The sequence below is a fragment of the Mizuhopecten yessoensis genome, unplaced genomic scaffold, assembly GCF_002113885.1.
Source record: "Mizuhopecten yessoensis strain PY_sf001 unplaced genomic scaffold, ASM211388v2 scaffold11097, whole genome shotgun sequence".
Taxonomy (NCBI): Eukaryota; Metazoa; Mollusca; class Bivalvia; order Pectinida; family Pectinidae; genus Mizuhopecten; species Mizuhopecten yessoensis.
In genome coordinates this window covers 1,055,481-1,161,012 of record NW_018408878.1, presented here as the reverse complement: position 1 = coordinate 1,161,012, position 105,532 = coordinate 1,055,481, and the positions used below count along the sequence as shown (strand labels likewise).

General features: G+C 37.9%; 5 protein-coding genes across 11 annotated transcripts in view; 2 read left to right on the top strand and 3 right to left on the bottom strand.

Annotated features, from left to right (window-relative positions):
- Positions 1–5,493: 5,493 nt before the first annotated feature.
- LOC110465677 (histone H2A) lies at positions 5,494–7,215 on the bottom strand. Its single transcript, XM_021521642.1, has one exon. It carries the CDS (start codon positions 7,146–7,148, stop codon positions 6,747–6,749), a length of 402 nt encoding a protein of 133 aa, XP_021377317.1. The 5' UTR covers positions 7,149–7,215; the 3' UTR covers positions 5,494–6,746.
- Positions 7,216–7,359: 144 nt separating this feature from the next.
- On the top strand, positions 7,360–25,259 carry LOC110465688 (UDP-N-acetylglucosamine--dolichyl-phosphate N-acetylglucosaminephosphotransferase-like). Its single transcript, XM_021521669.1, has 8 exons — positions 7,360–7,594; positions 11,538–11,658; positions 12,314–12,527; positions 17,582–17,728; positions 18,820–18,904; positions 19,989–20,177; positions 22,055–22,289; positions 23,802–25,259. The coding sequence occupies exons 1-8, from the start codon at positions 7,437–7,439 to the stop codon at positions 23,865–23,867; spliced, it is 1,215 nt and encodes a 404-aa protein (XP_021377344.1). The 5' UTR covers positions 7,360–7,436; the 3' UTR covers positions 23,868–25,259.
- Positions 25,260–35,059: 9,800 nt separating this feature from the next.
- On the bottom strand, positions 35,060–69,036 carry LOC110465670 (sodium- and chloride-dependent glycine transporter 1-like). 5 transcript variants are annotated; one of them, XM_021521629.1, is made up of 16 exons: positions 68,856–69,036; positions 65,790–65,865; positions 63,279–63,966; positions 58,997–59,128; positions 50,944–51,084; positions 49,683–49,863; positions 47,115–47,247; positions 45,965–46,099; positions 45,130–45,233; positions 42,916–43,040; positions 42,100–42,212; positions 41,623–41,760; positions 39,950–40,049; positions 39,335–39,435; positions 38,596–38,777; positions 35,060–36,108 (listed from the first exon to the last, which is right to left on the bottom strand). In XM_021521629.1, the coding sequence occupies exons 3-16, from the start codon at positions 63,466–63,468 to the stop codon at positions 35,925–35,927; spliced, it is 1,959 nt and encodes a 652-aa protein (XP_021377304.1). In that variant the 5' UTR covers positions 63,469–63,966; positions 65,790–65,865; positions 68,856–69,036; the 3' UTR covers positions 35,060–35,924. The 5 variants fall into 5 exon arrangements, with proteins under 5 accessions (XP_021377304.1, XP_021377307.1, XP_021377306.1 ...); XM_021521632.1 differs by lacking the exon at positions 65,790–65,865 and adding an exon at positions 38,353–38,372 and having other exon boundaries at positions 38,615–38,777; XM_021521631.1 differs by having other exon boundaries at positions 68,926–69,036.
- A 5,167-nt stretch (positions 69,037–74,203) lies between these two features.
- Positions 74,204–93,349, bottom strand: LOC110465660 (poly [ADP-ribose] polymerase 3-like). The gene is made up of 12 exons (XM_021521614.1): positions 93,193–93,349; positions 92,417–92,599; positions 90,984–91,109; positions 89,333–89,521; positions 87,449–87,569; positions 85,623–85,846; positions 85,274–85,327; positions 82,988–83,083; positions 82,268–82,354; positions 81,065–81,242; positions 80,590–80,733; positions 74,204–77,857 (listed from the first exon to the last, which is right to left on the bottom strand). The coding sequence occupies exons 2-12, from the start codon at positions 92,597–92,599 to the stop codon at positions 77,688–77,690; spliced, it is 1,572 nt and encodes a 523-aa protein (XP_021377289.1). The 5' UTR covers positions 93,193–93,349; the 3' UTR covers positions 74,204–77,687.
- Positions 93,350–98,787: 5,438 nt separating this feature from the next.
- LOC110465656 (Down syndrome cell adhesion molecule-like protein 1) overlaps positions 98,788–105,532 on the top strand; it is a 30,027-nt gene continuing 23,282 nt past the window's right edge. Inside the window, exon 1 of one of the 3 annotated variants that reach the window (XR_002464635.1) lies at positions 98,788–99,075. Coding sequence is in view for 1 of the 3 variants with exons in the window: in XM_021521610.1 (XP_021377285.1) it covers positions 99,021–99,075 (55 nt within the window). In the remaining 2 variants the exon portion in view is untranslated. The remainder of the gene's footprint in view (positions 99,076–105,532) is intronic. The other 2 variants (XR_002464636.1, XM_021521610.1) reach the window with 2 other exon arrangements.

Here is a 105,532-nt window from a genome sequence, read left to right as displayed (position 1 = left end):
GGGTTTGGGTTTGGGGGGGGGGGGGACCAAACCGATATATCACAAAAATCAGAAACAAAAATGATACATTTGTTGTCTTCAGAATCAGAACTATTGTAAATGTACTTATCCCAGGTCTACTATTGATAAACGGAAATTTCTCCTGCAATTTTCTTATACAGTGAAATTTCTCTCACAATTCTCAGATTTGTTAATGGTAAATATAGGGAGAAAATAATTCTTTCTCTACCAATGCAATACATGTGGAATACCTATTCCTGCTTGTGAATTTGTAACCTCCTTGTAGGTAGAATTTCTGTATTCAATTTACCTATATGTTTGTCAGCCTTGGTCCTGATTTCGAACTCTATATCCTAAATAGGTAGAATATCCATCTCAGTACATTCGGAGAGAATTTGTGGTTGTGATTCCTAATTGTATATTCTATGGTATGTAGAATTCTCCGTACCTACATGGAGACAAACTGTAGTTCTGATTTCAAACTCTAAAATTTCCGGTATGTAGGATGCCATATTCCCCATACCTACATAGAGATGAACCTTAGTTCCGATTGTATATGTTGCCTTACTGGCTCAAATATCCAGGTGAGGGATACAGGCCCTCTTGGCCTTTTGTTAGAATTCCTGTATTCCCCATACCTACATGGAGACAAACTGTAGTTCTGATTTCAAACTCTATAATTTCCGGTATGTAGAATGCCATATTCCCCATACCTACATAGAGATGAACCTTAGTTCTGATTGTATATATATTGCCTTACTTGATCAAATATCCAGGTGAGGATACAGGCCCTCTTGGCCTCTTGTTAGAATTCCTGTATTCCCCATAACGACATAGAGACAAACCTTAGTTCCGATTCCAGGTTTTAATACCTAGGTAGGCAGAATTTCTGTACCCTCAGACCTATATGTCATGGACTTAAAGCTCTTTGGTTGAAAAAGACAGGTAACATCAGGGAACAACTGGTATGTCCATTTATAAATGTAACAATTTCGGATATTAATCCTGGAGGACCTGCAAATGTTTACGCAGGCCTTGCAAGGCTTTGTCTAGGCTCGTCTGAAAGTAGCATCAGATTACTAGGTCCAACCTTATTTAATAAATGAACAACTGTGGTCCGACCGGTTTAACCGTTACAAACAAAAACGGCCTCGGACATGGTGTCAGTGTAAAGACTAGTGAAGATAATGCCAAGAACCCATGTTATTTTCAGAACTGCTCTATATGTAATAAGTATTCAACTGTATACTCAAAACATAGAGGATACTGAATTTAAAATTATTGATTATACTGTCAGAGGAAAAGTAGTGTGCCTCCACCGGGGATCGAACCAGCGATCCCATGCGTCCTAGTCGTACCCTCGGACACTCTACCACTGAATTTCCCTTTAGCTCAGTGGTAGAATATCCGACTCCCTTTAGCTCAGCGGTAGAGCGTCTGACTAAGAAGTATGTGATCGCGGGTTTCGATCCCTGGTGGAAGCACACTACTCTCTTTCGTGTAACAAATGGTGTCCCTGTATTGACAGTGAGTTAGAACCTGGGGTGTGCGCCAAATGTAACAGGGGAAAGAGAATGCACGGCCAGACCGGGGTTCGAACCAGGGACCCTCCAAACTCTAGACAGACACTCTAACCAATTACGCTAGCTGCTCGTCGGCTATCGGCCCAGTCAAGTACTGCTACAATACAATGAAATAATTACTAAGTTTCAGATGGATGTTAATCAATCCAAATTCATCACTTTTTTTGGCTATAATGATTTTTTTTTAAATTGATGTTTTTTATAAGAATTAAAAACATGAAAAAAATGTAAATAGACAACCTATTTTTTGGTGCCGATTTCAACCGCTGATGATGTTGAAGTTTTGTTATTTGATATTGAACACCCATGCTCAGAACTAACACTAATAGATACATGTTATACAGTAATTATTCAGTTTGAGGGTTGAAAAATTCTGCCATATTCTTTGCACATTTTTGTCTTGCTATTGTTGATGATCAAGTTGATATTCTCTCCAAGAAATGTTTTTTGAAGCCTCTACAAGCAGCTGCATGTAGATTTCAGCCCTATTCCACCATTTGTGTTCATTGTCTACTTTGAAATACAAATGAAAAATCGAAATTTGAAGATGAGTTTGTAAGATGTGTGCAGTAAGGTGAGTTAACGAGTATGAAGTAAAGGGAGGCAGTGAGTATGCAAAAAAGGTGAGTTAATGAGTATTTTTGATGTAAGGGGAGGTAATGACAGATACTAGTGTCATCCTGTCACCCTTATTCTTGAAAAAAGGAGACTTGTTTGAGTTATTCTCGCTGTAGAAGCAGAAATCAGTCTAGTTGATTGATCTTTGTCTCAATTGTCACATATTTGAATGTCTGTTGCATGCGAGAGTTTTTTTTTATCTGAGGTATGTATATTGGTGCTAATCGAAAAATAAACTGACAAAATAAATGATTACTTCAGATTTGTTTTTTGTGAATTTCAATTATACTGTCATAACCTATATTATATAATTATGTAGCAGGAAGTGAAAAATTCACGGCCAGACCCTCCAAACTCTAGACGGACGCTCTACCAATTGAGCTACCTGGACGCCAACAATCGACCCAGTCCATACCTCTCATATCAAGCGCTGATTACGATGTCATATCCAGTTGTTCCCATGATGTCGTACAGTTTCTTTCTACATTGCAATGTCATACCCATGTAGAGGGCAACAGAATAACAACACCCTATGGGGCGACAATATTTATATCTACATTGCAATGTCATACCCATGTAGAGGGCAACAGAATATCAACACCCTATGGGTCGACAATGTTTCTTTCTACATTGCAATGTCATACCCATGTAGGGGGCAACAGAATAACAACACCCTATGGGGTGACAATATTTATATCTACATTGAAATGCCATACCCATGTAGAGGGCAACAGAATAACAGCACCCTATGGGGCAACAATATTTATATCTACATTACAATGTCATACCTATGTAGAGGGCAACAGAATATCAACTCCCTATGGGTCGACAATGTTTCTTTCTACATTGCAATGTCATACCCATTTAGGGGGCAACAGAATAACAACACCCTATGGGGCGACAATATTTATATACATTGCAATGTCATACCCATGTAGAGGGGAACAGAATAACAACACCCTATGGGGGGACAATATTTATATCTACATTGAAAGGTCATACCCATGTAGAGGGCAACAGAATAACAACACCCTATGGGGCAACAATATTTATATCTACATTACAATGTCATACCCATGTAGAGGGCAACAGAATATCAACACCCTATGGGGCGACCAATGTTTATATCTACATTGCAATTTCATACCCATGTAGAGGGCAACAGAATATCAACACCCTATGGGGCGACAATATTTATATCTACATTGCAATGTCACACCCATGTAGAGGGCAACAGAATATCAACACCCTATGGGGCGACAATATTTATATCTACTTGCAATGTCATACCCATGTAGGGGGCAACAGAAAATCAACACCCTATGGGGCGACAAGAGAAACATTGAGTTGGTAAAACGAGAAATTTCAGTCAAAGGTGGGAGAAAATGATAAAAAAAAAGTTGAGACGAAAAATGTCAACTCGAATATTAAAAGTAGTTATGGTGACATACCTTTTGGTCCACCAGTTGTCGGATAGTTAAAAATTGTAGAAAAAGTTATTGTTTTGAAAACAGATTCAAGACATGTAGCATTATTGTATGCAACAAATCTAGTCTTTTAACCCTTTCACCACTGTAGACCATAATGGACTCGTCAAGATCAATGCCTGCGATAGTCAATTTAAGTTTCATAGGGGTGAAAGGGTTAAGTTTCAATGAATATCATTGGCGATACAACTCTTTCAGTGAAGCAAGCACATGAATCTTTTCTCTTCAGTTGGCAGTCTCTTTTCTCGTCTTTAACCCTTTCACCCCTATGTAACTTTAGTAGACTCTTCCATGCATTGATCTGGATGAGTCCATTATGGTCTACAGTATTGAAAGGGTTAATAGGGATGGGGAGGGTACAGGGAACAACTCCAGGACATCTTTCTTGAAGCAGCATTGCATATCAACACTGGTAGTGATGGGCAGATGGTTACAATCATAATCGATGATCAACTTGAAACCGTCGGTAGTGAACTAGTAGACGATCAATTATATATTCAGTTGATAATTTTTTGGTACTAAATACTCAAAGTTACAAAACTATTGTTAAATCAATACACGTTTTGTTTCCTTCTTTTATAATGATAAAATTGAAGCCAATTTTACATTGTTTTGACATCAATTATATATAATTAAGTATGTAAAATAAATGACTTTCAATATATCCTACTACATTGTAAAAAATATTCAGTTCAGAATTTGAATAGATTCTATTGATTATGTTAGGGTATCTTTGAAATTGATTTTCGATTTTAATTAATCATCAGCCTATCACTATACACTGGTGTCGAGTCGCGACACACTATTAATATTTGTCTCATTACAAAATATAACAAATTCCATAATTAATACTTGGCAATGACTTTCAATATGGAGATTCAAAGAAGTATATAAACATATTCCAGGTTCAATACTCGCAACATTGAGTTAAGAAAATCATAATGTAGTTTTCATGAAAATTTTAGATTTTTCTTACTTTGCTATAATTTTCTATAGTGGTCTCCAACTCAAGTTAGTATATAAACACAATCCAAGTCTGAAAATCCTATTTTTAACTTTAATTTTTAGTTCTCTTTAAACCGATTCTTAGCATAATTAACAAATAGAAGTATAATTCAGGTAATAATGGTTCATATTATCTGCGCGAGTTTTATATTATCGCGGCATAAATCCTTCCTAACTAAATAATGAAATTGAATATGAATAGAGGCCAATGTTTTCTTTTGATCTTTGACGTTTAACAATTTCATCCTTCAATAGATACTTTCCTGAATTTAGAAAGTCAAAATATATTTGTCAAATAGACATGTCCTTTAAAACCCACAAGTCAAAGCTCGTTTTGGAGGAGTCGAAAACATACTCTCAAGGATCTATAATCGAAAGCCTGGGGAAGTGGTTCTCTATTTTTACACGATGACTTAACTTAACACATTCTTGGCAATGTTTGTACTATAAGAACCCTGGAGTTTTTTTCTTTCTTTGTATAACATCCTATTAACAGCTTAGGTCATTTTTAGGATGTGGATAACCCTGGAGGACTAAAGCTACTGATAATATACTCATGTATACTATACATATCTATTGTTTGTACTTCCTGTGCTCTAGGCATTATTTGGTCGCCCTGTGCCTACCACATCGTTGTCAATGGGCTGCTTAACAAACTCGAGACCTTATCACAAAATTTCCATCAAACTTTTGACACCAAGACAAGACTAATGATCAACGTTTGTTCAGCAATTTCGGTTCTACATCCTGACCTTGGGCAAGGCCCATAGTCTGTGCTTAAAAGAAATAATCATTTCTTATTTCACATTGTATCACAAATTTTATTTGTTTACACAACATAAGATAATGTGGAATGGACATGTGATTACTTCTACTAATCATATTCAACATATCTACTATGTTTATTTCTTAATACTCGAGTATTATTATCAATACCTTATACGAGACACATACGGGTGGTTACAAACCACAGTTCATTTTCAAACATCACAAAAATAATATCTGGATGACCGTAAAAAAAGCTTTTAAATGAAAAACTGCAACATTTATGTTTTGATCTAGCTTATCTAAATGTACCATTTGTAAAGTAATACCTAGCCAAGTCCACAGGTGCTGAACACTTGTATATGATATGTACCGTTACTGTTATCTAGTATATACACATCATATTATTGTGCCCAAATCCAGTCGATTCTGTACCTTTCCAACCCTACCAAATGTCTTTGAACATGTCGACTGGTACATAATGGCTGATTTCCTATAGAGTTGCTTTATTTTTCAAAACTAGTAACCTGGATGTTTGATTACAAATATTAAATTTATACTTTCATGGGTTTACAATTCCGTATCAATCAGTCATCTGTTCAATTCAATTCAATTAATTGCAGTTAGCTGTTTACACAAACTTTATAAACCATCTTGCCAGATTTATTCATTATACTATCAGAAAGTACTGGCCGAGACGCATTTTAGTTTCCAACCCACATGAAATAAAGACCAGCAATCTAAACAATAGAAACCATGATTCATCATTCTTGATAGATCAACATACCTTCAGATTTCTAGCCAGAAATGAGCTTTCATTAAAAACAATAGCAAAATATGTGCATTTTAGGTTTGAACACTAGAACCATTAAACAGTATCAACATCTTCTCAATATGCTAATTTGCAAATGTATGTGTTAAAAAAAATGGTTCATTAAAACACCTAATCTAGTAATGTCAGTTAATTGGATCAGAAATGATAACTACATAGAAACGCTATACAGGTCATTATATAGGACACTTGACCCACTTTCTATTTCGGTGATGAAACGTTTAAAACTAGGGGGTCGCCACAATTTAGTGCAGAAGTGATATAGGCGTTCATTTTAAAAGTTCGTCATATACACTTTTCAATCGGCAAGTCCATTACCAAACACAGCTTTCGTTTACCCGATGTACAATACAGCAAAGGACAAAGTATGCGCATTTCGAGTGGTCTCGAGAACTTTTCGTGTAGATTGGTTGGCCCTGAAAAGGGCCGTTGATTGTTATGGGGAGTTCAGTCCATTTAGAACTCCTGGGATTGTGAAGATTTTCCCTTGGTAGCTCCGGTCTTCTTGGGCAAGAGTACAGCCTGAATGTTGGGCAGTACACCACCCTGGGCGATCGTCACTCCGGACAGCAGTTTGTTCAGCTCCTCGTCATTCCTGATGGCCAGCTGAAGGTGGCGGGGAATGATCCTAGACTTCTTGTTGTCTCGGGCTGCGTTTCCTGCTAATTCAAGGACTTCGGCCGCCAAATATTCGAGAACGGCAGCGAGATAGACGGGAGCACCTGCTCCAACTCGCTCGGCGTAGTTTCCTTTTCGGAGAAGCCTGTGGATTCTACCAACAGGGAATTGAAGTCCCGCTCGGCTGGATCGGCTCTTGGCCTTGGATTTTGTCTTTCCGCCTTTTCCTCGTCCAGACATCTTGAGCTGCTTGTTACGTATTGTTTGTAGGGTTCAGAAGTATCAGAATGAAACTTCGCGCGAAATCGGGTCTTTTTATAAGCTTCGGTGGGATTGAAACGATAGCCAATGAAATACAGCCAATTCAAAATATTATCCAATCAATGCCGACCTTTCTCTCCGTCGTCACTGCAGGAAGTGACTGTTTCAGATAACGCTTTATCACGTCGAAATCACACGAGAACTGACATGGCGGATAAAGTAATATTTTCACTTGTGGTTTAGATAAGATTTTAACAAATTACGAAAATGGAGCTTAGTAGTACACAGACACACCTTTTGATCAACACAGGAATGTCAGTTTTGGGCTTCCTGTTTTTGTTGAACATAATCCCAAAGTTTAGAGACATGTTTGTGGCTGCTAACCTCTACGGAATCGACATGAGCAAACCGGGGCGTGTGAAAATGTTAGTATCTCCCCAGCTGTTGTATTTCATCAGCATGTCGTTTAACCTCACCAGTCTACTTAAGAACATACCTTTCCCCCATTCTTGGGTATTCAAATTTCAAAGCTTGATAAACAGTTTCGGTACAACCCCGCATGCGGGTTATACTTCTCAGGTCCAGTACACTCTGCCGATTGAGCTATATAGCTATAAAGACCTATATAGCTATATACACCTATAAATTATAGCTGTATTGAGCTATATTTTCTCAGATTTCAAATTTCATTAAATTAAAGCAAAGTCGCATAAAACAATAAGGTTAATGGTAATGTTGACTACAAAAAGCATACAGTTAGATGTTTATTTTCATTTTTCATAAATGTAAAATTTCCGATTTCTTTACATCATTTTTTTTTAAAAAGAATACTTATATTTAATGTCTTTTGTTATCAACCTAATGATACAATCTTCTTTTAAATGCGACTTTGTTCCGTTTTCCTTAAAAAAGAAAATCACTTGAAAATAGCTCAAAAGACCTATTTCAGATAGGTCAATAGAGCTATTATAGGTCTTTACAGCTATATAGCTCAATCGGCAGAGTGTACTGGACCTGCTTATACTAAATAGTAACCGTTTACAGTAACATTTTCATTACTTAAATGGGAAATAATGTGAAATAAAACACACAAAGGTCTTTCAACGATATACATAAACAAGGCGTCATTCTTTCAACGTTATCTAATAAATGATACAATGAGGTACAATTTGGCATTAAGAATGATTTATTGACATGTCTAACATTTCACAGTAATTTTTGATAGATATTATCAAAAATCGCATTAATTTACGATAAGGTAAATATTATTTTGCTAAAAGATGTTTACTGAAAGCGTTGTCTACTTAGAAACTTGATGTAACTTTACCGGAAGTATTGCATCTATTTTTGGTACTTTCCCACATGCAAATAAAGTTTATTTTTGCATTTAAAATGCGACTTGGACAAACAATTAGAAAAAGTTAAGATTAAAGTGATTTTGGCTTTTTTTAGTAACAAATCCATACCCAAAGTGGCGTATAATAGGTGAGTTTGCGTATTATACGCAAGTTAGTGGTTTTCCCCGACTTGATAAATACAGCAAATTTAATTTTATACTTGACTACCGTTATTGAATTGAGGTATTCATGAAAAATTGTTGAACTAAATGATTTAGATGGCTTCATCTCTTGAAAGAAAATATCCATGAACAGTATCATACGTATTGAATGGAACATAGAACATTTCATGCTCAGGTACTTTTCACATTTGTACTTGATGCATCAAAGAACTATGCAGTCGTCAATGGAGAAAAAACATAGTGATAGGGTTTGTCCTCTTAACAGAATAATTAAATTTCAAAAAAACATTTGCACAGATGTCATTTATATAATTATGTCTAAAAAATGTTACACTTTGGATTATTCCATTATTTTCTTTCTTGGAGATGTAATTGTATAACCTGAAACATTTTTGTTTTAGCCTAATTTTTTTGTATCCCTTCTCATAACTTGCTTAGTCTCAAATTACAGAAAACAAAGGACACTACCTGTATAGGTTTCAAAATGTCAAATACTGCAAATATATATATACATGTATGTACATAACAGGGTTCTCCCCAGGTTAGCTGATACAGCTCCGTAAATATATATATATACATGTATGTACATAACAGGGGTCTCCCCAGGTTAGCTGATAAGGCTTTGTATCAGCTTCAGTTTGAAATCCTCCCTGTCGTATCCGCTTAATTGACCCATTTCACCTTGTTACTTGTACTGAAGGGGGTCTTTTTACAGAAGAAATTGACACTGATTAAATCACAAGGCTGACCCAAGTCCAGCAATTACCTTACTGGTCAGGTATATTGCCATAGGGGGCCTGTAATTAGTGGGCAGGGGGACCGGACGACAAGCCCACAGGTGTCTGGCAAGCTTGCTCACTGGAGCCTAAAGCAATGACCACCAGGTCCATGGTCAATAGGTGGTTAATTGAAGTAACTGCTGTAGGATTAACAAAACAAACATTTATTACAGCTATTATAAATTAATACAAAACTCATACACCTTTCTATAATTTTTTTTTTTTTTTTTTAGAAAAGGGACATATTTATTTCTTTGGTTTTAATGTTCATCAAAAGTTTATAAAAAAAAATTACAGTAAAGAAAAGTATCTATTTAAACATAATATTACACCCCCTCCCCTTAAATTTAATAAGGTATTATAATTATGAGCGTGTCCGTCTTGAACGTTCATTAAAAAAGAAACATACACAGCTTAAAACAAATCTGGGGAGAACCCTGCATAAGTTCTATGTAGTAGATATGAGATATTTCCTATGCAACCTTATATTGCCCCTATTTTACTAGTAGTTGATTAGTTTTTAAAGTAATTTGTATATTTTCAATTTTGCATGATAGCACAAAAAATCTGCATGTTTAAAATCATTTCATGATAATTATTTATGCATAAAATGATAGGGAACATAAGGCCAAGCGAAAATATTTTGGGTTTCGGTTACATTACCCTAAGTTTGAGTGCCTACCCTAAACTTTTTGTCAATTTTCAAAGAAACACTAGGCAGGATCACTCATATATAAACCATATATAATCGTTTTTAAAAATACAAAATCCCCTCTACCTACCTACTATTTGGGCTGCAACGATATATCCCAATGCATATATTTTAAATATTGTGCAATACACAATATTTTTTAGAAGGTCGCGATACACTAATTTACGATATTTTCCAGATTTTGTTGTTTTCACATTTAGTCCACTTATATACATTCCCACATGGCGATTGACAGTTCCAGCTCAGCATACTTGTCAAAGCTTCAAAGTCATGCACATTTTGGACTAGATCTATATGCAACATAGCTTTTCTTTTTGCTTTTACTATTACTATTGTATATTGCGATGCTTATCGTATTGTGACCACAGTATTGAGGTATGTTTTGTTTCGCCATGTTGATGTATCGTTGCAGCCCTACTACTTACCCTAAATTTTTGAAACATGTACAGGAAACACATTTATTTTTTTGTTTGGCCTAAGTCAACAAGCTTCAGTCACAAATGAAAAAAACCAAAACAATATAAATCATGTTCTTTACTTATACAGTCATTTCATAGAAATATAGGATCTTCTGTCTAAATAAGTGACTAATTATATAATAAAGTCAATGTTCATGCTTCGGGTACTTCGGGTAGACTGATAGCCTGGTACCATGAAAAACTTGAATGGCCTACTGACTGTAATTTATCCTGTTGACCAAATAGTCTGTTTAAAATTTCTCCAATTAGAACCTGGCATCCAAGTATGATTCATTACAAACATATTTATGAAATGAACATTCTGTAGGCCTATCATGGTTGCTGGAAGTCAACAAGGTTTGTGTATCACAAAAATTTGCTTTCGTAAAAGACGACTGATACCTGGAAATGGTTAAGATATTGAATTTGAAGGTAGTAATTAGTGTGGGGAATCGGTTGACATTTTATGATCGATTATTGGTTACCATTAACCAACCGATGATCGATTAATAATCGTTTTATAGAAATACATAGTGAAATCCTCTATGCTGTTGTTGCGAATCACTTAGGCAAATAAAAAAGTGATACCATGTAATTATTTATAATATAAGAAATACCTCTCTTCAAACACTGAATCTGTTATATATAGTCCTAACTAGCAGCCATGAGCTAAAAGTAAGTCATGCAGTGATGTCAACAATTTTACGTAGTAGCTGGGAAAGATGTCTACTGTACACTCCATAATATCTACACATTAGAATTCCGACTAAAATCAATCGTGGATTTTGTACTTGATTAATCAGTTTGTTAGCCGCCTAACTTATCGATGCTCGACTTGGTCGATTAATCGGAACACCACTATAGAAGTACCGTAATTCACTGATCACCATCATTTTTCAGCCCAGAAGCCCAAGGTGTGGTGTGTGGAGCCGTGTTCCTCATCATCATGTTTCTCTTCATCCCGTTCCCATTCTACAAACATCTGGCTGTCAACCATTCTACTAAGTTCCCCCACAATGAGGTAATACTGTGGCCTGCCAATGTTCAAACACCAAATTTAATGGAATATTAACCCTTTCACCCCTATGTAACTTTAGTAGACTCTACCATGCATTGATCTGGATGAGTCCATTATGGTCTACAGTGGTGAAAGGGTTAATATAAAATTATTATTTTATTGTTAATACAAAATTGTACACTCCTGTGTTCACTTTAAAATTGTATAACACTTTTAGGAAAGATTTTTTTTATATACTAGACTAATTTCAAGAAATAAACATGTTTATGATGATAGTTTGAGACCAGTATATCTCAACTCTTAGCAAATACGTTTTCAGGAGTACTTGTCCCATAGCTCGTGGACAACGTGGTTTAATTTTTGATAGCACTATATATAGCTACCAGTAAGAAAACCCCTGACTTGATTCATTTATACAGTAAAACATGCAGTGTTATAGTTATATTGTCACCATTATACAGTAAAACTGCCACCATTAATTAATTATACTGAAATCTTTATTAAACTGTCAAAATTCATTTAGCGAAATTTTGGTTTAAATACTGTTCTTTGTAGAAGTTTTACTTGATGTAAAGCAACTTTAAATTTAAAGATGGAAACTAATTAGAAGTTTCACTGTTGTGTGAGATATATATATTTACCCATTGTTATGTTACAGTACATCGAATACATCGCGGCACTGCTGTCCATATGTTGTATGATATTCCTGGGATTCGCTGACGACGTGTTGAACCTGAAGTGGCGTCACAAGCTATGGCTACCGACCATGGCGTCCCTTCCTCTTCTCATGGTGTACTTCGTCAACTTTGATTCGACCATCATCATCGTACCCCTACCTCTGCGATCCTATTTGGGTCACGACGTCAACCTAGGTATGTAGTCCGTGATGAAATGAACACAAATTCAGGCAAATTCAAATAAGATTTAAGTGCATTTTTACCAAAACAGAATTCTAAAAAACCACAGATGTTTATAATATGTATGTACATACAAGTAGGAAGGGATGGAGCGTCAGATCTGATGACGGTTGCTGAAACATTTAAACTAATAAAACTTACAGTTAGGGGAACCCTTGGTGTTGACACTCCATCACTTACCTTCTTGTGTTAACCTTCCTTTGATGGAGCTCTTCTACATACTTCGGCGTCCACCTCAGGTTCCTCCACCGGTACATCCACCGACCACTATACCCACCGGGTGTTGGATCTCGTTGCCCTATTAATGTATTGGTGTACCCATACCTTTATTTATTTCTACAAAAAGTACATTTAACAAATTAAAAGTATAAGATTTAGTAGAATTAAGGGGATTCCGTATACACCATAGCCTTTCTGCTTCCAAACCATATCCAAGGTTTTTCTCATCTGGCAAGAAGTGCATATATATAAGAACCTCAAGTTATTACTATTTAGATTTGTGTGCTATTTTTTTAGATTTTGATCTTTTTGATGGACTTATTTGTAATTAATTATATAATTTATATTATGTTAAATCTTTCTCTACCATCTCACTTGTTTCTAATATTGAAATCCCATTTCTCGTGTTTTTTCTCAAGAATTTTTTTCATGTTGCCTTTATTATATTACCAAACCCCCTTCATAATGACAAAATTTTGCAGGATAGTGTGACAAGGCTTTTGTATATAGGACATGTTTGAATCTTTGTTTCAGGAGTGTTATACTATGTGTATATAGGACTACTGTATATGTTGGGATCTGTGTTTCAGGAGTGTTATACTATGTGTATATAGGACTACTGTACATGTTGGGATCTGTGTTTCAGGAGTGTTATACTATGTGTATATAGGACTACTGTACATGTTGGGATCTGTGTTTCAGGAGTGTTATACTATGTGTATATAGGACTACTGTACATGTTGGGATCTGTGTTTCAGGAGTGTTATACTATGTGTATATAGGACTACTGTACATGTTGGGATCTGTGTTTCAGGAGTGTTATACTATGTGTATATAGGACTACTGTACATGTTGGGATCTGTGTTTCAGGAGTGTTATACTATGTGTATATAGGACTACTGTACATGTTGGGATCTGTGTTTCAGGAGTGTTATACTATGTGTATATAGGACTACTGTACATGTTGGGATCTGTGTTTCAGGAGTGTTATACTATGTGTATATAGGACTACTGTACATGTTGGGATCTGTGTTTCAGGAGTGTTATACTATGTGTATATAGGACTACTGTACATGTTGGGATCTGTGTTTCAGGAGTGTTATACTATGTGTATATAGGACTACTGTACATGTTGGGATCTGTGTTTCAGGAGTGTTATACTATGTGTATATAGGACTACTGTACATGTTGGGATCTGTGTTTCAGGAGTGTTATACTATGTGTATATAGGACTACTGTACATGTTGGGATCTGTGTTTCAGGAGTGTTATACTATGTGTATATAGGACTACTGTACATGTTGGGATCTGTGTTTCAGGAGTGTTATACTATGTGTATATAGGACTACTGTACATGTTGGGATCTGTGTTTCAGGAGTGTTATACTATGTGTATATAGGACTACTGTACATGTTGGGATCTGTGTTTCAGGAGTGTTATACTATGTGTATATAGGACTACTGTACATGTTGGGATCTGTGTTTCAGGAGTGTTATACTATGTGTATATAGGACTACTGTACATGTTGGGATCTGTGTTTCAGGAGTGTTATACTATGTGTATATAGGACTACTGTACATGTTGGGATCTGTGTTTCAGGAGTGTTATACTATGTGTATATAGGACTACTGTACATGTTGGGATCTGTGTTTCAGGAGTGTTATACTATGTGTATATAGGACTACTGTACATGTTGGGATCTGTGTTTCAGGAGTGTTATACTATGTGTATATAGGACTACTGTACATGTTGGGATCTGTGTTTCAGGAGTGTTATACTATGTGTATATAGGACTACTGTACATGTTGGGATCTGTGTTTCAGGAGTGTTATACTATGTGTATATAGGACTACTGTACATGTTGGGATCTGTGTTTCAGGAGTGTTATACTATGTGTATATAGGACTACTGTACATGTTGGGATCTGTGTTTCAGGAGTGTTATACTATGTGTATATAGGACTACTGTACATGTTGGGATCTGTGTTTCAGGAGTGTTATACTATGTGTATATAGGACTACTGTACATGTTGGGATCTGTGTTTCAGGAGTGTTATACTATGTGTATATAGGACTACTGTACATGTTGGGATCTGTGTTTCAGGAGTGTTATACTATGTGTATATAGGACTACTGTACATGTTGGGATCTGTGTTTCAGGAGTGTTATACTATGTGTATATAGGACTACTGTACATGTTGGGATCTGTGTTTCAGGAGTGTTATACTATGTGTATATAGGACTACTGTACATGTTGGGATCTGTGTTTCAGGAGTGTTATACTATGTGTATATAGGACTACTGTACATGTTGGGATCTGTGTTTCAGGAGTGTTATACTATGTGTATATAGGACTACTGTACATGTTGGGATCTGTGTTTCAGGAGTGTTATACTATGTGTATATAGGACTACTGTACATGTTGGGATCTGTGTTTCAGGAGTGTTATACTATGTGTATATAGGACTACTGTACATGTTGGGATCTGTGTTTCAGGAGTGTTATACTATGTGTATATAGGACTACTGTACATGTTGGGATCTGTGTTTCAGGAGTGTTATACTATGTGTATATAGGACTACTGTACATGTTGGGATCTGTGTTTCAGGAGTGTTATACTATGTGTATATAGGACTACTGTACATGTTGGGATCTGTGTTTCAGGAGTGTTATACTATGTGTATATAGGACTACTGTACATGTTGGGATCTGTGTTTCAGGAGTGTTATACTATGTGTATATAGGACTACTGTACATGTTGGGATCTGTGTTTCAGGAGTGTTATACTATGTGTATATAGGACTACTGTACATGTTGGGATCTGTGTTTCAGGAGTGTTATACTATGTGTATATAGGACTACTGTACATGTTGGGATCTGTGTTTCAGGAGTGTTATACTATGTGTATATAGGACTACTGTACATGTTGGGATCTGTGTTTCAGGAGTGTTATACTATGTGTATATAGGACTACTGTACATGTTGGGATCTGTGTTTCAGGAGTGTTATACTATGTGTATATAGGACTACTGTACATGTTGGGATCTGTGTTTCAGGAGTGTTATACTATGTGTATATAGGACTACTGTACATGTTGGGATCTGTGTTTCAGGAGTGTTATACTATGTGTATATAGGACTACTGTACATGTTGGGATCTGTGTTTCAGGAGTGTTATACTATGTGTATATAGGACTACTGTACATGTTGGGATCTGTGTTTCAGGAGTGTTATACTATGTGTATATAGGACTACTGTACATGTTGGGATCTGTGTTTCAGGAGTGTTATACTATGTGTATATAGGACTACTGTACATGTTGGGATCTGTGTTTCAGGAGTGTTATACTATGTGTATATAGGACTACTGTACATGTTGGGATCTGTGTTTCAGGAGTGTTATACTATGTGTATATAGGACTACTGTACATGTTGGGATCTGTGTTTCAGGAGTGTTATACTATGTGTATATAGGACTACTGTACATGTTGGGATCTGTGTTTCAGGAGTGTTATACTATGTGTATATAGGACTACTGTACATGTTGGGATCTGTGTTTCAGGAGTGTTATACTATGTGTATATAGGACTACTGTACATGTTGGGATCTGTGTTTCAGGAGTGTTATACTATGTGTATATAGGACTACTGTACATGTTGGGATCTGTGTTTCAGGAGTGTTATACTATGTGTATATAGGACTACTGTACATGTTGGGATCTGTGTTTCAGGAGTGTTATACTATGTGTATATAGGACTACTGTACATGTTGGGATCTGTGTTTCAGGAGTGTTATACTATGTGTATATAGGACTACTGTACATGTTGGGATCTGTGTTTCAGGAGTGTTATACTATGTGTATATAGGACTACTGTACATGTTGGGATCTGTGTTTCAGGAGTGTTATACTATGTGTATATAGGACTACTGTACATGTTGGGATCTGTGTTTCAGGAGTGTTATACTATGTGTATATAGGACTACTGTACATGTTGGGATCTGTGTTTCAGGAGTGTTATACTATGTGTATATAGGACTACTGTACATGTTGGGATCTGTGTTTCAGGAGTGTTATACTATGTGTATATAGGACTACTGTACATGTTGGGATCTGTGTTTCAGGAGTGTTATACTATGTGTATATAGGACTACTGTACATGTTGGGATCTGTGTTTCAGGAGTGTTATACTATGTGTATATAGGACTACTGTACATGTTGGGATCTGTGTTTCAGGAGTGTTATACTATGTGTATATAGGACTACTGTACATGTTGGGATCTGTGTTTCAGGAGTGTTATACTATGTGTATATAGGACTACTGTACATGTTGGGATCTGTGTTTCAGGAGTGTTATACTATGTGTATATAGGACTACTGTACATGTTGGGATCTGTGTTTCAGGAGTGTTATACTATGTGTATATAGGACTACTGTACATGTTGGGATCTGTGTTTCAGGAGTGTTATACTATGTGTATATAGGACTACTGTACATGTTGGGATCTGTGTTTCAGGAGTGTTATACTATGTGTATATAGGACTACTGTACATGTTGGGATCTGTGTTTCAGGAGTGTTATACTATGTGTATATAGGACTACTGTACATGTTGGGATCTGTGTTTCAGGAGTGTTATACTATGTGTATATAGGACTACTGTACATGTTGGGATCTGTGTTTCAGGAGTGTTATACTATGTGTATATAGGACTACTGTATATGTTGGGATCTGTGTTTCAGGGGTGTTATACTATGTGTATATAGGACTACTGTATATGTTGGGATCTGTGTTTCAGGGGTGTTATACTATGTGTATATGGGCATGCTGGCTGTGTTCTGTACCAACGCCATAAACATCCTAGCTGGAATCAATGGCCTGGAATGTGGGCAAGCTGTGATCATTGCGCTTTCCGTCCTCCTCTACAACTTTCTTGAGATGTCGGGTATGTATACTTGTGTCCAACTATGGAAACACGTTATTATTCAGACAAAGCTTCCTAATTCATTTATATTACATTGTAACAGGAATATTTTTATGTGCTAAGGCCCTAGTGAAATTCCCTTTTTCAATGGGTGAGGAGGGCTCCCACAGCTATACAGACCCCTCAGCCGCTTGTTTACTTTGTCCTGAGCTCCTATTTATAGAAAATGAATTCTTTGCTCAAGCCAACTTTCTCGTAACTCCCTTAGATCATGAAACATTCAAAACATTATCAGATTCAAGTCTCCCAAAAGTTCTTCCATATCATTGACAAAAAGTGACTATATCACTGGAACAAGAAATTCGGCTCGAGCACAACATCTGACTTTGAGCATGAGAATGTTTTCATGAATACGGCCCTGATGTTTTACACAATCTGTTAAAGGTGATAAGAAAGGAAAAAATAAATTTTATTCAAAGTCGGTGGGCATTTTAAAACAAATAATGTTAGTTCTATAGAACTTTTGACCACCAGGCCCACTGGGCCTCTTGTTTACTTTGTGAATGTCCTGATGTTTTACACAATCTGCTACAGGTCCCTACCACCAGGCCCTCTGGGCCTCTTGTTTACTTTGTGAATGTCCTGATGTTTTACACAATCTGCTACAGGTCCCTACCACCAGGCCCTCTGGGCCTCTTGTTTACTTTGTGAATGTCCTGATGTTTTACACAATCTGCTACAGGTCCCTACCACCAGGCCCTCTGGGCCTCTTGTTTACTTTGTGAAGGGCCTGATGTTATACACAATCTGTTACACGTCCCTACCACCAGGCCCACTGGGCCTCTTGTTTACTTTGTGTAGGTCCTGATGTTTTACACAATTTGTTACAGGCCCCTACCACCAGGCCCACTGGGCCTCTTGTTTACTTTGTGTAGGTCTTGATGTTTTACACAATTTGTTACAGGTCCCTACCACCAGGCCCACTGGGTCTCTTGTTTACTTTGTGTAGGTCTTGATGTTTTACACAATTTGTTACAGGCCCCTACCACCAGGCCCACTGGGCCTCTTGTTTACATTGTGTAGGTCTTGATGTTTTACACAATCTGTTACAGGTCCCTACCACCAGGCCCATGTGTTCAGTGCCTACTTTATCATACCTTTCCTCGCGGTCAGTCTTGCCCTCCTCTACTACAACTGGTGAGTATAACCCTGTAAACTGTTGCAAGGTAATAACGAACCCCGTCATTTTTTTTTCGCAGGAATAACCCTGTCATCAGTTGTACAATAATAACCTTGTTACCTACTTGTCCAGCAATAACCCTGTCATCAGTTGTACAATAATAACCTTGTTACCTACTTGTCCAGCAATAACCCTGTCATCTGTTCTAAGGTAATTTTTAACCTTGTATTTGTTGTCTGGGAATGATATTTTTTGTTTCGGAAAACCCTGTTGTTGTTTGTGCCGATATATAACTTGAAATTGGTGATGGGCAAACAGTTTAAAATCATTATGAAAATCAGTGTTTAATCAGAAGCAGTTAACAGATCGATAATCAATAGCATACCGGTAATCGGTTTATTATTTTATGGGACTGTAAACCCAAACAAAGTGAGAACGCCTACTATTACGTCAAAAGACAGAGTTGTTCAGTATACATTAGGTTTCGTTCCTTTATAATGAATGGATTTCAAGCAACTTTTATGCAGTTCTGTCGGTCATATAGTAAAAGTCATAAGAATAAATGATTTTCAATGCATAGTTTACATTGTATATATACATTTGACACTTTGATTTCTTTAATGAACAAATTATATATCGAATATGGAATTTTCCAGGGGTTACGCTCACTTTGGCTCTCTACACCCCTGGAATATGTTATAACAAAATTGAAGGTTTAGTGTGCAGCATCTTGTTGGTGAGACAAGAAGACTAGTTTGATCCTTTGATGTACATCAAAAGAATCTCTCGGTCACGTGACGGTAGAATTGACTTTGAAGTCGGGTGTCGCTCATCTGTAATCTGTAACCAGGTCCTAAAAACGACAGGTATCAGCCTGGCGGTTGGTCAGGATTTTTTACCTGAGACTAATAAAATGGCTAGCCACGTGCCTTCAATTTTGCTATGACATGTTCCAGGGGTGTAGAGAGTAAAAGTGAGCGTAAATCCTGGAGTATTGAGGATGTGGTAGGTAGGGATACCTGAAACACATAAATTTTGTTTGGGCCTTATATGAAGATGTTTACTGGGTGTGTTCTGTAATAAGCCTGTTCTGTGTTGTAGGTACCCCTCCCAGGTTTTTGTCGGAGACACCTTCTGCTATTTCTCCGGAATGACTTTTGCTGTGGTAGCTATCTTAGGACACTTTAGTAAAACCATGCTTCTCTTCTTTATACCTCAAGTGATAAACTTTGTGTACTCCGTACCTCAGCTCTTCAGAATGGTACCCTGCCCTCGTCATCGACTGCCAAGGTAGGTGTAATCCAAGTCCACACCAGTGGCCCATGGTCGTGACTCATAGAATCAGGCTTCCTTTGTAGGTGAAACCAAAGGAAATAACCTTCAACATTTCAGTCAGGAGAAGATGAGTGTTGAATCTTGACAGAATTGGAAAGTCAAGGGATTCATAGTAAAATAAAATACTTTATCAGTTTGTATTTATATTTTCCATGTTTCCACATCAATCTATGTCTGATTAATATAGGGCATCTCACTTCCGGTTCAGACAACATAAAAACGATCAAAAACAGCTTGATGGGTTATTATGATATATCGGTTATTATGATATTTTTCTCTGGCAAATAGGATATCATAATAAGCGGGTTCCACTGTAATATACATTGTTTATCCAGCCACCTCATTCCTCTTTCATGTTGCACATGCTAGTAGATTTTTTATGCTTTGCCAACACAGAACTGCAGGGGTTCAAAAACCAAATCCTTTAATCACCGGTAAGTGTTTTGTAGCACTCTACTGATTAGCCTTACATGTATTGCACGAAGTACAACCATACAAAATAAATCTTGTTACCAAACTTGTAGAAAGGGGGATGGGCTTATTACTGGGCACCAACACTATGCATGGAAAGTAAGGAAAAGTTGGGGGTGGGCTTATTACCAGGTATGGGCTTATCACCAGTGAAAAACAGTACTATCAAGCTTGTGTTTCCTGAGAGAGATTGGACTTTTCTAAGTAAACTTGTCTTGACAATGCAGCTAATGTTCCAGACATTTTGCTGGGAATGAATGTGGGTGGGCTACTTAGTACCCACTGTCCTATATAAATACATACTAACGTGTTCAATTTTATATTAGCACCTTAAAATAAATAAATATACAACATTTGCTATAGCGCACTATCTAGCTAACAAAAGCCACTCTAAAGCGCTTTACAGTACATGGATATACAATCAATACAAATTTGAGGAATTTGCAGGAGCTGCCTTATCAGGCGCTAACTACTAGTCCTATGCCACCTAGCTAATATTTCCTTATGTGTGTATACCTGCGTGTGTGCTGGATATATATTGTGTTCACTCCTTAAATGTACAAATTGATATTAGAAATTTAGCTCTATTTTTTTAAATTTATAACTTATGGAGAAAGGAGCATCAGAAATAAATGCTACAAGTTACAGAAAAAAGTAAGCCCTGTTTGGCTCTACAGTGAAACCTTGTTATACTGCCACTATTTTCCAGAGAATTTTGGCATTATAGAGGGGTTTGGCAATAATATGGGGGAAAGATATAAAGGAATTCTTAAGAAATCAAGAAAAAAGGGACTTTGAAATATGATTGTGGTGAACAAGGTTTACGACAAAGTCCAGATTTTCTCCCTTAAATAATACTAATATTCTATTCATTAATCAAGTAAGGTCTGTTCCTTATGGGGAAAAAAAATGAAAATTACAACTAAGAAGTCGAAATTTAAAAAAATACCTGTACATTAACACGGGCATAGACTTTCTAAAGATAATTGATAAACCAAAAAATAATATTGAATTTGATAAGATCAAGCCAACTACAGTGTGATTCTTATTACTGCAAATCTAATATTTATAGATTAGATTTCTTAGCCGGTATTTCATCATTTCAGAATCAAAGTCGGTCTTATGTACAGGATTTCAATGATGTTCAAGTTTCGCATTCGTGAGTCATGATCAAAGTTCCGATGTTTTAAATTTTTTCCAATGGTCCCGCAAAGATCGAAACATCAAAGTTTGACTGTATCAAGGTTTAAATGTTTATGAATACCTAAATCCTTGATAAATCCTTGAACATCCATCCCTGTATAATAATATCAATATGTATTTGCCAAACAGTGCTGTATTTTAAATATTTTCCCTTGCAGTTACGACCCAAAGACCGATAAGCTGAAGATGAGTATGGCTGTTATGAAGTCCTCCAATCTAAATCCCCTGGGGCAGGGCATTATTTGGGTGATGCGGACCCTGGGGGTGCTCCATGTGGAGGAGGAGAAGGAGGAGAAGATGACCTGTAATAATATGACGCTCATTAACCTCATCCTAAAATTCACGGGTCCACTTCACGAACGAACGCTGTGTGTGATACTCATGATAATTCAGGTAATATTGTGTCTGCGTCATAGTTCATAGTCTAACTAATAGAGTACTGTATAACAGGTTATTTACGGGGCTTAATTTTTTTGGTGATTTTGACCCAAAATTAGACAATTGAATTTACACTGATTATAATTTTGTGATCTAGACATGTGAAAGGAACTGAGTTTTTTGCACAGAGACTGGACACTTGGCAAAGGAAGTATTCAAATTAATACGTGTTATTTAAGGATTAACTTAAATATAATTTTCATGTTATGGAGGTATAACACAAAAAACCGGAGTGTACTCTAAATAAACCGTGAAGCGGTTTATGATGAGAGTACACTCTGGTTTTTTGTGTTATGCCTCCATAACATGAAAAATATATTCAAGTTAATCCTTATAATTTAATCTACTATACACAATCCCTGTGGAGATCCACTTTTATTGATGGACTCTTTTCTCTTCGAAATTATTGTGCTGCAGTATCAGCCAATCAAAAACGGCGTTACAAACGGCGACGTCATTTTTTACGTTATTGGCTGATAACATAAATTTTTAAGCCAATGAAAATGCTTGTTACAAGCAAGATTAAATTATTACAGCATACTGAGCAAAAGCAAGTCAGTGTATTTTGATAAACAAAACATCAACAATGTAATGTAATCTATTTTCAAACATCCTGTAACACCGATGTATACGAATCATGACAACCACAGTCGCTTTTTCATGACGAAATTCGGGTTATAATTTTTTTTATCGTGGCTCATTTTTATGCTTGTCATTTTATTCTAATGTTCATGACATATTGTCGCAATCACGTTATTGACCCCCATTAGTGCGAAAATATCCTGCTATATGGTATTTTGCTCCTCTATGATGTAGACAGACAAATGCCAATGTCTTGATAAGATATTTTTAGGTTGATATGATATTTCAGGTTCAGAATGAGGCTTTGTCAGAGGTGTTGATCCTCAAAAATCTTATCCCGAGGGTTGAGATTTCTGTCTACGTCATGGATATAATTGTTTACGTTCATCACCCACAGAAGGTGTGACGGACCATTATAAGGACAATGTGACTTTCATTTCAAGGTCAAAGGTCAAAGATCCAATAATTGTCGAAGGTCCAATTATTTCTCTTATTAAGTAAAACAGTGCTTGCGTTGGCAATGTTTTTCTTGAAAAAAAATATCTTGATTTAATTCCAAATATGTATTTTTCCAATATTTTGTTCATCAATAACAAAAATGTTATTTCGGTTTATTAATATATGAGAATGGTTTGACCAAAATATAGTATTTCAACAGAAATTTTAAATCTTTAAAATATGATTTGAAAGTTAAAATTACGTGAAACGTGGAGAAAACGTAAATAGAAGCATTGAACTGTTTTTGTATGGCAATTATGATCTGATTTGAATGACAGCTTTGCAAGCAAACAACATACCCTGCATTACGATTTGTTTGCTTGCAAAGCTGTGTCGATGCTTAAGTATTTAACATGAAACAGTGGTGTTTTTCTGTTGGTATTTCAGGTGCTGTGCAGCTGTGTAGCATTTTTTATACGATATCAATTGGCCAAAGTGTTCTATGGAGACTGAGTGTGATGTGTAACAAACTGTTCCGTTAGACTCAAAGTTAGACTGTGGGAGTGGCCGGGGATACCCGAGTGACCGTTCGAGGGACTGACCAGAAGGCTTAAGTCACTGACCAGTTAAACATACCATTGGGATGATCTTGATGGAATGAATGCATGTTGCCAATATCAAACGTGTAACCTGCCAGGGCCTAAATTGAGATATTAAATCTTTGCAATTTGGCAATATTCAAATTTCTTTTAGTAGCAATTTCTGCTTCAAATTTTTCTGTGCACATTTAATATATGAAATATGAAATATTAAATTTTCCATACTGAATACTGGGAAATTTTTCATTGCAGTATAATTTTCAGGGTTTTTTCGCCCTCCATAATGAGGGCAAATTTATCATAACAGGGAACATTTGAAATCAACATAATATACATAGCAAATAAAAAGTGAAGAGGTAATTTCATATTGAGCGAAAATGAATTTTACTGTCAAAGGGCGAAATTTTTCCAGTATACAGTATGCAACCAGCACAACAAGATAACTAAAAGAGTTAATTTTACAAATATAATGAATATTTTTCTGAAATCTCAAAATTACAAAAGTTGAATATTTTACCTGCTTTTCCAATTACTCAACCTAACAATTTTGTGTCTGTTTTATTCAAAGACTATGTATCAATAATTGCTGGGCTGTGTCTGTGAGAAAAATACTAAAAGTGTGTTAGCGCTATATGTAGTGAGGGATTGTATGTGTGTCTATGATATTAACCATTTAATTTGGTTTCTTAATAACAAACTATTCAGCCAAGCGCTATAGGTAGTGAGGGATTGTATGTGTGTCTATGATATTAACAATCTAATTTGGTTTCTTAGTAACAAAATATTCAGCCACATTTATTACATGATTTTATAACAGTAAAAATAACCTTTTTGATGAATGTGTTAGCTAATTAATTTGTCTGTCTGTCGGTAAGAGAGTGTTTGAGGTATTCTTTTTAGTTAAACTTCACATTTAACACGGTCTAGGGACGCCCAAATTTCACTCGTTATAAATGGTTCTCGCTGTAAACTGTTAAACCCAATCAATCTGGAGAGTCAACTCCCATCCACTGTCATTGAATTGTACCTACTTCATGTAAATAGAAAATTTGTCTGCTAGATAACCGAACTACTTGGTATTCAATCGAACGTAAAACCAATCAAACAATGAAAGTGTAAAAAAATAAACCAAAAAAACCCACACAAAAGCCAAATTCACCCCACAGATTTTCACAAGAATCAGTCTCCTTGTTTTTAATCGCTCAACAAAATCCTTTTATAGCCCAACATCAGATAGTGAAAGTTTGTTATTGGTGTTTCTAGGGAAGTACGGGAGGGATCTTTCTCAAATTTTAAATGTAGGTTCCCCTTGATCCCTCGTTGTGCATGTTATATTTTGAGACTGATCATAAAAACAAAATGGATTAAAAGAAGAACTAAACAGGTCTTTCTCATATTGCAATGATCGATTCTACTTCTTTCACATTAAGTACTGTACTAGTAAATATGTGAAAAGACAAACTCACTTTGAAGGTTGGGTTTCATACACATCAGATCAAAAGTTACCTCAAGGTGCTTTTACTGTTAACATGACTCGATCAAACAGATTAGAGGAAAGAAAGAGAAAAGATCGAACTGACAAAGAACTAATAAAAATGGTACAAAGGTGGGCGCCAAGATCCCTCTGGGATCTCTTGTTTAATCTGAAACGGCTTTGACTTTTATGATCGGCCTGTAACACAGTGCCCTCAATTTCTGAAAAAAATTGCATCTTGGACAGTTTTTGTCTCTTCTGTCGGTAAGGATTGGCTGTGTGTGCCATATTTATGCTTTCCAAATTTATCACAATTGTACTTAATGTACAGGCCATGGAATCATGAAGCAATCTTATAATTAGACTTAAGCTTAAGCCAATCACTTATGATGCCATTATTCATGGTCCTATTTGTGATTGGTCAAGACAATTTTGGAGTAAGGATATCGTTTCCTGATCTCGGAGCCCGAGTGCTAATTCACCTGTAGAAATTATGCTGCAGTATTGGTTTGTAATTGGTCAAAACTTAAAACAATTTAATTTTAGATTAAGGACCGTTTCATTATCTTGGAGCCTCGATGCTAATTCATATGTAGAAACTATACTGCAGTATTGGATGTAGTTTTGGATCCCATGATTAACTTATTCACCCCTGAAAACACATTGAACTCTTCCAATTCAAATGTTAGAATAGTTCATTATGGAATTTCAGGGGTGAATGAGTTAATGAATTTAGTATCGACAAGTCTTCACCCACACACTTTAGGATGATACACAGGATTGTGTTTCTACAGTTACATGTGGCTAAGAATAGAAACAGGTATGCGTGTTATGTAATCATGATGTTATAAATTTGGGTGAGCTAATACCTACCTGAGTGACACTTAATCATACAAAGGCAAATTTGTCTGCATTACTTATCCAGGGATTTGAACATTATCTCGTTGTACACAGGATCTCATTATAGGCGATCTTGATATTTTGGAGACATAAAAGGGGGGAAAATGTATTTTACGGGGGATTAATTTTTATCTTGCTAAACCTGAAGTCTCATAACAGCTGATCCTGTTATATGTGGAGTTTGCTGAAATTAATACGTGTCTGTGTACAGTACAATGTGTATGATGATGAGTTAAGTAATTTTTTGTCTGCAGATGTGAGTGCTGTGTGTGATATTATGTGTTTAGGTAATTAACATGTGTCTGGCTGTGTTGTGGCTGGATTTAGCGAGGTTTAAGAATTAATATATTTACATAGTTTATAATGGTTCATCCTTAAAGTGCTCAAATAATGCCAAAAATGTGGACCGTGTCCATGTCAACACATTGTGGGAGTAAACACTACAGGCTGCGATCTTTTCCATAAAGAGGTGTGATTGTAAATGTATTATCACCTTATATAAATTTTGTGCTAAATACAGTGTCTGTACTATATTTATGAAACCCAGCCCGACGTTGTCATGGTCATCGTTACCTATAGATAACTCTACTACTACGGCCGGATTCGTGTATTCCTTGTGGAGTCCGTCTGCTGGGTAACACCGAACTTAGCTGAACTCTTCGCACGGGCGTTGGATCTCCCACTCCCAGTATTTATGAAATCATTAATAGCTAATCATATTGGCACATTCAAGGAATCTTTTTATTCAAATGTAAATCAAATTATTTGTCTAAAATTTATTAAATTAAAAAAATAAATTTGCTAAGATATGCACATTTACGGAATATCTATGCATCCGTCAGGACATAATGAGAGGTTATCACAAGACCGTTTCCATATTCTACTCAGTATCCATATCAGCACGAGGCAAGTTCATTTAACAAGAATACTGATGTCTTAAAACAATGTCATCATGAAAATATTTGAAACGTTAAAACTACAAACGAAAAGTCTTGTAAATATTGCTGGTTGCTAATTGGATATACATGTATAGGATATAATTGTGGTGACTGAGTGGTTAAGGTATCTGAATGACAACGATCACTAGCACTCCACCGCTGGTTTGCAAATATTGCTGGTTGCTAATGAGATATACATGTATAGGATCTTATCGCGGTGACTGAGTGGTTAAGGTGTCTGAATGACAACGATCACTAGCACTCCACCGCTGGTTTGCAGTTGTGAGGCCAAAGTGGGGCAGTCACCAAGTACTGGCCACAGGTCGCTGGTCTCCAGCTTTCCTCCACCACCATATTTGTTAATAGGATGTGAAACACATACAAATCACACCAAACTGAGTGGTTAAGGCTCCTGACAGCCTGTATCACTAGCTATCCATCACTGGGTGGTGATTTCGAGGCCTACTAGTATGTGAAGCAGTCACCAGGTTCTGGTTGCAGATCTGTGCTTTTTCTCCTGGCACTATGGCGTTCCTCCATCACCAAAACCTGGCATGTCTTTCCTCCGTCACCAAAACCTGGCATGTCCTTAAATTACCATAACTGTTAACAGGACATAGGACATAAACCACAACGAAACAAACTGAGTGGTTAAGGTGTCTGGCAGCCGGTATCACTAGGCCTCCACACTGGGTCGCGGATTTGAGACCTATGTGAGGCAGTCGCCAGGTACTTTCCACAGGTCAGTGGTTTTTCTCCGGGTACTCTGGTTTCCCTTCACCACTAAAACCTGGCACGTGACCAAAGTTATTAATGGGATGTAAAACACAAACAAAGCCAAAACCAAATTGGATCTGGTGTTGGATCCTGTGATAATGTTTTGTCCTCCACAGTAGATACAATAGATATCTACTAGTCCCTGTGAAATATAATGTAAATGCTTTACTTCAATCTTGTACTAATTAATGCATGTATTTGAGGAAGTTTTCATCCTTGAAAATATGCATTGTGTTTTGTATGTATGTGGAAGGTATTTTTACACATGATATATATTGTATTGAACTTTTCAAGAAATCAATATACTAGAAATTTCTACAATTATTTTTGCCTTTATGAATATTTGTAATTTGTATGCATATATGGAAACTAATGTTTACTGCCAAATATTTAAAACAATGAATTTTGCAATAATTGGAGAAACCGACACTGTGCTGGGACTGAAATCTACCTCTACAGAGGAACCTGGTCAGTGCAAACTCTGGAAAACTCATTTCCACATGTTTTATGAGTATTTTTTAGCCCTTTGCCCTATGAAAGCACTTTTTGATACACCCCCCACTTGCAGTTTGTAAGCACCTTTTGACCCCTCCGCACATGCAAGCATTTATTTTCTTCTTTTTGTAATTTTGATGCCCTGCTCCCTTTGAAATTGAATTACATAGAAGGTGATCTGGACAAATTGACAATTTGATTATTTTGAAGAAAAAAAAAATCCTACATTTTTGATAGAAATAACTCGTCCCCAAAATTTAAGTTAATAAATCTCAACAAAGTACCAATCAACAAAAAATGCCCAAGAGATGGATTTGACACAGGTCGGCCAGTGCAGCAGTGTTACATTAACTCATTCACCCCTGAAGACACATTTGAACTCGTCCAATTCAAAGATTAGAACAGTTCATTATGACATTTCCTGGGTGAATGAGTTAAAACAATGTATTGTTTCTACATCAATGGTGAATGCACACCGACTTGTTAATAACAAATTAATGCAATATTTTACTGAAGATTTCTGGAGAGTTAATGTTCCTTAACACTTGTCTATAGACTTAAGCTGAAATACGAGTGATTTGATATTTGAAAATGTTTGCAGAAACCATCATATGGTCAGGAATTTACCAGATTCCTCTGTATGTGTGTGAGCAGGGTTTGTGTGTGAAGGTGTGTGTGTGTGACCTCGAGTGTGTGTGTGTGTGTGATGGCAAATGTGCGAGTGTAATTGTAATTTATTCATCATCCTGGACAGTGTCTGTTGGGTTTTTAAGCTGGGAATATGTTATTAGAAATCACTTTAACCCTTTCACCACTGTAAACTATAATGGATTCATCCATATCAATGCATGGTAGGGTTTAGTTTAGTTACATAGGGGTGAAAGGGTTAAAACAATATAATTGTTATGATTTGTCAAATTGATTTTATTGTATTACATCAATTTTCTTGATGCTTTCCTACAGTTTTAATAAATATTTGTTATTTCCAAGATGTTTGTTTATAAAATTTGACAGAATAACAGAATTGTCATTTTCGAAATACTTTTTCTCTCCAGATTTGACCAGGTTTTAGACCCATGTCACATGACTCTCCGGATTTGACCAGGTTTTAGACCCATGTCACAGGACTCCAGATTTGACCAGGTTTTAGACCCATGTCACATGACTCTCCAGATTTGACCAGGTTTTAGACCCATGTCACAGGACTCCAGATTTGACCAGGTTTAAGACCCATGTCACACGACTCTCCGGATTTGACCAGGTTTAAGACCCATGTCACAGGACTCCAGATTTGACCAGGTTTTAGACCCATGTCACAGGACTCCAGATTTGACCAGGTTTTAGACCCATGTCACATGACTCTCCAGATTTGACCAGGTTTAAGACCCATGTCACAGGACTCCAGATTTGACCAGGTTTAAGACCCATGTCACACGACTCTCCGGATTTGACCAGGTTTTAGATCCATGTCACAGGACTCCAGATTTGACCAGGTTTTAGACCCATGTCACAGGACTCCAGATTTGACCAGGGTTTAGACCCATGTCACATGACTCTCCAGATTTGACCAGGTTTTAGACCCATGTCACACAACTCTCCGGATTTGACCAGTATTAGACCCATGTCACACGACTCTCCAGATTTGACCAGGTTTTAGACCCATGTCACACGAATCCGGATTTGACCAGGTTTTAGACCCATGTCACACGACTCCGGATTTGACCAGGTTTTAGACCCATATCACACGACTCTGGATTTGACCAGGTTTTAGACCCATGTCACACGACTCCGGATTTGATCAGGTTTTAGACCCATTTCACACGACTCCAGATTTGATCAGGTTTTATACCCATGTCACACGACTCCGGATTTGACCAGGTTTTAGACCCATGTCACACGACTCTCCGGATTTGACCAGGTTTAAGACCCATGTCACAGGACTCCAGATTTGACCAGGTTTTAGACCCATGTCACACGAATCCGGATTTGACCAGGTTTTAGACCCATGTCACACGCCTCTCTGGATTTGACCAGGTTTTAGACCCATGTCTTACGAGTCCGGATTTGATCAGGTTTTAGACCCATTTCACACGACTCCGGATTTGACCAGGTTTTAGGCCCATGTCACACGACTCTCTGGATTTGACCTGGTTTTAGACCCATGTCACACGACTCCGGATTTGATCAGGTTTTAGACCCATGTCACACGACTCTCCAGATTTGACCAGGTTTTAGACCCATGTCACATGATAGAGGGGCACGAGCACTTCCAGCCAACACTGATAGTTTGACAGCTATCACAACAATATGCTAAAACGTCTGGTGTGTGACTGTGTGTCCATCTAATCAGCAGATATCCCTTTCATGGAGGACGTGACATTTCAGCCATTTATATCAACCTTAAACTTCGTTGAAGTTAGCTCGTTACTGATAAATCTTCATACCAGAAGTATACATACCCCCCTAATGTACCACCTGACCTCCCAATTGCATGACTTTTGTTACGAATACTTGTAGCTTCGAAGCAATGTATTCTAGTCCGAGGTCATCCTCAATATCCAGGGGTTACGCTCACCTGCGCTCTCTACAGGATGGTCTGAGGTACAATAATGTTTATATTGTACCTATATTTCTGCTCGAACACTACAAAGGAGTAGGGGCGATAAGGGCCAAAATTGGCCCAAACCAGGAACTTCTTAATCTTCATATCATATCATCATGAATATATGACATTCATAAAAATGTATTTTCCTTTAAAATTAGAACTGTCGTTACCTAGCAACAGAGCTATAAACATTAGCAAAAATTTTGCATATTTTGGCACATATTACCACAATCAATCCATTTATGGAATTCAATCTTGTTAGTACATGTAACAGTTATTTGCATGTTTTTCTATAAGATATAGGTAGCTGTTTTAAATAAATCTGTGAGTTTAACATCCATGGTCTAATTGTACTTAATTTGTATAGTGTAGCCGTTTTCAATCAGATTAAACAAGGGCCCAATCGTAAATGCAATTTTTGAAAAAAATCAGAATATTTGCCAATTTTTTGTACCACTATACATGTAATTTTAGGTTTTGAATTTCAATTATTTCAATGAAAGAAAAAATTGTCATGTTTAATTTCTAGTTCAGTTAATCTAGCTATAAGGATCCCTGTGCCACTGGACAGTTGTTTTTTCTATATACAGTAACCTCCCCTTAATTTCATTTTGGATATACACAGAGATAGTACAGCAAGGTCTGGTTTTCTTTTCAGATGATTTATCAAAGCTATAGTCACGCCAGAAAAAACAGTTTCCAACACATAGTTACAGGTTTTGGCAGTGGAACGGGGATCCTTAACTCATTCACTCCTGAAGACACATTTGAACTCTTCCAATTCAAAGGTTAGACTAGTTCATTATGAAATTTCAAGGGTGAATGAGTTAAGCAACTGGGTTCCAAGTTAATTTATTACAATTTTTTACATGAGTCTGGTAAAATAAGGATCCAATTTTAAACTGATTGGATGACAAAAAAACTGATTGGATGACAAAAATCTTTTTTCAAATGTTTATTAGATATAAAAGAATAAAAATCAACAACAAACAAATAAAGTAAAAACAGATTATTTTATTATATTATTTTTAGAAAAAAACTTCACTATCCTCCTATCAGGGAATAAATTGTTAAGAGTGATCATTTGATTCTTAGTAATTAAAACCACAAACAATTTTACATTGGTCGGCAGATTTACATTTCCTTGTCCGCTGTTAAGACAGGATAGATGATAAATAGGTCCAATGATACAGTCATTCCTCACATAAAATTTCATCAGTCAAAGAATGTATCTATTTGAGATAAAACATCGTAATTAGAACTGAGTAAGAGTAAGCTCCCCTTGATTTAGTACTCGGCAAGAGTTAGCTCCTGTTGTTTTATTAAGAGTGTGTGTTACCTCCCTGTTTTATGTAGGAACACGAGTAAACTTACCGTGTTTCAGAACTGAGCACTATTTATCTTCCCCCGTTTTAGAATTGGAGATGACTTAGACTATTGTTTTTAGTATTGAGCATGAGTTACCTCCCCTTGCCTTAAAATCAAACTTGAGTTAGCTGCCCCTGTTTTAATACTGAGTATTGGATTAAAAGGGAAGGATATCACTTTGCTAAAAAAAATGAATATTGTTAATATATATAATAATTATCAATTCAAACATAATTAAGATTTCCACAGGAAGGATTGTTTAAAAAAAAACAGCATGATAAAAAGTCTTTCACAATTAAATATCATATTTTACTAGTTCTCCAAGTAAAATAAAAAAAATTGAAATAAAAAGATTGAATGAAGTGCTAATTTCAACACGAAAAAAATATGTATACAATTCAAACTTAAAAGTGCAGATGTCGTTGTAACATATCTCTGCTAGATGGCTTAAATCTGATACATTACAAAGCCTTTCCTTGTGTTGGTGTATACAAGAGGTCATGTTTGAAGGTATTTAAACATTTTTTTTTTTTTCAAGTAATGAATCGAAATGATGCTGACCCCTACATTTTTAACAACAAAAAATTTGCATTTGAAGAAAATAATTTAATTACAGAAGTTGATAACCTTAAATGACTAACCAGAAAGTTATATAAACTGTCTGAACTTAATCTTGAACAAAATCTCCCTGATAGCAGTATACCAATAGTGTAGTGAAGACAGCAGAGGGATTAATGTTATTGTTAAAATAGAATATCATGATTTGAGCTTTAAAGTAAAAATATAACACATCATATATATTTATATATATAGGTTAAACCACACAAAAATGAGCGCATGCTATGCTAGGTGAACACTTGCTTTCATTAAGGAAAGCAGATTTAATTATACCTGTAGCATAGAACATGTCCCTTATAAACAGCTTCAGTGGTGATCACGCAAGCAGAGATCACTTATATAAGAAATCAAATAAAACACAATTTCACAAACAATAGTAGGTACACAAGTAATATAAGGCAACCAGCACCGACCATCAATCCATCAAGAATGGGACATACATGTACCATATCCATCTAGCATCATCCGCAGCAGATCCACGCAGCACTATAGCACATCTAGCATTACTGACTAAAGCAGATCCACACATTACTATAGCACATCTAGCATCACTGACTATAGCAGATCCACGCAGCACTATAGCACATCTAGCATCACTGACTACAGCAGATCCACGCAGCACTATAGCACATCTAGCATCACTGACTGAAGCAGATCCATGCGGCACTATATAGCACATCTAGCATCACTGACTAAAGTAGAGCCACGCAGCACTATAGCACATCTAGCATCACTGACGGAAGCAGATCCATGCAGCACTATATAGCACATCTAGCATCACTGACTAAAGTAGATCCACGCAGCACTATAGCACATCTAGCATCACTGACTGAAGCAGATCCACGCAGCACTATATAGCACATCTAGCATCATCGACTTTGGCAGATCCACGCAGCACTATAACACATCTAGCATCACTGACTGAAGCAGATCCATGCAGCACTATATAGCACATCTAGCATCAGTGACTAAAGTAGATCCACGCAGCACTATAGCACATCTAGCATTACTGACTAAAGCAGATCCACACATTACTATAGCACATCTAGCATCACTGACTATAGCGGATCCATGCAGCACTATAGCACATCTAGCATCACTGACTGCAGCAGATCCACGCAGCACTATATAGCACATCCAGCGTCGCTGACTGAAGCAGATCCACGCAGCACTATAACACTTCTAGCATCACTGACTGAAGCAGATCCACGCATCACTATAACACATCTAGCATCACTGACTGAAGCAGATCCACGCATCACTATAACACATCTAGCATCACTGACTGAAGCAGAGCCACGCAGCTCTATAGCACATCTAGCATCACTGACTACAGCGGATCCACGCAGCACTATATAGCACATCTAGCGTCACTGACTATAGCAGATCCATGCAGCACTATAGAGCACATCTAGCATCACTGACTAAAGCAGATCCACGCAGCACTATATAGCACATCCAGCGTCGCTGACTGAAGCAGATCCACGCAGCACTATAACACTTCTAGCATCACTGACTGAAGCAGATCCACGCAACACTATAGCATATCTAGCATCACTGACTACAGCAGATCCACGCAGAACTATATAGCACATCTAGCATCACTGACTAAAGTAGATCCACGCAGCACTATAGCACATCTAGCATCTCTGACTACAGCAGATCCACGCAGCACTATAGCACATCTAGCATCACTGACTATAGCGGATCCATGCAGCACTATAGCACATCTAGCATCACTGACTGAAGCCGATCCATGCAGCACTATATAGCACATCTAGCATCACTGACTATAGCGGATCCATGCAGCACTATAGCACATCTAGCATCACTGACTACAGCATATCCACGCAGCACTATATAGCACATCTAGCATGACTGACTTTGGCAGATATAAGGAGCCCTATAACACATCTAGCATCACTGACTGAAGAAGATCCACGCAGCACTATAGCACATCTAGCATCACTGACTATAGCAGATCCACGCAGTAATCACTACATCCGCGCAGCCCTGATAATAGCAGCTCAAGACAGTGCTATCATTACAGATCCATGCAGTTCAATGCAGAACCGACAATAGCAGATCCACGCAGCAATGACTATAGCAGTTTAATGCAGAACCAACAATAGCAGATCCACACATCACTGATCAAAGCAGATCCATGCAACACTGACTATAGCAGATCCACGCATCACTGACCATAGCAGATCCACACATCACTGACCATAGCAGATCCACACATCACTGACCATAGCAGATCCACACATCACTGATCATAGCAGATCAAAATTACCATTATAACCCATGGTTGATCAAACTATCCTTTGTAGATTATATACCATTCCAGATGAATACTATCAGATCTGTGTCATAAATCTCAATGTTTTAATAAACAAAAAAACAATGATTGATGACTAATGATGCGGATCATCATGTATCTCGTACAACATCCTGACTACATAGAGGAGGATGAGGATGAAAACAGTCGCCAGGCTATGTTGTGAAGCTTAATGAAGCTTAATGGACAGTGCTAACATTTATGAGACTGAGGCAGTGCACAGGTAGTTGCCTAGGAACAGAACACGGTTGTCAGGGGAATGTGTGGGACGGACGGTTCCAAGAGCTATGTGACAAAATAATGGAACAGACAGTTGTCTGTGGAATGTGTTAGATGAACGGACAGCGCTGACAGTTGTAGGACGGAGGACTGGCACTGCTACAAATAATGGATTGAGCTAGTAATTGTCAGTAAAACAGTTGTTCCACAGGCCGGTAGGCAGCTTCTGGCAAAGGTCACATGTGGCACATGGGGAATTCGTTATAGGTGTTAGCACTTGGTGTCCTCGAGGGCTGGCCGAGTGAGGGGTACTTGAGACTCAAATGTCTCTCCGTTGATGTACAACTCCTGCCTCTGGGTTCTGTGCTCCTTAAGGGCAGGGCCCCAGTCCTCCGTGGAGGCGGCAAGACTTTTGACAATCTGGTTAGTGAAAACGAAATGGAATTAGTGGTTTTGCTTACCTGTATGATACTCCCATGCAATTCTTTAACCTATTCACCTCTGAGGTCACATTTGAACCTTGCCAAATCATAGACTGGGCAAGTCCAGTTTATATATGGAGGGGTGAGAGTTAAACAAAGCATAAATTCAGTTTTATGAAATGATATTACAGAAAATATCTAAACCACTGATTCTTCTGAAGTTTTGGAGCTCTAAACATCTAAACCAATGAAAAAGAAACAGTCAATATAAAGAACCCTTGTTCAAAAAATAAATACTTTAAATTTGCACATTTAAATTCTTGATCTAAGCTGAGTGTCACATACAGACAACTACTTAAGTGGTGTTACTGATGCGCTGCTTATAACATTACAAGAAACCTGCCTTAATATTTTTCGAAGATTATCTGACATGTCGGGCAAGATCAAGAGACAATTTACCCAGTTTTGTTATATACCTGGTAATGGAAAAAGTGTGTTGTAACCCGTGATCTAATCGTGACCTTACCTTTTTCTTAGACTGGGGCTGTGAACTTGCCTTTACTTGTTCTATAAACTTTTTTTGTTGAGTAACCTTGACCTTTCCTGTTTTTATAAACTTGTTTGGTTGAGTAACCTTGACCTTTCCTGTTTTATAAACTTGTTGGGTTGAGTGACCTTGACCTTTCCTGTTTTTATAAACTTGTTGGGTTGAGTGACCTTGAACTTTCCTGTTTTTATAAAGTTGTTGGGTTGAGTAACCTTGACCTTTCCTGTTTTTATAAACTTGTTGGGTTGGGTGACCTTGACTTAACCTGTTTTATGGACCCTTTGCCCTTGGGTGACCTAATTTAAGGTGTTCTTTTAACTTTAAGAGCTGTGTGACCTTTGAAGTTTTCTGTTATATAAACTTGTTGTGCTATGTGACCTACCTAGCCTTGGGTGACCTAATTTAATGTGTGCTTTAAACTGTGTGACCTTGACCTAACTTAAGATATATATGTCTTTGACCATATGACCTTGACCTTACATGTTTGGCTGTATGAGGTAAAGCTAACCTCTTAATTTGATTGGCTGATGTGACCGAGCTTACGGTAAAAGGTGAGCTGTGACCTTAATTTTACCTGTTTAATTAACTAATTAGGCTGGCGTGACAGTGACCTTACCAGTTTTACAGACTAGCACGGCAGTGTGACCTTGAAATTACCTGTTTCATCAACCTATTAGGCTGACATGACAATGACCTCGCCTGTTTTTAGAACTTATTGTTGGGATGTGAGACTTTGACTTTACCTGTTTGATAGACTTGTCAGGCTATTTTGCCTTAACATGACCTGTTCACTGAAGTGTTGGGGTGAATGACCTTGACATGACAATGACCTCACCTGTTTTTAGAACTTATTGTTGGGATGTGAGACTTTGACTTTACCTGTTTGATAGACTCGTCATGCTATTTTGCCTTAACATGACCTGTTCACTGAAGTGTTGGGGTGTGTGACCTTGACATGACAATGACCTCGCCTGTTTTTAGAACTTATTGTTGGGATGTGAGACTTTGACTTTACCTGTTTGATAGACTTGTCAGGCTATTTTGCCTTAACATGACCTGTTCACTGAAGTGTTGGGGTGTGTGACCTTGACCTTACCTTCCACTAAGGGACAGAATGGGTTAACATGTTACCCATTCCCTTAACTGACTGCAGTAGTAGAGTGCTATTGGTCGAAATCATCTTTGACAGCTGCCTTTACTTGATTCAGCACACTGTGGCTTAGTGGGTTGTTTTCAGTGGCTTAGAGTCGAGACACCTGTCATTTACATTTTTCGCTTGACAAAAGAAACAGATGTCTTCGAAAGTTCGCAAAATACATTTTCAATTCCTGTTTGTGTTAAAAACACACTTAGCCTTTATCTTGACCTTACCTCTTTAAGAGACTTGTCAGGCTATTTGGCCTTAACATGACATGTTCACTGATTTGCTGGCGTGTGCGACCTTGACCTTACCTCTTTTAGAGACTTGTCAGGCTATTTGGCCTTAACATGACATGTTCAATGAAGTGTTGGGGTGTGCGACCTTGACCTTACCTCTTTTAGAGACTTGTCAGGCTATTTGGCCTTAACATGACATGTTCACTGAAGTGTTGGGGTGTGCGACCTTGACCTTACGTCTTTTAGAGACTTGTCAGGCTATTTGGCCTTATCATGATATGTTCACTGATTTGCTGGCGTGTGCGACCTTGACCTTACCTCTTTTAGAGACTTGTCAGACTATTTGGCCTTAACATGACATGTTCACCGATTTGCTGGGGTGTGCGACCTTGACCTTACCTTTTTTACAGACTTGTCTGGCTACTTGGCCTTAACATGGCATGTTCACTGATTTGCTGGGGTGTGCGACCTTGACCTTACCTCTTTTAGAGACTTGTCTGGCTATTTGGCCTTAACATGACATGTTCACCGATTTGCTGGGGTGTGCGACCTTGACCTTACCTCTTTAGAGACTTGTTGGGCTGTTGTGAGTGTGCCTTATAGCCCTTGTAACAAGCCACTATCGGGATGAGGATGACAGAGGAGAAGCCTATTATGAAGCCGCAACCTTCAGCCCAGGACGGGAAAATGTACAAGTCGTATTTTGTTGGTTTGAAGTCGATCCAGGTAAAAAGCAGGATTAACTGTTCAACAAAGACAGAAAATTGATTTATTATAAGTAAATGACACCTTGATCTGTTGGCCATTACATCAAACGATCACACGTGTTGATCCTTTCACCCCTGTGGACCTTAATTGACTCATCCAGATCAATGTATCGTAGACTTTACTTAAGTTACATAGGGGTGCAAGGGTTAATAGTAGGATGATCAAAACCTCACAACAACTGTTATGCTATGTTTAAAATTGGCTGAAATCTTGATATCTTAGTAACATTCTGCTGTCCATTTGTAAATAAAACAAGAATTTTTGTTAAACACTCAAAGTTGCTCATAAAACTACCTCCAATAAGGAACTACTTCTGTGAAAAATTAACTTCCCTAGTGTGGTCTCGTAGTACAGATTTGACTGAAATTCAATATGGGGATTTTGTTTTAAGACAATATTGTAGCAGATTTTTTTCATTTAAAAAAAAATCAATGCTTTTAATAATTTAAAATATAATTTTGCTCCTGTTTTTGAAATATAACCCCCAGCACACATCTGTTTGTGTGACAGTTGTGGAGTTATGTACACTGACCAGTAAAGCCACAGGAGCCACAAACATCCAGCTGTACTTCCACATGTTGTGAGGCCGATTCCCCGTCATCAACTGTATGTCTGTCATGAACTTATCTGCCCCTGTAACACCGAAATCAATAAGTATCATAAATCTATTAAAAACAGAAGACATAAATGCATTTGATTTACGGTAATATGATATCTCCCTTTAAAACAACATCAGTATTTCCTAATTTTTCAAAAATCAGAGGCAAGCATTCTTTTGTACCTTTTACATGTGTCATCAGTTTTTGTGTGCCTCTAAAATTAAAATATGTCATCATATTTTGTGTACCTTTAAAATGTGTCATAAATTCTTGTGTTCCTTTAAAATGTGTCATCATATTTTGTGTACCTTCAAAATGTGTCATCGTTTCCTGTGTAATTTTAAAATGTGTCATTAATTAAAGCTTTTTGAAGAGAATGATTTTAAATAACACTAAGCAATCAAAGATGGCAACACAATGTGCTCGTATTGTGAATTTTCAAAATCTAATTCCAGGATTTACATTTTTTCTTGCTTAATATGCTCCAAATTTGTTATTTGTATGAATATAAGCCACATGCTTTATAAGCATGAATAGCAGTAACCTACCATACACCCAGGCTATGGCGAAGCACTCTGTAAGCCCCACTATGAGGAGAGAGTAGGTGGCAGCATAATTATCAAACAGTTGTAGCACATACATCCCGCCCTGTAACACAAATAACAGGAACTTTAATCATCACAGAGGCGCCTTATGTAATGCAACAGTTCAGATTTAAAATAATAAAATAAAAATCTTTTTAAAATAAAAAGATTTCAAGACATTTTTTTTTTGCAAAGGGCAAAATTAGGGAATACATGTTAAACCATCACAGTCGAAATGCTCGACTGTAAAAATTGTTACCTTATTGCGCTTTCACATCATTAATATCAAATTTTATTTTTTACCATACGCAAACAATGTACGTATACAGCGTGTCACAACGTGTCAAGACCGACTGTTCCATTTGTCAAGCTATGACTGAGTGAGCTATTTGTATTGTTTACCTGTACAACGATGTGACGAAATTGTATATATTTCATGTCACTCCACCCAGGGTGTTTCGCCTATTGATAAAAGAGTGTATACAATTGTACTCACTGTATCGAATAGGTTACTGGTAGGGTGAAGATCTAGCCCTTTCTCTAGTAAGGTCCGTAACCTATTCAAAACAGTGTGTATACAGTCTCTATAGGCCAAACGTCCTGGGTTGAGTGACATATGAAATATACAATTTTGTCACATTGTTGTACAGGTGCCAATATATAAATATGACATTCATTAGCAGGTGACAGTGAATATTGTCAACCCGTGAAAGCCATTGTCACCTGAGGCGAAGCCGAGTGTGACAATGGGTTTTTGAGGGATGACTTTTGGTTACACCAAAAGTCTTTGTAGCTCAGGAACGGCAGCAAACCTCGATAATGACATCTTGTTTGTTGATAGTCTGCTGTTTACAATCGCTATCGCACCGGCGCTTAATAAAATTGGCTGTTGCTGTCAAACGTTCTTGTGACCATCACGGTAAGGAAACGAAGTAGTGAACGCACATTTTTCGCCCATGTGATATTTTTCACTGTCTCATGGCAATATCACCCACGCCCCAAAACCAATGTATTTTCGGAGGGTGACAGAGATTTTTGTTTAATTTTCTCCCAACCAATTAAATAGCTAGAAATTCACTTGAGGTGTAACAATACAAATCTCTCACTCAGTCATAGCTGGACAAAGGGACCAGTTGATCTTGAAACGTTGCGACACATTTAACACGTACATTGTTTGCATATCAAGTAAAACTCTGATATTACAAATTTCCAAACTGATGAATCTTATTGAAGATTTCACATCATTGTTTACAAATATAAAATTAAAAAAGTAAGAAATAAATAATCCTTATTTAATGCTGTGTATACACAACAACAAACATAAGCTCTGTATAGCTCTTACTACGACACCACTAAGGAAACAAATGATGTTTTCGTGGTGGAGGAAAACCCACGGGGAAAATCACCGTGCCATCGGAGGGATAACAACCAACCCTATCAGACATCACTCTCTTTTTCCGCCACCGCATGAGTTCAACCCAAAATTCTTGGTAGAGCGAGTGGTCTGAAGCTCATGCTTGATTTCACACAGTAGAAATGACTGTGCACGTTAGCGATCACGGCTAACAATGCCTCCTTACAATATTCCTTTCAAGTTTCAGTCAAAGTAACAGGATAAGCCTGTTTCAGCACCTTACCTGCGTACAGAAGGGAAGTCCGACAAGGAAACAGCCCACGGCTATCCCAACAAGCAGTAGTAGACTCCGATGACCACGTCGGAACAGCTGTGGAAACTGGTCCAGCAGGGTCGTGTGTACTGTTGTCACCGTGGCAATCTAATCCATGTAAAGAAACCAATTATATAGACAAAATATTTTTTACCAACCTTTAATACTTTTGGATTTTTCAAGATAGGTGTGTTTCTAATTGGGCTTTAATCTTTTTTACAAATCGGCACCATGCATTAAAAAATATAATTCCTAACTAACATTATTTACTGCAATGTTTCATTTATGCAAATGTTTGTAAACATTTAACAACAAAACATTTTTTTTTTTTTACAGAGCTAGTGTTACAAACATGGCAAAGACATAGTCTACACAGAAAGACCCACCTGAGTGCCAAGACCTAGGGTTATCAACATGGCAAAGTAAAGTCTAAATAGAAAGACCTACCTGTGTGCCAAGACCTAGGGTTATCAACATGGCGAAGAAGAGGATGGACCACAGCTGTGAGATGGGTAACTTAGTCACCACTTCTGGATACACGACAAATGCCAAGCCTGCCCCTGTATAATACGTTTGTACCACACATGACACAAAATGTTCTTTTTTTATTTTCAATATACTGTCAGAAATATGAAAATCTTGCATCCTAAACATAAAGAGGCATTGATTTTCGTATTTTTTTTAGTAAATGACTCTGTGTTTATCAAACTAATCATATTTGAACAGCCAAGTCCTATGCTTTTTCATCGTCTTTTTTTTCTGAGACCTATACTTTTTCATTAGTCAGAGGTCGTCACTAACACTTTTCCAGCAAAGACTAGTGAATCACCTAACCTAACTGGTCCTTTGGATTTGTGAAAGATATTATTATAAAGTAATAATATTCCTTTTTAAAATTTAGAAAACTGCTTAAAACAAGATATATTGCATGATAATTGTCAAATTTTCCTAAAACTTCACCATATTTTGATGGCAAATTTTCCTAAAACTTCACCATATTTTGATGGCAGCAGTTATCTTAAGTCCCTGCCTACAGCCAATTACTTTTGATGTTTCGTGCTGTAGATTGCAATGTTTCCTTATCATGAAATCTTGGACAAGTTACATTGGCGAAGGACTAGTAAACTTGGACTATCTACATCGACGAAGGACTCGTAAATAATCTACTCAACTAGTCCTGTGGACTACCAAGCAGAAAATGTTAGTGTCTATAACCCTGCGATCATCATCACTTTTTTATCACCACCTGGTTACCACACCCACCTTCACTTGCCACCTTGTCGATTGGCTGCTGGAGCTCCTTAGCCATGTAACCGATGATTGAAAAGATGACCAATCCAGCAAACACACTGGTGACGGAGTCCAGGATGGACACGATCACAGCATCTCTGTAAAGTAAGCAGATCAGGTCACGTAGGCTTTATTGAGGTGGTATCGTATACCGGGAAATTTGTTACCACGCTTTCACTTTCGCCTTTTTTGTATTTACATCAAAGGACAAGAACAGTCTTTTAGCCTCATCCACAAGGTGACACACACTGAGCCTTCAATACTTCTTAGACATATATGGGAGGTGAAGAGAGCGAAAGGGTTGAGGATGTCGCTGTCCGTAATGAGGGCAAATTAATCACAATTAACATGGCGCAAAAATGCGTTCTACAAGTTAAGGTTGAAAATTTCATGAGTCTTTGATTTAATCATGAGAACAGAGTATTGTTGTTTACACACTACAGTGAATTGCTGTTTCTACAGTGTATTGCTGTTTCTACAGAATATTGCTGTTTCTACCGAGTATTGCTGTTTCTACAGTGTATTGCTATTTCTACAGTGTATTGCTGTGTCTACAGAATATTGCTGTTTCTACAGAGTATTTCTGTTTCTACAGAGTATTGCTGTTACTACAGAGTATTGCTGTTACTATAGAGTATCGTTGTCTCTACAGAGTATTGCTGTTTCTACAGAGGATTGCTGTTTCTACAGAGAATTTCTGATACTAGAGAGTCTTGCTGTTTCTTCAGAGTATTGCTGTTTCTAAAGAGTATTGCTGTTTCTACAGAGTATTGCTATTTCTTCAGACTATTGCTGTTTCTACAGAGTATTGCTGTTACTAGAGAGTCTTGCTGTTTCTACAGAGTATTGCTGTTTCTACAGTGGATTGCTGTTTCTACAGAATACTACAGAGTAATGCTGTTTCTACAGTGTATTGCTGTTACTAGAGAGTCTTGCTGTTTCTACAGAGTATTGCTGTTACTAGATAGTATTGCTGTTTCTACAGAGTATTGCAGTTACTAGAGAGTATTGCTGTTTCTACAGAGTATTTCTGTTTCTACAGTGTATTGCTGTTTCTGCAGAATATTGCTGTTTCTACAGAGTATTTCTGTTTCTACAGTGTATTGCTATTTCTACAGTGTATTGCTGTTTCTACAGTGTATTGCTGTTACTAGAGAGTCTTGCTGTTTCTAAAGAGTATTGCTGTTTCTACAGAGTATTTCTGTTTCTACAGTGTATTGCTGTTTCTACAGTGTATTGCTATTTCTACAGTGTATTGCTGTTTCTACAGTGTATTGCTATTTCTACAGTGTATTGCTGTTTCTACAGTGTATTGCTATTTCTACAGTGTATTGCTGTTTCTACAGAGTATTGCTGGTACTAGAGAGTATTGCTGTTTCTACAGAGTATTGCCGTTTCTACAGAGTATTGCTGTTTCTACAGTGGATTGCTGTTTCTACAGAATACTACAGAGTAATGCTGTTTCTACAGTGTATTGCTGTTACTAGAGAGTCTTGCTGTTTCTACAGAGTATTGCTGTTTCTACAGTGGATTGCTGTTTCTACAGAATACTACAGAGTAATGCTGTTTCTACAGTGTATTGCTGTTACTAGAGAGTCTTGCTGTTTCTAAAGAGTATTGCTGTTTCTACAGAGTATTTCTGTTTCTACAGAGTATTGCTGTTACTAGATAGTATTGCTGTTTCTACAGAGTATTGCCGTTTCTACAGAGTATTGCTGTTACTAGATAGTATTGCTGTTTCTACAGAGTATTGCTGGTACTAGAGAGTATTGCTGTTTCTACAGAGTATTTCTGTTTCTACAGTGTATTGCTGTTTCTACAGAATATTGCTTTTTCTACAGAGTATTGCTTTTTCTACAGAGTATTGCTGTTACTATAGAGTATTGTTGTCTCTACAGAGTATTGCTGTTTCTACAGAGGATTGCTGTTTCTACAGAGAATTTCTGATACTAGAGAGTCTTGCTGTTTCTTCAGAGTATTGCTGTTTCTACAGAGTATTGCTGTTACTACAGAGTATTGCTGTTACTATAGAGTATTGTTGTCTCTACAGAGTATTGCTGTTTCTACAGAGTATTATTTCTACATTATACTGTTGTCTACTTATGGTAGGGTATTGTTTTGTCTACAGTACAGTGTAATTCTGTCTCTACAGGGTACTGTTTCTACATTATACTGTGGTCTACTTACTGTAGTGTGTTGTTGTGGAACTTGTTGTAGCTGGCGAGAGTGATGAGGCCGCCCCAGCAAGGAGACAGTGAGAAAAAGATCTGCACAGCAGCATCACCCCACACCTGTAACAAAGACGAAGTGACTTTTAATCACGATTTTAATTCATTTTAATTTTCATTTAACAGACAAACTAATACTTGCATCAAAGACTTCCCCAAAGTAACCAAAATATATACAATAAGACCATAACTTGTAAGGTCAAAAGCTAGTTGCCTCACAGTTTACAGAAAAAGGTGAAATCCTACAGTGATGACTTCATTGTTTCAAGATTTTTGGGTTGATAGTTCTTCTTAAAAGTTTTAAGCTTCTGAAAAACTTGTTAGAAAAACTATCAACCCTTTTAAGCTTCTGGGGGCCAAGTGGTTAAGGCGTCCGATATTCTGCTACCACTAACCCTCCACCACTGGGTCGCAGGTTTGAGACCTACGTGGGGCAGTTGCCAGGTACTGGCCGTAGGTCGGTGTTTTATTTTCGGGAACTCAGGCTTTCCTCCACCACCAAAACACTTGTACGTCCTTAAATGACCATAGCGGTTAATAGGACGTAAAACACAAACCCAACCAAATATTTAAGCAACTCTAAAACAGTTAAGGATCAAATCTTGCTTTGGTCTGTTTCATGGGGTGATGAATTGAGTTGGTCTTGAAACAAATTTAATGAACTGCGAATTCATCGGCAAATGAAACAGGTTACATTTGGTAGTTGCATTGAGTCCAACTTGAGTAGGAATTGAAATATCAAAGAACGAACACTGCTGCAAAACACCTCTACATACAATACTCAAATCACATACCCTTGCACTGAGAAGCTTGTCCCACTGGGGGGTAAGGTAGTAGATGATACCGTCCACAGATCCGTCCAGAGTGAGGCTCCGCACCAGCAGGATCAGAAGTACGATATAGGGAAAGAAGGCTGTGAAGTAAACCGCCTGTGTTAAAAAAATAAAAGTGACAGAGTAAAATGTTTATTATACCGGTAGTGAATATCTTTTATTGTTAAGACATTACCAATTTGCAAAACAAAACATATGGTTTTGTAAGATAATTTCAAATATTTTTTTATGATTTTTTTCCTGAAATTTTACTGCTGTGAAGTATTTGAGAGTAAATATATACATGCACAGAAAAAATAAGATCTAACGACCGACTTAAAAACAAGCTGCTTTCGCTCGTTACAGGGCTGTTCAGGGTTTTTTTAAAAGGAAAAACTTCATGACGTCACATTACATTTCATCACACTACAGTGGTAACGTGACGTCACAAAGTACACAAGATTGGTGGACAAGCTAGCGCAAAATTTTTACTGTGGCCTGTTGAGACTTGGTATATATATATATATATTGTTTAATGTTATTTAACGTTGTCAGATCTCCACAATTATTGGAAACCTGTTATGTAAAAGTATTGTAATACTCTTTTAATCTTTGAATTTTTAAGTTTCGTTGTAAAATTCTATTTCAGACTCAGAAAGGTTTTGAAACTTGTCCTAGGAAGTACTTTTTTGCTCATATATATATGTAAACAACATTAATTAAAAAAAAAAAAACCCAGCAAATACCAATTTTTATAGCCTCTTTTCCTGGGCTGAAGTATTTTTTCCCTCATTATTATCAAAGTAATGTCAATTTGAATGATATCAGTTCATACAATCTGGATATGAATATTCATAGACTGATTCTAAAACATAACAACAATCGGTGGGAAATATTTGTAAAGACATTAAGTTCAAGTAACATTATCAAGTAAAAATAATAAAAATGGATTGTCTGTAAATAATAAACACAAAAATATTTCAAATTTTCCCTTTTTTTTTTAAGTCACATTTTGAAATTCTTATTGGATGACTCCTTTTACTATTCAAGAACTGAATAATTGGCCCAGTTTTCAAAATCATAATGAACCTTTATTTCTGTACAAGCATGAAAAAAGGTTGGTATTGTTTACCTTGCCAGATGTCTTGATGCCCTTGGCTAGGCAGAGGGCAACCAGTACCCAGGCCAACGCCAGGCAGCCAACTAGCTCCCACCTAATGGTGCCCATAGCATGTACACCTGATGTCATACCCAGCACACTCACACTGGAACATAATATAAACATGTACACCTGATGTCATACCTAGCACACTCACACTAGAACATAATAGAAACATGTACACCTGATGTCATACCTAGCACTCTCACACTGGAACATAACATGTACACCTGCTGTCATACCTAGCACACTCACACTAGAACATGATATAAACATGTACACCTGATGTTATACCTAGCACACTCACACTGGAATATAATATTGACATGTACACCTGATGTTATACCTTGCACACTCACACTGGAACATAATATTGACATGTACACCTGATGTCATACCTAGCACTCTCACACTGGAACATAACATGTACACCTGATCTCATACCTAGCACACTCACACTAGAACATGATATAAACATGTACACCTGATGTTATACCTAGCACACTCACACTGGAATATAATATTGACATGTACACCTGATGTTATACCTTGCACACTCACACTGGAACATAATATTGACATGTACACCTGATGTCATACCTAGCACGCTTACACTGGAACATAATATAAACATGTACACCTGATGTCATACCTAGCACGCTCACACTGGAAAATAATATAAACATGTACAACTGATGCCATACCCAGCATGCTCACACTGGAACATAATATAAACATGTACACCTGATGTCATACCCAGCATGCTCACACTGGAACATAATATTGACATGTACACCTGATGTCATACCAAGCACGCTTACACTGGAACATAATATTGACATGACGTAATACCTAACACACACTAGAACATTATAGAAACATGACATAATACCTAGTACACACTGGAATACTAGATAAACATGATGTAATACCTAACACACACTGGAACATTAAAGAAATATGACGTAATACCTAACACATACTGGAACACTATAGAAATATGACATAATACCTAACACACACTGGAACATTATAGAAACATGACATAATACCTAACACACTCTGGAACACTATAGAAACATGACGTAATTCCTAACACACACTGGAACATTATAGAAACATGACGTAATACCTAACACACACTGGAACATTATAGAAACATGACATCATTACCAACACACTGGAACATGCATGTTTGACATCATACATAGCACACACTGGATCATTATATAAAGAAGCAGAGTACAGTAGAAATGGCTTGATCCTCAAAATACAGGGCATGTCTCAGATAAACATGGATAGCGGAATCATCCTACACAACACACCTACCAGGTACATATTTATATATATTTATAAACTACATTTTGAATACATTTTTTTTTGAAGAATGATATTTTTTTTTTCAAAAAGTGATTTCCCCAGATTTGGGACTTGTAAAAACCATGGTTACAACATCAAAAAATGCAAAAAAAATGCAAAAAGAAAAAGATTTTTAACCCAAAATTTGACCCACGCAAGTAGTATTTTTTTTCTAAAAAAAACCTGTCTTAAATTGAATATCACCTATTCGGTAACAGAAATACTCAAGTTTTAGCATAGGTCATTCAACTGCATTTTTATAGACTACATGAAAAGCTAGCTTTTGTTGTGTAGGCACAGATTTGCAAATGGCCAAAAATGTAGTCTCAAGCCAAATTCGATTTTTTTTTTTTTTTAAATGTGAAGCCCACAAAGTCCACTTCATCATGTATATATGCCAATTTTAGTGCTGATTACATGGGTTATTCATTGTACAAAAATATCACCCATGGCCACCATACGCTACTGTACAATGCTACCTAAGGAATGACACATTCTATGGTGCGCAGAAAGTCTGCTTTCCTAGTGCCAGGTGAGCTAAAAAACTTTGTGCATTGCAGAATTGAAATTCTTCATGGTATAAAGCATGCAAAAAGAAAATTAGGAATAAATTGTAAGAAGTGAAATTTAAAAAAAAAAAAAAAAAATCTTTCATTTTTTGGGGTTTTACTTTTCAAATCTCATTATGAATGGGAAAAAAATTCTGCCTTAAATATATGTGTAGGAATATAAGACTCTTTCATGCCCAGGGGTGTAGGATAGGGAAATTCCACCAGAGGTTTTTTAAATTTGGTAAAGCCTGAGGCTTTGTCGAGGGTTTTGCCAAATTTGAAATCCTGAGGGTTTAAGAGATTAAGCATACCCTGTATTTGCAAACAGAGTTTGTGCAAAAAAAAATAATCTCATCATTCTAAAGTGTAACGTCAATGTTTCATGAAGTATTTTAATTTCATCACGTCGACTTTTCCGCATTGCGGCATCAAAGTTTTCCAAATTTGTGACTCACATCATTGTTGAGCCATTGTGACGTCACGTCACGTGAAATGGGGTGTAAGATAGAAACTTCCTACACCCCTTTCTTACCCAGAACAGCTCTATCATACACACACATAAATGACAGAAAAGCCAGTATTCGTAAGTTAACTTTCATTTCATGTTTAACAGTGTTGACCACATACTTACTGGAAATACTCGTCACTGGGGGACCGGAAGTCCACGCCCTTAGCGAGTTCAGTACAGTTTGGCTCCAGGATCTGCCTGTACGTTTGGTTCAGAGTAGACAGATTGTAGCACTCATCGTTACACCAAGACCCACTGTGCTCGGAACAATTCTTCATGGCAAAGCGGGATCCTCCACTGCAGGCTGAGTAAAGAGTATGCGGTGGTAATCAGTTTATATGGCTGATCATATATTTTAAAATTCAGAAAATATGCAACAGGGCCAGACCAATATGAGACTTCAAAAAGTTTACGGAAAAAAATAAATTCCAACCTGTTCGATTTGAATTTCCTAATCAATTATGTAAACAAATACAGATTGTACTATTCAATATGAAATTTGCATTAAGACACCAATATCAGAGAAATGAACTCTTTTTCCAAATTATCAAAAAAGTAAGAGCATAAATATTAGGAAATGTTTCTAATACAATGTCTCTAGTGACAATAAGCTAGTCTTACCTATCAATACATTTACTACCACACTCACTCCAGCTACAGGTATACTCAATCTGGGTACAGGTATACTCACTCTGGGTACAGGTATACTCACTCTGGGTACAGGTATACTCACTAAGGGTACAGGTATACTCACTCTGGGTACAGGTATACTCACTCTGGGTGCAGGTATACTCACTCTGGGTACAGGTAAACTCACTCTGGGTACAGGTATACTCACTCCAAGTACAGGTATACTCACTCTGGGTACAGGTATACTCACTCTGGGTACAGGTATACTCACTCAGGGGACAGGTATACTCACTCAGGGTACAGGTGTACTCACTCAGGGTACAGGTATACTCACTCAGGGTACAGGTATACTTACTACGGGTACAGGTATACTCACTCTGGGTACAGGAATACTCACCACTGGTACAGGTATACTAACTCTAGGTACAGGTATACTCACTCTGGGTACAGGTATACTCACTCTGGGTACAGGTATACTCACTCAGGGTACAGGTATACTTACTACGGGTACAGGTATACTCACTCTGTGTACAGGAATACTCACCACTGGTACAGGTATACTAACTCTAGGTACAGTTATACTCACTCTGGGTACAGGTATACTCACTAAGGGTACAGGGATACTCACTCTGGGTACAGGTATACTCACTCAGGGTACAGGCATACTCACTCAGGGTACAGGTATACTCACTCAGGGTACAGGTATACTCACTCAGGGTACAGGTTTACTCACTCTGGGTACACGTATACTCACCACTGGTACTCCATTCTCCACATTCACTCCACGGCAACATAGCAGTAAACGAAGCAAACAGGTAATACAGAGTATAGGCGATGATCATGTTGTAGTAGATACAGATGTATACCGACACAATGAACATAGCCCAGCCAATACCTGTAACATAGAATATAACACAGGTAATATAGACCAGCCCACACCTGTTATATAGAATATAACACAGGTAATATAGACCAGCCCACACCTGTAACATAGAATATAACACAGGTAATATAGACCAGCCCACACCTGTAACATAGAATAAAACACAGGTAATATAGCCCAGCCCACACCTCTAACATAGTATATAACACAGGTAATATAGACCAGCCCACACCTGTAAAATAGAATATAACACAGGTAATATAGACCAGCCAATGCCTGTTACATAGAATATGACACAGGTAATATAGACCAGCCCACCCCTGTAACATAGAATATAACACAGGTTATATAGACCAGCCCACACCTGTAACATAGAATAAATCACAGGTAATATAGCCCAGCCCACACCTCGAACATAGTATATAACACAGGTAATATAGCCCAGCCCATACCTGTAACATAGAATATAACACAGTTAATATAGACCAGCCAATCCCTGTAACATAGAATATAACACAGTTAATATAGACCAGCCAATCCCTGTAACATAGAATATAACACAGGTTATATAGACCAGCCCACACCTGTAACATAGAATATAACACAGGTAATACAGCCCAGCCCACACCTCTAACATAGTATATAACACAGGTAATAGAGACCAGCCAACACCTGTAACATAGAATATAACACAGGTAATATAGCCAAGCCAATACCTGTAACATAGAATATAACACAGGTTATATAGACCAGCCCACACCTGTAACATAGAATATAACATAGGTATCAAAGTGCCGAGAGCACTCAGGGATGCTGTGTATGAAGGATTCAAATAATGGAATAAAGGAGGTGGTATATCAGTACAGAATGGCAGTAAATAATAAAGAACATGTTGTTGAGTAATCCTAGTTTTCAATAAAAATATATATAACAAGCAGAGTATTGCTAAAACAATTTAAACTTGTCTGATATTATGGTCCTTAATTAGTGTTTCAAATCGATAGAAATCCTTTGAGGAATGAAGCTGCTACAGCGCAGGCAATGATCTTTTTAAACAAGAGGCCCAATGGGCCTGCATCGCTCACATGGTATAAAACTCACACTTGTAACCTTAAAAGTGATCTAAAATAAAGCTACAGGCAAAATATCAGTATTTAGGATTAAAATTCATTTAAAAGACCCTGTTAATTTTTTTTAAAACATTTCACCACTGTGATTGAAAGTCGAACAAAGTCATTATGTTGAACACATTGTATAGCCTTTCATCTCAGGATGCAACTTGCAAAGTATAAACATCCTGGGACCCATGGTTATTCATAAGAGGTTGTTTAAAGATTTTAAACAAATTTGACCCCTGTGACCTTGAATATAAGTCAAAGTCATTCACTTTAACAAACATAGTAGTCCTTGATCCCAGCATATGCTACTAACTAAATATCAACATCCTGAGCCTTTTGGTTATTCAGAACAAGTTGTTGAAATATTTTAAACATATTTGCTCCTTGTGACCTTGAATATGATTCAAGGTCATACATTTAAACAAACTTGGTAGCCCTTGATCCTAGTATGCTACTGACTAAATATCATCACCCAGGGCATTTTGGTTATTCAGAAGAAGTTGTTTAAAGTTTTTAACATATTTGACCCCTGTGACCTTGAATATGGGTGAAGGTCATTTATTTGAACAAACTTTGTAGCCCTTTATCTCAGCATGCTACTGGCCAAATATCATTACCCTGGGCATTTTGGTTATTGAGAAGAAGTTGTTTAAAGTTTTTAACATATTTGACCCCTGTGACCTTGAATATGGGTGAAGGTCATTCATTTGAACAAACTTTGTAGCCCTTCATCTCAGCATGCTACTGGCCAAATATCATCACCCTGGGCATTTTGGTTATTCAGAAGAAGTTATTTAAAGTTTTTTTAAGACAATTGACCCCTGTGACCTTGAATATAATTGAAGGTCATTCATTTGAACAAACTTGGTAGCCCTTCACCCTAGCATGCTACTGACCAAATATCATCTCCCTGGGCAGTTTGGTTATTGAGAAGAAGTTGTTTAAAGTTTTTAACATATTTGACCCCTGTGACCTTGAAAATAGATGAAGGTCATTTATTTGAACAAACTTGGTAGCCCTTCATCCCAGTTTGCTTCTGGCCAAATATCATCACCCTAGGCCTTTCGGTTATTAAGAAGAAGTCGTTTAAAGTAAAATATTGACGCCGGACGCCGGACGCCGGACGACGGACGCCGCACCACGGCATAAGCTCACTTGGCACTTCGTGCCAGGTGAGCTAAAAATGTAACAGTGACACTTTGACCAAACAACCCTGCAAACCAAAATTGTCCCGTGAGATTATTGGAAAGTTTATGATTAAATAAAAAAAATAAAAAAATATATAGATAATATAAATAAATAATTATTTGTAATTGTAATCACGGACTTATGCAAGTCCCTTGTGTATCTCTCCTTCTGACGATATTGTAACGAAGGTTAAAGACCTATATAATCATTCAGTTTCTGGTTAATGTGAATAATATGTATATACGGTTTTAATGTTTGATGTTCAATAGGCTATATTCACAAAGCACTTGTATTATACTAATCGGGCCATTATCTAGACACTGTATTGGGAACCTATCTATAAACTCATTAGGCACAGCTGCTGACAGCTACTTCAGTATAAGTCAACCCTCTCTTTTACTTGGAGACTTTCCATTGAGACAAAGAAACACGAAGCCTACTTTATCAAGGACAGTGTTATCAAACAGTCGCGAGCATGAAACTACGCAATGATGGACAAGGGGAGAAAACTCTTACACACACACTTTAGAGTATTGGAATACGAGACATAGTAATTTAAACCAAATATAGTTCGGAACTTTCACTGATTAAAAACGCCACTGTTAAAGATCTTTACATTATTTTCTATGATTATTTTGTCTTCTACAGATATTTTTTACCATATTATAGCATTGATCATATCATAAAATAATGCACAAATTATCTTCTAAAGATCTTTCGCAGAAGGAGATAAAGTGTTGTTGAGTTTTTTTGTGAAGAAATTATTATAATTTTTGTATATTTTGCCTCTGTTAAAGTTCTTTTTCAAATCCACCTGCCTAAAGGACCAACGCTTCTGAAATCTTTATTTAACCTGAATATGAATGGATTTTATGAGAGCTATACACTGAACAATGTACCTGCTGATATTGGTTAAATTATAGGTGATATTTCGGAAAGCGTCTCACACCGAAACCAAAGTACGACAGACAGAGAGGTCCAAAGTCTGCAGAATAAGGTCATGAAAACATGTCAGTATACCCTTTGTGAAAATTCTACTGACAGTTATTAACGTAGAGGCTAAATACACAGAGTATTATTCATATAAAGCATTATAAAAATAATTTTTCCAAATATTATTTTGTCAACATTTTCACCCTAACTACTATTTTTTAAAGGAATGTACATTTAATAATTATAGTTATTAACTCATTCACCCCTGAAGACACATTTGAACTCTTCCAATTCAAAGGTTGGAATACTTCATTATGAAATCTCAGGGGTGAATGAGTTAATACCATGTTGTCGTCTGCTAGTGATCTGAGTCCACCCCTGTAGGCGCTTCCACTTAGAGCAGGTAGTAGGTGTACACACTGTTTTTATGCATACTAGGTTGTGGGGAGTGCGTGTGGAGACACATGTTGGTTTGTAATAAATCTGTCGTATGTACAGTCCGTGGTGCTTAGTTGATGCCCCCCTTGGCAGGCCCTCTCCTGTCCCGACTTTCCCACATTGAATACAGAGGATATACTCCCACGCAGATGCCTCTTTCTATCAATGTATCTTCTTGTAGTATTTATATCTCTCCCTCGGCAGATTTGTCTGTGTCGGTCTGACATATATAAACAAATCTGTATGGTGGTAAGGATTAATTTATAGAATACCACTGAGGTGTCTTCTCTTCAATACAATAGTAGTATACCATTCCATGCATATACATAACAAAACCATTCAAATTATACAACAGAAATAATTTCATTTTCTATAAATTACAAAACTCCACAATATCAATAGGCTTAGTTGTTTGTTTACAGATAACAAGGATTTAGGAGAATTTATCAAAAAATCATATTTATTTTTTGTTTCAAATTTTTCCATAATTAAAGTTTTTTAGACTCAGGTTGAACTTAAAGTCTGGAATTGGACAAGAAAATACGTACAGACTTGAGTGGAAGGTATTATGAATTGAATAATCAGTGGTCTTGTCAAGAACTATTCAACTGAATGTAAATACCCAGATCAGGTTACACATACAGCTTAATGATGCATGCATTTCAAATTTAAAGCACATTTTGTTTGTTTATTTTTTTTCTAAATTATGACAATTCTGATATCGCGGAATCAGAACAATGATAATTTTCTGAAAATTCTGTGACTATTTTTTTCCTTGCTTGTAGTTAAGTAAGTATTTTTTATTTTTAACATGAATCTAACATGTTTCATGAGCTGCATAAACTTCTATGTGTAAACGGCATTCATGCTGTTTTAACTAAGTTTCAATAATCCAGTCCGACCTTTACATTTAAAAATCTCAATGTGTTTTATTATCATTAAAATAAACTTTTGACTGTGTTCTTATAATCAACGACAGGTAGCCTAAAAAGCTGCTTACAATTTAATCTATAAATGAACCCACCATGACCGACTTTCCTGGGGGTTTTCCACTGCTGTTTTGTTTAAATGCCATGCTCTGAAAGAATCATTGACCATAAATGAGGCCATACATTAGGACAATGGTGTTTACAATCCGATATACCAGAATTATGAGGTGTGTTGAACGATTCATGCTTAAGATCCAGTTGTGAATAAATATAATGTATTAAATTTAAGCTAGATTAACTTATAAAACTTTAAAAAAACAAAACAAATTTAAACATTTTGAAAAAATTGTGTTGAAATATGAGTATTTTAGAAATACTGTCTGAATTAAGGTAAACAATTTAAATTTCAAGGACATAGATGTTTTGTTTTCAGGTTTTATTAAAAAAATAATAAAAAACACTAATTTAAATGTCATTTAATATACTATTAACCATTTCACCCCTTGGTAACTTTGGTAGACACTACCATACATTGATCTAGATGAGTCCATTATGGTCTACAGTGGTGAAAGGGTTAAGCTTGCTACTGAAGCCGAACTGGACTGGGCCAATCGCAGACGACCAGGAAGCTCAAATGGTAGAGTGTGCGTCTAAGAGTTCAGAGGGTCGCAGGTTTGAACCCCGATCTGGCTGCACATTTGTTCTCTCCTGTTACAATATATGGTACCTAACAAAATCTACCCACAGGAGGTGGCCTAGGGTCCCATGTGACTTCGGGGTCAAGGAGTGGGGAATGTAGTGGAATTTGACTTGGGTAAATCGCTGACAACCAGGTAGAGCTTGCATGGCCGGTATTAGGCATTTCATACATGAGTGAATGGATGTATGAAAGTAATGTATTATGTGTATAAAATAAAAAATAAATCCTTTTTTTGCAATAGGTATGTATTGGTCCTACAGTTGTAATATACATAGCAACATATAAAAACGAACACAAGTATATCTTTGCTCTTCAATGTAGAATCTGAGTTCAACAAATATATGGTCAAATTGAAACATTCTTCTCTCACAATGAGGTACTCCATTGTAAAATTGTGTTGTCATTGTCATTATATTATGCAAAAAGGAAAATAAAAAAAAAGTGTCAAATAAAAAATAAAATAAAAAAAAAGCTTGTATGGCAGAGCATCACTATAGAATTTGGGGGGTTCCGGGTTTGAACCCCGGACTGGCCGAGTATTTCTCCTGTTACCCTACTAGAGAGTCCTGTAACACATGTCCAGCAGGCTGGAATATAGGTACAAGGACAGTGCTATGGAGGACCTACAGGGAACAATAGTTACCCATTCTTAATCCCTACAATAGGAGAAATCTATGACTAACACAAGGCTGTTTTTAATCCCTATAGTAAGATATCTAGACTTGCAAAAGTCATTTTTTAATCCTGATATTAAATAGTAATTACACATACTCAGTAATAGCTGTGCCAGGTCCTAGCCTTCAGTGGTAATGTAGAATAGCTTAGCCTTGTATGAACCTGAGCACAATTGATCCAGTCCTAGTCAATGAAGAGAATCCGATTAGAAGGTATTAATTATTAATATCGCTATGACAGTGCTATAATACACATATATACTCTACCCTTCTACCCCTTTTGCAGTGTACATAGTGGTCGACGCCTCGCCGGGCCAAATCGTCATTCGTCTATAGCATGAGTCGCACATTTCATACAGATTGTTTAATGGGACGTGAATTATATTTTTATATACCTGGGTAGCCATCTGTTACATGTAAATATACTGTTGTGTTGAATTAATGATTTGACCTTTGACCTTAATTGTCAGCTTGACCTTTAAAAGAATCTGGAGAGATAATTTAGAGAGTATAATGTAACAGTAGTTCACATGGCTTTACACAGACTGATTTTGTTCATTAACCCTTTCACCCCTATATAACTTTAATAAACTCTACCATGCATTGATCTGGATAAGTCCATTATGGTCTATAGTGGTGAACTGGTAAATGATCAATATGAAACCTGCATATATTTGTTTTACAATATTAATATACACAGCAATGAAAAAAAAAGATGTATAACTGTCTCGACTTTGCAGTGATTTCATACCAGGGTAAATGCCCACTGTCCAAAATTGTAAATTCATTGAAACTGACATTTTTACAGTACTCATGATTTTACACAAGCAAAGCCTTAATGCGAAAAAAAAATTGGATTGGAAAAAATAAGACCACCACTACTTTATGAGAAATCTGCAAAAATAAACCTTATGTTAAAATATCCCAAATTAAGGTCATTCTTTGCATAGAACAGTTTAAACAATTTCATTTCCTGCAACATACATTAAACTGTGAGAGGATTTGATATATACCGGGGGTATGTATAATATGTTAAAATGATTCTTCAGATGCTTTTTATCTCATTTAACTCCCGTTAAACGAGTGCTATTAATAATGTCAGAAACTGCATATTGAGTTCACAAATGAGAATCAATTTGGAAAAAAAAACACTTGATACTGCATTAAAATGTAATAAATTGAACTATAATTGCATTTTAAAAATGAATAAAAACACTTTCATTCACAACTTTTTCAAGAATATAAATTTTAAACGAAAAGTGTCAAATAAAGGTTTGGGTATTCAACTTAAATGCAATTGGTACATCAAAGTTAAAAAGTCCATGATTTCTTATCTTTAATCGAAGCAAATTCATTTTTCTGACCAAGTAGCACGTGGTTACTTTGGATCTTATCGTATAAAAATCAGCCATAAAAGTCGGGTCTATCTAATCTATTTGAGGTTCTTATATACCGCTTTATCACAACCAAGTTCGTAGGTCGTCTCAAAGCGGTTCACAAATTATTATCCGTGGTTATAGGGCCTTTGCAACCAGCCAATATCTTTCTCAACTCCCTGGGGAGCATACAGCCGGTGCTGCCATTTCGGCGCTAACAGCTAGCATTCAACAATTCTAGCACTGCCCAACCACGTACTCATTTACAGCTGAGTAGACTGGAACAAGCAGGGTAAAATATCTTGCTCAAAGATACAACACAGTGCTGTGACGTGACTCAATCCCGCAACCCTTCGGTCACGAGCCCGGCGTCCTACCACTACACTACCGTGCATATGTAACCTCTTAACCTGTCCAGATAAAGTTTGGTGTATTTATTTTTTGTGATCTATTATTTTCAGTGTTGTTTAGCCCTGAATAACTGAAATTGTCGATAAGCTGCAAAACAAAACAGACAAAGTGTAATGTTGGGAGACAGGATAAATGTCATTCACATGTTGGTACCTACCCTGAAATATTGGCGAGGCTTTCCATATAGACACCACTCCCGAGCTCCCATACTGACCGAAGGACAGCTCCATAAAAACCAGGGGAATTCCCGTCACAAACAGCATGATGATGAACGGGATTAAAAACGCCCCTACAACAAAGCACATCAAAACCCAATTGTTAAAACAAACAGGGAGTAAAATGTATTAGAAACTTATTTTGAATTATAGGAATTTTCCTTTTTAGTGGATTTTATTCTTGATATATTTACCAACCAAGATAAAGTATTATAAAACTGTAACACTTGGATGATGACATGGTCTATACATACAAAAGCTTCTCCAGAAGAGTCACAACACATCTAGGTGATATGCCTAACACTTCCTTGCTTTGAACTATTCCATGTTTATTATATTAATTTTGTTGAAACTTTGTCTAATATGCATGGTCCATCTCTCCACCACACAATCCCATCATCTACAGTTACTGACCGACTCCATCCCCCTACCAACCCCATCATCATCTACAGTTACTGACCGGCTCCATCCCCCTACCACCCCCATCATCATCTACAGCCAATGACCGGCTCCATCTCCCTCCCAACCCCATCGTCATCTACAGCTACTGACCTGTTCAACAGTTACTGACCGGCTCCATCGCCCTACCAACCCCATCATCACCTATAGCTACTGACCTGTTCCATCCCCCTCCCAACCCCATCCTCATCTACAGCTACTGACCTGCTCAATCCCCCTACTAACCCCATCATCATCTACAGGCACTGACCGGCTCCATACCCCGACCAACCCCATCATCATCTCCAGCCACTGACCGGCTCCATCCCCCTACCACCCCCATCATCATCTACAGCCACTGACCTGCTCAATCCCCCTACTAACCCCATCATCATCTACAGCCAATGACCGGCTCTATCTCCCTTCCAACCCCATCATCATCTAGAGTTACTGACCGGCTCCATCTCCCTCCCAACCCCATCGTCATCTACAGCTACTGACCGGCTCCATCCCCCTAACAACCCCATCATCATCTACAGCCACTGACCTGCTCAATCCCCCTACCAACCCCATCATCATCTACAGCCAATGACCGGCTCTATCTCCCTACCAACCCCATCATCATCTACAGCTACTGACCTGTTCAATCCCTCTACCAACCCCATCATCATCTACAGCTACTGACCTGCTCCATCCCCCTACCAACCCCATCATCCTCTACAGTTACTGACCGGCTCCATCCCCCTAACAACCCCATCATCATCTACAGCCACTGACCGGCTCCATACCCCTACCAACCCCATCATAATCTACAGCTACTGACCTGCTCAATCCCCCTACCAACACCATCATCATCTACAGCTACTGACATCTTCCATCCCCCTACCAACCCCATCATCATCTATAGCTACTGACCTGCTCCATCCCCCTACCAACCCCATCATCCTCTACAGTTACTGACCGGCTCCATCCCCCTAACAACCCCATCATCATCTACAGCCACTGACCGGCTCCATCCCCCTACCAATCCCATCATCATCTACAGCCGCTGACCAGCTCCAAACCCCTACCAACCCCATCATCATCTACAGTTACTGACATGTTCCATCCCCCTTCACCCCATCATCATCTACAGCCACTGACCTGCTCAATCCCCCTGCCAACCCCATCATCATCTACAGCCAATGACCGGCTCTATCTCCCTACCAACCCCATCATCATACATAGCTACTGACCTGTTCATCCCCCTACCAACCCCATTATCATCTACAGCCACTGACCCGCTCCATCCCCCTACCAACTCCATCATCATCTACAGCTACTGACATGTTCCATCCCCCTTAACCCCATCATCATCTACAGCTACTGACCTGCTCAATCCCTCTACCAACACCATCATCATCTACAGCTACTGACCTGCTCAATCCCCCTACCAACACCATCATCATCTACAGCTACTGACATGTTCCATCCCCCTACCAACCCCATCATCATATACAGCTACTGACCTGCTCCATCCCACTACCAACCCCATCATCATCTACAGCCACTGACCGGCTCCATCCCCCTACCAACCCCATCATCTACAGCTACTGACCTGTTCATCCCCCTACCAACCCCATCATCATCTACAGCTACTGACCTGTTCAATCCCTCTACCAACACCATCATCATCTACAGCTACTGACATGTTCCATCCCCCTACCAACCCCATCATCATCTACAGTTACTGACCTGATCAATCCCTCTACCAACCCCATCATCATCCACAGCTACTGACCTGTTCAATCCCTCTACCAACACCATCATCATCTACAGCTACTGACATGTTACATCCCCCTACCAACCCCATCATCATCTAAAGCTACTGACCTGCTCCATCCCCCTCCCAACCCAATCATCATCTACAGCTACTGACCTGCTCCATCCCACTACCAACACCATCATCATCTACAGCTACTGACATGTTACATCCCCCTACCAACCCCATCATCATCTAAAGCTACTGACCTGCTCCATCCCCCTCCCAACCCAATCATCATCTATAGCTACTGACCTGATCCATCCCCCTCCCAACCCCATCATCACCCATAGCTACTGACCTGCTCCATCCCCCTCCAAACCCAATCATCATCTATAGCTACTGACCTGTTCCATCCCCCTCCCAACCCCATCATCATCTATAGCTACTGACCTGCTCCATCCCCCTCCAAACCCAATCATCATCTATAGCTACTGACCTGATCCATCCCCCTCCCAACCCAATCGTCATCCATAGCTACTGACCTGATCCATCCTCCCTTCCAACCCAATCATCATCTATAGCTACTGACCTGTTCCATCCCCCTCCCAACCCCATCACCATTAATAGCTACTGACCTGTTCCATCCCCCTCCCCACCCCATCATCATTAATAGCTACTGACCTGCTCCATCCCCCTCCCAACCCATTCATCATCCATAGCTACTGACCTGATCCATCACCCTCCCAACCCCATCATCATACATAGCTACTGACCTGATCCATCCCCCTCCCAACCCAATCATCATCCATAGCTACTGACCTGATCCATCCCCCCCCCAACCCCATCATCATTAATAGCTACTGACCTGTTCCATCCCCCTCCCAACCCCAACATCATTAATAGCTACTGACCTGTTCCATCCCCCTCCCAACCCCCTCATCATTAATAGCTACTGACCTGCTCCATCCCCCTCCCCACCCCATCATCATTAATAGCTACTGACCTGCTCCATCCCCCTCCAAACCCAATCATCATCTATAGCTACTGACCTGATCCATCCCCCCCCCAACCCCATCATCATTAATAGCTACTGACCTGCTCCATCCCCCTCCAAACCCAATCATCATCTATAGCTACTGACCTGATCCATCCCCCTCCCAACCCAATCGTCATCCATAGCTACTGACCTGATCCATCCCCCCCCCAACCCCATCATCATTAATAGCTACTGACCTGCTCCATCCCCCTCCCAACCCAATCATCATCTACAGCTACTGACCTGCTCCATCCCACTACCAACCCCATCATCATCTACAGCCACTGACCTGTTCAATCCCTCTACCAACCCCATCATCATCAACAGCTACTGACATGGCCCATCCCCCTCCCAACCCCATCATCATCTAAAGCTACTGACCTGCTCCATCCCCCTCCCAACCCATTCATCATCCATAGCTACTGACCTGATCCATCCCCCTCCCAACCCAATCATCATCCATAGCTGCTGACCTGATCCATCCTCCCTTCCAACCCAATCATCATCTATAGCTACTGACCTGCTCCATCCCCCTCCAAACCCAATCATCATCTATAGCTACTGACCTGATCCATCCCCCTCCCAACCCAATCATCATCCATAGCTACTGACCTGATCCATCCTCCCTTCCAACCCAATCATCATCTATAGCTACTGACCTGTTCCATCCCCCTCCCAACCCCATCATCATTAATAGCTACTGACCTGTTCCATCCCCCTCCCAACCCCATCATCATACATAGCTACTGGCCTGTTCCATCCTCCCTACCAACCCCATCATCATTAATAGCTACTGACCTGTTCCATCCCCCCTTCCAACCCCATCATCATACATAGCTACTGACCTGTTCCATCCTCCCTACCAACCCCATCATCATTAATAGCTACTGACCTGTTCCATCCCCCCTTCCAAACCATTTATCATCCATAACTACTGGTCATCTTATGACCCCCCCCCCCCCCCCCCCAAAAAAAAACCCCACAATCATTATCCATAATTACTGACCTGCTCCATTCCTGTAGCAGACATAGGGGAATCTCCAAACGTTACCAAGGCCCACAGCATAACTCAGACATGACAACATGAAGTCCATCTTCCGTGACCAGTTGCCGCGCTCCACATTCTCATCCCCACTCGAAGCGTCGCTTCCAGTGCTGACGTTTTCTTGTCTATCCATCGCTCCCTTTTCTGACATCCTAGCTCAACTTTGTAAAACTTTGTTGATATGCCAGTTATAATTACTGGTTACAATGTTGATGCATGCAAACAAATTATATATTGGAACAAATCTTGATGGTATCAAACTCTATAGAAATAACTTCTTTCTATGGGATCTTTCAAATCACTTTCTCTGCTAGCTATAGGAATATTTATTCATCAATTTTCGCTGTTAAAGGTTTTACAAACTACAGTCTCTATAGGAAATTCCACCAATCAATCGTATTCTGTAATGGTTTCTCTCTGCAGCTTGACTCACTCTCTACAAGGAAGTTACTACTTTGTTGACTAGAATATCTCTGTCATCAATATCCCTGTAGTCCCTCTATGGGTAGCGTCACTGGGGTAACAGCTTTCTATGGACACAATGTCCATCACAGATAAATATGCCAAGAATTAAACTCCATCTGCTTCTCTCAGAATCAAATTTCTAATCACAGCGCTTGAGCTTTGTTTGTGACAGAATAACAGGAATCTGAAAATCAGGAAAAAAAAAACCATGGAAGAACTGAAAACTTAAATCATTAGGCAAGACAAAAAATATATGTTTCCAATTGAAAAAAGTTAGGGTAGGTAGATACAGTAGGTAACAAATTTTATTTAATAAATCACTTAATATGGTTTATATTGGAGAGTGATCTTGACTTTAACAGTGCTTCTTCAAAAATTGCCTTAAAAACTTTATGGTAGGTACAACAAATAAGAGTAGGTAGGGTTACCGGAAACACCAAATATTTTTTGTTTGGCCTTAGAAAATTTTGAAAGTTTTTTCAGGTTCCAGAGAGCATTTTGAATCGAATAATCAATATTGCAATATTTGGATTTTTTTTTTGCTAATTGATCATCTTTGCTAATTTTACTATGAAAAACAAGCCATTCAGGTCCACCCAGCAGTCATCATTAACAAAAATTTTGATGTAATTTGCCTTATACTTCAAAATATTAATAAATAAAAACAAATCTTCATTTAAAAAATAATGCCCTGGCCTGTATTTGTTTGTTTCTGACTGTGTTGTGTTAATAGTTCTGTCATCTGTGGAATCATTAAGCACCTCCTTGTTTCTTTTCTGGTTTATTTTTTATTTATTTTTATTTCTGAAATTAATTACAACCAAACTTGTATTAAAAAACAATCCCTGGGAAGTCCAAAAAAAGTGGTCTCTCCATGCAGGTGGTCTCTAAATACAGGTTCAGTTCACATGAAATCACTTCAATGGAGGACTGTATTGAAAGTGGTCTCTTAACACAGGTGGTCTCTTAAAACAGGTGGTCTCTTAACACAGGTAGTCTCTTAACACAGGTGGTCTCTTAACACAGGTGGTCTCTTATGGAGACAGTCACCAGGTAGCTCAATCTGTCAGAGCCATTGTTTAGCACCCTGAAGTTCAGGGGTCGAATCCTGATCCAGCCCTACAGTGCTTTTTTCTTTACACTAAGAACAATGTGGTTGATTATATTTTATTTATTTGATCTTTATCCTTTTCCATAACATTCCCCCAATCATGGCCGATGTTCTTCTCATGAATTATTTATCCATGCTTGATATTTTGAAATTTCCATGGGGGAGGTTGCGCATGCTCAGAACTAAAAGCATATTGATAAATATATTGTGTGTATGTACACCCTAGGGGGAAATGACACTTTTAGATGACTTCTTTTGAGCTGTTCTTTCAGGTGAAATCATCAGATCATAGAAAACAGGAGTAATAAGAACTGTCACGATACACTTTACCCACGAATCGATACGTATCTCGATATTTGTACCACGATTCGATACACCTTTATTTCAAAATATAAACAAAATGAGATATATAAGTCGTCGATACACAGAAACCTGCAGTATTTCCACACTTTTGGTTTGAAGCTTGCCGGAGCATCACAAATTTTCATTTCCTTACGGCGGTCTGCCATTTTGTTATGAATGCTTTGTGAAAATTGCATCCTCGCAGCCGATTGGTTGAGGGTTTAGAGATAAGCCAATGAAATTGAACGTCTCACAGACGTTTCGGCCGCATCGGCATACACTAATATTCAGATTGTGAAGCATCGAAAATCCGGAAAAATATATCGTGAATCGAATCGAACATAAATAATCGCGGTACAAGTGAATCGTGACGCCTCTAGGAGTAATATAGCAAATTCACAAAATCGAGAGTCAAAATAGGGAGAGTTGGTAAGTATGTTTATCAAAGCAATAGTCATGCCCGAAAATAACAGTTTTCAATACTAAGCTACAGTTTTTAGGCAGTGGTTCCCTAAAATTAACTTCTGTATTTTTTTATATAATGGTATACTCACTGTGACTCTTCACTCTTAGCGATTAAACAAGGTCCATATAAACCCGGATGATTAATGGAATCTTTTGTATCAGTATCTAATTTCCAAAATAAAAGAAACATTGTGAGTGAATATGAGGTTTAACGCACCTCCCCTTTTGTTTCAACAGAAGTTTTGACCAATTCTAATTTACAACTTTTTGGCCCCTAGTGTCACTAGAAGGCCGAAACAGCTCTATGGTGCATTGTAATTCATTTTTGGCTAACTGTTTGTGTTTCAATTAAGAATTACGAAATTTTAAATGTTTAATCACCTGTATGTGTGCTTCATTCATCTATCAAGGTCAAAAATAAAAGAATGCATGTTTTGTTGGAGGCCAAGTTAGTTCATTGAACTCAACTTGAACTCGGGCCAAAAATGTGTTTTTTGGCACTCATGAATAACCAAAAAATGTAGTGGGTGCCAATAATTTGACCTGTGTTCAGAATGAACAAGATAAACACTTAGTAAATATTTACAAAATAATTTCAAAGCAAAAGAACTTAACCCTTTCACCCCTATGTAACTGCAGTAAACTCTTCCAAGCTTTGATCTGGATGAGTCCATTATGGTCTACAGTGGTGAAAGGGTTAAGTGTCATTTCAACATTTTTTTTTCCCAATTATTTATTCACTGTGTCCCTTTTGTCACAAAATGTCATATTATTTAGGAACTACTCGGTAAACTGACATGGGAAAGAAATTGTTATTTTTTTCTGTACTGTAAATTAGTATTCAGGGTTAGTAAATTTCAGCAAGGGCTTGTGAATCTCCTAGCCTAACTGGTCCTTTGGGCTTGTAAAAACGAATCTGTTATCACAATCAATACAATTTGATAGACTATTGAGATAAAAGATATATTGCATGATAATTAAATCTTGCTCGTAACAAGCATTTTCATTGGCTTAAAAATTTATGTTATCAGCCCATAACATAAAAAAATGATGTCGCCGTTTGTAACGTCGCTTTTGATTGGCTGATACAGCAGCACAATAATTTGTAAGAGAATTTCCACAGGGATTGTGTATAGCAGATTAAATTATAAGGATTAACTTGAATATATATTTTTCATGTTATGGAGCTATAACACAAAACAAGAATTACGCGTAATTATATGGGTCGCCTGTCCCGCTTTGTCAATATAATAAGCATTTGACATAGTACATAAGGAAATGGACCTAAACGCAAAATCATAACATTGATTGTTTTTAAAGTCCAGAAATTTCAGGTTTTTATCCGAAAAAGTGCAGAAATCCATGAAATGTTTTAAGAGTAGTAGGCTCTACTACCCATGATACATGTATGATTGAGGTTTGGTTGGTCTAGCTCTTATACTTTGTCAAAAAGAGCCTAATATGCAAGAGCTAAAAGCGAAACCTTAACGTTGAGTTAAGAAATTTGAGTTTTTTAGCAAAAAATACAGAAATCGTTGAAATGCTAGTAAAGAGTGTAATGCATTCAGATATATAAATCCCATGATACACCTAATGCCTCAAGTTTGGTTGCTCTAGCATTTATACAAGTTTTTTCAGAAACAGCCTTAAATGTAAGAGCTAAACGCAAAACCTTATGCTTACACAGCCTAATATGTTAGAGCTAAACGCAAAACCTTAACGCTGAGTTTTTTTCTAAGTCCAGAAATTTGAGGTTTTTACCAAAAAAATGCAGAAATCAATGAAATGTTTTTAGTGCAGTAGGCTCCACTACCCATGCTACATCTATGATCGAGGTTTTGTTGGTGTAGCTTTGTCAGAAACAGAGCTAAACACAAAACCTTAACATTGTTGACGACGCCATCGCCGTCGGAAAAACAACGCCTATGTGTCTTTCCGACATCCGTCGTAGGCGACACAAAAACGGAGTGTACTCTCATCATAAATCGCTTCGCGTTTTATTTATAGTACACTCCGTTTTTTGGTGTTATATCTCCATAACATGAAAAATATATTCAAGTTAATCCTTAAATAATTAAAAAAAAAAAAAAAATCATCTTTAATTTATGGCAGTTATTTTATGTCCCCCTAAGTACAGTCAATTACTTGTGATGTGTTAATAGAATCATGCTGGCGATGTTTTCGGGAAGGAAATATTGGACTAGTTACCTCTATTTCGTCTTTGCGTATTGCAGAGTTATCTTCTCTTGGGAGCAGGTATTGATTGTGACGTCATTTGTTTGTGAGATTAACGTCATCAATTGATGAGAAAACGACGTAATTTTCTCACACAAACCAATGACGTAACAATCAATACCTGCTCTCAAGAGAAGATAACTCTGCAATACGCAAAGACGGAATACATAACTGGTACTAGCAAATAATCTATTCAACCAGTCCTGTGGCCTACCAAGCAAAAGTAGTTAGTGCCTCACCCTAAAGTACTATTTTCTTACCCTGCAGTATGCTTAAATAAATAAAAAGACTTATTTCTTTTAATCTAACAACTTTTCTGTTAAATTGACAATGAGTGTATATATGGTGTCCTGGATCCCCATTTTGAAAATATTGGATCCAGTCTATTTTTGTTTCCATTATTTTTCCTGAAGTTATATTCAGGAATCTTCTAGAAATACACTTTGTGAATAGAATAACTGTTCATGTGCAAAGTCATTTAAACTCAGGTCAGCCACACCCTCGTGTACTGTACAAAAAAATATGCCTCATTGTGTGTTGTGTGGGTCTTTTGAAAGCTCAAAAAAACAACCTAAAGCTGTCAATGAATTTAAAAGGCGTTGAACATGCTACATCCTGCCTGTACATAACAGTATAGATTTGATATACCTCCAGTACATTATAAATGCATTGCAACATATTCAGTGTTTAATAAAAACATTGAAAACAACACATTTCTACACAACTGTGGCTGTAAGTTAGTCACTGTCTGAAGCGGTATTTGGGTCGTGCACGTGTAGCAGACCACGGACACGTGTACTGCATGCTACTGTAATGTTACACAGATGTGTCATGTCAATGGAAAGTTTTCTGATGAAATGTAACTGTAGGTCTTATCAAAGTCGGGTTTCGGAAAATTCTAGTGAGTTAAAGACACTTACCGGACAGACTGTTGTTCAGTGTATGGTAAATTCGTGACCGATGAGATACGTTGGTTTCATTGATACTTACAATCAATCCTGGTATGGTACGCGACTGCTGTGTACCGTTGTAATCTGGCGTTTTCATGGATCAGTGCAATTCGGTAGGTAGGACACACTCTCTGTAATCGCTCCGCTGCGAGTATCAGTCTGCCGGTGTATTGATATTTAAAATGTGTTTTTATACTAACGGAACTTGTTTTTTATTTATTTTCTGAAACAACATGCTTCTGGCATTTATAAAGTTATATACAGGTTAAAACAAACTGTTTCATTATGTATTTTATTTTGCAGTATACATTTCCTAACTACTGATAATGTATAATTAAATTAGATATATGTAAGACACCTCATGACGTTCCACAAGAAAAGTCACGATACCCGCGAAATTTTGAAACACTGCACTATTTGCTATTGGGTGGCGTTGGTTTGCATTCGAAAACAATGTTCTTGGTTTTCTCGGTCAAAATAAACTTCTTGAAATCAATGAGCATTCAAGTAATCTTGGGAGATGAAGTTAAACGGTTAGTTTACCAATATGACTAAGTTAGAGTGTATAGCATTATTATTAGATAGGACTAATATGTGATAGACTTGGGAAAATGTGCCACAAGTTGCCACATCGATTTTGATTTCAGGTCGATACTATGTCGACTCTCCACAGCTAGTAAAACAGAAATGAAGCCACGCGTGACCTAGCTAGGTAGGATGTATATGAACTTTAACTATCGCAGTTTTCAGCGGAAATTGAACTTTGCAACACTGATCTGATGCACCATGGCAACACTCAAGTGATATCTTCGATTGCTCCAATTTTCAGTCCATTTTTATAGTTGTTTGGCATATATACTGTGTGGTCCGTTACATGACGTTATTGTATGAATGAGCCAGTCGTTCAATCAACCACGTGATCTACTACATTATTATGTTCATAGGCTGTGGAGACTGTGTTGTGTTCATTGAGCTCATTTTCGTAGGAGAAAAAAATATTCGCGTTATGCGAATTCCGAAATAACGCAAAACTAACGCACAAAAACTCGAAACTAACGCACAATAACGCGAAACTATCGCGGTAAAACGCGAAACTTGTTATAAAAAGCGGTTTTACGTTTTGCTTAATATCAGTTGAACCATGGCTGAAGAAGATTTTTGGGTATTCTTTGACTGGCTTGAGGATGTTTCATCCGAAGAAGTCAAGAACCAAATGATGAGAAATAAAAGATAGATGTTTGTTTTGCTTTTTTACACAAGGAATTTTAGTTCCCTTTTTGATAAACAAAAGTAACCTCCCGTGAATTAGATCGAGTTTGAATTAGAATCGTTCCTAAACGAATTCAATTAAACGAATTAAAGTTGGATGAACTCAATCGTTTTGATGATATAAGTTAAGTTTGCTTGTTCATTGCAACCAAGTAAGGTAGCACTCGCCAGTTAGCCAAAATAATGTCCCGATTTTCACGATCAGTTTACGTTTTTATCGGTTTTCGTCATTTTACAGCCCGGTTTTCAATATTGTATATGTTTTAAAACAAGGAACTAGAATTTCGTTCTATTCAATCTTACCTAAACTGATAATGGTCAATTAAAGCTGTGTGGTAAAATGTTTGTATTACACGGGTGTGTGATAACAACTGGACTACTTTCATTGGAATCCCCTTCTGTTTTTATTTATTTATTAATATTATTTCAGGTGTGGCATCTTGTTTCACTTGTTTTTCTATGCTGAACATAAACATATATAGCTTTACTGGGGTTTTAACAATTTGTATAACTTTAAATTTAACATGCCATAGTAATCAGGTCCATTACTTATAGCATGTTGCCGTCTATATAGTCGTTTCCGTTTCCGCTTTTATTTAATAGATGAAAGCCAGCCTGTACGCATTTGTTATGCATCCATCTATAACCATGAAGTTGTCCAGAAGTCTGCAGTTCAATTAGAATGAATACAGTAATATCACATACATCATAGGTATGTTTCCTCTCGGTGACGCATACAAATTAGAAAAACTTCAATTTAGAAAAGAAAAAAAGATTTCAGCTTGGTATAGGCCAAGTTCAAAATAAAACCTAACTAAGTTTTGGTATTTCATTTCTAGTGTGTTAAAAGTCGCATTAGCAACTTGTTTATCGTTCTCCCTGTTTGTATGTGTGTTTATTGTAACATTGATTTGTATCAATTAATGAATATGATTATGAATAAATTGTTATTTTTATTTTATATCGTTATCTTTTGTCATTTATCGACTGTTTATATAAGTTGTTGATTTTTCCGACAGTCAACGTATTGATAGCCTCATATTTGACCAAACACTTAACCAAGCTTTATGCCAAACATATGAACTCGCTTAACTCGAATACTCGGATAACTCGAAGGTTTCCAGCGATCCCGTCGACTTCGAGATAACGAGGTTCGACTGTAGTATTTTTCGCGTTATTTCGCGATAGTTTCGCGTTTTTACGCGTTAGTTTCGTGTTATTATTAGTACGTTTCGTGTTATTACGCGAAAAAAAGAAGAGTTTTTTTCTCCTACGAAAATGAGCTCAATAGGCTTTCGTACTATCGTGTGGTCCCGTATGTTATTATTGCGCTGATAGCCTGTTAAGATTGCGTGGCCATAATATGTCTGTATTGCTGTGTATCACTCACTCAATTTTGTAAAATGTATTGTAATGTTTATGCTGATTAGCCGAAAGGCTAAAGGCCAATAAACTAAATTAAATTGACGTTACCTTATTGTGTTGACAAGACGCTAAGACTACCGTGCGGCCATTGATTAGCTTATTGTGTTAACGGGACGCTAAGACTACCGTATGGCCATTGATTAGCTTATGGTGTTGACAATACATTAAGACAAACGTGCGGTTGTAGATGGGCTTATTGTGTTGACAGGACGTTAAGACTACTGCATGGCCTTTGGTGATTTATTGCGTTGACGATGATCTTATTGTGTTGACGGGTCGCTAAGACTTTCGTATTGCCGTAGACGAGCTTATTTTGTCGACGGAACGTTAAGATTACCGCATTGCCTACCGTGCGGCCGTTGACGAGCTTACTGTATCGACGGGACGTTAAGACTACCGTGCGGCCGTTGATGATCTTATTGTGTCGACGGAACGTTAAGACTACCTACCGTGCGGCCGTTGATGATCTTATTGTGTCGACGGAACGTTAAGACTACCGTGCGATCCTGTATGATGTGATTGCGTTGACGAGTTGTTAACATTACCGTGTGACCGTAGATGATCTTATTGTGTCGACAGGACGATTAGACTACCGTGCGGTCGTTGTTGATCTTGTTGTGTTGACGGGACGTTTAGACTACCGTGCGGCCGTTGATGATCTTATTGTGTTGACGGGACGTTGAGACTACCTACCGTGTGGCCCTGAATGATCTTATTGTGTTGACGGGACGTTTAGACTACCGTGCGGCCGTTGTTGATCTTATTGTGTTGACGGGACGTTGAGACTACCGTGTGGCCCTGGATGCTCTTATTGTGTTGACGGGACGTTTAAACTACCGTGCGGCCGTTGTTGATCTTATTGTGTTGACGGGACGTTTAAACTACCGTGCGGCCGTTGTTGATCTTATTGTGTTGACGGAACGTTGAGACTACCTACCGTGCGGCCGTTGTTGATCTTATTGTGTTGACGGGACGTTGAGACTACCTACCGTGCGACCGTTGTTGATCTTATTGTGTTGACGGGACGTTTAGACTACCGTGCGGCCGTTGTTGATCTTGTTGTGTTGACGGGACGTTTAGACTACCGTGGGGCCGTTGTTGATCATATTGTGTTGACGGGACGTTTAGACTACCGTGCGGCCGTTGTTGATCTTATTGTGTTTATGGGATGATAAGACTAAGGTGTGGCACTAGATGGGATTATTGTGTTTGTTCGTTATTTAGTTTATTAATACCTCCAGCAATTCCATGGTAACTAGGTTTTTCATTACGTCGGTTCGTCAGAAAGTGTTTTTTTAATATCTTCTATACTATTTCACCTGGAATAACCAGATTTGGTATGCAAGTACATTTTGGGATTAAAAAGTAGGTCACTGTGACATATGCTAGACCTTCGACCTTCTCCTTTGGAAAATTTTATCTGGAGGCATTTCTTCTGTACTACTGTATACTGAACATTTTTGCTATAGTCACTTGACATTCCATTCAAAACGAAAATTAAAGGGAGGTTACTGCCTGTACGAACAAGATGCCCGATGGGCCTGAATTGCTCAACTGGAATTAATATCACACTTTTAACCTTAAAAGTGGACTGAAACAAGGCTACAGGCAAAATATCATTCAAAAGAACCTGTCAAAAGATTTCAACATATTTGACCCCTGTGACCTTGAAACCCAAGCAAGGACACTAAGCTGAACAAACTTCATAGCCCTTCTACTAGCATGCAACTTGCCATATATCACAATCTAAGACCTTTTGTTAATCGAGATGAGGTCTTTTAAACATTTATATTCTCATTTGACCATATGTGACCTTGAACAAACTCCATAGTTCTTCATCTGAGCATGATACTGGCCAAATATCACCACTCTATGCATTTTGGTTATTCAGAAGAAGTTGTTTATAGATTTTTTAAGACATTTGACAACTGTGACCTCGAATAAACTTGGTAACCCTTCATCTCAGCATGCTACGGACTAAATATCATCACCCTAGCAATTTTTGTTATTCCGAAGTCGTTTAAAGTTTTAAAATATATTCGACCTATGTGACCTTGAATATATATGTCAAGTCATTCATTTGAACAGACTTCATAGCCCTTCATCCAAGCATACTACTGGCCAAATATCATCACCCTAGACTTCTTGATTATTCAGAAAAAGTTGTATAAAGTAAAAGGTTGAGGCCGGCCGGAAGACCGACGCTGCGCCATGATGAGCTATTTAGGTTTACTACAGCTAAACTACAGCTGAACTCTCTAGTGATATGCCCACAATGAGACAGGCTTGAAACACCTCACCTAGGTTTTATTGCTGGTAGATCTGGCCTGTATTCATGAAACCATTCTCATGCTTAAGCACAGAATCTGTGCTCCAACAAGCTTTTTTATATTTTGCTAAAATCATGTAACAAGGTCAAAAAGTGAAGCCTAGATACTGTAAATAGCGGTTAGCTTAACAGCACTCAAACATTCTTCCATATCATTGAGAAAATGTTTTTTTTGTGTAATAAGTTCTCATTCAAACAAGAAATTGGGCTGGAGCCAGAATCTGAGTTTGAGCACGAGAATGGTTTCATAAATTCGGGCCCTGGGTCGGGTAACATAATCAAACAACAACACAAATACAAATAAAAAGATGAAATTTATTTACCAGTAAATAATGTGAAGAAAAATCAGTAAACTTCTACTGAAATAAATGGAGATTGTCATTTTTTCAGGTATGACAGCTGACTCACAGACAGTTTCTACACTAGTTACTCAGACTTCTATACGTGTTACAGATGTGTCTCACACACAGTTTTACTACTACAGCTCAGAGCTATCACACCACAGGAGATATACAGAGAAACTGCACTCATATGTCAGTTGTTCCATGGTCAAGGATCTAAAAGAGAATGAATGAGCTGCGCTGCTCAAAGGGAGATAACTCTCCTACTGCAGTTCGCACACATTTTTATTTTTTTGAACTGAACATTATTTTGGTTGTACATGAACTCGTATACCAGTAATCTCACACTTTATTTAGATTATTCACATATATCTGAATATCCGCATACTTGATAAGATGTTTGACCTAGAAGATCAATTTACTTACTTAATCTTATGCTTTTTTTACCCTGGATGACCTTATGTATTGGCGGTAAAAGAACCAACCAATTAATATTCAGTATCACTGATATGAGAACATGTTTAAAAAAATAATAATAGAATCAACCTATGCTTTTTTGAGCATAGACAACATTTCTTTTCAAAATCTTGTATAATTTTGAAGAAAAATTCTTAAAATTAATAACAATATATAAATAAAACCACTGAAAAGTATTCAGAAAATATGTTTGTTGGTAAATATAACATGCATTAATAAAGAAAGCACAGAAATTTATTATATCACAATAGGGGTTTCTATTTTTAAAATAATGCAATAAATTAAATTATTAAAGTATATTGCTCATCTTGTTCAGACATACTACAAGTCATTACATTAACTCATTCACCCCTAAAAACATGTTTGAACTCTTCCAATTCAAAGGTTGGAATAGTTCATTATGAAATTTCAGGGGCGAATGTGAATTAACTTAGATTCAGGGGAAAGCACTCCTTTTGCTAAGTGCTAAGAGGAGAGAGTGCTTCCGTCAGTTCAAAAGGGAAAGTACTAGCAGTTAATTAGCAATTGAAGATGAATTCTATGTAAATACAAAGGAAGATATACTAATGTTTTGATCTTTAACCCTTTCACCCCTATGCAACTTTAGTAGACTCTTCCATATACTGATCTGGATGAGTCCATTATGGTCTACAGTGGTGAAAGGGTTAAACAAAAGAGCTCTCCTCTTAGTACATATCAGAGGAGTGCTCTCCCCTGAGCAATGCACTTGTAGCATGAACAATCATTTTTGTCATTAGCTGTCAAAGCTAAAATGTAAAAATTGTTGTTAAAATAAATAAGATATATATAAACTTATAAATGTTTTAAAAAAATTAAAAATGTATGAAGTAAAATTTGTTAAACGCTAAATTGCCAAAGTTGTGGTTAAAATCAAATCTTGTTTTCAAAAGTTCAACATATTTCACTATGTTAACTCATTCACCCCTGAAGACACATTTGAACTCTTCCAATTCAAAGGTTGGAATAGTTCATTATGAAATTTCATGGGTGATTGATTTAATAAACAAGTAATGACACTCTAACAAAAACACACAAGAATCTCTCAGACATTGAATTTTTCTTCTACACAATCAACACATCTACAATTAAAAAGGTGTTAAAAAATATCTTGTGGAAACAACTAATGAATAACCCTGTAAACATGACCTTCATCACATGACCTCAGGGTATGCTGATGACCTATAAAACACTTGTGACCCCACTGAGATGACCTTGTAAATATGACCTGGGGCACATGATCCCAAGGTTACAAAGAGGATGACCTTGAATACATGAATTTCATTCACACAGGATGATTTTGCATGTAAACTTGTTGTATGTAACCGAAATGTAATAAAACATTTTGATGATGATGGTGTTTGCAATCACATACACTTTTATAAATATAAATATAAGCAAGTGACCCAAAGTTCCGAGTAGTGTACCGGTATTAGGTACCCCGACGCCTGTAATACAGAAACTCGCGCTCGGATACAGTCATGTAGCTGTACCCGTAAATACCGTTCTTTTGCACCAGTTCTGAGTAGTGTACCGGTATTAGGTGCCACAACACCTGTAAAACAGAGACTTGCACTCGGATACAGTGATGTATGTGGCGCTGTTAAACATTTGCTGTGCCCATAAATACTGTTCTTTTGTACCAGTTCTCAGTAGTGTACCGGTATTAGGTACCACGACGCCTGTAAAACAGAGACTTGCGCTCGGATACAGTCATGTAGCTGTACCCATAAATACCGTTCTTTTGTACCAGTTCTGAGTAGTGTACCGGTATTAGGTACCCCAACGCCTGTAATACAGAAACTCGCGCTCGGATACAGTCATGTAGCTGTACCCATAAATACCATTCTTTTGTACCAGTTCCGAGTTGTGTACCGGTATTAGGTACCACAACACCTTTAAAACAGAGACTTGCACTAGGATACAGTGGTGTATGTGGCGCTGTTAAACATTTGCTGTGCCCATAAATACTGTTCTTTTGTACCAGTTCTGGGTAGTGTACCGGTATTAGGTACCATGACGCCTGTAAAAAAGAAACTCGCGCTCGGATACAGTCATGTAGCTGTACCCATAAATACCGTTCTTTTGCACCAGTTCTGAGTAGTGTACCGGTATAAGGTACCACGACGCCTGTAAAACAGAAACTCGCGCTCGGATACAGTCATGTAACTGTACCCGTAAATACCGTTCTTTTGCACCAGTTCTGAGTAGTGTACCGGTATTAGGTACCACGATGCCTGTAAAACAGAGACTTGCACTCGGATACAGTCATGTAGCTGTACCCATAAATACCGTTCTTTTGTACCAGTTCTGAGTAGTGTACCGGTATTAGGTACCACAACGCCTGTAATACAGAAACTCGCGCTCGGATACAGTCATGTAGCTGTACCCGTAAATACCGTTCTTTTGCACCAGTTCTGAGAAGTGTACCGGTATTAGGTACCACGACGCCTGTAAAACAGAGACTTGCACTCGGATACAGTCATGGAGCTGTACCCATAAATACCGTTCTTTTGTACCAGTTCTGGGTAGTGTACCGGTATTAGGTACCACGACGCCTGTAAAACAGAAACTCGCGCTCGGATACAGTCATGTAGCTGTACCCGTAAATACCGTTCTTTTGCACCAGTTCTGAGTAGTGTACCGGTATTAGGTACCACGACGCCTGTAAAACAGAGACTTGCGCTCGGATGCAGTCATGTATGAGGAGCTGTTAAACGTTTGCTGTGCCCATAACTACCATTCTTTTGTAAGTGTGGAAACCAGAGATGTTAATAAACAATGAAAAATTGGTGTTGTACGATTCTCCACTTAACATCACGTAGGTATGACTTTTAAGGTCACAACAAAGGTCATATCCAGGTTCACCAGTCAAGGTCACTGCTGGAGTCATAACTGAATCCTATATTTAGATCACAGTGGAGGTCATATCAAGGTTACCATCTAAAATTGCACCATCAGCAAGTATCGTAAACGGTTCTGACTCTCTTTGTAGACCAAGTACTCGCTCTGAGAGAAGCTAGAAGAAGCGTACTTTTTCTGGCTGAGTGCACTGCCTTGGGGTACAGTCACCTTCTTTCCTTCAATAGTCAGTGTTGTATCTTTCGTAGGATCTGGAACATAAAAACAGATTGGTATCATTCAAATCTTAACCCTTCCACCCCTATGTAACTTTAGTAGACTCTACCATGCTTGATATGGAGGAGTCCTCTCTTTACCTCATGGGGTATACATTTTAAGAATGGATGTAACAGTTATGGAGCTAAACAATTTTGGGGAAGATTCATCTTTACCTTCTGTTCATCCTCCATATGCCAGGGGGTTACGCCCACTTACGCTCTTTGCACCCTTTGAGTATGTCGTGACAAAATTGAAGGCTCAGTGTGCGCCACCTTGTGTATGAGACATGAGGACTATTCTGATCCTTTGATGTACATCAAAAGAATCTCACGGTCCCATAACAGTAAAATTGGCTGGCTTTGAAGTCGGGTGTCACTCCTCTGTAATCTTCAAAGGACAGGTATCAGCATAGCAATGGGTCAGGTTTTCTTACCCGAGACCAATCAAACAGCTATCTTCTTGCCTTCAATTTTGCTATGACATATTCCAGGGGTGCAGACAATGTAAATGAGCGTAACCCCTTGAGTAGCAAGGATGCGTTTTTATGCATTTGATGGAAATGTTTTTTAAAACATTCATTGAACAGGAGAAAATGCAGCAATTCAGGGATCCAAAAAATAGCCCAATAGGTACCTGTCAAATGACTTACTGGTAACTAGACACTGTGAACTATTTCAGCTCATGACTTACTGTGAACCAGACACTGTGACCTATTTCAGCTCATGACTTACTGGGAACCAGACACTGTGACCTATTTCAGCTCATGACTTACCGGGAACCAGACACTGTGACCTCATGTAGCTCATGACTTACTGGGAACAAGACACTGTAACCTCATTCAGCTCATGACTTACTGGGAACCAGACACTGTGACCTCATTCAGCTCATGACTTACCGTGAACCAGACACTGTGACCTATTTCAGCTCATGACTTATTGGGAACCAGACACTGTGACCTATTTCAACTCATGACTTACTGGGAACCAGACACTGTGACCTATTTCAGCTCATGACTTACTGGGAGCCAGACACTGTGACCTCATTCAGCTCATGACTTACCATGAACCAGACACTGTGACCTATTTCAGCTCATGACTTACTGGGAACCAGACACTGTGACCTATTTCAGCCCATGACTTACTGGGAACCAGACACTGTGACCTCATTCAGCTTATGACTTACCGGGACCCAGACACTGTGACCTCATTCAGCTCATGACTTACCGGAAACCAGACACTGTGACCTCATTCGGCTCATGACTTACCGGGAACCAGACACTGTGACCTATTTCAGCTCATTACTTACCGGGAACCAGACACTGGAACCTCATTCAGCTCATGACTTACCGGGAACCAGACACTGTGACCTCATTCAGCTCATGACTTTCCGGGAACCAGACACTGTGGCCTCATTCAGCTCATGACTTACCATGAACCAGACACTGTGACCTCAGTCAGCTCATGACTTACTGGGAACCGGGGGCTGTGACCTCATTCAGCTCATGACTTACTGGGAACCAGACACTGGAACCTCATTCAGCTCATGACTTACTGGGAACCAGACACTGTGACCTCATTCAGCTCATGACTTACTGGGAACCAGACACTATGACCTCATTCAGCTCATGACTTACTGGGAACCAGACACTGTGACCTCATTCAGCTCATGACTTACTGGGAACCAGACACTGTGACCTCATTCAGCTCATGACTTACTGGGAACCAGACACTGTGACCTCATTCAGCTCATGACTTACTGGGAACCAGACACTGTGACCTCATTCAGCTCATGACTTACTGGGAACCAGACACTGTGACCTCATTCAGCTCATGACTTACTGGGAACCAGACACTGTGACCTCATTCAGCTCATGACTTACTGGGAACCAGACACTGTGACCTCATTCAGCTCATGACTTACTGGGAACCAGACACTGTGACCTCATTCAGCTCATGACTTACTGGGAACCAGACACTGTGACCTCATTCAGCTCATGACTTACTGGGAACCAGACACTGTGACCTCATTCAGCTCATGACTTACTGGGAACCAGACACTGTGACCTCATTCAGCTCATGACTTACCGGGAACCAGACACTGTGACCTATTTCAGCTCATGACTTACTGGGAACCAGACACTGTGACCTATTTCAATTCATGACTTACCGGGAACCAGACACTGTGACCTCATTCAGCTCATGACTTACTGGGAACCAGATACTGTAACTTATTTCAGCACTTGATATCACCTTCACTTTGAAAACTCTCCAAAGATTAACTGATTATTATTTCACTCTGCGACCTTTCTAAACTTATGACCTCACTTGACCTTTTGACTTAGCTAAACCTGTGACCTACTAGACTTTATAGCATTTCTGCTCTTGTGACTCACCTTGCACTGTAATCTTCCTGATTTAATAGCTGTCACCCCTTATGAACATGATTGCCACTTAAACTTTATATGTATGTCTGCATTTGACCCTGTGACCTCCTGAACCCTTTACCAAAGTTGTATCAGACCCTGAATCAATGAATCATTCTGGCCCCCGTCATGTGACCTGCCAGACCCTGAACCTACATGTATCCTGTCATTTGACCTTGTGACCTTCAAGACCCTGTAACTACATTTATGACATCATTTGAATCTCTGACATTCAAGACTCTGTATCTCTGACCCTATCTGAGCCTGTGACCTTCTCGACCCTTATCTGAACCTGTGACCTACCTGGTTCTGTTCGACCCTTGGCTATGATACAGTCGTAACCTGGAGGTGCTGCCTTCAGAGTCCAGTCGTCCGTAGCAATGTGGTGTTCCTTGCCAAGGACAACTTCGTCCAGAAACATGATCCCAATGTTACCAGCTGGTCGCACTGTAAACAAAATCATATAGAAGAGAAATATAAGCACCCCTTTGAACACTCAGGTGCACTTGCCTGTCACCAAGGTACCGGGGGTACGATTCCCCGATCGGACGTGAACAAATATGGGGTTACCTGCCCGAGCACATGGGTTTTCTCAGGGTACATGGTTTCCTCCCACACTAAGACCCCCCGCAGGCTAGAATCCAGGCCAACAAAAGTGATTAATATCAGTTGAAATAACTTCTTTAATTGATGTAAAATAAATAAAGTTTATAAAAAGTAAGAAAAACAACATCTTTAATACAAGTGACTAGCCTGTTTATGTCAGAAAGACACTTACCATAGCTGGCAGACTTGCTGTTCTCCGAAGCGAAGTAGATACCACTTCCTACACGGCCACCACTATGTGGCATAATACGGAGGCCACCTTTACAGATGGCTGCCACCACTGCCACATTGGTTCCATGCCACAGCAGTTTACGATTGGTCAACTTGTCATGGATCTTGAAACGATCACCCTGGAACAAGTATCATCGGTGTAAGTAAAGATCAAACAATTCTGATTTTAAAGCCATTAATTGATCATGATCTAGCTTGTGATCGCTAAACATAGTGAAGATCCTAAATTTCAAGCAATTAATTGATCACAATCAAGCTTCTGATCGCTTAAATAGTGAAAATCCTAATTTTAAACAAATAATTGATCATGATCTAGCTTGTGATCGCTAAACATAGTGAAGATCCTGAATTTTAAGCAATTAATTGATCACAATCAAGCTTCTGATCGCTTAAATAGTGAAAATCCTAATTCTAAACAAATAATTGATCATGAATAAGCTTGTGATCGCTAAACATAGTGAAGATCCTGAATTTTAAGCAATTAATTAATCATGATCTAGCTTGTGATCGCTAAACATAATGAAGATCCTGAATTTCAAGCAATTAATTGATCACAATCAAGCTTCTGATCGCTTAAATAGTGAAAATCCTAATTTTAAACAATTAACTGATCATGAATAAGCTTGTGATCGCTAAACATAGTGAAGATCCTGAATTTTAAGCAATTAATTGATCACAATCAAGCTTCTGATTGCTGAAATAGTGAAGATCCTGAATTTTAAGCAACTAATTGATCATGAATAAGCTTGTGATCGCTAAAAATAGTGGAGATCCTGAATTTCGAGCAATTAATTGTTCATGATCTAGCTTGTGATCGCTGAAATAGTGAAGATCCTGAATTTTAAGCATTCCATTGGTCATGATCAAATTTCTGATTGGTCATTATTTCATGATAAATTGCTCAGATAATTGTATTTATCATTTACATCACAAACCTATAATGATACATTACTGTTATTTGCTGAAAAGAAATTTAAGGCCCCCCATACCACTGCTAAAAAATGTAACAAATAATTGGGAACTGTTTTTTCCAGGCATGACTATAAAATTGATAAGTGAAACCATACCTTGAGAAACAACAAAGATTTAAATTGTATACAAAGAAGTTTTTTGTAAGAGTCCGAATCATTTTCAGTAAACAAACCTCTCCATCACGATCCATTTTCCAAATGTGTTTGATTTGAGCACATCGGTATCCACCACGTGTGTTGTTTGTATACTTCTCAAGGATCTGAAACACAAAGATTTGGTTGTAATGACACATAGACAGTGCAGTGTTTATCACTATAATTGCAATACTACAGTAAACTTAGTTATACTGCCACCATTTTTCAAGTTAAATTTTGGCATTATAAAGGGGTTGGCGATAAAATGAGGGAAATGTCTAAATTAATTTCAAAGAAACTAAGAGAAAGGGACATTGAAATTTGAAATATGTTGGAGGTAAAGGAGGTGGCAAAGAAAATGAGGGGCATGTTATTAATAATTCGATAATTTGAGGTTCTTATATACCGCTTTATCACAACCTAGTTCGTAGGTCGTCTCAAAGTGGTTCACAAATTATTATCCGTGGTTATAGGGCCTTAGCACCCAGCCAATATCTTTTTCAACTCCCCGGGAAGCATACAGCCGGAGCTGCCATTTCGGCGCTCACAGCTAGCATTATACAATTCTAGCACTGCCCAACCACCTACTCATTTACAGCTGGGTAGACTGGAACAAGTGGAGTAAAGTATCTTGCTCAAGGATACAACACAGTGCCGTGCCATGCCGTGACTCGAACCAGTAGATAGATAATTTGATACTATGGTGCCGTCAGATGGATTTGTGGAGAAAGACGATTGTGTGGGAGTCAGAGTTTTACCTGGTATTCTTTTGATTTTTTGTCTAAAAGGTCCAGTTTACACTTGAGCAGGCTGTAGTTGACATCGTGTGGATGAGGTTCTTTTCCGGCAGACTTCTGAAATCACCATGGCAACAACATTATCAACAAATGCAAATAAATTTGCCGTTTTTTTGTATTAGGTCAAGTCACGGATATCTACAGTATTATTGACAGGTTTGAGTTTAAGCATAAGCCTCAGAGTTGTAGTCATGAAGAATAATATGCAGCTTATCAAATGTAGGTATATGGGATATGGATATTCTTAACAAGTGAGAAGAATTTAGGTAAGAACCGAGGCGTTGCCGAGGTTCTGATCCCAAATTCTAAACCCCAGGGTAGAATTTCACTTTCTCCCACCCTGCACAGGTGTGTCTCCCGTTTTAGCCGGAAAAGATCAGCTTGTCAGCCCTTAGGGGGAGATAGCCTCGTGCCGACTAGCACGTATTCAATTGTGACGTCATTAAAATGTGTCAACGCTGTTATTGTGACGTCATCAAAAGTGAATGACGATATTCATACCCCATATGTGTTTTTGTTAAAAAACATGGCAGAACATTGTCGGCGTAGTTGTGATATAAATATTAGGATGGAAGAAAAGTTATCACCCCCTACCTTGAGGGAGTAACAGAGAAATGTCCTACCCTCTGGGTGATTTTTGTTGGTTGACTTACCCTCAGCAGAGCCTTGGGTTGGACAACAACAAAATATCACCCCTCGGGTAGGAGATTTCTCTGTCACACTCTCAAGGTAGGGGAAGATTATATTAATCACACATATACCTACTTAATAATAAACTTTTTGACACTGAAATACAATAATAAATATAACAGATTTTCTAGATACCACATAAATTTACCATGGACAAATGGAAAGAGCATGAAAAAGGATGGAATATCAAACATACACTTTTAATTATAAGGATTTGGAAAAGTCTCACATCAAGTTTGTTTCGACATTTTTCATTTCTGTACAATGAGATACAACTGTGGGAGATTATCAACAGTAAGTGTGGCTGGAGTTAAGCAAGGCTTGTATGAATTTCTGGCTGTAACCTTGCTTTATTGAACTGATCCCAAGTTAATATGTTTTGAAAATGCAACTTGTATTCACTGATCGTACTGAGGTATGAAAAAATACTGTAGCTCAAAGAAAAAACAAGAGTACCGCGGGGCGGAACAATATACACCCTTCGAATGACATATAGTGCATCATTCTAAGATTGGTTAGCTGACATGCTATAAAAAATGTAGGAGAAAATCTCCGGAAAAAAAAAGAAATACTGAAATGAACAAAGGGCAAGAACTTTCGCGAAAATTGTCGAACCAAAATTCTTAAAGGGATACACAACTTCATATCATGATTATAATGTTTACCAAGTTTCAAAGAGATCCTTTGAAAAATGTAGGAGGAGATTGACCGACAAAAATCAAATACTGAAATAAACAAAGGGGAATAACTTTTGCAAAAACAGTTGAATCAAAATTCTTTTCAAGGAATCACAACAACACACCATGATTATTTAGCCTACTCAGTTTCAAAGAAATTCGTCAAAAAATGTAGGGGGAGATCTCCGGAAAAAAAAATCAAATACTGAAATGAACAAAGGGCAATCACTTTTGGAAAAATTGTTGAATCAAAATTCTTTTAAGGGTGACTTAACTTCATATCATGATTATAATGTATACCAAGTTTCAAAGAGATCAGTTGAAAAATGTAAGAGGAGAATGCCGGACAAACAAAAGTTTACACTGGATGGACGGACAACCTCCATACCATATTACTTCCGTCAAATTTGACGGGCATATAATAAAAAATATATGGCACAGTTTTCTATTTTTGTCCAATTGAGCATGATTTAATTTATCACAGACTGCTTTGTCACCTATTCGATTTACACATGCTCAACCCGACTTAATTAGCAACTGATAACTGGGGGGGGGGGGGCTGGGGGGCACAGTGGATATCACTCTCACCTTTCACCAAGACATCTGCATTTGATTCCCTGATCAGACGTGAAAAGGTATGGGGTCACCTGCACGACCCATGTGGATATTTCTCCCCGGGTACTCCAGCTTCCTCCCAAATTAAGATGCTTTGCGCGCTTCCATTGGGGCCAACGAGTAATCCATTTAGATTGAAATTTGTTTTTTCATTTTTTTTAAAATAATGTTTATATTGATACCTGATAACTATACCAAAATAGAGAACCAACAGATCTGAGGAGCTATCTTCCCTGAAGGATGACAAGAATAAAGAGTTACCTACCTTGTCTCCTGACTGCTTCTGCAGACTTTGTGCCATCTCAATATCTCCCAACACCTGAAAACGGATACAACAAATTATTAGTCATCTTATTGATAATAAAATTCAAATGTAGCGTTAAACCTGTCTAAACTAAACCTCATTTTATTCAAATTATTTTAATTCTTATTCAAATTTAGTTTAAGTAAATTTAAACTTGGTATTTTTTTCTTCATTCAAATTTGATATAAAAAAAAAGATTGTTTAATTAGCAAAAGAATCCCTACAACTGAATGTTTGAAACTGAAATTCTGTATTACAGGCCAATTACTATTCAGTATTGTCATGTGACTACAAAGGGCAGATAACCTACCAGGAGCATGTCCATCTTTTGTCGAACTGTTTCCAGGTCGTCAATTGTTGGTGGAACCTTGCGACCAAAGTTGTGAGGGATAAGAGTATAGAACTTGGAGGAGAGCGCTGCAAGAGTATTGCGTGGTTTCTTTGCCTTGATGCTAGCCTCAATCTCATCCAGACATTCGAAGCCCTTGGCTATCTGGTTCTTACTTATCTTCCCAAGAGGCATTTTCTTCACATCTGTACCGCAATGTCAAACAATGTCATTTAGTGAAACAAAGACGGCTACATTATCTACTGGCAACGAAGGTGCATGGATTATCTTCTTGGAACGAAAGTGACTTGATTATCTACTGGGGATGAAAGTGGATTACTTACAGAGAATAAAGGAGGCTAGATTATCTACTGGGGATGAAAGAGGATTACTTACAGAGAATAAAGGAGGCTAGATTATCTACTGGGGACAAAAGTTAACCCATTATCTGAATGTAAGGTTTACAATGCATCTTCGTAATACTTTTGACAAACGTATTCGTCAACGCATTCGTCAACATATTCTACCACACAAGTAAAACAGCTGGAGTATAGAACTACATGATCAAATGATACCATGTCACATGATGATCACATGATACTGTAGTATACTATAGAAACTGACAAGTCACATGATGATCGCATGATGATCACATGATATAATAATATGTCATAGATACTTCCAACAAATGTCACATGGTTAAATGATTACGTATCACATGATCGTCACATGACACTAAGGGTGAATCGATACACTGGTACATGATTCACTGTTTTCGTTTGGGTCACGATTATTTTGAGTAGTTCCACAGTACACATTCGGTACGGTCCTGCCCGCTCGGCTGTAAGTACAACGCTCCCCAATATAATGCCAGTTCTGATTGGTTGGTCTCCTCAGCATGACATCGCATTGTCCAATCGCTGTTGCCGTTTCAAAATCAGATCACTTTGAAATAAACAAACATGGATACAAATTCTGAGGCCTCCGTTACACTGAAGAAACCTCTGGCATCATTCCGGTCCCCTGTCTGGGGATACTTCGGTTTTCGAGTAGTTAATGGGCTACTTTGCAAACTTGTTTGTACGTGTACTATTTGTTACACTGACGAGAGTTACAAAATAGGCATCACAACAAATATGGCTACCCATCCAAAGACGAAGCATGACATTTTTTTCGAGGGGAAGGCATCGATATCGCCATCAGAAAAAAACCCATCAGAGACTGTCAAAACACAGAAGTCCTGCACAGTCAAATGCTTCTTCCTGAAGTTTTCAATCGAGGACAAAAGTTTTTTTTATCATAAGTCAACGACATGAAGCAATCAGAATAGCGATAGGCGGATTCATTGCTGTCGGTATGAGACCGGTTTCGGTAGTTGAGAATGTCGGGTTTCTAAACATGCTTAAGAAGTTGGAGTCTAGGTACACGTACACAGTGCAGAGTAGAATATGGACGATCTTGAGCTATGATTACGTATAATCAATTGATCAACAGTGACATGTATATTAACTTGATTATTTGTTTTAAATATTGTCCATTAGAGTAAAAGAAATCCCCTTTTATGAGATTTCTTTTGCATTTTACAATTGTTATTTCTTGTTCTTCATTTAGTTTAGTATTATTTTAAGGAGAATAAACTAATAAACATTCCTTTACATTTATATATTAATTTTATTTCTTAATAATAGCATTGTATTGAAAGTATTGTATCGTATCGAAACGTACCGAACTGTGGATGCTGTACCGCATTACGTATTGTATCGTGAGGTAGGCATATCGTTTCAGTCCTACATGGCACGATTACTTACCAATGTCGAAGTTTTTCATGGCTTCCTGAAACATGTCATGGTCGAATATGAGTTTCATCAGTGTCTGGGTCGCAGCGTCCAGTGTGCAGGGGGCAGTAGGACCACTGACCGCAGGTACCATCTGTAACATACAAAAGTAGAAATTTCAACCACTTTAACAGTAGGACCTCCGACCCCTGGGGTCATGACCTATAGCATACAACAGTAGGACCACTGACCCCTGGGGTCATGACCCATAGCATACAACAGTAGGTCCACCGACCCCTGGGGTCATGACCAATAGTATACAACAGTAGGACCACTGACCCCTGGGGCCATGACCCATAGCATACAACAGTAGGTCCACCGACCCCTGGGGTCATGACCAATAGTATTCAACAGTAGGACCACTGACCCATTGCTTGCAACAGTGTGTCCATTGACCCCTGGGGGCATGACCTATAGCATACAACAGTAGGACCACGGACCCCTGGGGTCATGACCCATAGCATACAACAGTAGGTCCACCGCCCCCTGGGGTCATGACCAATAGTATTCAACAGTAGGACCACAGACCCCTGGGGCCATGACCTATATCATACAACAGTAAAACCACTAACCCCTGGGGTCATGACCTATATTATACAACAGTAGGACCATAGACCCCTGGGGTCATGACCTATAACATACAACAGTAGGACCACTAACCCCTGGGGTCATGACCTATAGTATACAACAGTAGGACCACTAAACCCTGGGGTCATGACCTATAGTATACAACAGTAGGACCATAGACCCCTGGGTCATGACCTATAACATACAACAGTAGGACCACTAACCCCTTGGAGTCATGACCTATAATATACAACAGTCAGACCAATGACCAGAGGTGTTGCCCATACAGAAACAGCACCACTAACCACTAAGAAGGTGACCCCTAACAAGACCAAAGGTCATGACCTTCTATTAAACAATCAACTGTGACTAATGTTGATCCATTTGAGTGGTCTGATCAATGTTAAGTCATCTATCTCCGACTACGACAAATCCATCATGATTTTCTATGATTGATCTTGGTTAGACTATAACATGAGATTCGGAGCTGACCTGAGAACTTATAACTGTATTTATCTGTCAATTAGCCCATGCATGGTCATAAGCCTACCACTATGTATTGCAGTGGAAAAAATTCAAAAGCTTTTGCTATGTCCTGTAATAAGCCCACCCCCCTACATTCAGTCAGAGATGATGTGTTGTCCTGTAATTAGCCCACCCCCCTACATTCAGTCACAGATTATGTGTTGTTTCAGTCAGAGATGATGTGTTGTCCTGTAACTAGCCCACCCCCCTATTTATGCTTTTTGGAACCTGTGCAGAGGCGTGAAAAACAGGATTATTGACAGTGATGAGATAAAATGAAAATAGAAATGATGAGCAACAACACCACTGAATCCGGTACAAAATGTAATGTTTGATTTATATCCTTCGTGCTGACATGTTTCGGCCAAAGGGAGGCCGTCTTCAGAGCACAGTTACATGATGTTTGCAAATATGGTACAATGACAAGAAAGGTCATGTGACTAGAACAATAAAGAATAGTGATTAGATAAGTGTTTTTTTTTGTGTGCAGGTTTTAACATAAAATGTTAAAAGCTGACTCACATATGTACTAGCGTGTGATGAGGGCTTCAAGGGCTGCATAGAGTAAGTGTGCCTTGAAGTCCTTGAGTGTTGTGCATCGTACTGCTGCTATGGGAAGGAGATTCCAATGTATTATTGCGTGTGGGGAAGAATGGATATAGGTGTCCTTTGCAGCAGATATGTGTTTATATGTGTAAGGGTGTGCGTGTCTGGTTCGAGGGTCTACAGGTGTGAGTATATATGTTGGGTTTATATGCAACTCACCGCAGCATCCACCTCATCCTCATCCTCGCCTGCCATTTCTATCATAGTGTATTTTCCTGGCTTTGCCTCAAAGTTCTCTCGGTTGGCCCACTTGTTCTTGGTTTTGTCGGAAAACTTCTTCTCAAAGTCAGCAGTAGCCTTAGTTACATCTGGGAAGGGTCCCTTCATGGAATTAAGACCGCTATCCCCCTGTAGATCATGACGAGTATATGGCATCAAGATTTTTGGACTACAATGCCCTTATCATTAAAATCACATTCACCTGTTGTTGGTATTTTTTAATATAATTACAAACTGTAAACTTGCCCAGTCAAATATTTCGCCGTTTAACCCATTCACCCCTAAAAACACACTTGAACTCTCCGGATTCAATGGTTGGAATAGTTCATTATGAAAATTCAGGGGTGAATGAGCTCAAACCATATTCACCAAATGTTAATTTTGCCCTTCATATCTCATTATTATACATGTTATTATGATTGCTAATTTTTGCTGTAATGATAGATTCGCCCTCATTAAGGAGGGCGAAAATGACGAAAGTTTTGACCGTTCCCCATTTTTCACATTATAATTTGAATCTACGTAATTATACCAAGCCATTCGGATTGATATGTCTCACCTTTGCCCTGCTTTGACCATCAATGCACATGTGAAGTTTGGTTGGTCTAGCATTTACAGTTTCAAAGAAATAACTTAAACGCAAAAACTGAATGTTGATTTAGATGTTGAAGAAGTCAATGGACCATGAAAGGTAGGCCACAACCAGAATTTGATGCATGGGTTGAGATGTACTACCTAAGATGCATCTATGGTCCATGTTGTGTTGGTCTAGCATTTATACTTTCAGTGAAACTAACTTAAACGTAAAAACTTAATGTTGACGCCGTCGTCGCCAGAAAGCAACAACTTTAGTCACGATTCCACTACTTCGTGGCTGCGAGACAAAAATGTTTGCTTTGACTCTCCGTCACCGTACACTTATTCACTAAATATTCGGCCACCATTGAAAACTTTTCTGTTCGGTGTAATCGAGCCAAGGATTATAGGTTTTAGTAGATAAGCAGGTCAAAATAATTGCTTATAAGACAAAGAAAAAAAACCCATCAATTTTTATCCTCTCTTATAACTTGAACTGTCAACAGAAGCCACGTGTCCATTTTGTTTAACCACCTTGAGTCCCATAAGCACTTTAAATATCTAATATTCATAAATGTCAATAAAACACTTTTTCATTTCTAAATGGGGACAATATATCATACCTGAATTTAACATAAAAAAAAAATTCAGTGGAAATTACTTATTTTTTTAGCAGCAGGGCTGATTTTCCATGATCGATCGTGTAACGCCAAGCATACCTAATTTCTATTTAGGCCACACCATAAGAAAAATTACTCCTTTCTGCATATCATTTTTGTTTGGCCTATGTAACCTAGGGGAGACAACTCTCTCACAAAATAGCATGTAAAAATATGTATTGTGAATAAAAAAATATATTTTTTTACAATACACGTAACTTTAGGAAAGAGGAAATCATTTTTCACTTAACCCTTTCACCACTGTAGACCATAATGGACTAATCCTTGGTAGAGTCTACCAAAGTTACATAGGGGTGAAAGGGTTAAAACGAGGGTTGTTTATAAGAATAACTTACCACCCTGCCCCACCTGTTCCAGGCATAATAATTTGATCCCTGCTGCAGGACCTGGATCACATAGAACTTGTTGTTGTTGTGACCAATATTGGTCTGGTTCAGCATACAATCGTAGTCCTTGTACACCTGTCAATCAGAATATATACCTGTCAATCAGGGTACATCTGTTATTAATGTTTAGCCCTGTTTCCCAATATTGGGCCCCACCCTTCTGTCTCTACAGAAGATACAAGCAAAATAACATAAAATTACATGTAGACCTCTTGGCTATTCAGAAGTTGCATAATGATGGTTGCAAGACATTCAACCTCTGTGACCTTGAAAGTGGGTCAAGGTTGTTGCCTTGAATAAACTTGATAGACCTTCATCAAAGCATGCTGCTGACCATATACCATCACACAAGGCCTCATAGTTTTTTTTAAAGAAATTGTTTAAAGATTTTAATATGTACAATGAACAAAGTAATCTTAAAATTGGGTCAAGGTCGTTTTTTTGAACAAAATTGACTGCCTACATGTAGCCAAATATCATTACTCTAGATATCATAGTTATTCATAATTTGCTTAAAGATTTTAACAAAGTTGACCACTATGATCTTGCAAGTGGGTTAAGGTCAAACTTGATAGCCCTTCATCTTCGCATGCTACTGGCTACATAGCATCACATCAGGTTTCTTGGTTATTCAGAAGGAGTTGTATAAATGATTTTATACATTTGAACACAATGACTTCAAAAGTGGGTCAAGGTGAACTATTTGACCTGATCCTCCACCTTCCAGCATGCTGCAATCTAAATATCATTACCCTAGGCCTTTTGGTTCTTCAAAAGAAGTTGTTAAACATTTTATAACACATTTTCCCCCTATAACCTTTAAAGTAAGTTAAATTAATTTATTTTATCACAAGTGATAGCCATTTGATCCCTGACATGCTACAAGTAAAATTTCATTACTATTGTATTCAAAAGATGGTCAAAAGTCATTCATTTCAAACAAATCTGATTGATCTTGAAACCAGCACCCTTAAGGTCAAATGTCATGACCTTAGATGTGTAAGTCATTCGGAATGATTTGTTTTAGAATTTAAAGTATTTGAACCCAATAACCCAGAAAGTGTGTCAAGATAATTTATCTGAACAAATCTGATTTGTCTAAGGGGGCAATGTTATATACACATTTTATTTATGATTTAATTTTGAACATGCAGAATCTCCCCAACAGAACAGGGCTAGACAATAAGGGTAGTCAAATAGTCTGAAACAAGTGAAATCTGCAGCTGGACAACTGCAGCTGGACAAGACTGTTTAATAATATTAGGTTAGTGCACATGGACATCAGGAAATGACCACCCCAATTTGCTTGTTGTATTCAAAATAAATTTCTAGTCCTGATGGAAATTTAAAAGGATGGCATATACATTTGTATATGGACATACCGTACAACCCGAGATGGGGAAGGCACTATCTGGTTTGAACTTCTTTGTTTTGCCCGCGTCAGCTGACTTGAGACTAGCGATGGCGTCCTGCACAGTGGACGGTCCGGGGTCAGTGGCAGCTGCGGTTTTGGCCTTTTTACCGCCAGCTTTGGTCGCCCCGCCTGCTTTCCTCTTGGGTGGCATCTGTCAAAAAATTCAGATAATAAATATATATATGTCTTTAACAGGTAACTGAGTAGTGGCCGGGACATCCACAGGGGATCGAACCAGCGACCCCCAGCTGCCCATTCCGCACTCTACGTATTGAGTTAAATAGAAAATCCATCTTGCGCGAAGCTAGAAGGCGACTGCAATCCTATATATATTATAATGTATTAAAACTAAAATCTGCCACATGTCATACAAAAATAGTTTCTGAAAAGGAAGGGCAGATAACTCTCTTATTGACACAGATACAAGAAAAGGATACAAATGTATACATTATGATAGATGTATACAATGTGTGCATTTAATATTCAATGTATCTACATAAAAAAGAGTGAAAACATATATAATATTGGAATATCAACATCAAAGTAATTATGTTAGCATTCCGATTTTTAACAACATATACGGGTCCAGTTTCTGATGTCCTGGTAACGATATTGTATATGTTTGGGTGTATACAGATGTAAACAATATTAATAAACAATAGGTTACTGCGATCGACGTAACTAAACTACGCTACGTTTACTCTCGTAGCGTGCATGTGCATGCAATTTACACATGTCACTCACCTTTGTCAGTCTGAGTTTGACAACTCAACAGAATATTGGGTTTACAGAACGGACGCGTACTTTGTCCTATATGTGTTGTAATAATGCTGACACCCACATAATTCTGTCCAATCGACGCATCCCATGCTTACAGACTACGGCGAGTGTTGACTTGTTCGATAACGCCAAAAATACACGCAGTTTACTCTATTCTGCATTAGCTTTGCTACATATATATACGTCTAGGTTTATCAGGTTAAAAAATAATGAAACAGAAAGCTGGTGTATTTTTAGAACATATTGAATTCTTTAATCATTGGAGGCTCCGATCATACTTTAAAAGACAAATCTATAACATTTTCTTACCAAATGTAATTACTTTATATAACACTTATTTAAATTATGAGTCTGCTAAGCATTTTCCAAAGTGAACGTCGATCCTTATAGGTTCAATCAGAGACACATAAAGCCTCGTTCGGGTTCAATACACAGGGACCTGATAATTTGTTACAGAAGAGACGTATATATATATAGTAATATATACGTCTCTGGTTACAGCTATATTTGGACCTAAACTGTTTTAGGGGATTAGATCGAATTTCGTTAAAAAGACACCCATGATGACATGTTCGAGTATATGATCATTGGGGGTATCTTGTTAACAGGAAACCACTAAAACATGTAAAATTACTGTGAACGCCTAAGGCTACATTCGCGTATCCCGGTTGAAACGGTACGTGTGCCGCAGAAATTATCCACGATAAACGAACGCACTTTCACCGTTCTATAAGCAGAGCTAAAAATGCACAGTTTCGGAGAATAAAAAACATTGTATCAAGCATAATATATATATATGCCCTTCTTTCATCCGTCCACTAAATTACATAACGTATCTTAAAAACTACATGTGGCTTGACATTGTTTTAGAAAGGAATAACGCAAACTGGCAATAGTCAGCATTTTAGTTTCGGTCAGGTACGTCTGGACCAGGGATGTGTAGTGGACTACACATCCCTTCCACTACACATCCCTGGTCTGGACCCTTCAATCTACACGTACCAAATTTTCCTGAGGTCAGCCTCGGTCCAGATCTGTACCTGTCGGATTTTTTACAGGTTCAACCGTTTCAACCGGATACGCGAATGTACCCTTAGTTTAGGTCCAAATATAGCTGTAACAAATTATCAGTTCCCTGCACTGTGGTTCAATACATTGAAACTACACGTATCACAATCTTTCACACGGCGTACTTTTTGTTTACTTTGCAAGAAAATAAATCATTCTCAATGAATAATATGGGATTCAAACTACTAATACAAAGACTTGAAACATATTTTTGTTTGTTTGCTGACGTTTTGAAAAGTAGTGTAATTAAATTAGCACCGTCACTATAAAAATCTATATAGTGACAAATTATATATCACAATAGCCTATCTGTAGAATAGCTGAAGTGCAAACATACGACGGAAACTTAAAAACATTCTCAATATCACGTAGCTAAGTAAACGAAACTTGGACACAAAGGAGGCGTGTATGTGTTTGTACGGGGTTTAAAAGCCCTCCAACAGGCAGTGTTATGTGAGTTCGTGCGCCAAATAATTAGGGCACACCGTTTAAAGAAAAAGCAGCTAGGGAAGAGAGAAAATAAAAAAAGAACAATGTACATTAACACCATTACCTGTCTGTTCATGTAGATATGATTTACATATGGACACAATTTCTGTTACTCAAACTGAAATATATATATATAATGACATCTGGAAGATGTTTATGCATTACAAACAACATTATAGACATTTTTTCTTTTGCAATCAATATGACAAAAAGCACACATAAATGCATCCTCGATATTCAGGGGTTAAGCTCACTTTCGCTCTCTGCACCCCTGGAATATGTCATAGCGAAATTGAAGGCCCGAAGATAGCTGTTTGATTGGCCTCAGGTAAAAAAAAAACGATCGCTGATACCTGTCCTTTGAAGATTACAAAGGAGAGACGCCCGACTACAAAGCCTGTCAATTTTTACCGTTACGTGACCGCGAGATTCTTTTGATGTTTGTCTCATCAACAAGGTGGCGCACACTGGGCCTTCACTTTTTCTTTGACATAGGGGTGTTGAGAGCGAAAGTGAGCGTAATCCCTGGATATCGAGGATGATATCAATGACCATAGGCAGGATTTCTGAAAATGGAACAAATATATGTATATAGATAGTAGAATACAAATGCTGTAACCAGACCTGGACTCGAACCAGGGACCCTTCGATCTATAGACTGGCGCTCTTTTTTCCATGAAATTTTATCATGTATTATCTAAGCAGTGAGATTTTAGGGGTGGGGGCAGTGTATATAGTCATATTTTCAAACAAAAACCTTTATCAACACCACAAATTCTTATAAAAGTATTAATTACATTTCACATTTCAACAGGAACAAGATCCTGGATACTCCACGGATTATGCTTAATTTCGCGCTCTGCTGATCAATATATTATGGCCTGAATCACAGGGACCTGAGCATTTGTTACAGCTAAATTTGGACCTAAAGTAAGGTATTCAGAGTAATTTTTCATGGTTTAGGGAAACCATGTAAAATTACTCTGAATACATTACTTTAGGTCCAAATATAGCTGTAACAATGACACTCCATATCATGGTATAAAAATAAACATACATGGTATACCAATGCACGACGTGCGGGGCGGGATTTGCAGGTCCATGTGGAAAAAAATAAGGGACAACTAAAGATTTTATTACCGATTACATTTAATTTTGTGTTCGGGACATCCTGAGATTTCTTTATTTATTCTTAGCTTAAATCGGCTTATGTAATTCACAAGCGACATTTGGGTTTTGTTTGTTTGTTGTCCATGGAATTCACATTCTCTATACACCAGTGTAAAAGATGTGGATTAATTAGGTTGCCTTACAAGCATCAGCTGTAGGGAATTTCCCTTTAGCTTAGCGGTAGAACATCGGGCTGGAGAGCCAAGGGTCGCGGGCTCGAGCCCCAGCGACGGCACTATCTTTATCACTTTTCCTCGTCCTATTACACCAGTGGTAAAGTTCGCTTTCGCTCTCTGCACCCCTGGAATATGTCATAGCAAAATTGAAGGCATGCGACTACCTATTTGATTGGTCTCAAAGTAAAACGTAACTAACCAATCGCTAAGGTTGATACCTGTCCAATAATAAGTTAGGATGACTTGGATAAACATGACTCATGAGCGTACGATGATGATAAAAGTAATGATGACAAAGTTACATGTAGTGACTCACGAAAAGGAGGAAGATGGTGACTGAGAGTATACATGTTCCACTGACCAGACATATGTTCCATTGACCAGACAACCTGTGCAGGTTCGGGGAAAGAATAGGTCTGCTGAATCCCAATGCATGACCATAAGAGGCGACTAATGTGGGAGCCCCTGCAGAATTGGGCGGTTTCGTCCGTGTCTTCTACGAAGGTGATATGGAAGAGACCGAAATAGATGCGCTTCTTCCTTTACAACACTTCAGATCTTTTTCGTTTCTTTCCTGTCTTCTTTCTTTTTAAACTACTTGCTGTTTGTGGTAATCCCTAGAAATATGAGCCACTGGGGATTCTTTTTTGTGTCCTCTATTTGGGGACATAAAAGCGGCTAAAATAAATCTGTTGTACCCATTGCAATATTTGGGATTTGTATTATATTTCTTTCTACCTCTAATTACTTTTATTTCCTTGCGCCTTGCTTGGCATCACTTTTGCTTTTAACGTTGAACGTTCGCCCAGGTGAGGAAGGCAATGGGTTCCATCCCCAGGCCGGGACATACGAAAGACTTAAAAATGGTAGTTGTTATTCCCTGCTTAACTTTCAGCATTTAGGGGAATGGCAACAACTGGTTCACCCGTTGTCAGTATAATGTGACCGGACGGAATGCTGTGCTGGGTGCCTACGGCATGGTATTTCGATGAAATAGCACTTTAAAGTCGGCATCAGATCCGCGCTATCACAGGGAGACAAGTACACCAACATACCCTGTCTCCGGCACACATACACATATGCACGCTTACACAACACACATGAAGGCACGTCCTTAAATGACCTTAGCTATTAATAGGACGTTAAACAAATTAAAATCAAACCAAACCAAACCAGTCATATTATTACAATAAACCCAAAATAAACAAAATCGTTGACCAGACAGTTCATTCAAACTTTGTTTTATCTTATTAACACTGGGTAAAGACGAAACCTTTGTATTTAAACCATTAAGAGTGTCTTCCTGGTCTTTTTCCTTTGCAGCAAGCTGGCGATTATCCTTGTTTTTTAGTAGCAAGATAATAAAAGACCATTTTTCGTTCTAACGCTTACTTTTATCAAGTTATTATACTAATAAATTACATCCATGACCCTTGAAACATATATTTAGACTAAAAAAGGATATACCATACATCTAGAAGCAAAGATATGTATTTGATATACCGGACGCCGGGTGGCGGCCATTTTGAATTTTGCGTCTGGCCGAGTTACATGTAGTCCACATTTTCAAGAGATTCACCCCAGTTCATTTTAATCAGCACTCTCAAATTGACTTAAATCAACTCTCAAACCTTGGTCCCGGGAAAATAGTCACGGGACCTCATTGTGGGAACTCTGCTATACTAGACGTTAGTTTATTACTTTCTTTGATATTATGAACTGTATGTAAATGAAATCACCGTAAACAACATGTGTTATTTCCTCAGTTAAAATATATAAATAAATCTATAAATAAACAAACAAGTAAATCATTATCAATAAATACATGTATAGATTACCAAAAGGCCTAAATAAACAAATATAAGTAAGTTTATAAGAGAACGAATTTAAAAACTATCTAAATTTATAAATAAACAAACAGATAAACAATTTTGATAAGTTACTTATATATGATAGATTGGTAGATAGATAGATAGATGAATAAACAAATTAAAACTAATTAATTGTACATTACTTAATTACTACTGCAAAATCACGCATTGTATATTCTACTAGAACCCGGCCTTAGATAGCAGTCTAATCTAAACTAATTCCGTGATAAGAATGATATAAGCGTAAACACGTGAAGAAATACGGTATATTACGTAACGTGGATAATTTCTACAGGAAGGATGTTGATTGTCGGACTGGTGAACTTTGACCTTAAAACAGTTTATACGTGCACATGCGTAATACCATGTCNCCCCCCACTGTATGATGGCGGTGGTGTTGGTGGTGGTAATGATGATTTTCATGATGATGATGATTGATTATGATGATGACGATGATTGATGTGTGTAAGCGTGGGTGAGTGGTGCGTGTGTGTTCATATGCTTTGTAACATATCTTTGACAAAATGAAAAAATAAAATAAAAATACATTTAAATCTTTGTCATCAATTGCTTTCGATTTCATTTTACTAAGGACGTATGTAAGAGCTACGATACTGCACTGGGTTTTTTTCCTGTATACAGTTATATCTCCCCTTAACTACATTGTGTTATCGCAACATCCACCCAGACCATTTTATACTCCACCTCAGTGGTTGGAGTTGTGTGGGTTGGAGAAAAAACTTTCATGCGCACGACGACTTCGGGTATCGAACCCCGGCCGAATGCATGGATGGCCGGAGTGTTAACCACTCCACCAATCCGCCCAATAACACTAGCTTTTAACGTGTACGCACGACTAAGAATTAGTTGACGTGGCTATTTGAAAACAAGGAAGTGTTAAGTAGTAGTGGCCGGAAGTTTTGGGTCCTACAATATTTAGTTATCGTCACAGCTCTGATGACCACTCTATTAAAGTTTATAAGATGTGTACAACACTTCCGGCTGTATAGCAGAGACGATGGGGTGCGGACAGGAGGCGATGTGGTTTATACTCGTTTTATTTCCAATACAAGGTAAGGAGGGGGCAGGGGACGGGACTGGTCGGGGAGGGCAGGGGCAGGGGGCAGGGGGACTAGGTGGGGAGGGGGAGTGGCATGGGGCATGGAAGGGACTGATGGGTGAGCGGGACAAGGGAATCGACATATGAGTAGAGGGAATGGGTGGGGGCAGGGGACTGATGGGGGAGGGGGCAAGGGAATCGATATATGAGTAGAGGGAAGGGGAGGGGACAAGCGATATTTGATTGCGAAGGGAAGTAGATAACGAAATAGAGAGAGTGAGAGAAAATGAAAGAGGAAGACAGACAGATAGATATAGTCATTAACAAAGACAGAGAGTATGTTGAATGACTACACATGTATAATCAAGTACACAGTTTATTCATTGATGTTTATTTTCTGTATTATTCTTTCCTAATCTACATTTTCGGTTAAACTCTGATATTGACCTATGCCGCACTTACTCATATATAAGAAAGTAAACACCGCACTGGAAATATTTCATAATATAATAATGAGTCATTATTTATTTACACATACCAAAACTTACCTGAAAGGCGACCGTAGTTAAGCATGCTTAACCGCAGTTCTTGTTAGTCCCGAGTTGTTTTGAGGACGTAAAACGGGAAAAAACAAACACCACAACAATGCATCATTTACAATTTATATTGTTCCAACTGTAAATTATTTATAACTAATTACGTAGAAAAAACCCAGACAGGTTTGCGGGGCATTCGAGTTCCACATTAAAATTGTGCATTGACATAGACGTATATATTTACATATTAATTAGCATATTAAAACTGCGGAATAAATACACAATAATGAATGTAATCTATTAACTCTGATGATATTAAGACAAAGAAGATTACATGTTAAAACTGGCTATGGAGTAGTAAAGACAATGAGGACCGTTCAGCGAGGAAACATTTTATCCACACACGTGAAGTAGTGTGCGTATTTTATACATATATACATCCTGGACGGGGAATACTTAATGTAAGTAATATACATATATATATATTACCACTTGGCGATGAGTGTTGGCTTGTCATCAAGTGTCCTTATGACGCTAGCTTATCACAAGAAAATTCTTATGTCGTGGAGACCTTTTTGTGTTGTCAATCATTTCTACTTCGTTTCTTATTTTTTGCTATTCCGTTTTATTTTGTTAATTCGTTTCTTTGTTAATTCGTTTCTTTGTTAATTAATTTCTTGTAATTTTGTTTATTTGTTAATTCTCCATGTCTTCCCTATAACGTCTGTAAACTAAGGGTAATCTTTCCTCGTAAGGAAAATTCTGCATTCCTGGCAGTATTTTAGTAAGCCCTCCACTGGCGTTATGTCAATATCCTCTTCCACACTTTAGGGGCGCGCGGTCGAACTAAAACTTCACAGTTGGCACACTGATTGATTATCAAAATGTTTAAATGTTATACCTTACTTGCTCAACTGTTTTGTTAACTTCAACCTTTGATTAGTGAAAAAAATTGAATTGTCGCTTGTAAACAAAAAAGGTTTTACTACGCCAAATAAATCCTCAAAACTTAACAACCTAATCTGTTTAAACAAATGTAGGGTCAACGTATGCCCATGGAGATTAAACATTAGCGTCGGGATTTCAAAACAAGATAAATACGATAATGTATGGGTATAGGAAGCTTAAATCAGGAATAGTTAGCTTCAGAATTCATTTCATGTCAAATGGGACCTCATTGACTTACACCTGTGTGGGTGTTAAAGGTGCGGTAATACAATTTCTCCTAGATCATTTAACTGACACAATTACTATAACGTTGTATCATCATCATGTGCAACTATTTTGAGTTGATACAAAATATTACAGTATTTCAAGAAAGATGTTTTTTTTAATGATGTATGTAAATTACAAGTATGTAAATTTCATTACTAATGAGAGAATTCTCATTTTGGACGCGTTAATGTGCATAGTTCTAAAACGATTTTATTTTTCATACTTGCTTAAAAGTTGGCTACCATGAGGAGTTCCAAAAAATTGACAACCGGTAAATTTGTCATATAACACCTTTGATTTAAGAAAAGAAAAATATAGCTTTCTTTCCATTTTCCTTTACATTGTGTTTCTTCATAACAATAAAGTTCCTGTGTCTTAATATTTGGCAAGTAGGTTGTTCATGTGAATGGGAATTCATTTGGTAAACATTGGTGACCTTGACCTTCGTTCAAGGTCACAAGAATCAAATGTGTTAAAATAAAAAAGTGTATGGGGAGGCAGACAAGGATATCTTTCCAAGCTTTACTTGTTTAGAGTTAAAACTGTAAAATAATGTAATATTCCTTCATGTTTTGTTCAGTGAATGGGAAAAGACAAATAATAATCGCGCATATATTAGTTTAGTTTCTAAGATTATCTTATTGGTTTACATATCTGCATAACACAATCTCGACCTAAAACTAGTTTTTAGAGGAAATATTACTTTTGCAGGAACATATATTTATGAGTTTTTACTGCTGCACACAACTTAAAAACATGCGTAAATAATGAAGTGTTTAAGTATGATAAAAAAAAAACAGAAAATGTAACGGTATTTGCCATAGTAAACATTGATAATCAAATCTTAATGGTTACATGAAGTTGCGCATTGGTCATGTTTGGCATGTTAAAAAAGTATTAAACTGGTTTTGATATGCATGTTTTTTTTTTCAAATTAAAAGTATCCTTTCGCTTACTTCTTGTATATCAATATGACATATTTAACATAAAAACAGTAATTGTATACGCTATCCTAATTAATTTTCAAAATATATTTGCGGCTGTGACATGTATCTGTCATTTTGTTAGGATACCCCCGTCACTCGACCTGGTGTTATGCAAGGAGGTCCTCTACAGTTATCAATAGTCATTATGAATAATCGTATATGCAGTATTAAACTGTTCATTTTCATGTATCTACATATGGCGAAACAATGAAAGATATTTAAGTTGGGGCCGAATGTTGATCTCCATCTTTAAGTATTGAACTTATATCAGAGGTTGTAGGGGTTGTTGTATTCCTTTTCGAAACTGCCCCTAACCACTGGTTAACTTAACTCTGAGCTTTGTTTTCCAACGCTGGTTTATATCTAATTTTTAAAATTCTATTTGTTGTCGACAAAAATATTAACATCTTTTCTTCCGTTTCTTCTTCCGGCTAGAACCACAGGGACCAGGGCCTGTTCGTTTATGCGGAACAACCGGTTTGACCGTTTATAAATGTAACAATTTCGGGTATAAAACCTGGCGGACCTACAAATGTTTATACAGGGCTTGCAAGACTTTGTCAAGGCTTGCATGAAAGCAGCATCAGATTACTAGGTCCGACCTTATTCAATAAACGAACAACTGTGGTCCGACCGGTTTGACTGTTTAAACGAAAACGTCCCTGGTAATTTGTTACAGCTATATTTGGACCTACACGTTGGAGTGATTTATATGTTTTAGGGGTTTACTTCAACTTTCGGTAATATTGTCTGTCTCATATATACCATTACTGGTGGTGGCATTTTTACCGAAGGTTGATGTCAGCAGCAGCTAGGCGAAAATGAAGGAAATCCCTGTGGCGTTCCGTTTGTGATTTGGTATGACCATTAACGGTGACTTGTATTTTAGCCAAAAAGATTTTGTTTTTTCATCCAGCTTACAATTTCTACTGGCAATCCATATGATTTCAGTTTGCTGATCAACATTCTGCATGGAACAGTGTTAAAGGCCTTCACTGAGACTATTTCGATACCACCTCCTTCATCAATGATTTACGCTAACTCCCTTACATCCTTGATCTCAGGGAAAACGCGTAATCTCTGGGATCAGGGATGATTTCCCTATTGACAAACTGGAAGTTGCGCTGTATCCGGGGATCCCCGGCAGCTGGCTCTCTTGTAAAATATACTGTTGAAAAGTCGGTCAAAACGTTTGCCTTTTCACTTTCGCATTTAGCACCACACACCATTTGGTAGTTTATCCTGTAAATGTAGTTGATGTTCCTTTTCTCAAATTTTTGTTTTGAAATTGACGTATTTCCAAAATTTCTACGGGTTGGTATTCAAATCCTTTGCGATACTAAGTTCAAGTTGAGTTTTAGTTTTTCTTGTCATTTTCTTTAATTTGTTTCTTGTCTGACATACTCTGCGTAGTATTGCCATCCTTATAGTACCCACGAATCTGTCCTAACACTCGTATTTTTCCTAACTGATTAGTTCTTCTATTTCAACATCTAATGGGGATTTATGTCTCGAATTCCCTTCTTTGTTTGATGTGTCTAAATATAAACTCGGAGGCGATTCATCAACGAACACTTTGGTCTTTGGTACTTAAGAGATTATGAATGACAACCATCTTGTCCTCGTTTGTGCAAACAAGGTCTTACAGTCTGGTTTCCGGATTTATTCTTAATTTCGTTAGAACCTGCACGTGTTGAAGAAAGATATATGTCTCTTACGATAACAATGCATTTTGTTTCAAATTTATTTTTTTGTATTCTATTGTACAGTCAATCTGATTAAAATCATCTGTTACATGGCTCCGCCTGAACGTTCAGGCGTAGTACGAAGTTAACGAAGCCATGTAACATATGATTTTAATCAGATTGTTGTACAGTTCACCCAGTTTATAATCCAATAGGCACTCGGCTACCAAACGTTTTTATGCTCTCTTTAAATAATGGTAAAGGTTGGGTCAACATTCGGCCCCACTTCAATTTCTTTTTTCATTTTTCGCCATATGTAGATACATAAAAATGATTTCAATAATTGCATATTCCGTCTTTGCGTATTGTAGAGTTATCTTCTCTTGTTAGCAGGTATTGATTGTTCCGTCATAGGTTTGTGTGAGAAAATTACGTCGTTTTCTCAAAAATTGATGACGTTACTCTCACAAACAAATGACGTAACAATCAATACCTGCTCACAAGAGCAGATAACTCTGCAATACGCAAAGACGGAATATGATTATTCATTAGTACCACTGATAACCGTAGAGGACCGTCTTACATAACACCAGGTTGGGTGACGGGGGTATCCTAACAAAATGACAGATACATGTCACAGGCGAATGTAAACGTTTCACAAAATTTAAAATACATCAAACATTGTCAACATGCATATATATAGTTACAATGGTAGTCTATATTCTATACTTTTTTAAAAACTTTCCATACATATATTCTGTGTACAGAATCATTTTTGTGTAATAACAAAACCGGGAAAATACTTATTTATCATGCCAAATATGACCTATGCCCAATTTCACATAATCATCAAGATTTGATTATCGATGTTAATTATAGTTAATACCGATATATTTTCTGTTCTTTTTTTGTATCATACCAAAACACTTTATTATATTACCCATATTTTAAAGTTTTATTCAACAGTGATAACTTATAAATATGTATTCTGCAAAAGCAATCATTTCTCTGGAGAACTAAGGTTGATATTCTGTTATTGACAAAGATATGCAGATATATAAAAGCAAGGAAATAATCATAATAATTCAACTAATAGACACTTCATTATTATTTTATTTTGTCTTTTACCCATTCATGAAAAAACCCATTAAGGAATATTACATTATCTTATAACTTTAACTCTAAACAAATAAAGCAGGGAAAGATATCCTTGTCTGACTCTCTATACAAATAAAAAAATATTATAGCACATTTGATTATGTGCGGGTTTTCCCTTTTTTCTTTTTCGTTTTTAATCGACGGGATTCGTGGTATTTTTCTCGTGGAACATGAAATAGGGGAGTGAACTTGTGCACATGCACATTTCAAATTCCAATACTATTGTCAACCGCTGTAGCATGCAACGAAAGCTTGTATTTCCATATAACTGTAATAAACCATTTTTGAAGAGAGGTTATTCTTTTGTCATAATGAAAACCAGGGGGCGTAACTGCAAATACGAAACACTAAAGGACAATTCTCCAGTGTTTTGTCGCCAGAAAGGGGATGGGAATCCTTAAAGGGGCTGGTCGGGGAAAACAGGTCATATTTGCTAAAATTGCATACACATGTTTAAAATACCTTCTTATGAAATATACCGATTCATATTTTGCTGAAATTCACTCCCTAAGAGTAAAAATTATAATTATATTGAAGAAATCCTAAATCGTCACCTGACAGTCTAAAACTCTCAATTGACCCAGATCAGTGATGTAATTTTACCGCACGCGCGTCATCAACAAGGCCAAATGTAAACACCGCGGCGAAAGAAAAGATGCATGCAAAAGTCATGACAGGCACGAGGTATCAATACCGTTATATATAACAACAACATATAGATAGGAATACTACACTTGCATCATACATGACCTTTGAAAACAATTATTTACGTATAGTATTGCTGTCTTGTCCGCTAGTTGAGTCCGACATGGCACATGACGGCGTGCTATTGTTGTTATCTTCACTGCCTCACTTTCGAAACAACCACGTGACATATATAAATAGATCTG

Excerpts from the sequence above, each read along its gene's own strand:
- LOC110465670 (XM_021521629.1), bottom strand. The coding sequence starts at position 63,468 with ATGTCAGAAAAGGGAGCGATGGATAGACAAGAAAACGTCAGCACTGGA. Across the intron at positions 59,129-63,278 it reads CTGCTACAGGAATGGAGCAG|GGGCGTTTTTAATCCCGTTC; the intron begins GTCAGTAATTAT and ends GCTTTGTTGTAG. Across the intron at positions 40,050-41,622 it reads GACTTCCCTTCTGTACGCAG|GGCGGGATGTATGTGCTACA; the intron begins GTAAGGTGCTGA and ends TTTGTGTTACAG.
- LOC110465688 (XM_021521669.1), top strand. The coding sequence starts at position 7,437 with ATGGAGCTTAGTAGTACACAGACACACCTTTTGATCAACACAGGAATG. Across the intron at positions 12,528-17,581 it reads GGGTCACGACGTCAACCTAG|GGGTGTTATACTATGTGTAT; the intron begins GTATGTAGTCCG and ends TCTGTGTTTCAG. Across the intron at positions 20,178-22,054 it reads CCTCGTCATCGACTGCCAAG|TTACGACCCAAAGACCGATA; the intron begins GTAGGTGTAATC and ends TTTCCCTTGCAG.
- LOC110465677 (XM_021521642.1), bottom strand. The coding sequence starts at position 7,148 with ATGTCTGGACGAGGAAAAGGCGGAAAGACAAAATCCAAGGCCAAGAGC.
- LOC110465660 (XM_021521614.1), bottom strand. The coding sequence starts at position 92,599 with ATGCCACCCAAGAGGAAAGCAGGCGGGGCGACCAAAGCTGGCGGTAAA. Across the intron at positions 85,847-87,448 it reads CATGAAAAACTTCGACATTG|ATGTGAAGAAAATGCCTCTT; the intron begins GTAAGTAATCGT and ends ATTGCGGTACAG. Across the intron at positions 85,328-85,622 it reads AAAAGATGGACATGCTCCTG|GTGTTGGGAGATATTGAGAT; the intron begins GTAGGTTATCTG and ends ATCCGTTTTCAG.